This window comes from Heterodontus francisci, chromosome 25 (assembly GCF_036365525.1).
Source record: "Heterodontus francisci isolate sHetFra1 chromosome 25, sHetFra1.hap1, whole genome shotgun sequence".
Taxonomy (NCBI): domain Eukaryota; kingdom Metazoa; phylum Chordata; class Chondrichthyes; order Heterodontiformes; family Heterodontidae; genus Heterodontus; species Heterodontus francisci.
Window position 1 is genome coordinate 69247218 of NC_090395.1, and position 144179 is coordinate 69391396.

A 144179-nucleotide genomic window follows, 5' to 3' on the forward strand; every position below is an offset into this window, starting at 1 on the left:
TTAATTCAATGCGGTGTTAGCCTACGCATGGTGATAACCATTTCACAGAACAGCTTTAGTTCAAGTCCTCTGTGGCTCACACCATGAAAAGGAAAAGAGCAGGGGAGTGGGGAAAAAAATCAGATAGCTCTTTCAAAGGGCTGGCTCAGACGCAATGGGCCAAATGGCCTCCTGTTGAGCTGTGGCTCAGTGGCTAGCACCTCTTGTCCGTAAGTCAGGGGTTGTGGCTTCATACCCCACTCCAGAGACTTTCGCACAAAATCTAGGCTGATATGCCAGTGCAGTACTGAGGGAATGCTGCACTGTTGGAGGATCCATCGTTTGGATGTAACATTAAACTGAGGGCCCTCTCAGGTGGATGTGCAAAAATATCCCATGGCACTATTTGAAGAATATCAGGGGAGTTCTCCTCCCCCGGTGTCCCGGCCAATGTTTATCCCTCAACCAATAGATTTAGTTGAGTTACAACGTTCCTTGGCCATCCTTGACATTGCTCTCTGGGTTTTACAGTCAGCCCACATTGGGAAGCAGGGAGCCACAGTGAAGGCCTGGGAGGCTCCAAACATCCAGTGACAGAGAGTTGGGATCAGGGAGTCTATCAATGGCAGTGTCGAAGTAAAACAAATGACCTGGTTGTGTTTGTGGAAGCTTGCTGTGCACAAATTGGCTGCTGTATTTACTACATTACAACAGTGACTACACTTTAGCAGTACTTCATTGGCTGTAAAGTGCTTTGGGATATCCTGCGGTCATGAAAGGCGTTACATAAATACAAGTCTTTTTTTCTTGACACACCTGAGGCCATCCTGGACTGTGTGGATCAAAGGTCTCATTTACACACTTAAGGACTGAAGGAGCTCCAAAGCTTTGTAGTATCTCAATTTCCTCTCCCCCTAGCCACATAAGGACATACAGGACAGTAACCGAGCTAACGAGTGACCTGAGTCCGTCACCAGAGGGAGGTGAAGGCAGTTATTGACACACATAGAAATACATAGATTGAAGTTACAACACAAAAGCAGGCATTGGGCCCAACCAGTTCATGTTGGCATTTAGCCTCTACAAGAGTAAATAGTTCTAATCACATTTACACACCCTGCTCTCATATCCCTTCACCACTCCAATTATTACTCGAATGTTGGCATAATTTCTGCCTCAACCACTAACCCTGGAAGTGAATCCCACAGCCTCGCGACTCTATTTCAAGAAGTTCCTCCTAACTTCTAGCCTAATTCACTGACATTTAATCCTGTATCGATGGCCTTTCAACTACTGGAAACAGTCAACTTCTACTTCCCTTTCGTGATTTCAGATACATCACCCCCAACTTTCTTATATTCATTTACAGTATGTGGGCATCGCTGGCAAGGCCACCATTCGATGCCCATCCCCAATTGCCCTTGCAACCAAGTTACTTGCTTGGTCATTTCAGAGGGCAGTTAAGAATCAACCACATTGCTGTGGGTCTGGACTCACACGTAGGCCAGACCAGGTAAAGACAGCAGATTTCCTTCCCTACACGACATTCATGAACCAGATGGGTTTTTATGGCAACCAACTAAAGTAATGATGCTATGAAAATGAGACTAGCTTTCAATTCCAGACTTTGTATTAATTAAATTTAAATCACACCAGCTGCCATGGGATTTGAACCCATGTCTCCAGAGCATTAGTCTGGGTTTCTGGATTATTAGTTGAGTCACATTACCACTACGCCACTATCTCCCCGTTCTTGCCCATCTCTAGTTGCCTTTGAGAAGGTGGTGGTGAGACACTTTCTTGAATACAACTCATTCGCTATTAGGCCTTTTCAGAGTCAACCACATGACTGAGTCTGGAGTCATGTGGAATTAATTGAATTTAAACTTCTCAGCTGCTGTGGTGGGATTTAACTTATGTCTCCCAATCCTTAGTCTGGTAACATAACCACTATGCTACTGTACCATCTGTACTGTACCCTAGTTGTACTGTTCTAATGAAAAAAGAGTCAATCTTTAAAGTCTTTCTTTATATTTATAATTTTTGTACCAGGCAGTTTCCAAGTGAATCTGTTCTGTTCCCTCATTAAACTGTCAATATGCTTCCCATAATCCTTCCAGTACTGCACATAATGCTCTAACTGGGGTCTTAGTCATCACCACACAGGAGACGGCCATTTGGCCCATACAGTCCATGCCAGCTCTCTATAGAGCAATCCAGTCAGTCCCATTCCCCTAATCTATCCCCATACCCCTGTAAATTTCCCTCAAGTGCCCATCCAATTTCCTTTTGAAATCAATCATCATCTCCATTTCCACCCCCTTCGTAGGCAGCACGTTCCAGGTCATTACCACTCACTGCATAAAATAATTCTTCCTTACATCCCCACTGGTATCTCTTACCCAAAACCTGAAATCTGTGTCTCTTAGTCCTTGTACCATCAGCTAATGGGAACAGCTTTTCTTTGTCGACCTTATCGAAACCTTTCATAATCTTGTAGGCCTGAATCAGATCTCTGCTCAATCTCCTCCAAGGAGAACAATCCCAGCTTCTCCAATCTAACTTTGCAATTAAAATCCCTCATCCTTGGAACCATTCTGGTAAATCTCCTCTGGACCCTGTCAAGGACCCTCACATCCTTCCTAAAGTGTGGTGACCAGAACTGGATGCACTACTCTAGTTGTAGCTTAGCCAGAGCTTTATAAAGGTTCAGCATAACTTCCCTGCTTTTATACACATTACTTCTATTTATGAAGCCCAAGATCCCATATGCTTTGCTAACTACCCTCAATATGTCCTGTCAACTTCAAAGATCTATACACATGAACCACCAGGTCCCTCTGTCCCTACACACTCTTTCGAACGGTGCTATTTAGTCGATATTCCAAAATGCATCACCTCACACTTCTCCGCATTAAATTTCATCTGCCACTTGTCTGCCCAGTCTATTAGCCTATCTAGGTCCTGGTGGGTGTCGATTGGTTTAATTCTCACTGTCTGCTACCCCTCCATGTTTGGTATCAACAAATTTTGAAATTTAACTTTGTATTCCAAAATCCAAGTCATTTATATGTCTTAAAAAAAAACTGTGGTCCTAGCCCTGAACCTTGGGGAACACCACTGTCTACCATCCTCCAGTCTGAAAAAACACCACTGACCATGACTCTGTTTTCAGTCCTTAAGCCAATTTTTTCTCCAAGATAATTTTTGATCTACATGGAAGTCAAGGGTTATGGGGGGCAGGCAGGAAAGTGGCTTTGAGTCCACAAGCAGATCAGTCATGATCTTATTGAATGGCAGAGCAGGCTCGAGGGGCAGAATGGCCTACGCCTGCTCCTATTGCGTATATTCTTATAATACTGACCGTCCTAATGCATAAGCCTAAATTTTGTTAACCAGCCATTTATGTGGTTTCAGCCGCTTATCCAGGATCTAAAATAAACTCTATTCCCTGGGAATCTAGTTGTACCTTGTTTAAACTACTAATTTTAATTAATGCCTCTAGCCATCCTCTGTGCTAATACTCTTATTAATTCACTCACTGCTATACTTAACCTGATTAATTTAAATTTCAAGCTATAAATTTAATACAGCACTTTATAGTTTCCCAGTCCTAGTTTAAACCACTGCCCTGGTTTTTTAAAAAGAAACCTAATGCTCAACCAAACTGCAATCCTCTGACATCACTGCTTTTTTGGAATTACACCCATCAGGTTGTGCAGTTCCCCCAGGTGCTCGCTTTCACTTTTATCCTCTGCCACTGCTGCTTTTACATTCTGTTCTTAGAATGCGATTAGTTTTTTTTTACAAGGATAAATCAGCTAGAGAGGAGTCTCCAGCTACACAGGCAGGGAGCAACCTAAAGGCATGGAATTGGGAACTTATTTTATAACAATGGACTCAGCAGCTCCTCACATCGGGGAGGAGTGGGTGAATATATGCCATTATTCCAAGATTTCTTCAGTTTTTCCTCCAAACCTAAGTTAGACTAGTGGGAGAATTGCTGCAGAAATTCAACACTGAGGTTCTGGGCAGCGTTCCCTTTCCACCTTTCTTGCTTAAAACTCAGAAAACCTGGCTGATTTGATTTCCTTGCTATGCAATTGGAAAGAAGTGAACAAGGATTCACAGAGGGGGAGCTAGCAACACGGTGTTTTAAAAATGAAACCCTGTTACAGTTAAAGCAGGCGAAGACCGAGAGGGAACCCCTAGACCCCATCCTCACCTGCTCGTAATAGAAGTGAAACAAAAATGAGCTGGAGCCTTGAACACACCCACACCAGCACCACAGCTGACAGTCAAAGACCCATTTGCTTTCAAAGGCATCCAGCAGAACCTTTTGAAGGACAGAGAACAGCCGACTCAGAGCTTCCTCATTTTGATCTGCTTTGTCACGTCAACATATTTAAGAATAGGAATAAAGTATTGATCTTCTGGTTCCTCGGGATTCCTTCCAGCTGATTCAAGCTCTGGGAGCTCTCCAACTTGAATTGTTGCTTCTTTTCTCTGCATGAGAACAATCACTTGAACCCTTTTCTCTCTAACAAGCACAGCACACAAGGCATGAGCACAACACATGATGTTGACACACGCTCATTCAACATAAATGGTTTATTTATTTTATTTATTTATAGATACAGCACTGAAACAGGCCCTTCGGCCCACCAAGTCTGTGCTGACCAACAATCACCCATTTATACTAACCCTTCAGTAATCCCATATTCCCTACCACCTACCTACATTAGGGGCAATTTACAACAGCCAATCTACCCATCACCTGCAAGTCTTTGGCTGTGGGAGGAAACCGAAGCACCCGGCGAAAACCCACGCGGTCACAGGGAGAACTTGCAAACTCTGCACAGGCAGCACCCAGAATCGAACCTGGGTCCCTGGAGCTGTGAGGCTGCGGTGCTAACCACTGCGCCGCCCTGGTTACACAGTATTATATAGTATTTATAGCACAGAAACAGGCCATTTAGCCCAACTGGTCCATGCCAGTGTTTACGCTCCGGACAAGCCTCTTCCCACTCTTTGACTGTCCCCAACATATCCTTCTCTTCCATTCTCCCTCATGTGTTTATCTAGTTTCCCTTTAAACGCATCTGTCTATTCGCCTCAGCTACTCCTTGCAGTATCGGGTTCCACATTCTCACCATTCTCTAGATAAATATGTAACAGTGCACCATGAGGAAATTCATGACAAGTTGTACCCACCTGGTGTCAAATATCAGCTAGACGAGATGAGGATGGCAGCTTCCTTCTGTAAAGGATATTAGTGAACTAGTTGGGTTCTGAATGAACACTTTTTTAAAAAAAAAATTGATACCAATTTTTAAATCTCCAATTTCTTTTTAACTGAATTCAGATTCTCTAATTGCCCTGGTGGTTTTGGGCAATGCCTCGACCTTAAAATTCTCATTCTCACGTCCTTCCATGGTCTCACTACTCCCTACCTTTAAAACTCCTCCTCTTGCAAATTCTCGATTTTCTTTACTCTGCTATTGGTGGCCATGCCTTGAGCTACCAAGGCCCCTAAGCTCCCTCCCTAAACCTCTCCCTCTGCTCCTTTAAGACGCTCCTTAAAACCTATTTGACCAAGCTTGTGGTCAACTGCTCTCATCTTATGTGGCTCAGTATTAAATTAGGTTTGATAATCACTCCAATGAAGCAAATTGGGACTTTTTAACTACATTAAAGGCGCATTATATAAATACATGTTAAACTCTCGCTCGCTGGATCACATATAAAGAGTTCTAAAATTTGCCTTTATGGAGCACCTCCTTTTGTCAAAGTGATTTGACAATAAATTTGATAATTACTTTTAATGCACTGCAAGGCAAATGCAGTAGTCATTCTGCATTAGTATGAGGTTAATAACCTTTTTTTTATATATAAATGATGTGGGTTGAAGGATGAATATTGGCCAGGACAATGGGTGAGCTCACTCCTCTTCGAATAGTCTCACAGGGTTTTTAATATCCATTGGAACCAGATCTCCATTTAACACATCAGAAAGACAGAACTTCAGATAATGCAGAATGCCCTTAGCACCACGCTGTGGCATCAGCCGAGATTAAGTACTCAAGTCCTGAAGTGAGGCTTAAACCGAATACCTCTGACAGAGGCAAAAATGCTGATCCCTGTTCCCACCAAAGGGATATGGCGTTTCTACAGATGCTGAACAAACACGGTTTGATCTGCTCAGAATGAGCTAAATATCACCATGACTACATTTATATTACAGAATTGCTACTGTTGACCTGCCTGAATTCAGCAGCAATGTTATGTGGATGAGGCAGTACTTCTCGTCTAGGGTACCTTTTAGATCCCATTCAGGTGTCAGCCATGGTTTAGTTGGTACGAACAACAACTTGCATTTATCCATAGTAAAAGATCCCAAGGCACTTTACAGCAGCATCAGACAATATTTAACATAGAGCCTTATCTTATCAGATAAGGGGTTATTCGGGCAGGTGAACAAAAGCTTGGGCGAGCAAGCAGATTTTAATGGGCATCTTAAAGAAGGAATGATAGAAAGGCAATTCCAGAGCTGGTGGAGCGAATAAAATCAAGGAGGAATTGGAGGAGTGCAGAGATCTGAGGTTTCGTTTTTTTAGTTTAGAGATACAGCACTGAAACAGGCCCTTCGGCCCACCGAGGTCTGTGCCGACCATCAACCACCCACTTATACTAATCCTACACTAATCCCATATTCCTACCACATCCCCACCTGTCCCTACATTTCCCTACCACCTACCTATACTAGGGACAATTTATAATGGCCAATTTACCTATCAACCTGCAAGTCTTTTGGCTTGTGGGAGGAAACCGGAGCACCCAGAGGCAACCCACGCAGACACAGGGCGAACTTGCAAACTCCACACAGGCAGTACCCAGAATTGAACCCGGGTCGCTGGAGCTGTGAGGCTGCGGTGCTAACCACTGCACCACTGTGCCGCCCAGTTATAGATCTGGAGAAAGTTAGCGCGGAGGAGTTTTTCTTGGATATCCTAGCCAATACTTACCTCTCAACTAACACCATTAAAAACATTATCTGGTCATTATTTCTTTGTGTGCAAATTGGCTGCGTGTTTCCTACATTACATGACTACACTTCAAAACCACCTGGTCACAGACCTGAAATGCGAACTCTGCTCCCTTCACAGATGCTGCCTGACCTGCTGAGTATTTACAGCACTTTGTTATTTCAGATTTCCAACATGTGTATTTTGCTTTTATTCATGCTGGTCTCAACTGGGGTGATGGTTAAGTTGCTACAATGAGCTGCAAATGAGAACAATTACTGCTTCTGAGAACTGTAAAATGGGCATTTGTGGATATCATGTTGGGATGGGTCGGGACTGGACAGCTGAGATACCCTAAGCCCAAGGCCGACAGACACTGTGGGCTGCAAACAGGAACCGAGTGAGAAACTGATTAAAAAGTTAAGATTTTCACAGGGGTGAGGCCTTAATTGATATGGAGACAGGTTTCCTGTCCAATTAGAGCCAGTGGGGATGGGAACAGAGACAAATCAGATGAAGTGTGGACCTGGTGTAGACACCCCATGGCAGCCACTGAGCTTGCCGGTTGTCTCGAGAAATCTGTGGACTGTGCCAAAGCCTTCCACTGCACCAAACCAAAGTGAGATGTCACAGAGGCGGAGGCCTGGCACCCAGGGCAGGGCTGCCCCTCAATTTTTTTGATTCATTCATGGGATGTGGGCATCCCTGGCTTGACCAGCATTTACTGCCCATCCCTATTTGCCCTCGAGAAACTGAGTGGCTTGCTAGGCCATTTCAGGGAACATTTTTTTTTTAATGTAGAGTCAACCACATTGCTGTGGGTCCGGAGTCACATAGGCCAGGCTGGGTAAAGACAGCAGATTTCCTTCCCTAAAGGACATTAGTGAACCAGATGGTTTGTTAAAAAACTATTGACAGTGGTTTTATGTCACCACTAGACTAGTTTTTAATTCCAGATTTATTAACTGAATTCAAATTTCACCAGCTGTCGTGGTGGGATTGGAACCTATGTCCCCAGAGCATTAGCCTGGGCCTCTTACCAGTTCACTGACATTACCAGTAAACCACCGCCTCCTCATGATGCATTTGGTGCTGACCGGGAGAGGATGGAGGTCCTTTTCCCAGAGGGTGGCATGAGGCCACCAAATTGCATGGAGCACTAAGCGGGTCACAGAGATATCTTACTGTCTGTCCAGTTTTTCTCTTTGGACTGTATAAGTGATTACACTGAGCCATACATCTCGGGTTCCTTTTATTGCTGCTGTGACAAGAAAAGCGAAATACAGTGGGTAAAGAGATAACTGGATCCTTCACAGTGAGGGCAAAATAAAGCCTGGCTACCCGACTAGACCTGACTACGGGTCGGGTTCAGGTCAAGTTGAAATTCTGAGTCCAGCATTCGGGTTCGGGTCAGATTGGGCTGGACACTGCTTCCGGGAAGTCAAGGAATCAGACTTGCCATGACTCCCCACAACTCCAGCTGCAGGAATAGCCTGCTGCTGGAACAGGTGAAGGAGATTCTTATCAGGTCGAATGCGGAAAAAAAAATGAAAGGGCTCGGGCCGGGTCGGGTTTGAATTTTATACCCGAGAAGGGCTTTAGGGAAAAGCCTCTGGGCAGACGTGCTTCCTTCAATCGGTTGTAAGTGATGAAGGCCATGTCATCCATGCATGTTAGCACAGGTATCACAGACTCCCTTCAATGCTATGCCCCTCAACCTGGGTCAAAGGGGCTTAGGTGAAATGTTCCTGGATCAGGAGATCGCCGACATTCATGGTATCCTCAGGAGCCCTTGATGCCCGACCCCCTTGTTGTGCAGCAGCGACACCTCTGTTTAGTATCTTTCTCCACCTTCATTTCCCCCTCCTCTCTCACCACCTGCTTGTCTCCTCCCCAAGGCCTCACCATCCTCACATAGCAGACTACCACAGTAACAAAGACCCCTGCAGGTAGGCGTTGGAGGGCACCACCCAGCCAGTCCAATGACCTGTTCAATGTTTGGCCTAGTGAGCAGGTACCGCCCTTGCGCCTGTTTGGGGCTCCCATAGAGGGATGAATAGTCATGTCTACAAGGGAGATCCCTTGTCCCCTAGGATCTATCCACGCACTTTAGGGATGGAGTGAAGACTGGCAGAGGATGAAGGAGTCATGGCAACAGCTAGGAAAGTGAGTGCACAGATGTTCTGGTTGCAGACCAGTTGGATGTTGGAGTGGAAGCCCTTCTTGTTGAAAGATCTCACTGGCAGGATACTCTGTGCTTTTATGCCCACATGGGCATGATGACCTGCACCTAAGATTCCAGGTACTGCCTGTGTGGAGTTTGCAAGTTCTCCCTGTGTCTGCATGGGTTTTCTCCGGGTGCTCCGGTTTCCTCCCACAAGCCAAAAAGACTTGCAGGTTGATAGGTAAATTGGCCATTATAAATTGTCACTAGTATAGGTAGGTGGTAGGGAAATATAGGGACAGGTGGGGATGTTTGGTAGGAATATGGGATTAGTGTAGGATTAGTATAAATGGGTGGTTGATGTTCGGCACAGACTCGGTGGCCCGAAGGGCCTGTTTCAGTGCTATATCTCTAATCTAAAAAACCTGGGAATCCAGCAATCGTGGCGAAACCCAACACCCTCTTTCACTAGTCTCACGCCGTTAAAAATTTTTATTTTGCCTGTCAGAATCACAAGTTACATTACTTGAAGAGGCGATCCAAAATGCAGCAGGTCCATTTATATACACATCAAGCTCATGAGCTAAAGGTTCTGGTAGTAACAATGACCAGCCTCCTTCTTGGCTGTTGGTGCCACTATTGGAGCTCCACTCCTTTCAAAAGGTGTGCTTCAAAAAGTCGTCAATCGGAAGAATGGACACAGTTGAATAATCGTAGAGGATCTTGAGCTCCCCCACCAGCTCAGTAAGATTGACTATGAATTCCTCAGCCATATTTGCCCTGCTTCCACCCCAATCAATACTAATCAATTGATGAAAGATTGGTAGTACTGCTACAACTGGCGGAGGGCCCTGGAAAATGGCAGCTATGGTCCCTACTCAACCAATCTCATTCTGTGGCTTCTAATAGAAACATAAGTGACAAGAACTTAACTGAGACATCACAGCCAAGCCCATAGAGAGCCACCTCCCAACAATCCCCATGTGACTAATGACACAGTCAATTTAGCAAGTATTGGTACCTATGGAACTGTACCCCAGCAAGGGTTGTCCAACTTTGAGCATCAACCCTTCTATTAGCAGAAAACCTTTTAAAACATAACAGGCCACCAGTTCCAGTCAGAGAGCTATACTGCAGCAGCAGCCCATTTATGAGGGTTCTTGGGAAATGGCCAGAATTTTCACATGGCCAGTCTGAGTGCAATGGGACACAAACATGCAGCAGGATGAAAAGAAATGAGAGATGTGCAATGCTATTGCATACAAGTACTTTCATATTTGCCAAATATCGTACAATCTCAGAGACAAAGAGCAAAACTAAACCATATCATTAGGCAAAGGGGCTCAGATTCAAACGAGAAGGCAAATATAGAAGTGGTCACAAATTTCTTCAAAGAGTGAATAAAATGTGGAATAATGTATTGAAAGTTAGAAAAAGTTTTATTCCTTCCTGCTTTTTAATGTTTTTCTTTAAACTTAAAAATAAATGGACTTGAATTCTAGTTAATATCACACGGGAGTTTCTGTCTGATATCACCATATTGTTTATACAATAAAACCAAGATGGACAAACAGAATAGTTGGGAACAGGTTGACAACATGCAAAAGGACCAGGGGTGCAAATGAGAATACAAATATAAATTATATAAATAAAATAAAAAATGAGTTGATGATCTGGAATGCACTACCTGAAAGGGCCATAGAAGCAGATTCAATAGTAACTTTCAAAAAGGAATTGATAAATACTTAAAAGGGAAAAGTGCAGTGCTATGGGGAAAAAAGAGCAGGAGAGTCAGTAATTCAACAGCTCTTGCAGAGCCAGTACGATGTACTGAATAGACTCCTTCTGCCTGTAAGATTTTATAAGTAGGAATCCAATGACCTGATGACATCTTCAGCCCTATCCCTCTTATGAGTACAGCCTTCCCCCTCACCTTCCCGTTTAATGTGGAATAGCAGGAGGAACTAGTACAGAACAGTAGCACACGCAAGATATTAAAAGTACAAGGAATAGGTTAATGTTATCTTTATTATATAGCACCTTGTATTTTGTGCAGTTTTTATATAAAACAGGATTTGAGAGCAGAGGCATTTTAACAATGGAGTAACATTTTGTTTTAAAACAAGTACTGGATCTTGAAACTTTACTCAATGGATTAACTGGCGATTACAAGGAATACATAACAGTAAAATATTAATAATACACCCAACAATTGTTTTTCATTGCACTAGAGTCCAAGCATATTTAGTATTTTAAAAATCTCCCATTATGATGCCAAGTCTAGTCACCATTTACATTAAAACAAAACAGAACTGTGTCAGAATGTACCAGAGAAACAAAACACAATTGTTCTATACAGGATTGTGCTGATGAATTGTGTAGATAGCCAACAAGTCGTCTCCCTCATAACTGGATATGCAGTGATGTTCAAACCCCCTCTCCCCTCCCTGCCAGCCAATTAGAGGGACAGATTGAGGGAAGTCACATATGGGTGCACACAAAATGCCCATCTTGGTTGTAGAATCCTTTCCCCAGGGTTTAACCAAGGCAGGAAGATTCAGCAAATGCTATAATAGGTGGTTGGAGAACAACTAGCAGAATAGTACTGGGCAAGGGAGGGCAGGATGACCAATTTGGAAGGGATGACAGGATGTGAAGGGGGAATGAGGAGTGTCTTTAAAAAAAGGCCTGACTTACTGAAAATTGTGTCACCCTTTCCCCTCTCAAGAGCTACATCAATACACAAGTGCTAGAAGAAAATTCTCCCATTCCTCCAATTTAACTCCTTAGAGGCCCATAAGCCCTTCCTCGTTATTGTCATCAAACCCTGTTGTAGTGCAAGTAGACAATGATTAGGGGGTGGTCCTTAGATGATTGCTTTGGCAACAATGACACTGAATGCTCAAGCCTCCCTCTCAATTCTGTGGTGGTGTATGTTGTTTACAACGGAGCTAAAGCTCAGGGAATATTGGACAGCTAGCCCACTGACCAAAACTCCAGTGAAAGACAGGATCATTCCCCCAAACTGAAGGTAAACACAAAAGCAGAACTGGTCTAAAATGTAGGCCATAAATTTCCAAAGCAATTGAAAGTTACAAGCAATAAACCAGAAGCTTTATTGTGGGGCCTTCTAGATTACCTATAATTTTGTAACACTTAAAATCCAGTAATTTAGCCAATTGTCCAATGGTCACTTTTGGTCTCAACAAAGCAATGATAGGATTTTTTTTTTTTTTTACGTACCATATTCACACATACACACATCACATAAGGATAGAGTTATATCCTGCTCAGTATATTATACAAACATATGGTTTAACATGTCAAGAGTCGAAAATATTAACCAATTATACTCAACATACAACTTGGGTCTGGATGCACATGAATTATGAGAGGTGGCATTCAAGTGCATTCTTAGGCCTCAACACACGTGGGCAAGGAATACGAGAGAGAGAATATGCTGGATGCTCATGTTTCAGCAGCATGCTCATTGGTTAGCTTCTGTGGCATGGGGTATCTTAGCACTTTGCTGGATGGAGCTTTGAGGAAGGAATGATAAAGATTCGGCACGACTGAAGAGGACAGAGTGTGAAAAAGCATGCACTGACATGCATAAACATGTTGAGCCATGAGTTAGCATCTCAGTTTTTAATCCTGGGCTTGTGTTTTCATATATGAAAATGAAAGGCAATGCCTTAAGAAAATAAAACGACACTGCACTGTTACCTGAACCAGTCTGGCAAACAGGTAGAGATGGCTCACCAAGAGAAGCTTTAGATACAAGTGGAATTTCCCCATCCTGTGATTGGAGCAGAAAAAGTGACTTCTTTTGCCAGGTGGGAATTTACAAAACTGCATGGTGCAATGGGTTGTCTACTTCTGTAAAATGAGTCAAACTTGTACATGGTGTCTTTTTTTTTAAAAAAAAAGAGCAGCAGCCAAGGCTAGATGGCTTTCCCCACAGAGTGTCCAATTTAAAACTGGATGGAGCCGAGCTCACCACCTCAGTGCTGCACAACAGGCTTCAGCTCAACACAGCAACCCTAGTAACCTCAGAGAACTGGGTACACAAAGTGCAGATAATAGCCCAAGTGCTTCCTTTAAAAAAAATATAGGCCCCTTTCAAGGGCTGAAATATTGTAAGGGACACCAGCCTGTCACCGTGCTCAACACAACTCAATGTTCTCAGCTTTGTTCAAGAAATACTGACCACTCCCAATAGCACATCTTAAAAAGGGATGAATAGGCATCAAAAGACCTCATCACCTAGTACAAGCCAGCATGTGGGACTGAGATATTTACTACGTTTCAAGTTAAAACTGGTGCACTCACACCATTGCTTTAGAATGCCAAGATTCAAAGTAATCTTAGTGTTGTTACAACAATTTATTTCATCTTCAACACTTGACTTTTCTGGCTCTTGATCCCTGTGCACTCCACTGCAGATTAAAAAAAAGGGGAAAGGGATCGCTATCTGATTTTTCTTGATTGCATGAATCCGCTTCATTCCTTCCATCACTTTCTATACAGGTTAGGCAGCTGTTGGGATGATCAGATGACCTGCTCCTGTAACTCACATGGCTGCCTGTACAGCCCAATTCATTGCAATAACTTGGCCAATAACAACCCTCCCTCTAATTTTCTCCAACTTCCATACAAACTCAATTAAAGCAAAGAGAGGGCTACAAACTCAAACACCTGGACACTTCCACGAAGCACTTTAATGGTCCAATACTCTTGCATTACCATACCTTCAACTACAAAGCTAAGTGTTTAAAGCAATGAGGCACCGTGTTGAGAAATCCAACTTAAATCCAGCAATGTATGACCAAGGATAACAATTTCTTTTTTTTTAAAAAGGGACAAATTATACATACTTGACTGCAACCAAGCTTCTACCTGGAACTTGAGCAAAATTGGCACGGTGGATAAATTTCTTTGCCCAAAAATGTATGCACTAACTAAATTTCTTAACGGCAGGTGGATCTGAAAACTTGGCAAGTGATTCTTTGAGCGACATTCCCCTTTAAAAGGCCATGTACAAGCTAACTGGCTAAATGTTCACTGCTTCCTGGCCAAAGCTATTTACGATCATGACACTGGCTGCAAACTACTCCCCTTTGGAAATAAATCCTGAGACTAAAGAGGGCGGCTCTGGATATTTAAACTCAAGAACATTTCAACAGATTCAGACCTCTATTTTCTTTGATAGCAGCCCTACCTCAGTGTTTCACACATCCCCTCATCTTAATAATCCTTTGCTGTGCATCATGTTTTAGAAGCGATTTCTCTCATTTCTTTGGTTTTTGTAAAACGATTTATTTTCTAGGGTTTAATGGGACCGTGAATATTTTCCAAGTGCTACCGTTTTCTGCCCAATTTTGGTGAATTTTTGTTTGCTCATTGAGGAACGTCAATGGCGTAAATGGAACAACTTCTTGGTCACACAATATACAAAGTCAGAGGCAGCAGGGGCCGGATGGAAAATAAAGCTTTCCCTTGTCTGCTGTAACAATGTGTTTTAATCAACATTAATTTTCTGTAGCTAATTACTAGAAGGGAGAATTAAGGGTTTTTGTCATGAGCAGGTGCTGGACAGCAGTTCTTTTACTCTACTCTAGTTCATTCATTTTAACTTTCCTATTCTTCCACTGCCTCTGAAGAAATTTGGGGACAGTTTTGTGCTGTGGACTTGCATGCACTAGGAATGGATTTGAGCCTAGTCTAATCTCAGGTAATGTAGGATCTTTTAGGCAGGCTGAGAGAAATGACTTCCAATTCACTGGTCTGAGCTGAACTTACACCCAGGTCCCAGATGTGAATGGACATTGCACTAATACTCCTCTGCTAACAAAGTATTATGCAACAGAAAGTCTCAATCCAGTTATTGGTGGGCTTAAGATAGCAAACAAAACTAACATTAAGCTGTGTTGACAGACTGACCCCTCCAGTTGGGACCTAATTGTCTAGTCATTTTAACAAGTTAAGTATTTTCTGCAAGGGAAGGTTAAGGGTTTTGTCACTCACAGCTGCTCACCTGTACAGCAGCCTTTTTCCTTCAAATTTTTTAATTACAAAATCATTCCCAGAGCTCTTCACTCTTCAACCCAGTTTGTTTCACTGTCAAGTACAATGGATTCATCAGGATAAAATATGGGAAAGGGGCACCACCTGCCCTTCTTTGCAGTGTAGTGTTTCTGGGCATGGCAGTTTTTACAGAGAGAAGTTACAGACTAAAGCTTCTTCCCTCTCCTCCTGTATCTGAAGTTCAGCACACACATGGAAGTTGGGTGGAAACAAGAGCTGGTCTGCAACTGACCTTTGAACAAATCAATAAATGCCATCACGACACAAAAAATCCATCATTCCACCCACTTTATGACCGTGAAGCAAATAGAGCATTAAGGTTCCAAACTTACAAAATCTAGGGTCAGTACCCGTCAATGATGCTATTTGCACTCTGATCTCTCCTCCCAATTTAATAATTTATTTTTCTATCACATAATTTGGAAGACTTTTTTTGATCAGTAACATAGTTCTTCTTTCCAAAAGCAATACTGGTTAAAACAAAGTGCAAGAGACTCATCAGTAATACCTTTCACATGTATCCAAGGTGATGCAGTCTTTGTAACACACTCAGGCCCTCAAACAGAAGTCCAGCCACTCAATACCTCTTATCTTGGGGAAATATGATAGCCACATGAGCAGCAGAATTAGTAATAGAATCATCCATCCCATAATTACTTGATGCTGCAGACTTAGGAAGAACGGGGTTCTCTCTCCATTTCAGTCTCTAGGTTTATGGCCAGTTCGCTATATTAAAGCAATTTGTCAAACTGGTTCTACACCAATCCTGTTGCTCCTATTGCCTTCCCTTCCAAGAACTCTATCCTTTTCAACTGTATTAACGACTGCCCCAAATCCAGTGAACTGAACAGCAGATACCAAAACAATTCAACAATTCAAAAAACTTACATTTTACACCAACAAATTATCAAACTGAACTGGTCAGAATACTAAGTCAGTTGTTTCAAGAGCCCATTCTGAAGCAACTAACCTAGGCGTTTTTGGAATAAAATTAGTGTTTGTATCACCTACAAGCGGACTGTAGAAGGATGGAGTGTTAACTTCAATCAGTCCTTAGTTTAGAATGCTACAGTGAAAAAAACCTGAACTCAGCCATTTGGCTAGTTGTGCTGGTGCCAAAGTGCTAAATTAAGGGGCTTCTTGTTCCAAGAATGAATTTGATCCCATTGGCTACAGTTGGTCATCCTGACAGACCTTATTCACTGGTTCTTCTGGTTGCAAAAGCTCCCTTTTTTAAAAAGATTACCAACGTAAGTATCCATACAAAGCACCTTCCATGTGTTATGATAACATACTCAGTTGAAAGTGTTCCAATTTCCTAGTTTAATATGGAAAGAAAGCAGTGAAGGACCAAACTTTGGAAAGATTATGGACTTTCATGGGGCAAAACATGACCATTTAGAACATTTACCTTGAGATGGGACAACACTGAAAAAGAGCAGTAAACAATGAAGCTACACAGAACAGTTTAAAAACATTTATAAAACAGTAAATTAGAACAGAAGCTAATTTCCCAACAGGGCGAAAATAGGTTTGGCCAGTAATGCAAGATAGACAATTTTCACCGTGAATTTGCAGTTTTTCTTTTGCTAAAATAGGATGGAGTGTAAAACAAAGCTGCTGATTCACTATCTGCTGTTCAAGACCCCTCACCAAGCTTCCAGCCACAACATACTTATTGAATGGAGTTGACCCCCAGTTTTGTTATAGCCAATGGGCCTATATAACCTGGCACAGTCTGCCATTCCTGAACAGCTAAAAATTGATAAGTGGGCAGGCCATGAAAGTAAAAGAGATCTTCAACTTGGCTCTTTTAAACAACTAAACTGGAGCCATGTGCAATGGGAAGAAATGTAGTGTTTAACGCTGGGCAGCTCCAAGGGTCCTTAAATCAGAGGTATTGCACCCTTCAATTTCTTGGGTAGAGAGCAAGGTCAGGACTGTAGCTACCTTGCTTTCCTTCCCCATCAGGAGCTACATCTGCTTTAGGTTCAGCAGTAGCTGAAGATTCCATCAGAAGACAAACACGTGGCTAGTGGTCAAATTCGGTCATTGGCACACTGTTAAAAGCACAAGAGCTAAATGTATAAATTGGAATTTCTTTCACATTTCACTTTTAAGACCGTTCAACCAGCAAGACTTTTCTCACAGCCTGTGTACTCCTAGTTTTTATTCAATTGAACTATGATTATGTGCATTAGTGATATTCAATATGTTCATGGGGATCTTAATACATCAGAAAAGACCCCAAGCAAGCTGTTCTGGGGAATGAAAAAAAGAGGGGGTGGCAATTCCTGTGTAAAACACCTCCAGGCACAAGCAGCAACAAGGAACTATTGACTGACACCTTTAAAAGGAGGGGGGGGGGGGGGGGGCCGGGGGGAGTAAAGGAGCAATAATCTCCATTTCCCATCTTCAATCCAGTATAGAGCAGCACAGACAAGGCAAACAGTGCAACTCTGCATAATTTCCCTAACAGTTGAGTTCCAAGCAAAAAATATCAAATATAAAATTAGTGCAAAGTGACACTATTTGTGGAGAGACACACACAAGCGCCAATAGTGCACAAATACTCTGGTGTTAAATGCTGTTGACAGAAAATGAAATGAACGGTGCCAATTCTCTAATCTTCAGCCAAAGTGTTCTTTTCCTCTCCACCCTCACCCTGGAGCAAGTGAACACACCCACTGACTGCAATCCACACTCAATGCAGCAGTTTACATGGATCAGAATGGGTGTAGAGGGAGGGAAGAGAGATGTAAAATAGGTGGATGGGAGGGAAGGATCGAGCAGTAAGCAGCTACATTCCTAACCGTGCCTTCTTTTAATGACATCCTGTGATAACGTAGAACCCCAAGCAAGATTTGCTCAAAAATACTGTCGGGAAAAATAATCCAATGAGTTCCTTGTACCAGTCCCAAAAAGCTGTCCTATTGCATTCCCCACAAGTCAAAGAAAATGAATAAAAAATATCAAGTTTTGCTTTCTTGCTGCATAGCAGAGGTAAACAGTGATGCTGAACTAGTGTTAATACTGATACCGAGTCAATGGAAACAACCCTGCCTCAATGAACTGGGTTATTTCTTGGCTTTATCCCCCCACTTTGTGGGGAGTTCCTGCAAAACCGTGTAGCCTTCTGGTTGCTCATCACGTCGAGCAATCTTTGCACTGCACCCCAGAGTTACTTTTGCAGAGTCTGTCCATGATGCTTTGCAAGATGGGCTGAACTATTCCAAGCAAGGGCCTCTGGGAGGGGTCACCATTCCAACATGCCTCCATCAGCTGCCAACATTCCTCATCAAACTTAGGTAGTCGTTCCGGCCGAGCACCTAGAAACACAATCACAGAATCAGTGCACAGAAAAAGAGACCATTTGTCCCATTGTGCCTGTGCCAGCTCTTTGATAGAGCTATCCAATGTCCACTGTCCCATAATCTTTCCCCACAACTCTTCAAAAATTTCTCTTGAAGTCTGTACCAATTCCCTTCTGAAAATTATTGGACCCGCTTCCACCATCCCTTCAGGCAGAGCATTCCAGATTATAATTTGCCACGTAAAGAAACTAGTCACTTGGCCCTCTAGTTTCTTTTTGCCAATTCATTTAAATCTGTGCCCTGTTACTGATCCTCCTGCCAGTACTAACAATTTTAGCTGAGTAAAGAAAGATAAAACCAGAGCAGAGGGTGAAAAACAAAAATTAACAAGGGAATAAAGATAGATGGAGCTGGGTTCACACTACCCATGTACCTCAATGTCTTGGCTGTTTGTGGGATCAGCACATGAGTTAAAACAGCTTCAAGTTCTGAAGGATGGTCTGTGAAGCAGGCCTAGATGAAGCAAGGTCTTAAGAATTAAGACATGTCACTTGGCTCACTGTTTATAGTAATAAAGTGACTTAAGAGCTTAAGTGGACAATATAACAATTATTGGGAGAGTTTGAGGGGCCAGTGAATCATCTTGGCTCCATGTTGTATATCTGATATTTGCATTGCTTCTTTTAACATATTGTGGTTTAGTGTTGCTATGCATGAAATGTAGATAGAATTGGTATAAGAGTTTTGAGGAGTTATGCTGGAATTGTGGAGTGTGATGTACCAGAGCTCTTATGGTGAATCATGAACGCAATAATAATCGGATAATCATATTGGAATACGGTAATGTGATATACCCAACTACTCATGTTGGATTGTGTAATATGAATGCACTGAAGACGTTCCTGCTGGGGGACTTTAACGCCAGGGTTGGGGCTGACCATGACTCATGGCCCTCCTGCCTTGGGCACTATGGCATTGGAAGGATGAATGAGAATGGACAGAGACTGCTTGTGTTGTGTACCTATCACAACCTCTGCATCATCAACTCGTTCTTTCATACTAAACCCTGTCACCAGGTTTCTTTGAGGCACCCAAGATCACGTCGTTCGCACCAGCTGGACCTCATCATCACAAGGCGAGCCTCTATAAACAGTGTCCAAATCACACGCAGGCTCCACAATGCGGACTGCGACACCGACTACTCCCTGCTGTGCAGCAAGGTTAGACTCAAACCAAAAGAAGTTGCATCACTCCAAGCAGAAGGGCTGCCCGCGCATCAACACTGGCAGAATTTCTTATCCACAGCTGTTACATAAGTTTCTAAATTCACTTGAAAAAGCCCTTCAAAACACCCCTGCAGGGGATGCAGAGACCAAGTGGGCCCACATCAGAGACGCCATCTATGACTCAGCAATGACCACCTTTGGCAAACGTGAGAAGCAGAATGCAGACTGGTTTCAATCTCACATTGAAGAGCTGGAACCTGACATAGCCGCTAAGCGCATTGCACTGCTGAACGACAAGAAAGCCCCAGTGAGTTAACATCCGTAGCACTTTAAGCAGCCAGAAGCGCTGCACAAAGAACAGCCAGGCGCTGCGCCAACGACTACTGGCAACACCTATGCAGTCATATTCAGCTGGCCTCCGACACCGGAAACATCAGAGGAATGTATGATGTCATTGAGAGCTTTTGGGCCAATCAAGATGATCGCCCCCCTCAAATCTAAATCAGGGGACACGATCACTGACCAACGCAAGCAAATGGACCGGTGGGTGGAACACTACCTAGAAATGTACTCCAGGGAAAAAGTTGTCACCGAGACCGCCCTCAATGCAGCCCAGTCTCTGCCAGTCATGGATGAGCTGTAAGTACAGCCAACAAAATCGGAACTCAGTGATGCCAATGATTCTCTAGCCAGTGGAAAAGCCCCTGAGAAGGACTGCATTACCCCTGAAATAATCAAGAGTGCCAAGCCTGCTATACTCTCAGCACTCCATGAACTGCTTTGCCTGTGCTGGGACAAGGGAGCAGTACCACAGGACATGTGTGATGCCAATATCATCATCCTCTATAAGAACAAGGGTGACCGCGATGGCTTCAACTACTACCGTGGAATCTCCCTGCTCAGCATAGTGGGGAAAGTCTTTGCTCGAGTCACTTTAAACAAGCTCCAGAAGCTGGCTGAGCGTGTCTACCCTGAGACAGTGTGGCTTTCGAGCAGAAAGATCCACTATTGACATGCTGTTGTCCCTTCGCCAGCTACAGGAGAAATGCCGCGGACAACAGATGCCCCTCTACGTTGCTTTCATTGATCTCACCAAAGCCTTTGACCTAGTCAGCAGACGTGGTCTCTTCAGACTACTAGAAAAGATTGGATGCCCAAAGTATCACCTCATTCCATGACAATATGAAAGGCACAATTCAGCATAGCGGCACCTCATCAGACCCCTTTCCTATCCTGAGTGGCGTGAAACAGGGCTGTGTTCTCGCCCCTACACTGTTTGGGATCTTCTTCTCCCTGTTGCTCTCACATGCGTTCAAGTCTTCAGAAGAAGGAATTTTCCTCCACACAAGATCAGGTGGCAGGTTGTTCAACCTTGCCCGTCTAAGAGCGAAGACCAAGGTACGGAAGGTCCTCATCAGAAAACACCTCTTTGCTGACGATGCTGCATTAACATTTCACACTGAAGAGTGTCTGCAGAGACTCATCGACAGGATTGCGCCTGCCTGCAACGAACTTGGTCTAACCATCAGCCTCAAGAAATCGATCATGGGACAGGACGTCTGAAATGCTCCATCCATCAATATCGACAACCACACTCTGGCAAGTGGTTCAAGTGTTCACCTACCTAGACTCAACTATCACCAGTAACCTGTCTCTCAATGCAGAAATCAACAAGCGCATGGGAAAGGCTTCCATTGCTTTGTCCAGACTGGTCAAGCGAGTGTGGGAAAATTGCGCACTGACACGGAACACAAAAGTCTGAGTCTATCAAGCCTGTGTCCTCAGTACCTTGCTCTATGGCAGCGAGGCCTGGACAATGTATGTCAGCCATGAAGGACGTCTCAATTCATTCCATCTTCACCGCCTCCGGAGAATCCTTGGCATCAGGTGGCAGGACCGTATCTCCAACACAGAAGCCCTCGAGGCGGCCAACATCCCCAGCTTATACACCCTACTGAGCCAGCAGTGCTTGAGATGGCTTGGCCATGTGAGCCGCATGGAAGATGGCAGGATTCCCAAGGACACATTGTACAGCAAGCTAGTCACTGGTATCAGACCCACCGGCCATCCATATCTCCGCTTTAAAGACGTCTGCAAACGCGACATGAAGTCCTGTGACATTGATCACAAGTCGTGGGAGTCAGTTGCCAGCGATCGCCAGAGCTGGTGGGCAGCCATAAAGGCGGGGCTAAAGTCTGGTGAGTCGAAGAGACTTAGCAGTTGGCAGGAAAAAAGACAGAAGCGCAAGGGGAGAGCCAACTGTGTAACAGCCCCAACAACCAATTTTATCTGCAGCATCTGTGGAAGAGTCTGTTACTCTAGAATTGGCCTTTATAGCCACTCCAGGCACTGCTTCACAAACCACTGACCACCTCCAGGTGCTTACCCATTGTCTCTCGAAACAAGGAGGCCAAAGAAGAACTACTCATGTTGGATTGTGTAATATGAATGCACTGAAGACCTGATACTGATGTCTGCGTACTCCGGTGTTTAATGAAACAAAATAGAACAGGGAAGCATTCCCACCAACTGGCTTCTCACGGTGCCACTTGAGTCATGAGGGCAGTTTAGGTCATTCATTGCAGAAGCAGGGACAGCAAGGAGATTTAGCTCATTAGCAGATTTCGTGCCCCAACACTAGACACTGTCCCCATGCACTGACAGACAAAACCATTGACTTTACCAGAGATAGAAGCAGGGATAGGAGTTTAGTGTCAGTGACATCACTGCTGGTTATCATGCCACAGTTACTGGTAGAATGAATGCTTTCAACTTGCATCAGGAGATGCTCAGGAGGACAGAAATATAAAAGGAAACAAACCCACTTTTACTTCAAACTCTGTGGCGGAAGTAGAGATAAAATGTATTTTTGGACTGGCATATCCATGTAAGGACCTGTAATAAAATCTGTATCAAGCACTTAGGATAGGTTGCAGGGTAAAGTTGCCATGAAGTCAGGCAAGGTCAACTTTCCCAGGTCACTTCAAAAATCTTGTTCCCTTGGATAATTTTTTTTTTTACTGTGGACTTGCACCCACCAGGATCGAGATGGAGTAATCCTCTCGTGCATTCAACATCTTCCTTCATCCCACTGCACTGTCTAGGCCCCAAGCTCTGGAATTCCCTCCCTAAAACTTGTGTCTCTCTCCTCTAAGACAGTCCTTCAAATCTACCTTTCACCAAGCTTTTGGTTAACTATCCGAACGTGGCTTTTTTGGCTGGTTTACACGCCTGTGAAGTGCATTAGGGTGTTAGCTGCATTTAAAAAAGGTGCAGTTCACATTCAAGAAATTGTGACAGCCTCCAACTTATCTTCGCTTGGGGCAGGCATTAGAAGGAAAATTGCCAAGTACCTTTCTTCACATTGTTCCACAACTGATCCTTGCTTGAACATTTTTCAAACGCTTCCGGGAGTTTAATGGTTCCTGTGCATAGATACCAGAAAAGGATTCCGAATGCATACACATCCACGGAGTTATCATACTTTCCTAAAGGATTTTGGGATGGGGGGGGGGGAGGAAAAAAAGAGAGAGAGAGAGAAGTGGAGTGATGATGATAAAAAAGTAATATAGTTTTAATGTTTGAGAAAATGCTGTGGTAGTGTGTTGTGTGTGCTGGATAGGATAAAATGCAGGGTCATACATTCAATTCCACATGTAGTACCATTCCACTAGTGGTCCTACTCCTCACCTCCCTCCCCCACACCCAGTCTCAGTGAAGCTACTCAGGCACCACAGAATGCAAGACATCTGGTGTCTCTTGATTTCTGTCTGGCAGGCAGCATTTGCAGAGAGCTGTCAGCAGGGTTGCTGCGGGCTATAGCGTACCATCTGCTCATATCAATACATTGTTATGCAAGAGCATCAAGGGATATGGAGAAAAAGTGGGTAATTGGATTTGAGATTCAGATCAACCATGATCTGAATGGAAGATGAAAAGGGCTGGATGGGCTGAATAATCTCCTGCTCTTTTGACGAAACCAACTTCAACGAAAACAGGATGGGCTGAATGGTCTCCTTCGTGTTGTAACCACTCTATGATTCTATGAAAGTGACTCAGTAAGGGCTGGGTTCTCTTGGTACCAAACTCACTCGGGTTGCATTGAAATAGTCCTGTGCAGGTTACAACTTCACTTTTGCTGCAAACCCTCTCCAATAGGATATTTTTTTTGGGGGGGCGGGGGGGTGGGGGGCGGCTCGCTCACAGCAATTCACCTTGCTGCACTTGTCACTCTGCCTCTGGAGACTGAGAATGACACTGTTTTCTTGATCAGCAATTTAATACTTCCAATGGCACTGTCTGCACAGTTTACAAAACCAACAGCAGTGCATGGTTAACTATATAAAATGGGACAGCCTAAGCCTGTCGCCCAACATTTAATCGCTCGTCAATGCGCATCAGTGGAAACCCTGCTTGACTTCAACCCTCCTCAACTTAGAGACAGAGACTGTAAACAACCATATTTGCCAAGTCAGCCGAGTTCAGCTAATTCAAGAGCATTGAAGCTGAGCTTTTCGGCTGTGAGACTTAGTACTACTTTTACCCACTGAGCTGTCAGAGTCCACATTGCTTTGCTAATGGTACTTTAGCTGATTAATTCTATCAAGAAGTTCCCCAAACAATTCTGCACTGATGAAACATACCTGAAAACAGCTCAGGTGCCATGTGTATTGGGGTCCCCACGATGCTTCCAGACATCATAGCTTCAGGCTTGCAGAACCCCAGATCAGTGATTTTGGCTCGATTCTGCTTATCCAACTAAGGAATTACAAAGAAATTGTAAGGAAACATCCTGCACCGCTCGACAAAACTAAGACAAAATATGCCTTACATAAATAAAATCTGCTTCTAAAACAATGTGATGCTGCCGCTTTGCCCAGTAACTGTATTCAAACAAGGGGGAGCTCTCCTGACGTCCAAGTGAACAATCTTCCCTGAACAACACTGGTAAAGGCAGGTCATCTGACTATCTAATCATGGGACCTTCCTGGCCGAGTACACACCAGGTAGTGCGTTCACTCACAGATCAATCAGGAAGCTTGTGATTAACTTTACCTGTGGCCTCCACAGCTGTGCTCTAGCATTTTATGACATCATGAAAAAAATATTAAGAGTTAGTGAATAAGAAAAAGTTGGATTAGACGAGCTGGCTCATGAAGAAAAAAATGGTATAGACCTGATGGGATGAATGACCTTTATCTACTATAATGATCCATGATATTTAGGGGTAAGGGGTGTGGGTAGCTCCCACAGTTCACCTTGCAAATGCCAGCAACTGTGATTTGTTTAAAATGAGTTATCCTGAAAGTTCTACATGCCAAATAAACAGACAGGTTTTCTTGTAAATATTTATTGAATATTAATTCCCTAAAATGTTCGCAACACCACTCATGCACATATGCACTCTCAAGATAGGTAGAAGGGGCAAGAGTTCAAGGTAGAGGTTCGTGATTTACGGTAAATCTGTTGAAACTAGCTAAAGATGCAGGCCTTGAACTTGTCAAGGTATTGTAGATTTCTGGTGGTTAAGATTTCAGGCTGGAGGTGGAAGTCACTTTCAGTTCTCTTCTGCACCAAGTTGAAGTGTAGAATTAGCAGCAGGGCTTCTTGTTTAGGCTGGGTCTTTCCACACCCCTTGGTTCGACTGCCTGTGATGCTGTAAACTCTCTCCCCCCAGAGGGGGGCCTTTTAAAATCAAAATCCATCAAATTAGAGTCTGTTAGTTGACACATGGCCCTCTCCCCTGCTGTGGCCACACAAAGGACTAGGATGTAGAATCCATGGCCATCCATTGATGTCTGGATGAGTATAATCCTGTTATGATGAGGCTACTTTGCACCTTTGTTTTAGAAGAAGCCATTTGTCACACAGAACCCCCACCTGCCAAAAATGAGGCATATTAATTTTGTCATATTAACATTGATTTTAAGCTGTTGCTAGAGTGAAGAAATGACTTGTTTGAAGATCATCAGACACTGGGCTGGAAGGACATTTGCATACTAAGACGCTGCTTGTGGAGACAAAGGTCTATTCCCTGCTTCAGTTAACCCAAATGGATTTGGATCACCAGACACTGAAGATTAAAGGAAGCGCATTCCAGGCCCTGCTAAGATGATCAGTCCTTGCTTTGTGGATTGTGTTAAACCAGCTGGTCACATGACTAATTGGCTGGTCCAGGTTTTTTTGAACTAGCCACAGGACAGTTTGAATTCAGAAGGCAGCGTGCAACTGAAGCTGAAACAAGTCTCTCACCTGACTCCCCCTCTCTCACTTTCTCCCAAGCCACCAGACCCACGGAAGACACGTAAACCTCAAGAGAGAGTAAAGACTCCTGTATCGGAACAAGTTGAAGCGTGAACTGGGCCCCAACGAATTGCAAGGCTTACCAGCAACCAAAGACTCCACGTTGAACTTAAAAAGGACTGTAACTACCAGATATTGCCTTAAACTTTTCCTCTTTATTCCTTCTACTTGTTCTGTCTCTATCTGCATGTGTTTACTGCATAGGCATGCTAGTGTGGTCGCATCGCATATTCGCAGTCATTAACTGGATTAGAGCTTACCATGAATAAACTTCCACCTTTCTTGTTTAAATCGAAGGAAAATAGTTTGATTTCTTTCCCTTACAATTGCAGCAGTGAACAAGGATTCACTGAGGGGGAGCTAAAAAGGGGGTGTTTAAAAGTTAAACTCTGTTACGACTAAACCAGGGAAAGGCTGAGAGGGAACCCCCTGGACCCCTTCTCACCTGGTCGTAACACATTCAATTCAGTAATGACTCTGGATAGCTTCAGGATAGGTGTAATTGGCACCTCTTAATCTGAGATGTATCCTTTTGTCCTTCAGACAGTGAGACAGTTTGAATATACAGGACAAGTCAACTGACCTTCGGCAGCCATCTTGCAGCACAATGGACAATTTCACAGATTATGTGTCTTTCTTGGGCATGACACTGCAGACAGAGTTTCCACCACAGAAATGAGGGCAGATCTGGAGAACACTGAGGAAATACACCCCCATTATGTTCTTGGAGAATTAATACCATACTTTTTGGTTACAAATCTTTCCCCATATAACAGTAGCTGTGCTTCAAAAGCAATTCATTGGTTGCAAAGTGCTTTGAAGCATCCTGATAACAGAGATAAAGCTTGCATTTATATAGCACCTTTCACATCCTCAAGACACCTCAAAGCACTTTACTGACAATTAAGTACTTTTGAAGTGTCGTGTAGTCACTGTTTGGCCCATTGAAACAGCTAGCACAGACTCAAAGAGCAAACTGTTAGTCCTATCCCGGACTCTTTCCCCACAAATTTTTCCTCTTTCAAATATTTATCCAATTCCCTTTTTAAAATTATTGGATCTGTATCCACAACACAGTCAAGCAGTGCATTGCAAATCCTAATGATTTGTTGCATTGAAAAAAAAAGGTTTTCCTCATATTGCCTCTGATTCTTTTGCCAATCATCTTAAATCTGTGCCTTCTGGTCATCAACCCTTCAGCTGCTGGAAACAACTTTGTTTACCCTTCATTAATTTAAACACCTCCAACAAGTCTCTTTAGCCTTCTCTGCTCCATGGAGAACCTCACGTCTTCCAGTCTATCCATGCAAGTGGAGCCATTCTAGTAAAACTCTTCTGTAATTTCCCCAAAGTCTCCACAAAGTTTGGTGCCCAAAAATGGACAATACTCCAGCTGGGGCCAAGTTATTGCTGTACATAGGTTTCGCATAACTTGCTGGCTTTTGTAATCCATTCCTCCATTTATAAAGCCCTGGACTTCATATGCTAAAATCACTGATGATAAATTGGTCATCAGAAAGATTACACCAATGTGGATGACTCATTCTTCCATTAGAGAATCAGGTATACATTGAGTGCAATGCTTTCAGAAGGAGACAAAATGCAAGAAGTTGTTTTCTAAAGCAGTCTTGATATGTACAAAAGTACTAGTGAAATATTTTCATCAGCTGGTTGTGTGTCATTCCTCTTCCAACTTGGTTTAAATATTGAAGGAACCAATTTAATTTACAATACAAACCAAGAAAGCTTAGTGATGAGCAGGCTAGGAAATCAATTAGACTTGAAAAGTCAAATCATGACAGAAGGATCTGTGTGAGATAATAAATGCCAAGTTGGATTGCCAACAGTGGCAATTATTTCTTACATAAAAAGGAGGAAATTGAGAAAACCAGTTAACATTAGTGTTCAAAACAGATAATGTAGATAACTTGAATTCATAGCCAAAGCAATTTCCAGATTTACAAAAAATAACTTGGCTCACGAACCTAGCGTCAGCATCAAGAATCTTATAGAAACATAGAAAATAGGAGCAGGAGTAGGCCATTCGGCCCTTCGAGCCTGCTCCGCCATTCATGATGATCATGGCTGATCATCCAACTCAGTGACCTGTTCCCGCTTTCGCCCCATACCCTTTGATCCCTTTAGACCCAAGAACTACATCTAACTCCCATAGAATGGTTACATCACAGAAGGAGGTCCTTCAGCCCATCGTGTCCATGCCAGCTCTCTGCAAGAGCAATTCGCCCAGTCCCACTCCCCCGCCCTTTCCCCACAGTCCTGCAAATTCTTTCCCTTCAGATATTTATCCAATTCTCTTTTGAAGACCTTGATTGAATCTGCCTCCACTTGCTATCTTGCAACTTCCCTGAACGCAAAGTTCCCTCTCCCGCCACAGAAGCTGTCAGTTTTGCTATTTCCCATACTAGCTGCTCCTGCAGAAAGTGAGCATACTAAGTGCGATGGATCTACATGATCATATGCACAGATAAAAATTACTCCAAATAGGACGCTTGGAGATAGAGCAGAATCATCTACTTGCAATGGACTCAAAACCAAGCCATAAAAGGTGAAAGTGGTGCAGCCATATTCACTGCACAACATAGTCCCATAAATCAAGTCTCAGGAGGGCGAGAAGAAAGTACGCCCCTAGACTCAGCTGAAATATTCAAAACACAAATCATAGCCAGAAGCCCATTTCAAGAGTTCATCGAGATGCCGAAGTCGGAAGATGAAGTTGATTCAAGTTGGTTTACAGGTTTGGATAAATGGCAAGAGCTTTTTGTTCCCATCGGTATCTTTGTATTCAAATTGAATAAGACTGAAAATTAAGGCTCAATATCAACACTATCCTCATGTTAACAGATAGATTACAGATTCCATAAAGAGATCTTAGGAACCAAATCCTACCTGTCATATCAGCTAACTCAGCTGGGTTTAACAATCAACCTTGAAACGGAGTAAAATCACTAGCAGAGAATAAAAAAGAATGCTATGAAATGTTCCCATCAGCTCAGAAGTTGGAAAAATAAGCCACTAGACCACTGGGCACAGACTAAACCAACTTGGTCATATATATTTTTACAGAGGAACCAAAAGAGCATTTCAAATTATGCAACAGCACGAGAGGAGACTAGAGAAGCTGGGATTGTTCTACTTAGAGTAGAAAAGGTTAAGGGGAAATTTGAGGGGCTGGAATGAAGTAAATAAGGAGAACTGTTTCTACTGCCAGCAGGGTCGATAACCAGAGAACACAGATTTAAGATGATTGGGGGGGGGGGGGGGGTGGCGGGAGCGTGGCGTGGCGCAGGGAAGGAATAAGAATTATTTTACACAGCATGTTACCTGGAATGCACTACCTGAAAGGATGATCAAAACAGATTCAATAGTAACCTTAAAAAGGGAGCTCGATACATACTTGAAAAGAAATTTGCAGGGATCTGGGGAAAGAACAGGATTGGGATTAACTGGATAGCTCTTTCAAAGACCTGGCACAGACACTATGGGCTGAACGGCCTCCCTACGAGCAGTGTGATACTCTGAATATTGGAACTAGAGCAGAACTGGAATCAACCTGCAAGAGGTTAATAGTCCTTTTTCCAGAAAGTTACTTCCAGTGAGGAGCAAATGCCCTGGTCAACTAGATGTGCCCTCTAATCCTGCTTCAGCTGAAGATTCAACATTGCCAAGAGGGATGAGTGAGTTGAAGTAATTAATTTAAGTTACTGAGACTCCAATCAAATGAATAATCGACCATTCAATTTACAGCTGCTAGGAAAAAGGCAACACAAACCTATTATCTAAAGTTAAAACTTTTAGACCTTACCAAGACATTTTTCAATTTGATGTCTCGATGTACGAGTCCTTGGCGGTGGAGAAACCGGATACCTTCCACTACATCGAGAGCAATCTGCAAACGCACTTCAAGCTTCAGACCAACCTGGAAAAAAAAGAGAGCAATTTCTAAATTTAGAGTAAGATTTTGGAGTCTACTCTCAGTTCAGTGCCAGAGATCAGTAACTATTGTAACGTCGTGACTTCAAAGATTTACCCATTGAACTTCCTGAATACAAAAAAATGCTCACCAAACCAACAGATGCATTTCTTTTAGGAAGATTTAATTAAGTTTTAGTGTGAGGTCCTATAAAGTAAGACAAATGTGTAAAAAAAAAAATGCAACATCCAAATCTCCACTCTACTGTCAACTCAGACAACTGAAATCTTGGAAATCTGAACTGTTGAACATCTGGAACTCGATCTAGATCCCAACGTTGGTTGGGAGTGCATGTGTGAGCGGGCTTGTGTTACTCCACCTTGAAATAACTGGGAGCGCGCACTGGGTGGGTTTTTCTATAATGACTGCCCTATAACACGCTGGCTGTATTCTTAGAGATAAAGAAACAACCAGCTGACTGAGGATTAGAGTTCATTGTGACACCCAAAAATCTGAAGAAAAAAAAACTTGTATCTATTATGCACCTGATCAAATTTCAGAAATGTCTCAATACACCTCACATACAAGGACTTATGAATTATGTAGACAAATAATGCAGCCATTTTGTAAACACAGAAAGATCAGTTAAATCTATTTTAATGGCATTAATGTACAGAAGGAATGTTGACCAAGTCATCCAAAAAATTTATGCTACAATTTTCTGGGACTAGTGTGCAATGTGACAGGTCCTACGAAATAGATGCATTACAATGGTACAAGTGCCAAGGAAATTCCAGGACAAGGTTTGATTTGGATGAAAACCATATCTCCCTCCCTTGCCTACAGCACGCCGTCATGACGGAACTCCTTCAAATCAAGAGACACAAAAAGAACCTTTAAAGTAATCCTCTGAACACTTGCCTTGCTGTTGCTTTATGAATCCTGTAATCATTAATTATTCCCTCTCCATTCACTCACCTTGACAAATCAGAACAAAACATCCAAATGAAGCAACAGGAGTTGCCCCTGTTCACAACATTTTATTTTGGAGTTATACTAAACTTGTATGAAACCTTGGTTAGATCTTACTTGGAGTACTGTAAACAGTCTGGACCCCAGATTATAAGGATATAGGGACACTGGTGAAGGTGCAAAAGATGATTTAAAAGGATGATAACAAAACTGAAACGATTGAACAGACTGGGGCTCCTTTCTCTAGAAGAGACACGGACGAGTGACCAGACAGAGCTCTTTATTATGAAACGGTTCGATAGGGTAGAGGCAGAAGCAGAGATGATGTTTCTGCTAGGGTAATAAAGAGAACAGTCATTAATATATCCAACATGGAATTCAGGAGAAATTTCTTTAACCAGAAAGTGGTTGAAGTGTGAAACTGACTACCACAAGGGAGTAATTAATGTAACTAGTGTAGCTGCATTTAAAGGGGAAGCTAAATAAACAAGAGCAAGAAAGACAGTGGAGAATATGTTGATGAGGTTAGACGAAGAGGGATGGGTGGCAGCTCACGTGGAGCATAAGCACCGACATGGGCATGTTGGGCCCAATTGTTTGCTTCTGTGCTTTGATATTTTCACACTCCAAATAAGTGTTAGGAAGCTTACAGGTAGTTAAACTGCTCCCAGGCTCCATGGCAGATAGAAGCGTCAAGTGTGCTTGATGCTTTGATTGTTCTTTCTTGCCAAGAGGTGTCCATCTCCATTCAGCAGAGATAAGCAATCACAGCATGTGCATTAAGCAGTGCAGACAAGTTAAAAGTTACAGCTCCATATTGCCCAGCAGAGCAAGAGGACTTAATTTAACTGCCAGCCCTGGGAATAACATTCATAAACTCTTTCTAAAGGTGGTAGATCTGGTCAAGGGACTTAAAAAGTTAAAAGAATTTGATGGGGTCAATACGGAGAAACTATTTCCTCTGGTGAAGGAAATCAAGAACAAGGAGCACAATCTTGAAATAAGACCTAATCCTGTATGAGTAGATATCAGGAAGCCTTTTCACCTTACACAAAAAAGGTAGTAATCGGGAACACTCTCACTCCCAAAAGGCAGTGAATGTTGGGGGTCAACTGGAAGATTTGCAAGACTGAGTTCAATAGATTTTAGTTGGATAAGGCTATAAAGGGATATGGAGCAAAGTCTGGTAAATGATCAGTCAAAATTTAATTGAATGGTGGATTAGACTGGAGCGGCTGAATGGCCAACTTTTAGACAGCCAGAGCCTGGATGTAGGAGCAGCAATCAGCCTCCGCTGTGCTTACCTTCAGCCCAGCGTAGAGATCTCGGTGTAGTCTCTCCATGATTAACAGGACAGCAATGCTGGAGCCACCACCATAACCATAATCTATTACTGACCCGTGAAGATCAGCCAGTCGCTCATGTCTGGGTAAAGATCTGTTGGAGAGAAGAAAAAAAACTGGTTTTCAAAAATAAAAAAACAGAAATATCAGATAAAACCTCGCACCAGGCTTCCCCCATATTCAACAACATTCTGAACTTCAAAGTTGAACAATAATGACCAATATAGTTTTCTTCTATTCTATCCATCTGTACTTCAATTTCAAAATATTAGCATACATATCCTATTTGATAGGGTCGATACAGAGAAACTATTTCCTCTGGTGAAGGAAATAAAGAACAAGGAGCACAATCTTGAAATTAGACCTAATCCTGAATGAGTAGATATCAGAAAGCCTTTTCACCTTACACAATAAAAGTAGCAATCAGGAACACTCTCACCCCAAAAAGGCTGTGCATGTTGGGGGTCAACCAGAAGACCTACGACAAATCAGAGGTGGCTTCCAGTGAGAAGGTCAAAGTTGAGGATGTCTGTTCTGGGCAGGTTATTACCCAAGATTTAAAAGCAAACCAAATGCTTTCTGCAAAATGTCAAGCTTGGATTTTCTTCTCACCATCAACCCCAGCACCCCCCAACCCCTCAAATACCAACCCCCTGCCCCTCCATTATTTAATCCTGCTCCAGAACCTCTTGCATATTTATTCAATTTCATGCATTATGTCCAAGAGTCAGCTCGAATAGATTTTTATTAAGCACTATTTTTGCAAACTTTCTGCAGTTATCAAGGCAAGACATGACATGCCTATAATAAAAACAGAACATGCTGGGAATACTCAGCAGGTCTGGCATTACATGCAGAGACAGAAACAGAGTTAATGTTTCAGGTCAATGACCCTTCATCAGACCGAAGGCATGCCTATGTTGGGTAAAAGAAGATTTTCCACTTTGGGTAATCCAGTGTCAGCATCAAGCACTCCCAAATCAAATAAAACCAGAGGTAGAGTAAAAGCCCCAACAATATGGCCAAGTTCCAACATTAGAAGCTTCCGGAGAGCTTTATCAATTTTGAGCAGTTTTCCAAGTGGAAATTCGGCACTGGAGGCCCATCCCCATCAAGACGGAGTAGAAATGCTGCAAACTCATCCTGGGCCAATATGAGATCGCAATCAGCTGGATTCAAAGCTAGAGTTTGCGCAATAAAACAGCAAGACCAACTCTATCAGGACAAGTGCTGCCCTGATGGAGAACAGTTAATCCCAGCTGAGGAACTGAACCTGGGACCTTCTGGACGGCAATTAGGATGATGGAGAATGTAACTTTTGTACAGAGAAGGCCTTCCAAGCAAGACTGCAGGTCCTTGGCACAACAGAGTCAAGCTCTGCACAATTCCTACCTTGTGTAGTGGAATTCCAGCGCGAGATCATTCCAATGCTTGTCATCTGGAGGCACGACAGACTTCAGTGCACAGGGCGAGTGACCAGCCCAACTATCACATAAGTACACGACTCCATACTGACCACGACCCAGCTCACGCCCTAATTTAGGTTTACCTGTGTTAGAGAGACAAACACTTAGAATACGGAGTTTAGTTCCGGGCAACGTACCTCAGGAAAGGCATACTGGCATTCCAGCACAGATTCACTAGGACAATACTGGGGCTAAAAGGATTACATTTTGACTGCTTGCATAGACTATGCTTGTATTCTGTCGAGGTGATCAAGGGTGACCTAATTTAGGTATTTAAGATGAATAAAGGAGTCGAAAGAAAGAAACTATTTCCCCTGGTGGGAGAATCCAGCACAAGAGGGCCTAACCATAAAAATTAGAGCTAGGCCATTCAAGGGTGAAGTCAAGTAGTACTTCTTCACAGAGGGGAATGGAAAACTGGAACTCCCTCACCCAAAGAAAGCTGTCAAGGCTGGGGGGGTCAATTAAAAATTTCAAAAGTGAGATTGGTAGCTTTTTTTTGTTTAGGAAAACTAAAGCAAGTAGACGGAGTTAAGCTAATGATAAGCCATGATCAAAATGAATGGGCAAAATGGCCCATTCCTGTTCCTATTACAGATAGATATATAACAGTCTGGCAGCATAGTAGGCATGTTATGTTGTGAGCCATAAGTGTGTTAAATCAAGAAGCTATCGACCCCAAAAGTCACAAAAAAAAGCAAGTGCAAAGAAATAGCAACCTTACCATGCAGCAGCAAGTCCCGGAGCGAACGACTTTCCAGCGAAAGGCGAGCTAGTCGGGGGGCATGATCTTTCCGTACCTTCAGCCACAGATCTTCAGTTTTTTCAAGCCTTCCTGAAAGTCCCGTTTCAAGCTGTGGAGAAACAACAGAGAAATAAAACCATTTGAAAGGGGAAGCCAATGCAATTAAAGTGAAGTTAGTGGGAAAAACAGGATATGCTGATGGAATTAGATGGAGAGGGGTGGTAAGGGAAGGTTCATATGGAGCATAAATACTGGTATAGACCAACTGGGCTGAATAGCCTGGTGCAATTCTATTTAACACACTTTTGTGGCCCCTTCAATTCTGTCTATTATCACTTTCTGCCAGGGGACATGTGGGGCAGAATCGCCATTCTTAACCTGACAGGAGAGTTTAAACAAAAAAGGGAGAGACTATTTGTATGTCATGCCTCAGAAAAGCCCCAAAGCATTTCACACAGTTAGTACTCTGGAGTGCAATGACTTGAGAGCCATTGTGCACACAGCAAGATTCCACAAGCAGCAATGAGATGAACAACCAATTAATCTGTGGCGCTGGTTGAGACAAGAACATTGACCAGGGTATCAGCAGAGTTATCAGTGAACAGCACCATGAGATCTAGAACGTCCAACTGAAACCAATAGAAGGATCCTCAGTTTGAGATCTCAGCTGATGAGTTCACCAATACTGGCAGAACTGCATGGAACCGTCAGTCTGGATTGCGTGAAGTCCTGAAATGTGACCTGAATACAAACCATTTCAGAAAGAAAAAAATGTACCAAGTGAGCCACCTCAAAAACTCACTCCTCAGATGTGTTGCAATTCCCAGACTGCTTACCTGACATTTAGTACTGGACGACCGGCTATTTCCTCCAAATATTGGGAAGACTGAAGTCATTGTTTTTGTTTCCTGCTCCAAACTCAGTTCCCTAGCTACCTTCTCCATCCCTGGCAACAGTCGGAGACTGAACCAGTCTGTTTGCAATCTTGGCGTCACATTTGACCCCAGGATGAACTTCCAAACACATTTGTGCCATTAAGACTGCCTATTTCCACCTCATTAATATTGCCCGACTTTGTCCCTGTCTCAGCTCATCTGCTGCTGAAACCCTCATTCATATCATTGTTACTTCAAGACTTGACTATTACAACGTATTCCTGGTTGGTCTCCCGCATCGCACCCCCTGCAAACTTGAGGTCATCCAAAACTCTGCTGCCCGTCTCAATTCCTACCAGGTCCTGTTCACCTATCACCCTTATGTTCACTGACCTACATTAGCTCCTGGTCAAGGAACGTCTTGATTTTAAAATTCTCACCCTTGTTTTCAAATCCCTCCATGGCCTCGCCCCTCCCTACCTCTAATCTCCTCCAGCCCCACTACACTCAGATAGATGCTAATCGAATTCTGGGCTCTCCAGCATCCTCAAATTTTAGTCAGACTTAGTTAGATTTGGTGTCTCTGGCTACTTGGGCTCTAAGCTCAAGAATTCCCTCCCTACACCTCTGTCATTACCTCACTTTCCTTCTTTAAAACACTCCTTAAAATCTACTTCTTCGACCAAGGTTTGGTCATCTTACCTAATAACTCATGTGGCTCTATCATATTTTGTTTCATAATGCTCCTGTGAAATGCCTTGGGACTTTTTATTATGTTAAAAACACTGTACAAATTTAAGTAGGCGTACAGAAAGGCTGCTTTGCATTTCTATAGCACTTTTTATGACCTCAGGATGTCGGCAAATGCTTTTCAGCCAAATTAAATACTTTTGAAGCGTAGTTACTGTTGTAATGTAGGAAACAACGCAGCCAATTTGCACAAAGCAAGACCCACAAACAGCAAAGTGATGACCAAATAATTAGGTTTTCTTTTCAAAGTGATGTCGATTGCAGGGCAATCCTGCAAACAGGGGAGAACTCCCCTGCTCTTCTTTAAAATGGTGCTTTGGGATGTTTTACGTCCAGAAAAGGCAGACAGGCTCTGTGTTTTAACATCTCATCCCAAAAGACAGAATGCAGCACTCCCTCAGTACTAAACAGGAGCGTCAGCCTAGATTGCGCCCATATCTCTGGAGTGGGACTATAACCCACAATTTTCTGACTGAGAGGCAAGAGTCAGCCATGGCTGACATGAGTCGAGACAAGATACACCCTTGAACCCCAAGTGTAGAGTGACATTGGTTCTGGGTTAAGACACTGGCTCGTGAAGCAAACAGAATCTATAACAATGCTTCGAGTATGCGAGCGCCCTGGTAGAAGTGCTGTGTAGGTGCTTCACTGCATTTAGCTAACATGAACAAACCTGTCGGAGAGAGGCAGCAAATGCTTCGTGTGAACTGTTGAGCCGGGTGCGGAATTGACTACATATGCTCTTGGCGAGTTTTGATGCACAGAGGCTCTCAATGGCGTCCTGTGCAATTTTCCTTTTCCACTCAATCGTCACAGCTGGGGGATGTACCCAAGGCATCCTATGAATAATCTACATTACAGGAAGAGACACATACAAAAGGAATGAACTTCAAGACTTTCCAACAAGGAACTTCACCAGTCTCTAGACAAGAACCTTCTCATTAAGATTTTATTTTGCTTTACTTTCTCTACTTTTTTCCTTGCAAGGTTCTGACTCTTGCTGGGGTGCAGTTTCATGGGTTCCAGCAGCCCCCCTCTTTACATCACCCAAGCGGGTGGTCTTCATGGATGTGACTAGAGAACATACTGGCAGGCTACTTGATTGTGGAGGACATCACTGATCTGGTCATTCAAATGCACAATGGCCAGTAGGAGACACAATCAGGAGTGGGAACCCTGGTTGTCTTCCTTCAGTTGCCCATTACTAAATGTAGAAACAGAGGACAAATGCACTGACCCAACTTGCTCAACCCCAGCTGAGACCAAACAACACAATATGCACCAGCAAGGAATGGAACTCTTCTGGTCTGCTCGAGTTGGGATAAACAGGTCGGTTATCAGTGCAAGTCATTGCTGATAAGTTGACCAAATGGAGGTGGACCACAACCTATTTGAAATTGCACTGAACTGCAACAATCAGAAAACTGACTGTTCATTGGCAATTATACTCTTCTCTTAGCGCTACTGAAATATCATTTCCATTCTCCCTCCAATCCCATTTGACTGATTGGTCAGAATACAGCTACAGGAATTGAACGGGTGAGTGGGACTGACTGGATAGCCCCCTGGAGAGCCAGCATGGGCTCAGTGGGCCGAATGGCTGCCTTCTTTGCCGTAAATGACTCTGACTATGTCCTCTCAATCAGCTGCCAACACTGTTCTGTACTAATGTACAGAACTAATGTACAAGAGTAACCTTGAGCAACTCCAGCTTATTCTGTACATGAATACCAAGGCCTTCACTTGATCTCTTGCCAACATACATTGGAAACTCCTTGGTGAATTCAAGTATCAAGTAGCAGTACAATCCAATCTCCAACACACTCCACAAATACAGAAACAATAGTTCACTTTTGCAAACCTGAGGGACTACTTGGGTAAAGTGGTCTCTTGAAGGCCAACATTGTAAATAGTACAAAGCAGCATTGCTCCAACCTCAACTGCTGCTCACCACAGAAGGAACATAAACAGCAAGATACTTACATACATACACTGGACAGGGTCACAAAAATCTTTAAAAACCAGACCATTCCCAAGTGCTTTCCAGTCAGTTCTGCTGGGAAAATATGCCTTTGGAGTTGAGAACAGACATGTTTGGTCGTACAGATCTTTGACCTACACGTGGCAGGAAGGAGTTTTGTGGGTTAGACTTGAGGTTATTGGTGTTCTCCTGGAAGTATGGGTTATTTTGCAAGTTTTTAGGTTGGTGCTTGGGGCAGCATGTTGTGTAATCTTGGTCGCAATTCCCCAGTTCACTTCATATTACATGGATATGAAATGGACAAAGGGACATAAAGCAGACAGTATTGGCGAACAATTGTTTTCCAAGCTGAAGGGAAGTATACCATTGTTTTCCAGAGGAATCAGTATTAGGATCACTGTTCTTTTATGTATATTCATGACCTGGACTTGCATATACAGTGCATAAAAGTTTGCAGGTGACACAAAAGTGGCAGTGAGGAGGCTACTAACAGGCTTCAGGAGGACATAAACTGGTGAAATGGTCAGACACATTGCAGATGACATTTAATGGAGAAAAAAGTGTGAAATTATACATTTTGGTAGGAATAATGAGAAGCATTATGAACTAAAAGTTTTAAGGGGTACAGAAACAGAGATCTGGGGGCATACATCCACAAATCTTTGAAGGTAGCAGATCAAGCTGAGAAGACTTAAAGCAGCATATGGAATCCTTAGCTTTTATAGAGGAATAGAATACAAAAGTAAATTATGCTAAACCTTTATAAACACACAGCTAGTCCTCAGCCACAGTATTCTTCAATTCTGGGCACCATGCTTTAGGAATATTGTCAATGTCTTGGAGAGGGTGCCGAGCAGATTTAAGAGAACTGTACCAGAGATGAGGGATTTCAGTTATATAGCTAGATGGGAGAAACGAAGATGGCTCTCTTTAGAGCAGAGGAGATTAAAGGGACAATTAATAGGTGTTCAAAATCTTGAAAGTTTTTTTTTTTATAGAATAGAGAGAGAATTTGATTCTAGTTGCAGAAGCATTAGTGACCAGAGTACTCAAATTTAAGGTAACTGGCAGAAGTGCCAGAGGTGACCTGCGGAATAGATTTTTTTTAATGCAGCAGTTATGGTGATCTGAAATGCACTGCTTGAAAAAGGTGGATGATTCAATAGTAGCTTTCAAAAGGAAATTGGATAAATACTTGGGAATGAAATTTGCAGGACCATGACAGCAGTGGGACTAATTGGACAGCTAAAAATAACTGCCACAGGCATGATGAGCCAAGTAGCCTCTTTGTGTGAAATCATTGTACGATTTTAATCCTTTTAGCTCCTGAATGCAGTGATTCATGTTGGGCAAACAGTTGCCAAGCACCTTCTAGTACCTCTGAATGGCCATTCTTCATGAGGTCTAGGCAGAATGTCATCAGTATATCTGACTGCAGGGAGCATCACAGCCAGGACTGCCATCCACACATGCACACTTTTCAGTAGGGGTGACTGGATAGCAATGAACACAGGTACAAAAACAAGAAATGCTGGATTCACTCAGCAGGTCTGGCAGCATCTGTGGAAAGGGAAGCAGAGTTAACGTTTCGGGTCAGTGACCCTTCTTCTGAACTCCGAAGAAGGGTCACTGACCCGAAACGTTAACTCTGCTTCTCTTTCCACAGATGCTGCCAGACCTGCTGAGTGAATCCAGCATTTCTTGTTTTTGTTTCAGATTTCCAGCATCCGCAGTATTTTGCTTTTATTTTAATGAACACAGGTAACCTGGCTGATTATTCCACCTCCCCGTGCAAAGAATGCCAGAGATCAGATGTGCCCTCATGACTGATCCCTTAGCCAAGATCAGTTAACCAGAATTAAACCGCTCACTTTGTAATCAAAACGCCTATCGCAGCACCACGCAGAACAATTAACAACCAATGGACTATTTTCTACATTAGGGGAAATAAGAGGATGAATGATAAAGACAAACTTCCAATAATTTGGAGATATTTTACTGGAATGAGGGAACTTTGACTGCCTTTAAACGCCAACAGCTATTCAGTTGTACTTCTTAAATTACCAAAAGAAAGTTTCTTTACCTGTTTGATCTGTTCCCAAAGCAGCCGGGACACTGTTGATCCTGAATGGAATGTCACCTCAACGTGATAAGCAGCATTTAAAATCTAGAAAAAACAGACAATATTTTCCCCAAAGACTGAAAAGTTACAGTATTTAGCTTCAATTCACAGCACAAACATCATTTTGAGACAGGACACGTGGCAAATGTAGCACACGGGGGACGAACAGGGTAACTTTGGACCCATGGTTCCCAAACCTCTCCACCACTGGGGTTTTCCTCGCATCATGTCTGGATCTGTGGTGGACTAATTGACAGATTGATTGGCTTGATTAGTCAACAACTCCATTAACATATCATGTAACTAACGAGGGTAGTAGAAAGCAACTAATGGACCTTGGTCTAGTTTCACCCAACAATTTCTATGATCCGAGAAATTTTGGTTCCCAGAAGTTGAAGATAGTGGCTCTCCACTCCAAGGAAAAGCGGTTTCAATCTCTTGGAACACAGTTCACTTGACAGGAAGGTACGATTTGTCTAGGGTTTTTTTTTTTAAAAAGGCATCCAATGTGCATACAACAGTAAAAACCTAGTGACAAGGAACATGTTGGCAATGTGCCAACATACTACATAGAATTTGCAGTTTAGACACAAGCCTTTTGGCCCAACAGATCTCTGCAAGTGCTTATGCGCCGCATGAGCCTTCTCTGCCCTTACTTCAGCGCACCTTATTAACACTGTCGTCAACATACAACATGGTTTATGACTTTTGCACAATTATTCATGGGAAATGTGAGCACATTTGATCATAGACTGGGTGGAACAGAGAACATGTCAAAGTGCCAAGATCTTATGGAAGTCCAAGTCCAGTGTCAGTCATGCCCTGCAGTAAGGAAGTGCAACTTAATGTTCCAGGGGAATTGTGTGGTGCCCTACCCCAGACCCTTCCAGAGTGTCAATAATTCATCACTCGGAGCACAGGCAAAACACTGCTATTTGCTATTGTGTTTTCCATTCTCTGGGTTTTTCTGGTTTGCATTTTGTGGATCTGCTAGTTTGGATATGGGAAGATAATTCCTAAATCACAACAGCAAGATCGCCAGCTATCTCCAACTACTAGACTGATGGCTGGAATGAAAGGGCTGTCCGAAGAGGAAATATTAAGTATAAAGGCCCCATATTAGTCAGAGTTGTACAGTACAGAAACAGGCCCTGCCGTCCATCGCGTCTGTGCCGGCCATCAAGCACCTAACTATTCTAATCCCATTTTCCAGCACTTGGCCCATAGCCTTGTATTCTATGGCATTTCAAGTACTCATCTAAATTCTTAAATGTTGTGAGGGTTCCTGCCTCTACCACCTCTTCAGGCAGTGTGTTCCAGATTCCAACCACCCTCTGGGTGAAGGTGATTTTCCTCAAATCCCCTCTAAACCTCCTGCCCCTTACCTTAAATCTATGCCCCCTGGTTATTGACACCTCTGCTAAGGGAAAAAGTTTCTTCCTATCTAACCTACCAATGCCCCTCATAATTTTGTATACCTCAATCATGTCCCCCCCTCAGCCTTCTCTGCTCTAAGGAAAACAACCCCAGCCTTTTCAGTCTCTCTTCATAACTGAAATGCTCCAGCACAGGCAACATCCTGGTGAATCTCCTTTGCACCATCTCCAGTGCAATCACATCCATGCTATAGTGTGGTGCACAGAACTGTACACAGCACTCCAGCTGTGGCCTAACTAGTGTTTTATACAGCTCCATCATAACCTCCCTGCTCTTATATTCTATGCCTCAGCTGATAAAAGCAAGTATCCCATATGCCTTCCTAACCACCTTATCTATCTGTGCTGCTGCCTTCAGTGATCTATGGACAACTACACCAAGATCCCTCTGACCTTCTGTACTTCCGAGGGTCCTACCATCCATTGCATATTCCCTTGCCTTGTTAGTCCTCCCAAAAAGCATCTTCTCGGGTGTTCAGAAAATGACTGGTGATCCCGTTGAACCATTTAAACTCTTTGAGGGCTTGACAGGGTAGATGCTGAAAGGATGCTACCCCTGGCTAGAAAGTCCAGAGCGCGGTGTTATAGTCACAGATAAGAGGTCAGCCATTTTGGATTGAGATGAGAAGAAATTTCTTTATTCAGAGATTTTGAATCTTTGGAATTCTCCACCAGAGGGCTGTGGATGCTCAGTTATCAGTACATTCAAGACTGTGACCGATAGATTTTTAAGCACTAAGGGAATCAAATGATATGGTGATAGGGCAGAAAAGTTGAGTAGAGGTAGAAGCTCAGCTGTGAACTTATTGAATACGGGAAAAGGCTCGAGGGGCCGTTTAGCATACTCCTGCTCGTATTTCTTGTTATATGAGTGAATGGAAACATGAATTTAAACTTTTGCTCATTGACCAACTGTGGCATTACACATGAAGCAGGGTTAGAATGTGTGGGGCAAGGGGATGATTAGACAAGGGTGTAATTCAGTCCCCAATTATACTTGTATACGTCACTTTGATTTTATGGATAAATAGCAGAACTTTTGGCCAAGTGAAAAACCAATGAAGCAGAGGAAGGTTCTCTGCAGTACAGGCAGAGAAGAAAAACTGAGGCGCTACAAGTGGTAGGACGGTTACAGCACAAGCCCACATAGGTTTCCAATATAAATGGGAACTTAGGAGTTTAGAGTGACACAAAAGTAATCACAAATACTTAAGAGGTAGAATGATATAGAACAAGAGATGGCCATTTGGCCCATCATGCCTGTGCAGGTTCTTTCAAAGAGCTATCCAATTAGTTCCACTCCCCTACCTCTCTCCCTATAACCCTGCAAATTTTTCTTTCAAGTATTTACCCAATTGCCTTGTGAAAGATTTTATTGAAATCTTTATTTATTATCTGCTTCAACCACACTCAGCACAATCCAGATCATAACTCACTGCTTAAAAAAAATTCTCATCTCCCCTCGCATTCTTTTGCTAGAATTGTGCAAAGGAATCTTATATCTGGTCAAGAGTTCATTGTGCGCAACCACAAACTAACTACACCTGTACAGTGCTGAGAATTCTCTTTGCCTTCAGCTTGTCATCTTTAACCCACTCTTGACGCACCTGTTTCAGGTGATTGCTGGTGACATTGTTCATGGCGGAATCCTGGTTGGATTTCTCCAGACTCTTGAGGCAGCGTTCGAGAGTCCCCACAAAACTCTCTCGAAGGTAGTCGACAGAGCTGATCAGTTTATTTGCGACTGCCTGATTTAACCGAGAAATAATCAACTCTTGAATCTGTTTGATGCAGCACTTAATGTCCTTATTGCCAACAGTCTCACCATTCTCAGAGATGATTATGTCTAGTGAGGTGGAGAAAACACAATAGAAAAGGCACAATTAAGGTAATTGGCATTAGGCTAGCTCTGAAATACAAATCAAATGACAAAAATATTGAACACAAAGATATCATTTCATCTAAAATGATGCCATTACCTCCAAAGTACATCCATAACTGAAGCAAATAGAAAAGTTTTATTAAAATCAATGCAAGCTCATCACAATATACATTCCATTTCAAAAATGTTGGGGAAGTGGAGAGAACATTCAGTAAATGGCCCATGATTTAATACAAATTCATCAGTAGAACATGAAGTTTGAAATATGGTTGAGTATATCTATGTTAACATATTGCAATGTGTGACAATAGGATTTCAGCTCACAATGTTGCACCTCTGAAATTCGAACTTGATCCGTGAAAAAGCATTCAGCTGTACAGTTAAATTCCCAAACTTGGACCCTCATTTACTGGTAACAGCGCAAAGTACTGATGGTTATAGATCTGTTACTTGAAGTGGTATAGGAACACAGGAAAAGGAGGAGGCCATTCAGCCTCGAGCCTGTTCCACCAATCAAATACGATCATGGTTGATCTGCATCGCAACTCCATCCACCTACCTTGGCTCCATACCAATGAAAGCAGTTGAGAGGATGAATTAAGAGCCTAACACATTAAAGAAAATTGGCTTAAGTGTGACTCATGTTATTTCATAGGCTTACAGTTCTGACAAAAATTCGTTATTCAAATTGTTAATTCACTGTCACTTATGGTGTTGCACAATGGTATTAATATACTGAATGATAGTCTTCCCCCTGGCTGGAAAGTCTAGAACGAGGGGACATCTCAGAATAAGGGGTTGCCCATTTAGGACTGAGATGGAGAAAAAACTCTCTATCTCTATCCTGTAGATGCTCAGCAGTTGAGTATACACAAGGCTGAGATTGATTTTTGGACAATGCAAATCAAGGGAGATTGGGAAGGAAATTACATTTGAGAGATCAGTCATGAACTTATTGAATGGTACTTCAGGCTCAAGAAGCTGTATGGCCTACTCCTGCCCCTATTTCTTATGCCCTAATAATGGCAGCATTGGCAATTCTGGGGTTTTTGGGCAAGAATTATCACTCATGGAACAGAATTGATTCCCTCTTTTCTCATCTCCTTCCCACCATCCCTCCTTGACACCAGTTCCAGGTGAGCAAAAAGGCAACATGCAAAATAAATTGCATTATCTCTGCCTTATAGATATGTTATTAAAAGTCTTGACTGTAGCATGCACTGTGTAACTGTGCCACCATCTGTGTCATGCTTTGCTGGCATACCTGGCTGAGATATTCAGTTGCATTATAATTACATTCCAGGCCTCCCAGCACCAAGTGGTGTTACTGCTCATCCAAGCTCTGCTCTGCAGGGCGGGGGCACTGCATGAATTTTTTTTTTTATTATAAATGTACATGAATCTTTCTCTTCTGACACAGCAACACACCCTTCAGCTCAAGTTAAATTTTTAATCTTAATTTCAAACTGGTTTCTTCCTGCTATGCCATTTGCAGCTGTTTTTCTGTAACAGCCTATCCTCCTTCCACTCTCTGCCCAACCCCAGGCCTCTCCTTCCCTGTCCGTTTGCTGCTGCTCATCCCACCATCACTGGACCTTTCTGCTGCTCTTGACTGGTTTCCCAGCACTGAAGGACTTTACTTCATAACGCCCCAAAGCACTTTACAGCCAATGAAGTACTTTTGAAATGTTGTCACTGCTGTAGAAAATGCAGCAGCCATTTTGCACACAGCAAAATCCTATGAATAGCAACGGGATAACAACCAGATAATATTTCAGAGAGAAATAAATATTGGGTAGTTATTCACCGGGAAGTGGAAATTTTATGTCTCAGTTTAGTGTCTCATCTGAAAGACTGCACCTCCCACAGTGTAGCATTTCCTCAGTACTCCACTGGACTCTCAGCCTAGATTATTGGCTCAAGTTTCTGCAGTGAGACTGGATGCACAATGTACTGACTCAAATGAGGGTGCAACCCTCTGAGGCTAACACTGGGCTGCAGTCCCTCCGCTCTATTTCCCAACCTGTTGGCATCTGTCAGTTACCAAGCACTGATCAAGTGGAGGGGCAGCAGAACTGATGAGGAGTGAGCTGACCCAGGATGAGAGCCAGCTGAAGGGAGAGGATGTTAGGGGGCAATGATGGAGAGATGGAGATAGCAATTAGTAGTGGGTTCTTTTTACCTGGCAAAATCCTTATCTATATCAGCATGTAGTTGTAAACAATTGGCAATCATACATGGACAGAGCTCAGGACTTCTGAATCTCGTGTTATTTTTCAGTGTTGGACAACATTGGTTACTATTGGAAAGTTACCAAAGGTCGGAGTTAAGACAATTAGCCAAAGAACCCAAGCGGAGATGGAGATTTTTTTTTAAAGTTAAGACTCTCTGAAATGCACTGCCTGAAAAGGTGGAAGCAGATTTGACTAACTTTTAAAAGGGGACTGGGTAAATACTCAAAGGGCAAAATTTGCAGAGCTATGGAAGAGAGAGCAGGGGGAATGCAACTAATTGGATCATGTTTTTAAAAAAGTACAGGTACAATGGGCTGAATGGCCTCCTGTGCTAAGATTCTATGACATCATAACTGACTACAAAGGGAAAAAAGTCAAGAACAAAATTACATTCAACACCTTTCACATCCTCAAAGCACTTCACAGCCAATGAAGTAATTCTGAAATGCAGTCACCATTTTGTAGGCAAATGTGGCAACCAATTTGCCCAGAACAAGGTCCTGTAAACAGCATCAAGATAAATGATGGGTTAATGTGTTTTGGAAGTGCTGGTTGAGCAAGGTGCTTTAGTAATCACTTGCCTAAAGTACCAGCCTGTGGAAAAAAAAAGAGTAAAGGCAATAAAAACTCACTTTTCTTTCACCTCAAGGTTGGAGAAAATTTAGGTGAAAGAATGTACTCCACACCTTTCCTTGACAAAGAATTCAGGACCACCCCCAAAAGTGTAAATTACTTTTTGTAGATTTTGGTACATACAGCCAGAGACAGAATTTGATTACATTGGCTGCTGAAATTATAACCAGCAGCTACTGAATGACAAGTCACAGATTTTCCAAGTTAAATGCATACTCCAGCAACTCTATCTCACCAAATAGTTTAAATCAAAGCATCAAGGTTGCAGAGTGGAGGAAGCTACAACAGTTCATGCTCCTGGGAAAAGACAGAATTCTGATGCTAAATGCCACCAACACTCAAGATGGTATTCGCTATGTGAGCCTTGCAAGTGCATAGCTATTTGTGACTGACTGCAAAAAGAGTTTATAGTCTTAATATTCATACACCAAGCTATAAATTCTCTTGCAATTCTTTTGCACTATTGCAACATAACCCCTTTAGAAGTCTGCTTGTGAAGCAAGGAAGTGTCTTTTGCAATGATCCCAACAACCCCCGATTCTGCAATCAATGTCATGCGGGCTCTTTTTTTTTTAAAACTCTCATTAATATGCACAATATGCAAGATGATCACACTAATTTTGAATAACCATAAACCAAATGAGCTTTTGTGCCATGGCCAGCTTCATCCGAGCCCTTGTAATAACTTATACCTTGCGGAAAATCAAAGATCTGTAATCTACAAACATTCACTCCCTCCACCACCGACACACGGTGGCAGCAGTGTGTACCATCTACAAGATGCACTGCAGCAATGCACCAAGGCTCCTTAGACTGCACCTTCCAAACCCCCGACCTCTACCAACTAGAAGGACAAGGGCAGCAAATGCATGGTACACCACCACCTGCAAGGTTCCATCCAAGTCACACACCACCCAGACTTGGAACTATATCGCCGTTCCTTCATTGTCGCTGGGTCAAAATCCTGGAACTCCCTTCCTAACAGCACTGTGGGTATACCTCAAATGGACTGCAGCGGTTCAAGAAGGCAGCTCACCACCACCTTCTCATGAGCAATTAGGGATGGGCAATAAATGCTGGCCTGGCCAGCGACGCCCACATCCCATGAATGAATTTTTTAAAAACTACTTTTTAAGTTTCATAGTTACAGGGTTTTAGTGGCTGGCTTGATTACTACTCAGTGGAAGCAGTCTGTGTGCACCATTCTCATGCTGGAGCTACATCAGATCCCAGACTTGGAACTATATCGCCGTTCCTTCATTGTCGCTGGGTCAAAATCCTGGAACTCCCTTCCTAACAGCACTGTGGGTATACCTCAAATGGACTGCAGCGGTTCAAGAAGGCAGCTCACCACCACCTTCTCATGAGCAATTAGGGATGGGCAATAAATGCTGGCCTGGCCAGCGACGCCCACATCCCATGAATGAATTTTTTAAAAACTACTTTTTAAGTTTCATAGTTACAGGGTTTTAGTGGCTGGCTTGATTACTACTCAGTGGAAGCAGTCTGTGTGCACCATTCTCATGCTGGAGCTACATCAGATGTGGCAGAGTCACCTCTGCCCGTGTGGACCTCTTAATTGTTTGTTCTGCCTTCATGACATTTAACATTGCTGACCCGATAAAGTGAGGACATAATTGGATCTGGTTACATGGAAGCTTCAGTTCTCTTTTTTGATGGACTACTTACATGGACGGGGCTAACAAAGGATTTGGGGCTTTGAAAACTTTGCACAATAGAAGGGGTCCAAGTAATACTCGGAACAATGGCCAGAAAATGGCTGTGTTATTCTAAAACAAAGACTGCGAAGTCAAGTGAAGTTCTAAAATCTGTTGTTTGATCTTGCGTTTTATATGGGGGCGGTCGGGGGGTGGAATTGTCTCGAGGCAGACAGTACTGAGCTCACAGTACAATCAGCATTTAGAGTTAGTTCATTCAGGGAACATCACCCATGGATTGGGGCACCAGACAACATGGTAACAATCATACTTCCCCACAATGAGCTAAGCCTTGTGTTCTTAGCCTGCTCAAGGAAAGGAAGCATGGGAGAAGGCACATACTTGATCAGCTAGGAGTAGTGCAAGCCTCTCAGGGAACAACTGCTGCAAGCAGGACAAGGAAAGAACTTTCATTTTTACAGCACCTTTCACAACCTCAGGACGTTTCAAACGCTTCACAGCCAATTAAGTACTTTTGCAGTGTAGTCAACATTCTAATGTAGGGAACACAGCAACTAATTTGTGCACACAAACTTCCACAAACTGACAGTGACTACACTTTGAAAGTACTTCACTGATTGTAAAGCACTTTTGGGAGGTCTCGAGGTTGAAACAGGTGCTATAGAAATACAAGGCTTTCTTTTGCTTTTTTTAAAAAAATGTTGATTGAGAGATAAATGTTGGCTAGGGCAGCAGGGAAATCTCCCCTGGCAGCAGTCAAAAACCAGGTGCCGACAACCAGGCAATACCCTCGGCTGTTGTGCAGCCACTGTTACTAAGCAGGGCTATATAAATACAATTTGTTAATTCTTGTTACGAGTAATTTTAGACCTCTTGCAGTGATGCATACAGCCAGAAGATGTCACTCTGACCATCCAAGTATCTGTTCATTTCAGACAAGCATTAAAAAGACTTGCACTGCCAGCCTCAAGTGCAAATAGCAGCAGAGCACAAAATACCAAAGGCTGGTGCAAAGTCATTCTTTTGTCTACCAATAATACATTAATTAAGTTGGAAGTCTAATCAATGCCATATTGGGAAAAGCAACAGCAAGGAGATAAAGATGTTCAAGGATGCTGGCCAGGACAATAGACTCGATCTCCTTAGCCTTCTCTACTCCAATGGGTAACAGCCACAGTATCTCGAGACTCTTTTTACAACCACATGCTCTCAGTTATGTAGATTCACTAATCTGTTGCAATAACTTCATATAACCTTTAATTTCCTAAGCACTGGTGTCATTTCTATTTCCCACTTGTGGTCCCTTTCATTAATTAGTGCAAACTGTGGGAGGTGGTGCACTTAAGGTAAAACCATATTGCTTTAAACCCATTTCACTAACGATTCACAGCTGCAGAATGAAAGAGAACATGTGGGAAAATCTGTGCTACATTAACGCATCTTTGAGCACAGGTTGTGTCTGTTCCAGACTTGCAAGTGAATGCCAGTAGCTTGCCCAGTATGCATTCGCTTGCAGGTTCAAGTCCCACTCCAGAGACAAGCAGTACTGAGAGACTGCTGCATTCAGAGGTGCCATCTTTCAGATGAGACATTAAACCGAGATCCCATCTGTCCTTTCAAGTGGATGTAAAAGATCCCAAGGCACCATCCGAAAAATCAGGGACGTTTACCCTGGTGTCGTGGCTAATTCTTAAGCCTCAGCCAACACCACAGATTATGGAGTCATTTTTTCATTGCTGTTTGTGGGAGCTTGCTGTGTGCAAATTGGCTGCTGCATTTCCTACAATGCAACAGTGCCGACACTTGAACAGTATTTCATTGGATGTAAAGCATTCTGTGATGTCCTGAGATTGATGACAGGAAAATTATTTTATTTCTCAAGCAGGTGGAGACTGACAAATTTTTTAAAAATTCATTACCTTTATTTATTTATTTAGAGGTACAGCACTGAAACAGGCCCTTCGGCCCACCGAGTCTGTGCCGACCAACAACCACCCATTTATACTAATCCTGCATTAATCCCATACTCTCGACCACATCCCCACCATTCTCCTACCACTTACCTACACGAGGGGCAATTTACAATGGCCAATTTACCTATCAACCTGCAAGTCTTTGGCTGTGGGAGGAAACCGGAGCACCCGGCGGAAACCCACGCAGACACAGGGAGAACTTGCAAACTCCACACAGGCAGCACCCAGAACTGAACCTGGGTCGCTGGAGCTGTGCGGCTGCGGTGCTAACCACTGCGCCACCTTATAAATATGTTTAGCTTAAAAAGGAATCTGCAGCCACAAAAACATCAGCAGAGGGGAAGATAATCATTAAGAGCTTAGCACCTCTACAATATGTGCGAGAAATAATCTCCATTTGACCAGTTACCGCCTACTCCTCCATGTCTTCTCCTTGAACAGATTACTCCCAACCCTGGAGATGCTCATCATACTGCCATGATTCTTTCAAACACCTTTTCCTAAACTCCTCCTGCAGCTTGCTTCAGGACTCCCACCCCACCCAATCAATTTGCCCTTCATAAGGCTGCATCAGCATTGCTTTGCACATTTATGCTGAATTTGACCCTGCCACCAGGGGATGCTCTTGCTGCTGCCTTTTGCCAGTCAACTGTGCAGAGAGTGCAAACAGATCTAAACTGTCGTCACTGCTTATTATTGCTTGATGGGGGAGGGATCAGGAGACTGGGGATTTTTAAAATAAAAATTCAATTATTGTGCATGATCTTACAGAACATAAAGCATGGACTGATACATCCTCTCCTTGCTGATAAAAGTTCAGCGCAGGGCGACTCGGGCACAGCTCTGCACCATGAATTCTAGACAGACGTCTGCATAGTGTCACCCGGAACACAAAACATGCATTGGGCGGCACAGTGGTTAGCACCGCAGCCTCACAGCTCCAGTGACCTGGGTTCAATTCTGGGTACTGCCCGTGTGGAGTTTGCAAGTTCTCCGTGTCTGCGTGGGTTTCCTCCGGGTGCTCCGGTTTCCTCCCACATGCCAAAGACTTGCAGGTTGATAGGTAAATTGGCCATTAGCATTTGCCCCTAGTGTAGGTAGGTGGCAGGGAAATATAGGGACAGGTGGGGATGTGGTAGGAATATGAGATGAGTGTAGGATTAGTATAAATGGGTGGTTGATGGTTGGCACAGACTCGGGGGGCCGAAGGGCCTGTTTCAGTGAGGTATCTCTAAACTAAACAGTTGGCAATGCCCAGCAGGCCTGTTAGTATTTAGAGGAGAAGCTCGATGGTCACTGTCTATAAAGCAGTGGGACGGATCTTACGTGCAGAGTTATTTGTTGGATAGTTTTGCTTTTAGTTGCAGCAAGACTGAAGCTTGAATGGGATAAATGTTACCAGATGTTAATTGTTTGATGCTTATGCCTAATGTTCAAATTGCAAATTAATTTGTTTTATTTAGCCTATATAGAATAATACAGCACAGGTGATGACCATTTGTCCCATCATGCCTGTGCCAGCTCTTCGAAGGAGCTATCCATAATCAGTCCCATTCCCCTCGCTCTTTCCCCATAACATTGAACCTTTCTCCTGTACAAGTATATACTGAATTCTCTTTTGAAAGTTACAATTGAAAGCAATCTATTCCAACATTGGACAAACTCAAGATATAGTGGGAAACCTACATAAAGTTCACTGTGTAGTGTAAATTCTTAGAGTGCAATCTCTCTTTAAGACAGAAGTAGAAGAACCATTCGCGATCATGAAGCAGACATTAGCCAAGTATGGAAACAGTCAAGGAGTTCGAAGAAACTGTAACACAAACTTCAACGTGCAATGTCTTCCTTCCCTTCAGTTCAAACTTAATTTCATTGATTGCTTGAAAATGAATTTCCCCCTCCCACCCATATAGAAACAATTCCTTTAACAAGCCACGATCTCCTTGGTACTGAATGCACACTTCGATGGAAGTTTACACCGGGGAGAAAAATCAACTTTTGGGGGAGGGAAAAAAAGGACGATTTTGATGAAAATATTGCATGCAACATAATTATTCCCCTCCAACGTATATATGGGAAAATGACATTGGAAAACACAGTTTCAGCTACATGATAAAAATGAAGCACATCGTTGGCTTCTCCAAATATGTGAGCGCCAAAGTCTTTTATGAAGACAGTGATCCTTCAGCTGATTTCTCCAATATTGTTACAATGGTGTCTACTTTTGGCTCCTCGCATTATAAACTAGTCTCCTAGTATTACAAGCTCCCATGTCATACCTACCAGTGTCCATCTAAACCCATGCTCACCCACGCATGCACAACCATCCCCAACCCCAACCACCTCCTGGAATAATCAGTAGCAGCAGGAACAGAATTCCCAAATCAGAACTCAACATCTCATCAGTAAATTGAATCTGCCCTTCAACCAGAACGGAGTGCAGTGCAACGAAGAATATTAACTGTTAGCTGTCCACTGCCTTTAACCAGTAATGGAGAGAAACACTTCAACCTCACCTTTGAACTGCAAGTTTGCCGCCTCTTCCAAGAGCTCCTCCTTCATGCTGCTCAGAGTCTCAACGATCATGTCTCTCATTTCCTCCTGCTTCCTGTTAGCTATATTCATCAGCGACTGGAACAACTCATTTTCCTTGTCCCTGGTGTACTCCAGCCTCTTGGGAGTGATTTGCAAGTCTCTCTGCATATCGAAGGCCTGGTTGATGAAGATATCCAAACAGCGACAGTGGACACCATTCAGCACAGTTGCCGCATCCACAAGGTGCATCTGCACCACCTGCTTCGCAAAGATGCCAAGCTGACGGAACCTCTCAAAGTGTTCTACCAACGTGCTTTGGGCTTTGCTGGTGTTGGACAGCCCACCTGCTGTGGGACTGAGGTAGTCCAACTTGGCGAGCTGACGGTAAAGGCAGCTCTTTTCCTTTTCAGACTTTGAATTTTTCACTGGGAGGTCCTTGTCTGGTCCAGAGTGAGAGCCTGTGTGGAGACTGCTCAGGTGTTTTGGTACCTTAATGAAGAAAATGGGCAGGGAATGTTCCTTCATCTCCTGCAGCTCGCTTTCTTCAGAGTCTGTTAAACGATCCTCACTGATGGCATAGACTACAATTGGCAGGGAATGCCTCCAACAGTCATCATGCTTGCCCGCTTCTGCCTGACTTTCATGGCATGGAAGAACTACAACATCCATTTCCTGGAACAAAGACAAAATAGTTAGAAATGAAATCAAGCCCATGGTGACTGTGGCTCAGTGGCAATCTCACCTCGGGGTCAGAGGTCATGGGTTCAAGCCCCATTCCAGACACTCGCAGTGCAGCACTGACAGAATGCTGCAATGTTGGAAATGCCATCTTTGGATGTTAAACAAGCAGGCCCATCTGCTCACTCAAATAGATGTAAAAATCCCATTGCACTATTCAAAGACAACCACTGATGCTCTTCTTGCGCCCTGGTCAAATTAATCTCAAAATAAACAGATGATCTGGTCATTAGCATACTGCAGTTTTTGGGAGCTTGCTGTGTGTAAAGTGGCTGCCACATTTCCTACATTTGTACAGTAACTACTCTTAAAAACTACGTTGGGACATTGAGGTCGTGATAGGGGTTTTTAAATGCCTGTTTCTTTCCTTCTTTCAGGCAGCTTTGGCATTCCTCACCTACAAGACGAACATTCAGCCATGTATATGCATTGATTGAAGTCAAGGACCAGACATTGGGCTGCCAAGTGTCAGATGCAAACACAATGGTGGAACACAACTTTGGCTTGGGGCACTGAAGGTACATTCTAGGGACCCAACATTGGAAGGACAGAGACAAGGGCAGAGGCAGGCAATGTTGTGCTTCTGGTAACTGCGCAGATATTGGTGACAAAGCAGGGAACCAAGGTTCTGCATCTCCTGACAGACAGTTGGCACCTGGAAGTTGATGGAATGAAGGCTATAGGTATAGGATGACAACTTAAAAGGAGAGCAGCCTCAGTTTTGTCAACATTCAGCTAGACAAAGATTTGGCTCATCTGGGTCTTGATATCAGCCAGGCAGTTGGAGAATTTGACACCAAAAACAGATTAGCTGATCGCTCAGCCAATTATTGTTGGTGGAAATGGTCTGTGTGCAACTTAACTACTGCCTTTAAATACACAATAACTGTACTCCCAGCTAGTTCACTACATTGAGTGGTTTGGGACTCAAGATGCTACATAAATACAAGTCTTCAACAGCCTTACCCACCAATCCATTCCTACTTTTCTCCTATGTCAATTTCCTTTATTAAAGCTAACAATCTGCATTTATATATAGCACCTTCAATGTAGGAATACTTGCCAAGATGCTTCACAGCAGCGTAAGCAAACAAAATTTGACAGATTAAAACACCCGATAGAAGTATCTGATACAATTGTTACTCTGCTACCTCACTCAGACAAGGAAGACCCCATGAAGGCAGAGGACAGAAGCATACTTTGAGAAACATTCATTAAATCATAGGAAGCAAGCTCATTGAGAGATTAATCTGCATTCAGGACGAACATTTGGGCCTCATGTTCCTTCCTGCTATCCCAATGATTCCGGAACAGACCTCTATCCTTCGGACGGTTCACCAACTTTACAAAACAAATCTATTCTGCCTCAAGCATATCCTGTACCTGGGGCTAGGCCACCAGCCCCTCAAGATCTATGCCAGTGTCACTCTTGATGGCTTTAAGACACCAGGCACAGATCTCCAGCTGATGCCCTCCTTCTCCGACACCACCATTGTGCCCCCACCCAACCACCTGCCCACTCCTTGTAATGAAGCCCTCAACCATAGGAAATGGGTAAAATATGATGAGGGGAAGAGAGTATGGAAGAACGGCCCTATATCCTTGGTAGGTTGGAACAAAGGCATTTGATGCATGTGTTCCAGTGCAACTACTTAGCGTTTTGTATGCAATTAAATGAGGAAACAGCGGCTCCACGTTAGTTATTTTGAGCATCACATTTGCAATCCGCTGTGCCTCAACGAAAGTGAAAAACCCACAAAGGGGAACAAGGAACTAGGATCTCAGATGCTTACTGGTTCCTAGGTTTCTCTTAGGAAATTCTATTAGCCCAATTTTCTCGTCCCCTCATGAGCTTCGTTTTTTGCTTAGCACGAGATACCTTCCAACCTCAGTCCCAAGTAGCTATCCTTCACACGAGACTGGATAGAGAGCACTTGCTTCGCAGCCCAAATGACTATGGTTTGCTGACTGAAGGCTTTTTTTAAAACTTCATTCATTCACAGGTTGTGAACATGGCTGGCAAAGCCAGCATTTGTTACCTATCCTTACTTGCCCTCAAGGCGGCGGCAGTGAGCAGCCTTCTTGAACTGCTGCACTCTGCGTGGTGAAGGTGCACCCACAGGGCTACTTAGTAACAAGCTCCTGGATTTCGACCCGGTGACGATGAAGGAACAGCAATATATTTCCAAGTCAGGATAGTGTGCAACTTGGCGGGGAACTCGCAGGTGGTGGTGTTCCCATGCACCTGCTGCTCTTATCCTATGTGGTACTGGTTGTGGGTTTGGGAAGTACAGTCAAAGCAGCCTTGGCAAGTTGCCACAGTGTATCTTGTAGGCTGTACACACTACAACCACTGTGCACCAATGGAAGGAGTGAATGTTTAAGTTGGTGGATGGGGTGCCAAACAAGCAGGCTGCTTCTTGAGCGCAGCTGGAGCTGCACTCATCCAGACAAGGGGAGAGCATTTCATTACACTTCTGACTTGTGCTTTGGCGGCAGTGGAGACACATTTGGAGAGTCAGGAGGCGAGTAACGCGTATATTCCGTGCACTGTCCGCTCTCCCAGCCCAAAAAAAAACTCCTCGCCCTCGAAGTACATTGGCTTGCAGTTCCCCAACACTAAAAATCCTCACGCTCTTACTTAAATCTAGTGACTACACCCTTACTTCTGCAACCTCCTCCACGCCTACAACCCTTCCCACAAAACCTGCCATTGTTCGGACCATGTGCCTTCAGCCACGCAGGTGCCACACACAAATTCCCTCCTCTATAGCCCTGAATAAAACCCACCTTTTGCACCAAGTTATAAGTCACCCCTTCAAATTCAGCATCTTTTTTTCCCTCATTATTCTACTTTGAAACACGTTGGGTAATTAAAGGTGTTACATAAATGCAGAGTCTTGTCATTCGTGAAGCTAGACTTAATAGTAATTAGTTACGCCAGTATTCTTTTTATGCACGAGATTCATTCTTTCTCCATACATTGCTGCCAACTCTAACACTATCACGTGACAGAACTCAGTACCTCACCCCAATCTTAAGTAACTCAAAATGCATTCCCAAACATCACCCAAGCTTAGAATGGCAAATCCCACAAGTGTATCACAAGGTGTTCCCATGGTTTCCTGGCCAACCTTCCAATCTCCATAAACTTGAGCTCAACCAAAACTCTGTTGCCCGTATCTTGACTAATATTAAGTCCATTTCTCCTGTCACCCAGACTCATTGACCTACATTGGCTCACCCCCGTCTCTAACTTCTTACAGCCCAAGTTCTCTGCCCTCTTCCAATTCTGGAATGTTTTAGCCCCTCCACTATTGGCAGGCGTGCTTTCAACTGCCTAGGCTTTCAAGCTCAGGAAGTCTTCCCTCCCTTAAACCAGTCTGCCTCTCTTGCCAAGATGCTCCTCAAAAAAGTAATACTTTGACCAAACTTTTGGTCACCTGTCCCAATATCTCATGTGGCTCATTTCAACATTTTGTTTGATAATGCTGTTGTGAAGCACCTTGCGATGTTTTACATTAAACTGCTCTATACATTATTTTACACTGCACCGTTCAAATGGGCAACACATAAATTTTACCCATCCACAATTTATGCTCAAGCACTGGTGACAGAAGGTAGTCCCGCTCCAAGAAATAAAAAAAAAAAACTGTGGTACTTGAGGCCATAACAACTAAAACAGACTTGGTTGATAAAATCCTGGAATGGGACCCATCAAATTTTCATAATGCAAAGAAAAATCACATCCCATTTAACTAACATTCCTCGCATGAAAGTACATCTTTTCGCAGAGCAAGTGTCGAGGGGCAGAAACCTAATCAACTGACGTAAATACTGAATTGAACGTGAAAGTAAACTCCGAAGATAGTCTGGACGTTAGTCAAGCCAGTAGGACCCAATAAAATTAGCATAAGATGCATTTCTAACACCTATGAGAGAATCCTTGAATTTATAGAGTAATTAATACATGGTCTATACTCTGGTAAGCAAAATAGGTTTAACATGCAGTCAAGTTCTACTCTGGGAGGGTTTGTGTACTGGAAGAACTATTTTCGATGGGAAGAAAAGCCTTTCCTTGCCTTACACTGCTCCAGTATGTTACTTTAATTTCTTCCATCTGTATCTCAATAGGTTTGTTTGAACAGTTAAAACTTGCAACGGCTTTGATGAAACATCACTGAATTAACTCTGGAAAGCACATAGCCTATGACGCAGGGCTGGTCAAGTGTCTATTGCATGGACCTCTCTATACTGCCAGGATAATTGACCTTGCCAATATATTAATAAAATTCTAAGTAGCTCAAATGGACAGAAACAAAACATGCACCCAACCTTTTGGTCACTGAATGCAAGTGTCTCTTCTGCTGAACAGTGTCCTGCAAGTTCTTCATTCTTCCAGAAAATTGCTCAGACTACAATGCCCAAACCAAAAACATCTGTAATATGAGACAGCAACTTCTTCCTGTCTTTTGGATCAGACATTAATCCAAGGACTCACCTGCCCTCTCAGGTGGATGTAACACAGCCCATGGTGTTATTTTAAAGAAAGGTTGGGGGGCGGGGGGCAGAAAGAGATGTGTGGAGGTGGTGATTCTCAGTGTCCAGATCAATATTTATCAAATTAACTTCACAAAAAGATTATCTGGTCATTACCACACTGCTATTTGCAGGAGCTTGCTGTGAGAAAATTGGTTTCTTATAAGTGACAAGTTGGCAGTAAAGTGATAGACATCCTGAGGCTGAAATGTACTACATAAATGCAAGTCTTTAAGGGAAGCCAACAGAAAGGGGCAGCAATAGCTGCAACTGAGCACCAGGCTACCTGAATGCTAACTACTAAACTCTGTTTGGCAAAAGGTAAGACAGATACTTTCTGACAACAAAACTCTAATCCATCTACTAATGTTCTCCTTTTCCACTCCTGCCTCCCCACCATTTCCATCAGATTAGGGTGACCAACTCTGGATAGACGTATTCCTGGAGATTTCATCACATCACCTCCAGCCTCCAAATTCCCCACCCAGTCAAAACAGCCTTTTGCTTGATGTCCATTGTTAGCTATACCACTATGATTCAGTGTGAACAAGTAGGTTTATCAACTTGTAAAGTTGTCAATAACCACAAACAGTTCATCAGCGATTTAACTTTTAAAACCTAGGTCTTATTCCCCAATGTTATTTATTTATTTAGAGATACAGCACTGAAACAGGCCCTTCGGCCCACCGCATCTGTGCCGACCATCAACCACCCATTTATACTAATCCCATTACCCTCTCACATCCCCACTTTCCCTCAATTCCCCTACCATCTACCTATACTAGGGGCAATTTATAATGGCTAATTTACCCATCAACCTGCAAGTCTTTGGCTGTGGGAGGGAACCGAGCACCCGGAAAAAACCCACGCTGTCACAGGGAGAACTTGCAAACTCCACACAGGCAGTACCCAGAACCGAACCCGGGTCGCTGGAGCGGTAAGACTGCGGTGCTAACCACTGCGCCGCCCAAAAATTACCGGCCCAGTGCTGTACAGGCCTAAAAGCCCATTTTTCCCTCTTCTGCATCTACTGAGCTAGTTAGTGGGAACAAGGTCACTATAAGGAGAGACAGTTAGGGATCTTCAGGCCTCAGTCACTCCATCATAAAATATGCTTCATCCACATTACTGCTCTTCCCGATCCCTCACTTAATACATTTGAAGACCCAATACGCCAGATTGCTTCAGCCTCCATGAACGTGACACTTCAGGAACTGTAAACTGATGGCACCAAAACGAGAGTACAAAATAAACTTGCCTTTATATAGTTCCTTTCATAACCGCAGAACTTGTGTCCCAGCTAATGCAATACTTTTGAAGTGTACTCATTGTTGTATGGAAGAGCAGTTGCCAATTTGCACACGGCAAACTATCACAAACAGCAATGAGACAATGATCAGAGATTGTGTTTTCCGAGCTATTAGAGGGATAATTATTAGCTGCAACACAAGCAAGAACTTCCCTCCTGCTTTTCAAATAATGTCACTGTTTTACGTCCACCTAATGGGGCAGACAGATCCTCAGGTTAACATCTCTTCTGAAAGACAGCACCTTTGACAGTGCTGCACTCCCTCAATATTACACTGGAGTGTTAGCCCAGATATGTGGAGTTGCACTTCAACCTATAACCTTCTGACTGAGTTAAGAGGGCTAACCCCCCACCAGCCCCCACTGAGCCAGGCTGGCATCTTTGCTTTCCTCTGTCATTTCAGCAGCTGACATAAGTTTCACTTCGTACCCTGCCTCAGAGAGCCATGGGGCAAGTACAATTGAAGTTAAGATTTTATCTAAGATTCATTCCCCAACACCCACACAATTTGACATAATTTTTACAACTACTTGCATCCTTTGTGTCAGCTTAGATAATATGCTAAAGTCTCCAGAGTGGGACTTGAAAGCACAACCTTTTTTGAACTCATGATAATGCTGCCACTGAGCAAGGCCAAAACAGGCCAGTTATGGAACCAAAGACCTTATGGTTCTTATTTGTCAGTGCCATACCATGAGTGAGATTTACATATTGAGCCGTGTTCTGATCTGCCATAGTGTGCATTGTAGCCAACATCAGAAGCACACCTTACTGCAGCACTCATACTCCCTTTCCCCACATCAGCCATTCTTAAAAACACGAGAAAATGCCATTCATCAGGCAGACCACCCGGTCATGAATCTGATCTCAGATCTACATGCCTTATCCTATGGCTCAGCAACTTAAAGATCTCACTTGCAATCCCTCCCCATAACCCTTAACACGGTGAAAAAAAAATCCTTCTGGAATGTGGTGATAATCACATGGTAATGAGACATTAAATTCTTCACAGTTTGCGCTAGACAACATAGTTCGGAATTCTCCAAGGTGAGTATTCATGGCATCGTCATACCCAGAGGAGACACACACTGCTAGTCTATATTGGATTGAATCTCAGGTCCCAGGAGTGCAAGTATAGCATGCAACTACATACTGCAAAAGACAATCTCAGTACAACAGCTCAAACTTCAATTTCATACTATTTTTCGATGTTTGAAGCAAGAATTTCTCCCATCCAGAAGGAAAAACACAGCTTGCACAAGAATTTGCAGGAATAAAATTCAAGTGTCTCAAGGCCTCAGCAACATTCATCTCAAATTACTATCTGAAGTCTTCAACAAAATGTATGTATTTCAGTCCTCTAGTTAGCGATAAAAAGTCTCACGTATTTAAAATCTCTAGGACCTTATTTCTGTGGAATGTTCAAAGTGCTCATTGCTTCCTCCTGAGCTGAAAATTAAAATCATGCTGCAAAAAGGATGGAGACGATATCAGATTTAATCAAATGAAAATTCCTTTTATAGGAAACTTTTAAAAGCCTGGCTAAATTGGTTGTGGCTTTGGCTGCTGGAGGCCAAGACGAATGAATAGCTCCTGTCTAATCCGCTCCCACAAAGGAGGCAGTCACTGGTATCTCCAAGATACCACACAGCAATCCCGAAATGGAACTCAAGCAGCCACAAATAAACGGAATTCTTCAAAGCTGAAGGAGTAGCCAAGGCAGATGATGAACTGGAATGTGGCACTTGGTTTAGTTAGTTAAGGCAGGAAATGGTTGATCCATTCAGACCAGCACAGTCCATGGTCCAAGTTAGCAGATCTTGGCTGGGGTATCATTAATTGGAGCATTGAAACGGTCTTTGATGCTGCTCATTTTGAGAAGGAGGCACAACTATTTAGTCAGGATTCTTGCTCGCTTCCCAGTTACTACACCTGGAAAGTTTGTGTATAGATCCATAATCTGATTGCACTGCATTGCAGCCATCCTCCACTTTCCCCTCATAGAAAAGCAGCATCCAGATATGCTCAGGCTAGGCTCACACATGAAACACTGCCCTTTGGATGAGACATGGCAGGACGACCAGTATCTGACTGAGCACAGTGAGTCTACTCCTTCTCGAGACCACAAAGCAATTACAGATAGGGAGACCATGAGCTCCACATTGATTCATTGATCCTGAAGTGCTGTGTAAAATATTATTTCTTAAATCCACCCAAGGCTAGTCATGCCCACTACTCTAGCATGAAGCCCATTCCAAGTATTGACCATTCTTTGGGGACAGAAACCAATAATTTCTTCACACAAAGTTACCTTCATTACTTGAAACATGCATCCCTTTTCCTACTCCCACGATTTACTTGAAATATACCAATTTTTCTATTTCCATACGATATGTGATACCTCTCTCTAAGATCACCTCTCATATCTCCCTCCTAGGCTGAAAAACTCAAGCCTTTTCTAGTCTTGCCTCATAGCTCAGACCCTCACACTGCAGATCATCCTTATGGCTCTTCTCTGCATTGTCTCCAGTACTTGAATGTCTCCCTTGTTTCTTTGGAACTAAAACTGGACTTGGTACTCAGGAGTGCTCTGACCAGTGCCTTGGATATACATTCTATGCTCCTTTGGTTGGACAAGCGAGTGTCCAATTGAAGACTCTTAGATCCTTTTATGCTTTTATCAGCGATTCATGGAGTACTAACTCATTTTGCATCTAATGTGCTTTATACTCAGAATTGAATTTAATCTGTCATTGATTTACCCCAATACTTCTTTCATCCAGCACAAATAATTGCGCTAGTTCCTTCGATGCCACTGCCCCTTCCAGTTCGGCACTAGCAAATTTAACCACTTTGCCTTGAGTTAGAGTCCAGGTCACGTATGGAAATGCACAGTCGTCCCACCAAGTCTGAGGGTACCTAACTCAGTGCTGCTTACCTCAGCCTGACCTAAGAGTAGTTGTTGCTGTCTTCCACTTAATCAGTTCCTTACCCATTCCCAGCATTTACACTGGAACAAAATCTTTTCGGAAGTCCAAGAACACCATGTTGAAGCTTTCCACAGTCCACTTGGGATCAACGTGGTCAGTCAGGCACTATAACGAGGTTATTCTTTGACAGGTACTTCATGTAGACAAAATGGAAGCAAGACTGATGGATCTGTCATTGTCCTGCGCTCTCATCTTTTTTTAATGTGGGCACGACCTTGAACTACTTTCAATTTACTTAGCGCTTTCCAGTGTCCACTGACTCCTCAGTCATCGATGCTTCACTAATCTCCTTCCTAGTCTTTTTCAGCATTCTAGGATAAATATCATTTATCTCTAGAAGTGTTTGTTTTGAATCCTTTCAACCTGTTTTGGACAAGCATCTCCTTTTATTCTGGTTTTCTTGATTTGGGAAGGTTGTTGCTTGTTACTTCCTTAAAATAGTCACAAGGAAGATATCATTCAGAATAACTAACTTGTGCGCACCCTCAGATGTGCTTCTGTTTGCATGTTATTTTTACCTCTTATTTATTTTTATTTTATTTAGAGATACAACACTGAAACAGGCCCTTCGGCCCACCAAGTCTGTGTCGATTGAAACCACCCATTTATACTAATCCTATATTAATCCCATATTCCTACCACATCCCCACCTGTCCCTATATTCCCCGACCACCTACCTATACTAGGGTCAATTTATAGTGGCCAATTTACCTATCAACCTGCAGGTCTTTGGTGGTGGGAGGAAACCGGAGCACCCGGCTAAAACCCACGCAGACACAGGGAGAGCTTGCAAACTCCACACAGGCAGTACCCAGAATTGAACCCGGGTCGCTGGAGCCGTGAGGCTACAGTGCTAACCACTGCGCCGTCCTCTTCTGACTGCCTTCACTTTTGTAGGACTCAAAGAAATGTGGACGAATTTACTATTCTGCTTAGCCTCTGCAGCTTTGTGTTTTTCTGTCTCCCTCAGCATCTGCAATTACCCTTTTAATTTGTTTCTGCATTTTTGTGTAATGCTTTCATTGAACCCTTGGCAATGAGCTACTGAGTCAGCAAGCTGCTGAACACACACCTGTGACACATGGATGCTCCAGCAATCCCAATATTTAAACAGTGTACAAAAGGAACTGAATGGTCATGATCTTGCAGTGCATCAGGAGCACTTGATTTGAATAGTAACATACACAGGACAATTAAAAAAATGGTTAAACTAATCCACCTAAATTTGTCATTTCCCCACATACCCAACAGTGAACACAGCCAAAAGTAAATCCTTAGAAGGATATGCTGAATTTAAAATATCTTGTCAAACAGCGCGATTTTTAAATTCGGAGATCCAAGATTCGAATGGTAAAATGCACCTACAGTTAATGACAAGACTCAGGTCCTCCTCCCTCATTTTGTACCAAAGTATTAAGAGGTCAGGTGGTAAAACAAATATCAGCAGGACAAGCAAAATCTGTTCAACATTAAGTAAAAGACTGAAGAGCAGTTTTAAGAACCAATATTTAATGAAAAAGGCAGTCAAAATGGTGTGCATCTTATGGGATGGAGGGAGAAAACAAAGTTAGCTTGATGACTTTCAGCAGAACAAATGTTAGGAGATGCAGAGGTTTTTGTGGGGTGGAATTCCAGTGCTTAGGGCCTAGACAACTAAAGGGTGAATGCTGTCAGTATCTTGACTTGCACCAAGTACAAGGGTTATCCATGAGCTCAAGCTTATGGAAGGCAGGAGACTGGAAGCCTGGTTAGCAGAGCATTGGAATAGTTGAATCATGAGAAAACAAATGCAAGAAGAGTGTGTTTTGGCAGATGGATAATATTTCAGAAATGGAAGTAGGCAGGGTTGATGACAAGAAAATGGGGTCAGAAGCTCAGCATAGCATCAAATAGGTTGCTACAGTTGTTAGCAGTCCGATTCAGCCTGAGGCAGTGGCCAGTAATCAATTATAGAATCAGTGACTCAGGAACAGAGTTTGGGGCAGGGCTGAAGAAAAAGAGTTGGTCTCCCCAGCTTTTAACTGGAGGCAATTTTAGCTTCTTCAGGACTGGAAATTGGACCAGCAGCCTGGCAACCCTGAGGCATTGGAGGGGTTAAGAGGCGGTGGTGAGATAGAATTGGGTATCACACCACTTTTACTGGGTGGAGATGCCAAAACAGAATGCAAACTTAAGACACATAACTCGTAGAGATTCCAGCAGCCAACTCAACTGACTTGTTAGTCATTTCTGTCGTTACTTAATGGATGAATTAGCCAAATGGGTAAGAAAGTTCTACTTCAGGCTCTCAGGGCGAGCTGAAATTAACCCCAAATCACCCCTTTCCTGATTAATAAAATTTGCTCCAATCTACTATCAATATTTATCGGTCAACTAATCCTTAAAACAGATGATCGGATCATGTAAACTCACAGGTGTTTGTGGGATCTTGCTGTGAGCAAATTGGCTATCACAATTCCAACATTACAATGATTATATTTCAGAACTACTTAATTAACTAAAGCACTTTTGGATGCCGAGGTTGTTTAAGGTGCTATATAAACGCAATTCCTTGCTTTTAATAAAAGACGACATAGCGCATCACACTTGAGGGGTGTGTGGATCTCTACTAATAATTTTCTCTTACCTTCCCTCATCACTTAATTGCTATGTGGTCTTCTGCAGGTGATGAAATCTTGGCAAATGTAAAATTAAGCAGAACCCCATAATCAAATAATTCCTCACATCAGTAACACTCAAACAATTAGGCATTTATGGAGCCTTGAGGGAGATATGGAATCCCAAAGCAGAAGGGCATTAAAACAGCTCGAGTTAATTGCAAACTAGAAGTGGAATTGAACAGCAACATTGGTATGTGTGCCTTCAAGCAGTGTTTCATACTAATGAGAAGCTGGCAGAGGAATTTTGCAGGTCCAAAAATAGCTGCTGGTCAACCCACGGTCCTTTGTCATAGAGATGGCAAATAGAACCTCACCGCTGGCAGCCTATGCTCTCAATGTACTATCACCCAATCTAATGATATTGGAACAAGGCTTTTAGTAAACATCTTTCTTGATCATAGTCTAATACGTGTGCACACGCAGCATTAAACTGAGGCACCAAAAGAATTTCAGTCTCCCACAAATTACATGCTCAAATCTCAACAGAAACTAGTCCCATTCAAGAATCTTCACAACCATTTGCAGAGATAATTTAAACATCAACTCCTAAAGGTAGTGCTGCCCCAGTCAGCATGCAACTTCTGCACACAGGCGAGAAACTAATCCAAAAATAGATTCTTCTTGGGAGGGGTGGGGGCGATTTGAAGTTCAATCTTGGCTAACTGTTATCCAACTCGCTTCCCCAGTCTTTTCCCCTCTTTGCCTTAAGGTGCAACTAAAGCTGGGGTGCAGTTCCATAGACAGCACTGGATAGCCCATACAAAAGCAGCCAGCCCCCACAAGTTGAACAAAATTATGATTGTTGCCTATTCGACCATGGGGGCTGCACAGCCAAGCCCGGCCTTGTCCTCAGTGGCATACATTCAATGGTTGGCACGGGTCACTGAATTACCATCTGAAACTTGCTGATTTCTCTCTGATCAAAAGCTCATCTGACCAATGCTACAGAGAAGCACAACTAAGAGCTGAAGGAGGCTACAACTGTCTCCATTCATTCAATTGTCTCTTCATATTCAGACAATGAATGGAAGGTATGCTCCTGGTACATTCAGTATTATAATAAACTAGCAGAGTCCTGCAAAACACTTCATCAAATTATCTTTATTGCAACAGTACTTCTTTAAAATTGAGGATTTCTAATTATTCTTCCAAAGACTTTAATAGAATCAGAACTTCTCACTAAAGTTGCATAAAGCTGTCCATGTGAATAAAACAGGCCCAGAAGTATTAAGACAAATGTTGTCAAGAGTCTGGCCTTGTGACTTGTTTATAGTCATAGAATATTAAAGTCTAATTGGGAACTGTTCTCTTTATATGATGGACTCTACTATTTGAGGAATAAACACTATTTCCTTAAAATCTTCCCTTTATTGCTTCAAAGAACCCAGCTTCCCTACTGCCAATCGTGTTCCATGACAAAGTCCTTGTTTAGGTTTCAAGTTTCGTAGCAACATTATAACTGCTCCCTCCCTGAATTGAAGTTTGAGCGATGGCATGCCAATTGGAGTTAGACTGTGTAGGAATCTGGAGAGTATAGACTGTTATCTTAGTCCATAAAATCAACATTGATGTATGGTTTCAATTCACCAGAGAGCTTTTCTAAAACTTTTACCTTTAAATCTAATGTACCTTCATTTTTGGCACGATGATGAACTTTTGAATATGTTCCATCAAAATTGTCCCTGCCATTTTACCACACTTCGCCAATCCCATCATCTCATCCACCCCTCCCTCATATTCCAACACCATCCCAACCTTAATGGAAACAATCTGTCCAGCCAGGGTAACTTGGTTGTTAGAGAATGCATTGCATAAGGAGGATTTTTTTTTTTAAATAAAGTTTTTACTTTAAAAACTCAAGTAAAATATAAATCAGCTTCTGCCTGTCCGCTGGCTTTTGCTCTCCAACACCACCGTACTGGATGAGGGAAAAGCTTCAGGCACCAACAACTGAGATTTATGTACCACCTTTCACATAGCAGAACATCCCTTTAAGACTTCACAGTGGGATAATAGCAGAGGAAGGTGACGAATTACGGTCGAAGAGGTAAGGTTTAAAATGGTACTGGAAAGTGGGGAGCAAAACAAACTACGCTTAAGGAAATTCTACCCTGCAAAGCTAACGTGCCTGAAAACACTCTCCCTATCGAGGGCCGAAGGGCCTGTACTGCGCTGTAATGTTCTAATGGAAGGGAGATGAAAAGCAACACAGCTGGAAAAAAACTTGGGTGCAGGAAGACTTTGAAGGTTCACAAGACACCAATGAGAACAACCTAGCAGTATTTGGCGAGAACTGCATCATGAGAGAGTAGAATTGTGCGCGCAATAGGGTGAATTCTGAATGAGTTGGGGGTTTGCACAGGGTCCAGAGACCAGCAAGGAAAGCATGTAAGAAATTTATTTTTAGGGCAAAAGACATAGAAAAAAATCATTGCAAGTTTAAGGCATAACAAGAGGCCACTTGGCCCATTGTATCTGTGCTGGCCGAAAAATGATCCACTGACTCTAATCCCACCTTCCAGCATTTGGCCCGTAGCCCTACAGATTATGGCACTTGAGGTGCATATCCAGACTCCTTTCGAACAAGTTGAGGGTTTCTGCCTCTACTACCCTTTCAGGCAGCGACCTCGGGGTGAAATTTTTTTTCCCTCATTTCCCAATCACTTGAAATCTATGCCCCCTAGTCACTGACCTCTCTGCTAAGGTGAATAGACCCTTCACCTCCACTCTATCCAGGCCCCTCAAAATTTTGAGCATTTCAATCAGATCTCCCCTCAACCTTCTCTGTTCCAAGGAGAACCACCCCAGTCTATCCAATCTTTCCTCATAGCTGCATTTTTCCAGTCCTGGCAACATCCTCGTAAACCTCCTCTGTACCCTCTCTTGTGCAATTACATCCTTTCTGTAATGAGGTGACCAGAACTGCACACAGTAGTCAAGTTGTGGCCTAACCAATGATTTATACAGTTCCAGCATAGCCTCCCTGCTCTTATATGCTATACCACAGCTAATAAAGGAAAGGATTCTATATGCCTTCTTAACCTTATCGACCCGTCCTGCTACCTTCAAGGATCTGTGGACATTCACTCCAAGGTCCCTCACTTCCTCTACACTTCAGTATTATCCCATTAATTTTCTATTCCTTTGGCTTGTCTGACCTCTCCAAATGGGCAGCACAGTGGCTAGCACCGCAGCCTCAGCTCCAGCGACCTGGGTTCAATTCTGGGTACTGCCTATGTGGAGTTTGCAAGTTCTCCCTGTGTCTGCGTGGGTTTCCTCCGGGTGCTTTGGTTTCCTCCCACATGCCAAAGACTTGCAGGTTGATAGGTAAATTGGCCATTATAAATTGCCCCTAGTATAGGCAGGTGGTAGGGGAATATAAGGACAGGTGAGGATGTGGTAGGAATATGGGATTAGTGTAGGATTAGTATAAATGGGTGGTTAATGGTTGGCACAGACTCGGTGGGCCGAAGGGCCTGTTTCAGTGCTGTATCTCTAAATCTAAAAAAAAATTTTTAAATCTATCACGACACTTCCCCAGGTTGAATTTCATTTGCCACTTTTCTGCCCATGGATGAATGTTTTGGCAGAGATGTAGACCAGTCAGACAAGGTAGATGAAGAGAAACACACAATAACCAATGAAACAAATTACTTTTTGGCTTGTTTACATTGGGTAGACAGTGGAGGGAAAATTTATAACCAGGTCAAAAAGGTGACGTTTAAAGGGTTTATGAAAGTGGGGAGCAATGCTAATTATGTTTAGGAAGAAAATTTTCCCACTAGTGAGGGGAGCTCAGAACAAGGGGGCATAACCTAAAATCGAGTCAGTAGGTAACTTAGGAAACACACTTCCCCACAAAAAGATGTAGCTGAATGAATAACTTTAAACCCGAGATGGGTAGATTTCTTAGCTATGGGTATTGAGATATGAAGCCAGATTGTGTCAGCAAGATCTCACTGAATGACAGGACAGGCTCGAGGGGCTGAATGACCTACTCTTCTATCCATGACGAAGTTGAAGCAAACAGCTTTTGCCACAGGCTAAATTTGGAGTTTGAAATCTAGGTCAGGATCAAATGGAAGACTAAGTTAGCTTCGGAATCAATGCCTTCAGCAAGCCATTGCTGGTTGGAACTCAAGTTATTCTAAATTTGGTCATTCAGGACTTGATGTCAGACATGTATAGTGGGAGGTTGCGTAGTCAAGAGTAGCAGGAAATTTGGGGGGGGGGGGGGGGGGGGGGGGAGGAAATTCATTTGTGTACATATGGAACCTGACTATGTTTACAGATAATGTCACCAAGGGACAGCAAATGACAGTTTATAGCACAGAAACAGACCACTCAGCCCAAATGGTTTGTCAGTGTTGATGTTCCAGACGAGCCTCCTCCAACCCTGTATTTATGTTTGCATGGATAAGAATATCTAAACACCTAAAACAGAAGAAAATGAGGGAAAACTCTGAAAAGCATCAATTAATTTTGAATTTTGGTCTAAAGCACCGAAACTGGAAGAGGAGCTGCTAGTTTAGTGCATCACCAAAGAATTAGGCCAATTGCGTACAGCTATGACATAGAAGGTTCAAGATTCAATACCACCCCATACAGCTCCCTCACTACACATCATATCTTAAGAACTGTCCTCCCTTTGGGCATGTGGCAGGGGAAGGGATGGGGAGGGAGATGCAAGTGAGATCAGGGTTCTGATGAAAAGTCACAGACTTGAAACGTTAACTCTGCTTCATCTCCACAGATGCTGCCTGACCTGCTGAGTATTTCCAGCACTTTGTTTTTATTTCTAAACACAGCAGTCTGGCTTTACTTTTGCACAGATGTTTGAAACTTCAAACACAACTGCTCCAATATCAATGCTGCTGCTGCTCAGAGCAGCCCCAGATGTGTTGCAATGCATGCAAGTGTCAGGAACGGAAACAAATGGAGCAGACAACACTTGAATTTTTAAATGACTCAGGCTTTAAGGGAATTTCCTACATTAGAACAGCAGCAGCACCATATACACAATTAAGGACTGGGAACATTCAAGCTAGTGTTGCAACTGCCAGAGACCTCTGTGTAGTGCATTGCCAAACTCGCCCTCCTTCAGTACATGTCCACAAGTATTCAAGGCTAGTCTCGTTAGTATAACTGCAATTCCTTTTTTAAGTGTAGTCAAACATCACTAGCTCCTCCCACCCACCAGATTAGCACAGATCACAAATTTCACATCACAAAAGTATCAAGGTTTATTTTTTTTTTTTAAATATTGGATTTAAACCATTTCTACCACCGCTAAAAGATCATCCCTGTGCTTACTATATGCTTTCTGTAATAGATTTAGAGTTAATGGCTCTCTAATGGCTAGAGTACATGACCTAGGAAGTTCTAGGCTACAATCTCCTGTCTGTGCTAAGTTAGCTGACCTCAATCAAGGGACAAGCATCATGTGCCAGCAACTCTCCCATTTCTGTTGCTATCCAGTAAACCTGCTGGAAAGTGAGTGCTCATGGTTATGGTTAGGCAAGGACAGTACTTTGTGTCTGCAGAGTCTCCTCTTACCAAACAAACAGTATGTTGGCACTCACTTTCCATGCTCAGTGCTGGGCTGAGTTGCCACAGGTTTGCCAATACCGATGGAACTGTACTTCAGCCTGCTTACAGCAAGAGAGAGAGAGAGAGAGAGAGAGAATATTGAGTGTGTTGGGTTGGTTGGGGCGGGGGGGGGGGGGGGAGGCGTTAAACAAAAAAATTTGAAAAATCTGGCACATACACAAAAATGTTATTTTATACTCATTTTAAAAGTGCACTACTTGTGAAGAAGATGTTAGCAAACAGCACTCATGCACGGACACAACTATGTCAAGAATGACACATGGTTGTTCAGAGACCAAAATGCGATTTTAAGTCTGGTCTTAGGCAGTCACTCGGAAACGAAGATGACTTTCTTCCATACCAGGGTAATGGGTCCTTAGGTGACTGAATAATCCAATTCTGGATCCGCATTTTCTGCCACAGGTGGGGCAGGTGGTGTTTGGCGAGGCGAGTGGATGGGATGGAATTGGAAAAAATTCTTGAAGGGTAAAATGCAGCGTCAGGTGTGGGAGGGAAATAATAAAACTACAAACTTGCATTTCATGTGAGTTAACTGCACAAGGTCGACATAGCAACCAAATCACTCAAGTCGATCCTAAAATGTTGAAGGATCGATAGACAATTATTTTCTCGCATGCAATGTTTGAAGTCAGTTTAGAAGATTCCCTTCACTATTTTTGAAATGAACACTTAATATATGAACTGACTTTCAAATGAGCTATGTATATTAGGATATTTGAGCACAAATCAGAGAATGCAAAAGTGTAAAATTTTATAGCTATAAAATGGTACCTAAAATTAAGTGCTCAATTTAGTTGCTCTATCAAAAAGAAAGGAAGTCATCTTTCCAAAATTTTTTCATGGGATGCGAATGTCGCTGACAAGCCAAGTATTTGCTGCCCATACCTAATTGCCCTCAAAGGCAGTAGTGAGCCATCTTCCTGAAACGCTGCAATTCATCTGGTGTAGTATACCCAGAGTGCTGTTAAGAAGGAAATTCCAAATGTTTTGAGCAGCAGTGACGAAACAGTAATATAGGTCCAAGTCACTGACTTGGACCGGAACTTGCAAATGGCAGTACACTCGTGCATCTGCAGCCCTTATCCTTCTAGATGGGTGAGATCACAAGTTTGGAAGGTGCTGTTGAAGGCTTGGCAAGTTGCTGCAGTGCACTCCGTGTCTACCCCGTCAAATTCCTTCAGAATCAGACTTTTTGCAGCTATTTTTACACAAGTGAGTTTCCTTCTAAAGAATCAATCCACAGCATTTTTTTTAGTTTGGGCAGATCAAACTTGATTGCAGCGCAGATAAGTTGCGAGATAGAGACAGTACTAAAAGTATGAGGAGCATACTCATCCAGATTGCAATCTGGCCTGCTGTACGTTTCTTACTCAACTCCACAAGTGTGTCAGCCATGGCTCAATGGGTAACACTCACCTGAGGTTGTGGGTTCAAGTCCCATTCCAAAAACAGCACAGAAATCTAGCTTGATGCTTGACTGCAATATTGAGGAAGGTGCTGCACTCTTTTCGGTGCCATCTTTTAGTTGAGACATCAAACCAAGGCCCCACGTACCCTCTCAGCTGGGCATAAAAGAGCTCATGGCACTATTTGAAAAGCAGGGGAGTTATCCCCAGTACCCGGCCAATAGTCATCCCTCAATCTACATTACAATGTCCAGATAATCTGTTTTTATGTACTGGGTCATTTACTATGCTAAACAGAAGTACAAGTAAGCCATACAGCTCCTCACACCGATTCCACCATTCAGGAAGAGCATGGCTGATATTCTAAATCAACACGACTTTTTCACCCTATCCCCATATTCCTGGATTCCCCTCAAGTGCAAAAATCTATGTCAGCCTTAAATATACTCAACATTAGAGCATCCACAGCCCTCAGAATTCCAAAAAGTCACAATCCTCTGAAGAAATTATTCCTCATCTCAGCCTTAAACGATTGGTCTCTTAGCCGGAAATTATGCCCTCAAGTGCTAACACTCCAGACAGGAAAAACAACCTCTCAGCTTTGAGCCTGGAAAGTCCCCTCAATCGTCCATGTTTCAATGAGATCATCTGATTCTTGTAAACTCCAGGAGCATCGGCCCACTCAAGTCAATTGCTCTTCATAGGGCAGCCTTCTCATCCCAGAAATCAATGTAGTGAACCTTTATTGCACCACCTCCGAGGCAAGTGTATCCTTCCTTAGGATACAGAGCTACCATACCTTTCACAGCAAGTTGCAAATTATACTCTGAACAGATACAGCAGCATCCCAGCACACAAGGAGCCACATGTGAAATTATTCACAAACCCAGAACAGTATAAATGGCATACTTCAGATGCTGGAAACCTGAAATACACAGCAGCTCAGGCATCATCTGTGGACAGAATAACAGTTCACATTTCAGACTGATGACCTTTCATTAAAACTGGAGGTGAGATTAAGAAAAACAAACAGAAATCCCTCTCTCCAGATTAACAGTAACCCCATTACCTGCAACAATGGATGATGCAGCGTTACTTCCAGATGAGCTGCACGATGTGCAGGATCTTGACTGCCATCCTGGATTTCCAGGTCCTCCTCAGGAATGGTGCTCCATTTGCCCTGGTGCGCCACAAGGTGATGCACCAGCACATATTGTCCAGGCAAGGCCAGGCTAACACTGGTCCTCTTTCCATGGGTGAACTTCAGTCGCCTCCTTTTACACTTCTTCTCGTTGGCACTCTTGACAACTGGTAAAAGTCTTTCACCCAAGAGACTGTTCAGTACATGACACTTGGCTATGCAGTTCTGACCCAGGATCATAATGCATGGAAAGCAGCCCACTGTTGCCTGCAGGTACTCCTCTTCATGCCGTGGGAATGATATGCAGCTCAAAGAACCTAGCAGGAGAAACAAAACAGAAATTAGAGATAGTACTAGCAAACTTCCAGGTTGCTGTTCACAACATTTTTAAAGAAATTCTCAGGGTGGCGCTGAGAAGACTGGTATTTATTGCTCATTCATCGTTGCACTGAGATGTGGTGGTGGGCATACTCCTCGATATAATTTGGTGGTTTGTTAAGCCACTTCAAAGAGCCGTAAGGAGTCAAACACGTTTGTGGAACTGGCGTAAAATATTGGCCCAGACTGGGCAAGAACGCAAGTTTCCTTCCCTAAATGACTATCAGAGCCAGTGGATTTTTAATGACTTCAGGCAATGTGGTCTTGCGAAATGATAAAACTGTCATACCACGTAAGACACAAAGCATTATTTTGCTAAACTGTAGCTGTTCTGTCCCTTTAAGATTAATTGAGATTAACATTGAGTAAATTTATAGATCAGTTAAGAGCCTGCAGATATCATGGCATTGCGATTATATTGCTCGAGTTTGTACATTGCAAATATCACTTGTCTTTTCAACTTTTTTTCAAGCACAATATAGAAATTTGCATCAGATAGCAAGTAGCAACTAAAATCTCATGAACGGAAACAGTGCGCATGTGAATTTTTATAATATGGCCATCTATGGCTTCAGTTACTAAGAAAACAAAGTTGACATTTTTCATTTGTTTGCTCTCTGACCTGCGTGTCCACTGGACAACTGGCATCCTCATCAGAGGATGGGTTAGTATGGCGTTAGCTTGCGGTCCACTCACCACCTGAACCCTATTTAAAAGTGAACTCAGACAAATGGGATTTATTGTAAACTTGCTCTCAGTATCCTACATGAAATTAACATACAACCTGGATGCTGGTGGGCAAAAGTCCAAAACACAGCAGTACATACAATTCAACAGAAAATTTGCAATAAAACCAGAAAGTGCTGGAAATACTCAGGTCAGTCAGCATCTATGGAGAGATAAGCAGAGTTAACGTTTCAGGTCTGTGACCTTTCAACAGAACTTGCAAAGGTTAGAAATGTCATAGGTTTTAAACAAGTCAAGCAGGAAAGAGAAAAAAAAAGGGAAGGTGTGCGATAGGCAGAGGGCAGGAGAGATTAACTGACAAGGAGGTCATGGAGCCAAGGCAAAGGGAGTGGTGAAAGATAAAGCATTAGTGCCAAGAGTGTGATACTGAGAGTAATGAACAGCCCTGTCCAAAAGCACAAACATGAAAAACCAAGTTTAAGGCAGGCACATGGTTTAAAAAAAAATGATAAAACAAAATCAGTCATGCAGGCCCCCCACCTGTCCAGCATGAGGCACATTAATTTTGCCACAAACTGATTTTTAAACTATTACTGGAGTAGAGAAAGAACTTGCTTTAAAAAAAAACACCAGACCCTTGACCGGAAACATATTTGCATATTTACAAACAGTGCTTAAAATGGACAAAAGACCATGCCCTGACACATTCGATCCACAATGGACTTTTGATTACCAGACGTTGAAGGTGTAGGAGCTCGCATTCCAAGTTGACTGCTAAGATGGCTGAACAGACAGACGTGGTTAGACTAGTTTAGTCACTGACTGATGGAGTTTTTTTTTTAAAAAAAAGACTTGCCACAGAGAATTTTAACTCTAAGCTGTTTACTCCTGGACTGAAAAGACCTCTTGTGGCTGGCTTGCCGCAGCCTCTCCTGTCTGCTTCCACCTTTTTCTCATGGAACTGAAAACTGCTGAAGACCTATGAACCCCAAGAGAGAGGTCTCCCACAGTTAACAAGGTTTCAGAAGAATACTGGACCCCAACGAAAAGATATAGCTAGAAGCAAGGACTGCAGCGAGCTCAAAGTAATGTAACAAAAACCCCTCTTCAGAGATTACCTCAAACCTCTCCACTTTATTTTTTCTTCCCTTTTCTGTCTCTATTTGCATGTGTCTATCACATATGCATGCTAGCGTGGGTGCAGCATGTATCCATAGGCATTAACCTAATTAAAGTTTAAGTTTTAATAAATTTCACTTTTCTTCTTTGAACCTAAGGAGGCCTGTTTGTGCTCATTTCTTTGCCTTATAATTGGAAAGCAGTGAACAAGGATTCACCAAGGGGGAGCTCAAAACACTGCGTTTAAAAACATAAATCTTGTTACAGTCAGACCAGGTGAAGGCTGAAAGGGAACCCCTAGACCTCTTTCTCACCTTGTTGTAACAAATAATAAAGGGCCAGTCATGCTCAAACTACTGAACTCAATGTTCAGTCCAGAAGGCTGTAGGGTGCTGTAGAGAAAATTTGCAATCGTATTCAGATGACAATAGGAATCTCAAAAATCGCACAGCACAGAAGGAGGCCATCCAGTCCAAATAGTTTGCACCAGCTCTTTCAAAGAGCAATCCAGTTAATACCACTCTTTCGCCTCATTCCTGTAATTTTTTTCTTCCAAGTATCGATCCAATTCCCTTTTGAAGGCTACAATTGAACCTGTATCCACCACCCTATCAAGCAGTGCAATGACATGTAGGAGGCATAACAATACACATGTTCAGAAAATATTTCTCATTTTATTGCATCGTAATGGAAGATTGACTTGTACCAGGGCCCGTCATTGTTAACCTTGGGATATTTAATATAGGCACTCAGTAACAAAAGGTGCCTACCCCTAGCATCAGCAAACTCATCAAAAAAGTGATTTAATGGGAGAAAATAAAAATCTTCAGTTTGGTTCTGCTGTACAACACTATTATTTAAGCAACTCAATGCTTAGCGTAAATGATATTGATTAAAACAAACTATATTAGCATCGCGCAGCAGAACTGATCTCAAAGGGCCTCATTTACTTTGTCATCTTCATTTAAATATTAGCTCAGATCAAATGGTAGCATTTTTAGTTGTTTCTCAAGGTTGTGGTTTCAAGCTCCATTCGTTGACTTGACACCAGCATAGTGATGAGTACTGCTCTGTTGGAGGTGCCATCCTTCAAATCATTCAACCAAGGCCCCGTCCACCTGTCCATTGGAGACGGAAAACCCACTTGATTCTATTCAAAGAAAGAGTTTTCCCAGTTCACTCAAACACCACCAGCAAAAAACATAGCTCAACTTAGCTGTTTATAAAGGACATGTGGTGAGCAAACTAAATTCCTCTGGTAATTACTGTACCTCAGTGCTTAACTATGTTATGCACCTTGGGATGTTCAGGAGTTGCAATAAAAGTGTTAAATAGATGCAAGTCTTCCATTAACCACCCTTACTGATTAATAACAGATCTGTAGAAAACAAACATCTGAATCAGGCTTTGCATGCTATTCTGCATGGAAAGGAAGTACTGTTTTTTTTAAACTAAATGCAGAAGTGACTTCAAAACATTCCAGTGACTCAGCTCAGCAAAAGTTCTCCACCTCAAAAATATTGCTTTGATCCAATGAAGGAACACACAATCTAAGCATTTGGTTCATAAGATCTAAAGGAGCTTTGGAGCATATCATGGGATTGAATCAGACTACCATACCGTGTGCCAAAGCCTCCTGCACCAGCTATGTCTGTTGAACATTGAGCAAAGGTTTGCAGGATGATTTCAGATGAGCCACATACAACAAACCTGGATGCAACCCTAGCTTGAAAAACAATCAGATTAGACTCCAACACCACCAAGGCTTGACTTTGTGGGGTGCTGGTGGGCACAAGAAAGGGAAATTCTCAGATAACTGAAAATATACTACAAGGAAAGTTGCTGTCAGTATTCAGACATCTTCATGGAGTCTCATTCCACTGATGAGAAGGGGGCACACAGTTACAAATGAAACGGCTAGAACACACTTCAACATGGTTTTTATAATCTACAAAACAATCTTAGCTGCCTTTGCTTAAATGCAGATCAGAATTGTCTGTGATAAAGTTAATATTAACTACGAGACAGAATGATTTCCAACACTGCAGCAAGAGATTATATCCACAAGGTTACATGGATCTTAATTGAAATGCGTACAAAAAAGCCTTACCTTGGATTTCAGAATGTATCAGAAATAAATTCTATCCAGTATTTTACTTAGCAGGTAAGTCACCATTTTAAAGCCAAGCACCCACAATGTTCAGTGAAACAACAGAAAAAAAAACGGCACGCTAAGTTGGAGTTATTTCAAACATGTAGGGTGCAACCTATTTTCTCCCTGTTCGCAAAACAAGGTGGGAATGAAGAAAAGTGAAAGACCTTTCACCTCAATCCAAAGCAATACAATTTTCCACACTCCTGTCTCAAATGGCCATAACTCGTTTAGGTCCCACAAATCTCTGCAGTCTTCTGGTAACTTAAGTGGCCATTTCATTTCTTCTGAGCATGCTCAATAAGCATTCGCATTCACAGAATTGGTGCTAAGTGATGACCAATCTCAACACTTGCCTTTACCAGAGTGGTTGGTGTGGGAAGCATGGCTGATTTGCTCCACCCCTGATCCAGCAATTGTACAATTCAATATGTTCAACTAATAAATGCAGCACCAGACTGAAGGTAGAAAAGGATGCTGGTTCATTCGCAACCAAATCCAGTTCAGGTTTCTTTGAAGGTTTTTGCATGAATAGCAGGTGATGAATTCACCAAGGCGGTGTCTTGGAAAAGTTACAGATGCACCATTATATAAGCAAGCTGAATTCACATACCTGTCCACACAGCTGAAACAATATGGGACGTAATGTCCCAGGTTAAGGAGGGTGTTGCTGTTAATAGCCACTTCACAGAACAGATCCTCGGCCCCATTATACTCGTAGGACGACTTACTCCATGTCCACTTGTCTTTTCTTCCTCATCCCATCAAGTGCTTTCCCTCCCCTTCACCTGAAAGCAAAGATTCTCTTTGGGAATGACTATACAGGCACCAGCCATCTCCCAGCACCCTGTTCAAGCAGAAATTTTCATGTTGGCACTCAGCATCCGGGTTTGTACAATTGATTAAGGGGTGCTTCAAGCAGAATCCTGTCCTCATCCAATAGTGACATGCACGTACTGACAGGGCAGCAATCAGGAGCAAGAACCCTGGCCAAATTTTCCCTCCATAGGCCAGAGGCACAGAAGGGCAATTAGATTAGATTAGATTAGAGATACAGCACTGAAACAGGCCCTTCGGCCCACCGAGTCTGTGCCGAACATCAACCACCCATTAATACTAATCCTACACTAATCCCATATTCCTACCAAACATCCCCACTTGTCCCTATATTTCCCTACCACCTACCTATACTAGTGACAATTTATAATGGCCAATTTACCTATCAACCTTCAAATCTTTTGGCTTGTGGGAGGAAACCGGAGCACCCGGAGAAAACCCACGCAGACACAGGGAGAACTTGCAAACTCCACACAGACAGTACCCGGAATCGAACCCGGGTCCCTGGAGCTATGAGGCTGCGGTGCTAACCACTGCACCACTGTGCCGCCCCTTGTAAACCTTTCCCAAGTATTGCTCCAGAGAAGATTGGCAAAGAACAAAGTGGACCAAAGATCAAATCTGGGATATGTCTGTACTAAGTAGTTTAGTTACTCACTATGAGCTGACCAATGGTTTTGAGGGGGGGGGGGGGGGGGGGTAAAAAAAAAAAAAATCAAGCTCAACTACTGAAGAGAGAAACATTTTTCTTTTCCAACTTTCTTTTACAGTCTGGTCAATGACAACAGTCATTCCAAAAACCTTTCCAAATTTACAATTGGAACTGATGCAAATTAACCTGCAAGACTGCAGCCGACCCCAGGAATGATCAGACATGGCAATAAAAACAGAAATGGAAGTAGTTGCACAGAACTTGCCAAAATATCCACACTGTGAAAAAGGAGAGAAAAATAAAAATCAGGCTATGCTCCCACATCTGATCACTAACCAGTGATCCAGTTTGTATGTAGATGGGTGAATGAATCTCAGGCAAGGGAAGCATCAGGTTGAACTGTGATGCTTCCACAAATTGATAAGCCTGCCCCCTCTGCATCAACCATGACTCAGCTGGTACCACTCTTGCCTGAGTCACACCATTCTAGGTTCAAGTCCCACTCCAGGGCTCGAGAACAAAAGTCAAGGTAGACCCTTCAGTGCACCACTCAGGGAATGCTGCACTGTCGGAGGTGCCGCCTTTCGAATGAGACATTAAACCAAGGCCTCCTCTGCCTGTTTGGGTGGACACAAAAGATCACATAGCACCATTTTGAAGAGCAGGGGAGTTATCCCTCATATTAGGGCCAATATTTATCCCTCAATCAACATCACAGAAAGAGATTATCTAGTCATCATCACATTGTTGTTTGCAGGAGTTTGCTGTGCATAAAATGGCTCCACGTTTCCTACATTATAACAGTGATGACAATCTAGTCGAAAAGGAATGAAACCGGATGGACCACCTGGCACTGACTGAGGCATTGGAAACAACAGCACACCCAGCCCAGTCAACCCTGCCTTACTAACATCTGGGGTCTTGTGCCAAAATTGGGAGAACTGTCCCACAGAGTAGTCAAACACCATCATCCTCCCTTAGTATTTCCTATCCCATCAGCAGGCCAGGCCCAAAGATGGTGGCACAGTGGTATACAGTCACAGGGAGTTGCCCTGGAATTCGCCAAAATTGACTCCAGACCCCATAAAGTCTCATGGCATCAGGTCAAACATGGCTAGGGAAACCTCTTGCAGATTACCACCTACCAACTCCCCTCATTGCCACCCCCTTAGCCGACGAATCAATTCTCTATGTTGAAGACCACTTGGAGAAGCACCGAGGGTGGCAAGGGCACAAAATGTACTCTGGGCGCGGGACTTCAAAGTCCATAACCAAGAGTGGCTCAGTTGCACAAGCACTGGTCAAGTCCTAAAGGACATAGCTACTAGACTGGGTCTCTGGCAGGTGGTGAGAACCAACAAGAGGGGAAAACCTACTTGAACTCATTCTCAATTAACCTGTCGCAGATGCATTTGTCCATGACGGTATTGGTAGAGGTGACTACCACACAGTCCTTGTGGAGATAAAGTCCCATCTTCACATTGAGGATACCCTTCATCGTGTTGTGTGGCACTACCACCGTGCTAAATAGGATAATTTCAAACAGATCTAGCAACTCAAAACTGGGCATCCATGAGGCACTGTGGGACATCAGCATCAGAACTGTATTCAACCACAATCTGTAACCTCATTGCCCAGCATGTCCCCCACTCTACCATTACCAATCAAGCTGGGGGATCAATCCTGGTTCCATGAAGAGTGCAGGAGGGCATGTCAGGAGCAGCACCAAGCATACCTAAAAATAAGGTGTCAACCTGGTGAAGCTACAACACAGGACTACATGCATGCTAAACAGCAGAGACAGCATGTGTACAGAGCTAAGCAATCCCACAACCAATGGATCAGATCTAAGCTCTGCAATCCTGCCACCTCCAGTCACGAATGGTAGTGACCATTAAATAACTAACAGGAGAAGCAGGCTCCACAAACATGCCTATCCTCAATGATGGGGAGCCCAGCACATCAGTGCAAAAGACAAGGCTGAAACATTTGCAACCACCTTTGGCCAAAAGTGCCGAGCAGTTGATCCATCTCGGCCTCCTGACGTTCCCAGCATCACAGATGCCAGTCTTCAGCCAATCCGATTCACTCCAAGCGATAAAGAAACAGCTGAAGGCATTAGGTACCAAAAAGGCTACGGGCCCTGACAACATTCCAGCAATAGTACTGGCCGCACCCCTCGCCAAGCTGTTCCAGTACAGCTACAACACGGGCATCTACCCGACAATGTGGAAAATTGCCCAGATATGTCCTGTGCACAAAAAGCAGGACAAACTGAACCTGGTCAATTACTGCCCCCTCCGTCTACTCTCCATCAGGGAAGATGTTGTCGAAGGTGCTATCATGTGGCACTTACTCAGCAATAACTTATTCACTAATGCTCAGTTTGGGTGCGCCAGGGCTACTCAGCTCCTGCCCTCACCACAGCCTTGGTCCAAACATGGACAAAAGAGCTGAACACGACTGCCCTTGACACCAAGGCAGCATCTGACCAGGTATGGCATCAAGGAGCCCTAGCAAAACTGGAGTCAATAGAAATTGGGAAAACTCTCCAACAGCTGGAGGCATAACTAGGACGAAGGAAGATATTGTGGTTGTTGGAGGGCAATCATCTCAGTCCCAGGACATCACTGCATTAGTTCCTCAGGGAAGTGTTCCAGGCCCAACCATCTTCAGCTGCTTCATCAATGACCTTCCCTACTTCTGATGTTATGATGGATAGATGTTTGCTGGCTGATGATTGCACAACATTCAGCACCATTCGTGACTCCTCAGATACTGAAGCAGTCAGTGCCCATATGCAGCGAGACCTGGACAACATCCAGGCTTGGGCTGGTAAGTGACAGGTAACATTTGTGCCACACAAGTGCCAAGCAATGACCATCTCCAACGAGAGAGAATCTAACCATCTTCCCTTGACATTCAATGGCATTAGCATCACTGAATCCCCCACTATCAACATCCCGGGGTTATCATTAACCAGAAACTGAAATGAACCAGCCATACAAGTACTGTGGCTACATGAAGTCAGGGGCTGGGAATTCTGTGGCAAGTAACTCAATTCAGATTCCCCAAAACCTGTCCACAATCTACAAGGCACACATCAGGAGTGTGATGGAATACTTCCTACTTGCCTGGATGAGTGCAGCTCCAGTAACACTCAAGAAGCTCAACACCATTCAAGACAAAACAACCCACTTGATTGGCACCCCATCCACCACCTTCACTCCCTCCACCACCGATGCATATTGGCATCAGTGTGTACCATCTACAGGATGCACTGCAGCAACTCACCAAGGCTCGTTCCAAACCCACAGCCTCTACCACCTAGAAGGATAAGGGCAGCAGATGCATGGGAACACCATCACTGCAAGTTCTCCTCCAAGCCACACCACATCGTGACTTGAAACAATAATCGCTGTTCCTTCACTGTCGCTGGTTCAAAATCCTGGCGCTCCCTTCCAAACAACACTGAGGTGTACCAATACCACATGGACTGCAGCAGTTGAAGGAGGTGGCTCACCACCACCTTCAAGGGCAATTAGGGATGGGCAATAAATGTTGACTGAGCCAACAATGCCCACATCCCATGAAAGAATAAATTTAAAAAAAATTCAAAAGTACTTCATTAGCTGTAAAGTACTTTGAGACATCCGGTGGTCATGAAAAGCAAGTCTTTCTTTCCTCATCACTCTCAGTTCAACCAAACGATAGAAACAAGAGGCAAGGTACTGTTAGATTGGCTCTTTACACAAGCTTAAGTTGTATAGCAGACTAGTAGAGCTGGCAAATTATATTTTTAAAAATGGAGCACTCGTAACAGTCAGATCGTGGACAGTATACAAATTTTTATTTATTTCGAGATACAGCACTGAAACAGGCCCTTCAGCCCACCGAGTCTGTGCCGACCAACAACCACCCATTTATACTAACCCTACTGTAATCCCATATTTATTACCACCTACCTACAATAGGGGCAATTTACAATGGCCAAATTACCTATCACCTGCAAGTCTTTGGCTGTGGGAGGAAACCGGAGCACCCGGAGGAAACCCACGCAGACACAGGGAGAACTTGCAAACTCCACACAGGCAGTACCCAGAATTGAACACGGGTCCCTGGAGCTGTGAGGCTGCAGTGCTAACCACTGCGCCACTGTGCCGCCCACTGACCTTTCCAAGATCAGCAGCAACGCCATATCCTGATGAAGTATATATTAAGTCCAAAATACCACCAACTACACTCTAATTACAATTAATTCAATCTTACAGTCGCTGCAAAGAAAATAAACAAGATTTAAGTCATACGACCATCACGAGTCTATTTACTGGAACTTGTGCAAAGATTTGAAAAAGCAATGAAGAGCCACACTATTACCGAGAGACATTTCAGGGTGAAGGAATCAGTGTGATTAATGGGGCCAAAGTTGATCCAGGTTCAAAAATTCACACAAACCCCCATTATGACTCAATATTACTTCTCACACCTAATACAAGAAAAACTGCTTCCTACGAAACAAGCCTTTGCATGCAAAATAAAAAGGGCAGAACATGCCTTGGACAAATAATACACCCATTTATTGAGCTTTCTATTACGCACAGGATTCCCACAACGTGCCCACGGCCCTTGAACAGGCAGTCAACAGACAAAACAACCTAACATTTACTCATTTAGAGAAGCAAGCAGTCCCGAGTTGCAGGCAGTTGAAATAATACCAATTTATAACCAGATAACACTTCACTAAAAGCTTATAGTCCCTGTTGAAAAAAAGTTGTGTCTCAAAATTTGCATACTTGCAGCAAAGTTCTCAGTCACCCCAAAACAGAAATCCACCAAAAAATGCGGAGGGACAAAGGGGCAGGAACGCGAGGCAAAGTAGACTGATTAAAGTCGGGCTGACTGAGGAAGATGATGTAGCAGTTTGATTTTTCTTGAGATCTCACTGCTCAGTCAAGTGATTTTCTAATCACTTGATCTGTTCATTTGCAACTAAAAGCAATTAGTTTAACTTTGAATTTGACTTGAAAAGTGAACTTAAATGCAGAAACTGCAATAAAGTACAAGGACACCTTGCTTCTGATTTATATATCAGGCGAGATTTTTCGGTAACAGCAAGGTGAGCAGCGCTCATTGTTAAGGAACAATTCAGATACCAACCTCACGTACAATTAAACCGTAGAAATCAGCAAGTTGCTGTCAGAGTTGCGATACTCCTCCAGAAGCTTTGCTCGAACTGTATAGATAATGGCTTGACTTTGCAGCACTGACCCACCAGAAAAAGCAAAAAAGTGTTAAGGATGTGGAGTCTCATTCGCTAAGATTTCAACTTTGAGAATTAAAATTAAAATAATTTACTGCTTAATCTTTAATCTCAATCCCACCTTTCTTATCCTTTCTATGTCACTTTCTGTACATTTTGTATGATAAACACTCGAACTTACATTCCCTGCTTCAGACGCTACACGTCTCGGTGAGGATGCTTCAATCTGATTGGTTAAGGAGACACACTGTTGCTTGCCCTGTTTGCACAAGTCCTTAATCCTCTGTTGAGAGTACTGCACTGTTTTGACTCTCTAATAACCACAACAGTGCAAAAACCCCCCACAGAAAATCTATGAGCGAGTATAATGTACAGCAAGTGCCTCCATTCATTTGCTGCTGACTGTAAAATCCCAACCAATTTGGCCTAATTTTCCCCATGTCTCTGAAATGTAATTTGGGACCAGCTTTTTTTTTTGAAAGATAAGTATCTCCTCTTTTTATCCTGTGGGAAAATATCTGACTTCTGAGGTCTACTCACTACCCTTTGGGTGGCTTACCATCCTTGCGCAACCTAGCTGTTTTGTATTCTTTCATGAGATATGGGAGTCGCTGGGAAGACCAGCATTTATTGCCCATTCCTAATTGGGCTCGAGAAAGAATTGCTGTAAGCATAGCAGTTTGGTACAAGAGAGTGGCTTGCTAGGCCACTGCACAGGGCAGTTAAAAGTCAATGAATAGACATGGGTCTGCAATCACATACAGCCCAAACTGGGTCAGGATGGGAAATTTCTTTCCAGAAAAATGTAAATGAGTGAACCAGATGGATTTTTTTTTTTACAGCAATCCAGTAGTTCATGGTCACTGACTAATTTTTTTATTCCAAATTTATTTAAATAACTGAATTTAAATTCCCAGGTGCCATGATTTGAACTGATGTCTTCAGATCAAATGTCCAAACCTCTAGATTAGTCCAGTATCACCGCTATGCTACCATGCCCATTCAGGTTATGCCCCCTTGTTACAAGCTTTCCCCAGAGGAAATAGCATCTCTCTACCTATCCTATCAAATCTTTTAACCATCTTAAAACACGTCAATTAGGTCACCCCTTAACCTTCTATATTCAAGAAATTACAAGCCAAGTCTATGCAACTCTGATCTATCTTTCTTAGGCCCAAAGTGGATGAATGTCAGCAAAGAATTGACTGCACAATCAGCATTGTAACTTATTTTCAATGAGGAAAATGGCTGGCTAATATTTTGTCAAGACTAATGCTGTAATGATACTAACCATGCACAGTTTTCTGCACTAGACTGCAGTCATAGAGTCTGATAATTGCACAGGCTGATGCACAGCCAGAAGCACCCAATTAAATGGCATCTGTGAACTGTACCCGAACACAAAGAAGGTCGTAGGTTATTGTCCCATTACAGAATTTGACATGCAAGCCACACTTCAGTGCAAAGGCAGTGCTGTATTGCCCATGCGGCTACCTTCCTGACGAGCTGTCAAACTGAGGCCCCCAATCTATCTACGTGCACATAAAAGGAGCCACAGCACTATTCAGAAGGACGACATACGAGGCTCTTGACCAATATTCCTCCTCCAGCCACCGCCAACAGATCAACTAGTCTTTACCTCATTTGTTTCTAGAACCTTGCGGTGCACAAATTGGCAGCTGCCTTTGCTGCCATGTCAATTGCGACTGTACTTCAAAAGTAATGCATTGAAGTGCTTTGGGACTTGCCGAAGTGAAAAGTAGTATGCAAATGTAAATTCTCTTTCATAGCAGGGTAATTGCATTCTAGAATGAAGACTAAACTTGATTTCAACTATACAGCCTCAAGACAAAATTCATTATTGAAGTCACTTGTTTTTTGGGGATCCGCGCCTCTAAGACATTGGCCACTAGTTCATAACCTTTTGACGCAGATGTTGAAATAGGTGAATAAATTCTCAACTGACATTCAAAGCACAGTTTTTGGTGTCTCAAAAGCTCCCGAGTTGTGCAAGAAATGAAACGGTGCCATTTTGAAACAGAAGTTCTGAAAAAAAATTCCTCAAACTAAAACTGCGAAATGGAAAGCCAAAAAAAATTCAACATATGTCTCCCTCTCAAATAAAGTGATTGAAGTGCAAGAACCAAACAGAACCTAAAATTAGGACAATGTCTTTTCAACACTAATGCCATCACCTTCCTCCATCACAAAATTCTGGTCCCTTCCCACCAACACTCGGGCTGAACTGGCCATTCATAATCTCAAGTGCCCTGTTCAACCTCAAACTCCATGCTTCACCACAGGTTACTTGTACCTCCTCCCCACCCCACCTCCCACCCGCCCCTTAAGCTTTCATAGATACACATCTTTGACACCTCCAATACTTCTAGCTGCCTATGCATCCTCTAAATTTCAACCTGTCCAAAACTCTGCTGCACTCATCTCACACAAAATCCTGTCTCACCGTTTACTCACTTCCCATGCCCTAAATTGGTTTTGAAACTGTCGTCCTGATCCATCAATCCCCACTCATCGCCTAACCTCCACCCCATTTCTGCAATCTGCTCCAGATTTAAATACATGCACAAATGCTCCATTCATTTTATTCTGGTTTTCTGCCCCCAAACACAGATGGCCCCTATTGAAATATTCACCTGTTCCTCTATTCAAAGGCTGTACATACTCCTCCCTATACTTTATCACACCCCTGAAGGCTTGATTTTACGTTTTTTTTTTAAAAAGCCAAATTGAATAAAGTCAGATCTCATCATCCCTTCTACCACAGTAAAATATTTCTTGATTTTTTTTGTCCTCTCCTGAACGCTGACCCTTGCTTGAATACAGCAGCAAAAGTGCTGTTTAGGCGCCTATTATTTCACCCAAGTGACCATACTATACTCAAGCCCAGGCAGTAATGCATTAGCAGCTTACGTTACTGTGGAGGGCAACAAAGCAGAATCTAGTCCTGTCCTCGCCCAGGCACCACTGAATGAAGAGAAGCAGGAAGCTTGGCTGTTCTCCCAGACCCCCTGGCCTAGAGACACTGATGCACAATGTGTCATCCTTAAATTGATAGCATGGCCGAGACTTGCTAACTGAACACCAGGCCAGGAATCGAGCAAAGGTCCTTTAGGCTACAAAGACTTTGTGCAGTCCGGCAGGCGCAACAGACAATGAGCTCATCGTGTTTGTCCCTCTACTACATGCTGTTCGGCAAATGGCATCAGCTTACAGTTAATTAGGAAATACACAGTCACTGTATCTGAAACCTGCAGAAGTGGGAACCTTGCAGCATTCAACTTCAATTTGACAGCTGTCAGTTGTGGAATCACAACCAAAAGGATAGGGTGGGAAAGTGGAGCTCCAGTAGATCAGCCACGATCTTATTGAATGGCGCAGCAGGCTCAAGGGGCCGTCTGGCCTACTCTTACTCCTTTTTATGCTCTTCAACAGCAATTTTAACCGTTAAAATCACAAATTTTATTTTAAAATGAATTTATATAAAATCACATCCGAAACCACCAACAATTTACTTTGGAAGTGCAGTCATCGTTGCTGAAGTTTCAGAGTTTGAGAAAGGAATTTTGTGGCAGAATACAAAACCTTATAAACACTTCTGTGCAATTTCCAGATCCGGAAAAACAAGCAGGTTTGAGCCCAAACGGCAAACAGCTCTTTCTCCTACAGGATTCCATTTACTCACCTCTAGCCTGCAGTAAAGAACTCCACTCCAGATTCCATCCATCTTGCTACTCTTCTGCACCCTCTTTATTCATTCACTTGTTGGCATCATCACCTTCCCACAAGTTTGACTGCCGCGAATCACCACCTCGGTCCTGCCCTTAAACATTCCACATAGGTCAACTGCATCCAGTCCATTATATCAGTCATCCGTTTTCTCCTCTGCTTCCCTCTCCTCAATTTTCAGTCATTCCTTCCAATAATTGTCTCTGTCTACGATTTGCTTTAATACTTGACCAAAATATTGTATCTTTCTCTTTGATGTTATGCTCCTTCATCAGTCTTCCCAAAACCCATCTTTTGGGCCATGTTTACGGTCACCTTTCCTACCATTGCTGAGCACCTGTTTCATCTCTATCAAGCACTCTGGAACATTTACTACGCCATGCAAACAAAAGCTGAAGAAATAAAAGACCGGCAACTGCCAGTATCTCGTACAAGTTTCTTAAGTACATAAAGTTGTCAAATGCTGGAAACAAATCAACTCCTGCATAGAGTTCAAATATGCAAACCAATGCTCGTTCTTTGCAATATTGATGTGCAGATTAAAATTGATTTCTGTCCAGATACGCAAAGATGCAGATCACAGTACCCTTTTCAGTTTACACCAGGAAAAAATTAAACCAACACTATAGAGCAGAAAAATTCACATCTACAATGAGACTCCCCAAACTTGTGGGATCCTAAAGTCATCCAGATGACAGCTTTAGATAGAGTGGGATAGAGACAGAAAAAAAGTAACTCGCTGCCAGTCTGGTTCATTGTTAACATTTTTCACCTTTCGAGTCAGAAAGGTGTGAGTTCAAGCCTCACTCTCGGAGTTAATCAGACAATCTAAACAATTCAGAGCTATACTGACCGCAGTGCTGCACTGTTGGATGTGTCGCCTTTCAGATGAGACGACAGAGGTCCTGTCAAGTATACACAAGATCTCATGGCACAAATTAAAACAAGAGCAAAGCAACATTTATCCCTGAAACACTGAGAAAACAACATTTGTCGTTTTATTTTTGTCTAGTCTTAAGTACAAGGGATCAAAATGCAGGCTCTCTGCATTAGATTTAAAAAGAGGGACAGACACGGTCTGCTGGACAGCATGTGCAAAAAGCTAGCCAATTGAGAAGACAAATGAAATGTAATTTGGTGTCGAAGCACTGACTCATGGATTCAAAGATGACCACCATGTTGTATCCGGGCTACACTAACCCAAACTGGCAAAGAATAAAGGCACAGTTGTTATATCAGTTTCCAAGGAGACTTGGTCTTATGGCCACCATGATTCAACACTTTACTCAAGTGAAGGTGTTGGGTCAAAGTCCAAGTCTTAACACCTCAATTAACAATGCTCCAGGGGTGTAACAGCAAACATTTAAGTGTTTGAAAGTCAATCACCGATATCACTATTTCAGTCATGTCAAAGATATAATAGAACACAACTGGAATTAGCAGTTTACACAAAATAAGCCATTTGTGTCATTGCCATCATAATGCATTCATGCTTGAAGAACGCATGGCTTAGTCTGCCAACTAGACTAAAGCATCCTTTACATAGTTGCCACGCTAAGAGACCCTGTTTGCAAAAGTGAGTTTCTTCTACTTAAAACAAACAAATTTGATCTGAGTGAGTACAAGATACTCGATTTAAGCTCTCAACAATCTCAATTACAGAAACCACAGATGGGGGACAAGAGCAAACCCCCACAGAGCTCACTTAAGGATCCTGAGAGAGAAACACACATTCAATACAAAACATACTGAGGCACCAGTAATTTACTTTTCCACAAAAGTATCAACTGTATATCAGACACCATCTCGTCAACCGTGAATTTTAATGATAGGAAACCAACCACAGAATCGTTACATTGCAGAATGAGGCCATTTGGCCCGTCGTGTCCACACTGGCTCTCTGAAAGAGCAATTACCTCAGTCCTATTCCCCTGCCTTCTGCCCGTAACCCTGTATATTCTTCCTTTTCATATAATTGTCTAATTCCCTTCTGAATGCTTCAATTGATCCTGCCTCCACCACGTTCTCAGGCAGTGCATTCCAGACCTTAACGACTCGCTGCGTGAAAATGTTTTTCCTCATGTCACTTTTGCTTCTCTTACCAAATACTTTAAATCTGTGCCCTCTTCTTTTCAATCCTCGCAAGTGGGAACAGTTTCTCTCTATCCAGACCCATGATTTTGAATACCTCTATCAAATCACCTCTCAGCCTTCTCTTCTCCAAGGAAAACAGTCCCAATTTTGCACAATTCTGCACAATGTTAATGTATAACATTGGCTTGCTACACTATATTGATAAAGTACAGGACTCTGTTGCCTTCCTATACTATATAGCACCTTTAGCAGAATAAAATGTTCCAAGGTGCTTCACAAGAGTTTTAATAAACAAAATTTGACACCTGAAAGGAGTGTTTGGGGCCTGGGATAGTGAGGAGAGAGGAGGTAAATGAGCAGGTATTACACCTCCTGCGATTGCAGGGGAAGGTGCCATGGGACGGGGACGAGGTGGTGGGGGTAATAGAGGAGTGAACCAGGGTGTCGCGGAGGGAACGATCCCTTCGGAATACTGACAGGGGAAGGGAGGGGAAGATGTGACTGGTAGTGGCATCACGCTGGAGGTGGCGGAAAATGATCCTTTGGATATGGAGGCTGATGGGGTGGAAAGTGAGGACAAGGGGAACCCTGTCATGGCTCTGGGAGGGAGGGGAAGGGGTGAGGGTAGAGGTGCGGGGAATGGGCCGGACACAGTTGAGGGCCCTGTCAACCACAGTGGGGGGAAATCCTCGGTGGAGGAAAAAGGTCATATCAGAAGCACCGTCATGGAAGGTAGCATCATCAGAGCAGATGCGTCGGAGACGGAGAAACTGGGAGAATGGAATGGAGTCCTTACAGGAGGTAGGGTGTGAAGAAGTGTAGTCGAGGTAGCTGTGGGAGTCGGTGGGCTTATAATTAGAATAGTTGAGTCGAGTTAACAAACGTATGGATGAGGGTTTCAGCAGCAGATGAGCCGAGGCGGGACACAGTCTGACGATCTTACACAGATGGAAGCAGGTAGTCTTGGCGATGGAGCGGATGTCATTGGAACCTCATCTAGGGGGTCAAATAAAACACAGTTTGAGGCTGAGCCAGACTGCTCTCAGTTGCCAGGTTTGTGGGGACGCTGTAGGGACCCAGTTGGTGGCAAGGGAACAGATTTTGTGGCAGGGACCAAAGACAATGGCTTGAGTCTTCCCAATCTCTAGTTGGAGGATACTTCTGCTCAGCAGTAGATGACAGACAACAAACAGACAAATCAGATAGTGGTGGGGGCTCAGAGGGGTGGTGGTGAGGTAGAGCTGGGCATCAGTGTACACATGGCGTATTTTCTGAGGATGTCTGATTTGCAATAGTATAGCGAAGGGATGAACAACCAACACCACCTTGAGCCACATGCCTCTCATGTCACATCATGGCTCTTTGGATGCTTCATTAAGCTGCTCTGCCCATGTGTTAGAGTAACTGGCAAAATAAAGCATGCCAACAGCACAATCAGCAACTTTCCTTCAACTCTAATCCAGTTAGGTAGCATACTTTGAATTAATCTCAATATTTAACTATTTATGTACTGGGTGTGCAGCAAAACCTAACAGGTTTCCCATCTCTCCCACTTTCATGTTTCTCAACTAAGATGCGAAAAGCAAGTGAAAGCTATTAGTTAAATGTTAATGATTCTGCTGTTGTCATTTACAGCTCCTCTAAACCATCCTTTTGCTTCTTCACTATCCCACTGCTACTCTCCCGTTGCCTTGCACTGTCATCCTGTCATTTAATCACTTCTGCCTTTCAACTTCAGACCTTCCCTGTTGTTTTTTCCCCTCGCTCAAAACATGTTACATCTCTAACCTTTGCCAGTTTTGATGAAAGGTCATGGATCTGAACCTATAATTGTTTCTCTCCATGGATTCTGCCTGATGCGAGTATTACCAACATTTTGTTTTTATTTCAGATTTTTTGTATCTGCAGTCTTAAGCCTATCTTTTCTTAAAAAAGTCATTTTATGGCTTTTCACAAACTGCAGTTATGAAGAAACTGTCAAAAAAATGGTTAAATGAATTCTCCAAGTGGGAAATTAAAATAATTGTACAATTATCGGTCTTTAATCTTCTGCAAAATGTTACACATCAGGATCCACTTTCAAGGTAGTGATCAGTTAGGATTGCCCATTCTGTTGACATGAAAATCAACGGAGGTCTGTTTCTTCCAAACATTTCCAGTGCATTTGTTACTCTCCCAAAATAGCCTAAAGGTATAATTCTGTATGCGACACAAGAAGGTAAGTTATGTCCACCCAAAATCTGAGACCAATCTAGAACAGCGCTAGATGCAAGCCGGAGAAGTTCATAACAGAATTTGTAGCCTCGAAATATACTGAGCAGCTAATTTAATTATGACAATGGATTGAGGAAGAACGAGAAGGAAACGATAATTGAGGGCTAAAAAGATCATTAGTTTCGGGATAATGAAATGAATGCTGAAGAGAATGACAGGTAATGGAGAAGAGGAATGAGGGGAAGAGGGCAAAGAATTATAAGAGAATGGGGAATACAAATATAATGCGTAACTTGAAATTAAAAAGCACATCATGGTACACACAGTCACAGAGAGAATATTACATTACGTTTCATGTAATTCACATTACAAGGAGCATGCAATCGCACTAAAAGAAATTTACAAGGGTGTTGCCAGAATAGAGAACTTTAGCTATGAGGGAAGATTGGATAGGCTGGGGTTGTTTTCTTTGGAACAATGGAGGCCAAGGGAGATTTAATTGATGTCTAAGGTTTTGAGGGGCCTAGATATAGTGGATAGGAAGACCTATTTCTGTCAGCAGAGAGGTTAATAACCAAGGGGCAGAGATTTAAAGCAATTAGCTGAAGTATTAGAGGGAAGTTGAAAATAAATTCTCACCCAGAAGTGGGCAGTGGGGATCTGGAACTCACTGACTGAAAGGGTGGTAGAGGCAGAAACCCTTATGACATTTAAAAAGTACTTGGATATACATGGTGGCATAGTGGTATTGTCACTGGACTAGTAATTCAGAACCCAGGCTAATGGTCTGGGGGCATGTGTTCAAATCCCACCATGGCAAATGGTGAAATTTGAATTCAATTAATAAAAAAAAAATCTGGAATTAAATGCTAGTCTAATGGTGACCATGAAACCATCGTCGATTGTTGTAAAAACCCCAACTGGTTTACTAATGTCCTTTATGGAAGGAAATCTGCCGTCCTTACCTGGTCAGGCCTACATTTAACTCCAGATCCAGAGCAATGTGGTTGACTCTTATATGCCCTCTGAAGCGGCGTAGCAAACCACTCAGTTGAACAGCAATTAGGGATGGGCAATAAATGCTGGCCTAGTCAGTGATGGCCACATCCCACAAACAAAAAAAAACTCCAAGCACTAAAACCTACAGGGCTAAGGACCATGAGCTGGAAAGTGGAATTAAATCCTTTAGCTCTCAGTCAGCACAGATATGATGGGCCAAATGGCCTCTCCTGTCATCAATTCATAGGATTCCATAATGTTTGTGAGCATGCTAGCATATACTAGGCATAAGAGCCGCAGCTCTCAGTACACAATTTCCGTCCAGCTGTTTCAAAGATCGGCTTTTCCTAGGACATGGTTACAATGTAGAATACTGTTACAGCATTCCAATTTCACAATTTGTTACGAATATAGATGAAAGATTTGTAAAGAAGTGTCAACACCACAAAAGTGGATAATCAGTAATTCAACTGCGCTGTAACTGAACTGTCAAACTGTCAGCCACAGCTCCGAGGGTAGCAGTGTCGCCTGAGTCAGGAGGTTGTGGGTTCGAGATACCTCCGCCAGTGCAATACTGAGGGAGTGCTGCACTGTCGGAGGTGCGATCTTTTGGATGAGACATTAATCCGAGGCCCTGTCTGTCCTTTCAGGTGGATGCAAAAGATCCCACAGCCACTATTTTGAAGAGAAGGGGCGTTGTCCTCATTGTGCTGACCAATATTTAACCCTCAACCAAACATCACATCAAGCTTATCTGGCCATGATCCCATTGCTGTTTGTGGAGCCTTGCGGTGTGCTAATCTGCTGCCCCATCCTACATTACAACTGTGACTACAACTCAGAAGTACTCTATTGGCTGCAAAGCACTTCGGGACATTGTGGTTGTGAAAAGCTCTATATAAATGCAAGTCTTTCTTGCTTTCCCCAGCAACAATTTAAGCTTAAATAATGGATTTGTTAGTTTATTGGAAGACTAAAATTATCCAAAACATTCCACAGTACTCCAGTAAGTCTTTGTGAATATTCACAATGACAGCTCACATTTCCCGAAGAAATGGAATAGACCATATGGCCCCTTGAGCCTGTCATTCAATACTATCACAGTTGATCCTTGACCTTGACTGCACTCTCCTGTCCGCTTCCATATCCCTTGATTACAAGAGATCAAAAATCTGTGTCTCATATAGGGACGCTGTCCCTTTTATGTAGATGGCCAAAATACAGAGCTTTGCTCTTTCAAATTCATTTGAGCATTTGCAAGGCAAGGTGGCTTGTTTTACCAAAGCATGGCCCAAAGCTCGTCACAGCCAATGAAGTACTTTTATTCCCCCAAAGTGTCACTACTGTTTTAAGGATGGAAACATGGGAATCAATTTCTGCACAGCAAGATCCCACAAACAGTAATCTGTTTCCAGGCACTGGATGAGGGTTAAAAATTGGTTAGAACTCCCCAGCTTCTCATTAAATAGTTGCTCTGGGATCTTTCGCGTCCACCCGAGGGGGCTTCAGCTTAGAGTCTCATCCAAAAAATGGCACCGACGATGCAGTGCGCCCTCAATGTCAGCCTGGATTTCATGTTCAAGTCTCCAGAATGGAACATGAACGCACAGCCTCTGAATCAAGAGGCGAGAACACTATCCACTGAACCACAGCTAACTATCAGGACAGGAATGTACTGACCAGTTACTTCGCCTTCCATCCCATCAGCTAACAACCCAGTATAAAATGGCCAGGCCCAATTGAGAGTCCATTTCCTTCCTAACAGGCAAAAAAACCCCAAAACCTTGTTAGAAGTTGCAAAAATCATATTATTACACCCAGGCACATGGTGGAGATTAGGTTAGGATGGACACTAGATTGTAGCAACGTTGCAAGATTGAATGGAGAACTGAAGCATGCCTTCACAAACAAACATGACATTTCACAGCTCTTTGCTATTGAGTACAGTATTTGCAGGCCATCACATAACTGAAAAAAATAGCAAGGGTTTTATTAAAAGCTACTGATTGCCTCAAAAAATTATAAGTCACAGCAGCACACGTTTACAAAAAAAACACAAATTTTTCACACTTGAATGTCATTAGCTCGTCTGGTGCAAATATTAAGACATGCATCGTGGTACATCAGAATCCCTAGCTTAGTGACAGAGACTACACAGCTTTTTCTGCACAATTTACTTGTGTGGCCCCTCACTCAGTTCCACTGACTGCTCCAATGCAAAGAAAAAGGCAGGAAAACCTCCATGGTATGAGATCAGAGTGCACCAGCCAAAAATCATACCTTGTTCAGACAGATGGTCCAGAATTTCTGTTGCTCATGTCCCATTTATCTTAGTTTTCCTTTTTTTTTTTTGCATGCAAGGGGATAGAAATGCATCCAAGAATACACCAAATAAGAAAGGCGGCTTTTTCCATCAATTAATTTGAACAGAAACAGATGACACAGTTGGCTTTGACCATGTAATGGAGGATCTCAATTGTTCCAATTGATTCACATCTGCTCCAGTTGTCTTCTCAGCTTCAGTTGTATCAGGCACTCCCAAGCTGTCAGTGCTTCCCTGTTGTGGCGGTTTACTCGCTCCACCCTATAACTGACTTATATAATAGTGGAATCTGATATGTAACTCAGATTTCAATATCTTTCTGCATGGGTTCTCCTTTGCTCTCAAAAGCTGAAACAAGGCTTGGTTCAAGTTGTTGAGCTACTTCATTCCACAGTTAAAACAAAAATACAGCAAAGTTTGTGCTCATATTCTCTTAGTTCAATGGAAATAATTTGGATGTGGAAAGGATGTTTCCTCTTGTGGGGCGATCTAGAACTAGGGGTCACTGTTTAAAAACAAGGGACTGCCCATTTAAGACAATAAGGAGAATTTCTTTTTCCCTCAGATGGTCACGAGTCTTTGGAATTCTCTCTCAAAAGGCAGTGGAAGCAGAGTCTTTGAATATTTTTAAGGCAGAAGTAAATAGATTCTTGATAAGCAAGGGGATGAAAGGTTATTGGGGGGAGGTGGGAATGTGGAGTTGAGGTTACAATCAGATCAGCAATGATCTTGTTGAATGGCGGAGCAGGCGCAAGGGGCCGAGTGGCCTGCTCTTAATTCGTATGTTCGTATCTTCTCATATTAAGAAAATAGCATGCACGTTACACTACCCCACTTCAGTGTCTCATCTTGATTTAAGCAGACTTATTCTACCGCATTCTTCCTTTCTCAACCTCCCTATTCAGGGGCCTTTCTGCCTTAATTCAGCTTCTGTTGCAACAGCTAGACTGTATTTTGTTTAGGTGTCTGACCTTGCGCTTTATCCCTAACTGTTAAACCAGAAAGAGATCAAGCATCTTCCAACACAATGGTGAGATATTTAATCAATTATGAAGACAAGCTGCAGAATTGCTTGTTATTTACAGTATGGCTAAACATCAGTTAACATTTAACTACAGACCATTTGAGATCCTTTTTGTTCATGCAGTTAACATACAAAAACATTTAAATGCAACTATTTTCAAATCCTTTTGGTGTCAAAAATCCTAAAATATGACTGATGTCTTAATGTTTCCTTGTTCAGAAAACTGGCAACCCAAAACCAGCATCCAAAAGGCATGACATCAAGTACTGAAAACTGAATGTTTAGGTAAAGGTACACAGGGTTAGCAGTTAAGACAGTTAACTAACTCACCAGGCCAAGGTCAGTCAACATAAATCACTGACTACTGACCTCCAAACACCAATCTGTATTTACTGCTCCATAGAAACAACAAGCTAATTCCTTTGAATATGTATATATGAGATGCAGTAAACATTTGTTTCTGATACAATGAAACACTCTTACAGCTTATAGGACACTGAGTGGACAGACACTGCTGCTTTAAATTACAGCACAGTTGTAGAACCATGATCTATTTCAGGGGAAGCTAAAAGGGCACGAGAGGGGAAAGAATAGAAGGACGTGTTTATGGGGGCTAGATGAAGTAAAGTGGGAGGAGGCTCACGTGGAGCACAAACACCAGCATGAAGGAAATAAAATTGCAGGGGAGTGGAACTGACTGGATGGCTCCATGGTGAGCCAGCATGGACTTGGGCTGAATGGCCTCTTTCTGTGCCATAAATGACCACGACTCAAGCACAGAAACAGGCCCTAGGTAAAAATTAGATCGAGGCACAATACCTAAATTGGAGCATTACTCACTTGTAGCTACTTGCAGACCGTTTCCTTCATAGGAAAGTTTGTGTCCAGTGTGATTAAAGTTTTCACTGTTCCTGTCAGCTGCCAGCATCAAGCAAGATGGTGATGAACTATTAATCTGCTCTAACAATTTATCTGAACCTCCTCTTGTACCAAGCCCAGATTTCACTGTCTCTCAGCAACACTGTTGGTTTACTGCCAGTCCTGAACTCTACACTCATGTCAACCATTTCATTTGGGACTTCACCACAAAGACAGAAATGCAAAAGCCTCTCTCTCTCTCTCTCATCTGTCTCGCCTGGGTTAGTCCTCGAAATGAAAGAATCTTCTAAATGAAACAAATTTAGGTCAACAAAACCATAACATATTGCTTTAAAAAAAATGGACAAGATTTTGAGCTGAACCATCACCAAACAAGATCCCAGGTCATTGCTAAAGATTTTGCCACATGTAGTTCAACACACTACTTCATTGTTAAACCTTTCAAAACCACATCTTGTGTTTTTAAAAACAAATCTTAGGAACATTTTTTGGAGACTCGTTGCCCCATTTTGGACTTGATCTCCCCCGGCCCAGAACAGCATCATTCCCGGCCTGGAGAGCCCAGCCTTGTTTCTCCCTCCCTCCCTCTCCCAGGCCCGGCTCACCTTGCAGTAGCCCGGGCCAGGTGTCAGCCTCTCCGGACCCGGTTTCTCGCTCCCCCAGGCCCGGCTCACCTTGCAAGAGCCCGGGCCAGGTGTCAGCCTCTCCGGGCCCGGTTTCTCGCTCCCCCAGGCCCTGCTCACCTTCCAGGGGCCCGGGGCTGCCGCCGTGCGGGTGCCGCAGCTCCCTGAAGTATTTCTTGGTCTCCCGCAGGTTCTGCCGCAGGTACGAGGCGTGTTTGTTGCAGCTGCCCAGGGTCCGCAGCAGCTCCCTGGCTGCGGGAGTCAGGGAGCGGCCCCCTCCGCCTGCAGCCTCCATGCCCCGGCGCTAGGAAGGCCGGCGACTGGGCTCCGGCTTCGGGCACGGCGGCCGCCGCTGCAGCTCAAGCTCGCCCTGAGAGGACAACACCCGCCCGGGGAATACTGGGAAATGTAGTCCCGGGGCCTCCTGGGTAATGTAGTCCCACGACCTCCTGGGTAATGTTGTTCTTAATTTAATTCATTCATGGGATGTGGGCAAGGTTGCTTAGTCCCACAGCTTCCTGGGAAATGTAGTCCCACAGCTTCCTGGGAAATGTAGTCCCACAGCTTCCTGGGAAATGTAGTCCCACAGCTTCCTGGATAATGTAGTCCCACAGCTTCCTGGGAAATGTAGCCACACAGCCTCCTGGGTAATGTTGTTCTTAATTTAATTCATTCATGGGATATGAGCAATAGTACTTAGTGCCACAGTTTCCTGGGTAATGCAGTCCCAAGGCCTCTTGGTTAATGTATTCCCACAGCTTCCTGGGTAATGTAGTCCCACAGCTTCCTGGGTAATGTAGTCCCAAGACCTCTTGGTTAATGTAGTCCCACAGCTTCCTGGGTAATGTAGTCCCACAGCCTCCCTGGTAATGTAGTTCTTAATTTAATTCATTCATGGCATGTGGGCAATATTACTTAGTCCCACAGCCTCCTGGGTAATGTAGTCCCAAGACCTCTTGGTTAATGTAGTCCCACAGCTGCCTGGGTAATGTAGTCCCACAGCCTCCCTGGTAATGTCGTTCTTAATTTAATTCATTCATGGCATGTGGGCAATAGTACTGGACTACTAACCCAGAGGTCCAAGCAAATGCCTTGGGGTCATGGGTTCACATTCCACCATGGCAGCTAGTGAAATTTAAATTTAATTAATAAATTCAGTGAAATAATAAAATCTTTGATGCGATGAAACTATCATTGATTGCTGTTCTTGTGCCATAAAAACCCATTTGATTCACTAATGCCCTTTAGGGAAGGAAATCTGCCATCCGTACCTGGTCTGGCATAACTGTGACTCCAGCTCTACAGCACTGTGGTTGACTCTTAACTGCCATCTGAAATGGCCTAGCAAGCCAATCAGTACAAGGGCAATTTGGGATGGGCAACAAATACTGGCCTGCCAGCGATGCCCACATCCTATGAAAGAATTTTTAAAATTGCCCTTGAGAAGGTGGTGGTGAGCTACCGCAGACCATGTGGTGTAGGTGCACCCATAGTGCTGTTCGGGGAGATCCTGGTTTTTGACCCAGCAACAGTAATGGAATGGTAATAGATTTCCAAGTCAGAATGATGTCTGACTTGAAGGGGAACTTGCAGGTGGTGGTGTTCCCATGCATCTGCTGCCCTTGTCCTTCCAAGTTGTAGAGGTCGTGGCTTTGGAAGGTGCTGTCGAAGGAAGCTTGGCAAGTTGCTGCAGTGCATCTTGTAAATGGTACACACTACTGCCACATTGCACCGGTGGTGGAAGGAGTGAATGTTTAACTAGGTGAATCGGGTGCTAATTAAGCAAGCTGCTTTGTCCTGGATGGTGTCGAGCTTCTTGAGTGTTGTTGAAGTTGCACCCATCGAGGCAAGTGGAGAGTATTCCATTACAATCCAGACTAGAGCCTTGTAGATGGCGAACAGGCTTTGAGGAGTCAGAAGGTGAGTTACTCACCACAGAAATCCCAGCCTCTGAGCTCGTCAAATAGCCACAGTATTTATGTGGCTGGTTCAGTTAAGTTTCTGGTCAGTGGTAACCCCAGGATGTTGATAGTGGGGGATTCAGCAATGGTAATGCCGTTGAATATCAAGGGGAGATGGTTATATTCTCTCATGTTGGAGATGGTCATTGCCTGGCACTTGTGTGGCACAAATGCGACATGCCACTTATCAGCCCAAATCTGAATGTGGTCCAAGTCTTGCTATACACAGGAACAGACTTCTTCATTATCTGACGAGTTGCAACTGGAACTGAATACTGTACAATCATCAACAAACATCTCCACTTCTGACCTTATGATGGAGGGAAGGCCATTGACGAAGCAGGTGAAAATGTTTGGGCCTAGGACACTACCCTGAGAAACTCCTGCAGTGATGTCCTAGGCTGAGATGATTGGCCTCCAAAAACACAACCATCTTCCTTTGTCCAAAAGTAAAATTCTGCAAATGCTTGGAAATCTGAAACAAAAACAGAAATTGCCGGAAATTCTCAGCAGGTCCTGCAGCATCTGTGGAGAGAAAAACAGAGTTAACGTTTCAGGTCTGTGTGACCGATCATCAGAACATCTTCTTTTGTGCTAGGAGTGACTTCAGCCAGTGGAGAGTTTTCCCTCTCATTCCCGTTGACTTCAATTTTGCTGGAACTCCTTGATGCCGCACTCAAATCAAATGCTGCATTGATGTCAAGGGTGATCACTCTCAGCTCACTTCTTGAATTCAGCTCTTTTGTCTATGTTTGGACCAAGGCTGTAGTGAGTTCTGGAACAGAGTGGCCCTGACAAAACCCAGACTGAGCATTGGTGAACAAGTTATTCGTACATGCCTTTTGATAGCACTGTCAACAACACATTCCATCACTTTGTTGATGATCAAAAGTATACTGATTGGGGGGCTAATTGGCCAAATTGGATTTGTCCTGCTTTTTCCAGACAGAACATACCTGGGCAATTTTCCACGTTGTTGGGTAGATGCCAGTGTTGTAGCTGTACTGGAACAGCTTGGCAAGGGGCGCGGCTAGTTCTGGAGCACAATTCTTCAGCACTATAGCCCAAATGTTTAGTTTGCGGGGGTGGAGGGGGGACTGGGGGAGTGCGAGGTGGGGAGGGGAGTGGGGGAGGGGCGGGGTGAGGTGGTGGGGGGGGGTGGAAAGTGCATGCACTGCTTTCTGGGCAATGTAGTCCACACACTGACTCCTGGGTAATGTAGTCTGCAGCCTCTCCCAACTATTTATTGGGGCTCTTCCTTCTCCTTACCTGATACACCTGCCAGACCATTTGTATAATTTAATAGTCTATCATTTCTTTATATGTCATTAAATTTGTTATCATTTAATTCATTTATCATAATTAAATACACTATCATTTGCTTTTATTATCATTAAATTAAGGTAGAACATTACGGTTTAATTAATCCACATTCCAGAATCTCTTAATGCTCCAAAGCCCAGAATGTATTTCCCCTCAGTGCTTCCTGCTTGCTTCCAGATCCAAGCCTTCTCCGATCTTTTCCAGTACATTCCCTGACTCAGTGTACCGGTACTATCAAACCACAGGTCCCCTTACTGCAATGCTTTGAGACACAAGATCCCGAATACCCTCAGTCCCACTCACCAATATTTCACAAATTGCCTTGTGTTTTTAAAATTAAAATAATTGATTAAGTTGTAATCTTATTAAAAGATTTTCTTAATATTTAAATTAATCAAATTTCAAACATTAACAATAATCTATTTTATACCCCTACTTCTTGAGTGGTCAATTTTTCTTTATTTTACCAGTCCTCTTATTTTACTTTCTTATCAGTGATCCAATTAAAATGTTAATTTTAAACATTATATTTGAGACTGGGAAGCTAAGGACTGTACAGATTTACAATACCATTCAGCCAGCTCTATACTAGAGCACTCCAAATCTAATCCCACTGCCCTTCTCTCCCCATGTCTAGTACCTTTCACTGCCTCAAATGTATGCCCACTTTTTCCATTAAAGATTGATGGTCTGTGCTGCAGCAACTCTCTGTGGAAAAGCATTCCATGCTCCAATAAACCTCTGCGGAAAGGAATTTCTCCTACCCTCTCTCCTCACTCCCTTGCTGGCAATTTTAACTTGAACCCTCATCACTGACTCCCTAAATAGCGGAAATAATAGTCTTTCCCTCTTCAAAACCCTTCAGAATTCAAAAATACTCTATTAAATCTCCTCTTAGCCTTCCCTGCTCCAGTGGCAACATCCCAAGCACCTCAGTTCTTTCCTAACTATAGTTCATCGACCTGATAGGTTAACTGTTTCTCTGTCCGCAGATGCAATCTGACATGCTGAGTGTTTTCAGCATTTCCTCTTTTCATCTTTTAACTATCCCTGTCATTGTAGTGGTGAATCTACATTGTAGGTTCTCAATGGCTTTTAGGTCCTTTCTATAATGAGGCATAACATACACACAGTTTTTTTTATCTAAAGAGTGAACTGTGTTTTTATTTAGTGAGAATGTTTTGAGCAGTAGAGGTTTAGACTATGCAGATGAGAAGAGAAAAACTCATGATATATTCAACAATATCTAATTCACATTCCTGAGCTCGATTATTAATCATATCACAGATTTATTGGTGATTCTGGTGTCTGTGATGTGTTTGGGGAATAAGCAAGCCATAGGGTATCCTTAAAAGAGCACTGTCATAAAATCAGGAAGCCTATTTATTTTGGAAACAAAGGAGGGATTAGAGCTTCTATCCGTTTTGATATGTTAATACAATAATATAACAAACTATGACGTGATTTTTAAAAAGTATTGCAAAGCACTTTCCATGCAGGAACAGGCCATTTGACCCAAATGGGTCGTGCTGATGTTTCTGCTCCATATGAGCCTTCTCCCTCCCACTCTCTCCATCTGAACGCATCAATGTAACCTGCTATTCCTTTCTATCTCTAGTGCTTATCTAACTTCCCTTTAAAGGCATCGTTACCATTCTCCTCAAATACTTTACATTATTTTCATATCCGTTTATCAATCTTTGCCAAATACTTTTGCCATGAAGGCAATGCTCCTTTAAAGCAGTAGTTCCTTATTTTTCGACATACGTAATTACATATAGTAAAAAATTACTTTAAAAAGATGCAACGTTCTCACACGTCTCTGGAAGCCACACATTCATTCTTGAGGTTAGATTCCCTTGTAGACAACGTTATCTTTCTTTCTACCCTCATGAATGGCTCCTCATGAACTTATGCATCTGCTACAGCCAGATAACAATGAGCCATTGCTGTGGTAATTTAGAGGAATTGCTAAAGCGGAGCATATAAGAGATGGGGTTGACTTTTCCCCTTCCTCATCCCCCACACAACACGGTCCTGCCTGAGCTCTGTATCTCCCAACAGTTTAATGCCAGAATTCAAGTCCCTACATTCTACCACTCTGCACTCCCCGTAGCTCTCAACCTTTAAAATCATTACTTTTCATAATTGCTCCAATACTCATCATCTCCAGAGGATAATTAGCTTCTCTTACATATTACTCGACCACTTATGGTTTGTAAGACTATGGGTGGGCAGGACTGTCCAACCGCATTCAACACCGTCCTTTTCTTCTTTCTTTCTTTGGCCTCCTAGTCTCGAGAGACAATGGGTGAGCGCCTGGAGGTGGTCAGTGGTTTGTGCAGCAGTGCCTGGAGTGGCTATAAAGGCCAATTCTAGAGTGACAGACTCTTCCACAGGCACTGCAGATAAAATTGGTTTTCAGGGCTGTTACACAGTTGGCTCTCCCCTTGCACTTCTGTCTTTTTTCCTGCCAACTGCTAAGTCTCTTTGACTCGCCCTTCAACACCGTCCTACTTATGCTGAAAAGGCCATCCTGGTCAAGGTCTCTGCTTGAAATTAATCTACTGTCAGTAACACAGCAATAATAATCAGCCCTATCACCAACTCACCAAGCTTGCTTCAAACCTGTTTTGCATTTCCCACGTTATCTGTTCTCATTTCAGATTTCTGACATGTGTCTGTTTTCTTTCCTTTTATCTAAAAAGAGACCTACTCTCAGCCTTCTTGTTTTGTTCTTTCAGGTTTCATCATCCTATTCACCGCCATTCCTAAAACAAATGCTTGTCTCGCTGTAACCTCCTCCAGTCCTACAAGCCTCCAGGATCCCCGTAGCCTCCTCCAACCTCACAACTCTCTGCGATCTCTGTAACCTCCCCCAGAAAAGCTGATATCAGTTTTAACATTAGTTACCACAAGCTGCTCTGCTGCACTTTGTGCTGACGAAATCAATAGCAGCTTTAGCAAAAACTGGGGAGCAGTTTGCTTACAACTACTTCCATTTATAAAGCGCATTTAACATGGTAAACACCTCCCGAGGCATTTCACAGGAACACTATCAAATAAAATTTAACGCTGAGCCACATAAGGAGATATTGGGGCAGATGATCAAAGGCTTGGTTAAAAAGGTAGGTTTTAAGGAACACCTTAAAGGAGCAGAGAGAGATGGAGAGGCAGAGAAGTTTAGGGAGCGAATTCTAGAGTTTGGGGCTCAGGCAGCTGAAGGGACAGCTACCAGTGATGGAGCAACTGAAATAGGGGATGCGCAAGGCCATAATTGGAGGAGCCCAGAGACCGTGAGGTCTAGAAGACATTACAGAGATAGAGAGAGGGGGTGAGGACATTGAGGGATTTGAAGACAAGGATCAGAACTTTAAAATCAGGAAATTGCCAAACCAGGAACCAATGTAATTCAGACAGTATGAGGTGATGGCTGAATAGGACTTGGTGTGAGTTCACAAACGGGCACCAGAGATTTCTTATTCTTGTAGATACATTCTTATTTTCAAACCTCCTCCCACATACTTTATCCAGGACTCAAGCATTTCTTTCATGTGAGATTGCAGTTGTCATGTACTTGTAATCTAGTACAGTGTACTCATTGTTCACAGTCTGGCCCTGTCTACATTAGAGAAACCAAACACATATTCGGTGAGAGTTTTGCCAAACAGCTCCACTCTATCTGCAAGTGCAAACCCCTAGCTGCCCATGGTTCATCACTTTATCTCCCCCTCCAATTCCCATTCTGACACCTCAACCATTGGTGTTGCACATGATTCCAATGAAGCTCAGCAAAAGCTTCAAGATACAGATCTCATCTCTCTCCCTGGTTACCCTGCAACCCTCTGATTTAAGCAATGGCTTTAGTAAGTTTAGTCTTTCGCTAGATGCTTAATATCAAAACCTGTTTTAATTTTTCATCTGTCTGAGGGTTGCCAACCCGGGTTGGACATGTTCCTGGAGATTTCATCACCAACGCCCCAGTCAAATCGCTTTTCTTCACCCATTCAAACCGTTTTTATAATCAATAAACAAAAATGCTCAAAGAAAATTTTAAAACAGACCAATTTTAACTTTTTTCTTCTGTGTTTTATCGCAACAGTTTCCAGGAGATTAATCTTTAATTTGTGGAGACTATCTTGGAGGGTTGGCAACTTGAATCTGACCTCAAGCTTTCCATATTTTCCACCTCTTTCTATTTTCTAGCATTTCCCAAACCTCCCACTCCCTTGGTTATCTGTTTCCTTGATGACTTAATGCTTCTATTTATTAATGTACTGAGATAACTGTTTTTGTCCTTCCTTTCTGGGTCTGTCTGATATATGTCCCACATCCCTTTTTCCTGATTGTCTGCCTGCTTCTTATTTCTCCATTCTGAAGAAGGGTTTTGAATGAGAAAGTTGCCTGTTCTCTCCAAATATGCTGACAAATTTAGTGTGTGCTTCCAACATTTTCTGTTTGTTTTATATTTCCAGCATTTGTAGTAATGTTTTTTGCTTTTTACTGTTTTTTCAGGAGATAAAGGCTCGTATTTTGTAGTGGTAAGGAGAGCAAAACTGTCAGCGTTCGCCATCATTACACCACTCCACTGAAACTGAAAAAGTTTTGGGAGTCCGCACATGCATTCATACTCTGAAGGCCAAAAGCTGCTCCAGAGTGTGTGCTGTTGAGGTTCTCCAGAATGCAATCTCTAAGCAATCAGTGAATTGACGAGAACTTACACTCTTAATGCTGTCAATCTTGCTGTAAAAACCGTTGAAAAAGTTACACCTTGTTGATGAGGTATAATTGAATTTTAACAGCGTACTAAGTTCATAATTACTGCTAAACAGCCTCACTGGCCCTGAAAGAGTAATTTTATATTTGTTGAATGCCAAATTTCTCCATTATGATAAGAATTTGTTTTTAAAATGTGTTCATGATGATATTTTAGCTTCTATCTTAATCCAATCCAAATCATTTATTTCGCAATCTGAACATTTAAATTAAAAGTGAAAGGATTCAGTGCTTTTAACTTCCTGGTTTGCTAGAATACCTGAACGTGATTGGTGGCTTACCCTCCCTGATCATATCACTGCTGCTGCACACCTGGAGAACTCCTTGATTTGGGGAAATGCATGCCACAGAGATCGCTAGATCTTTGTTGCCTGCTTTCTTCAGGGTCAGTGGCGAGTGCTGTTTCTTTATCACTAACAGCAAAATCCAGGCCAAACTTTCTTTTCTTGGAGGCAAGGCAGATATCTTCGTAGGTCATGTATAAAGACTGGGTACAGAAACAATAGTGAAGAGGCTCGCCTGATATCAATGCAGCCAAATCCCAACATGACTCAATGAGCTAACAGGAATTCCAGTATCTTGTATCAGTCATTTGTGGAATAGGCTTTTTGATAAGATAACCGACTGACCCCAGTTTGGATTAGTGTCTTGAGGAGACGTGAGGAGAAATGTATAAAATAGTATACACATATAATGCTTTTGGAAAATGCAATTACCATTGTAATAAATGTAAAACCACACCTGTTCACTATTAAGACAAAAACCCAAAGAAAAACAATAAGACAGGATCACGGACTAACCCCTAGAATATGCTACACAACTACTGAACAACATTACCTCACCCTTACTTAAAGCATTCCATTTTGAAAGTTAATTTAATCCTCTCTGTGGCTATACTAATGAATACCCACAAGTATTTATTTAATTCATTCTCAAATAAATCCATTTTAAGTTCTCTCACTCTACATGACACCATTTATGCACCGACAAACCCATCGACACACATTACACCCAGCTTCAGATTTTGCATTCTACCCTTTCTGTTTATTTATTATGTTTTACTAAACATTTTACAGCACATTTATCTGTCTATTCCACAGCACAAATGTGTTTTTTCAATATTTTTTCCACCATTTAAGTTTTTCTTATTCCACTTGCTTTCTTCAAATGATATTTGTGATTGTAGTAATTGCTAAAATACATAAATTTAAGGAAAGTATTTCGATGCCTTAATAAAATTGGCCTTTAAAATAGACCTCAGAGAGGGCGTGGAAGAAGTTTACTAGGATGGTACCAGGGAAGAAAGACTTCAGTTACTTTGCGAGACTGGAGAAGCCGATGTCTTTTTCTTTTGATTTTGGGAATTTGATTTAAAATAATGAAAATTATAAGGAGTTTTGATACAGTAAATAAGGAGAAACTGTTTCCACGGGCAGGAGCATCGTTAACCAGAGGAAGCACAGCATAGTTAGCATAAACCGAAAGAACCAGAGGGTGATGGGGAGAATTTCTTTACTACATAGCAAGCTGTTATGATCTGGAATGCACATCTGAAAGGGCAGTGGAAGCAGATTCAGTCGTAACTTTCAAAAGGGAATTGGATAAATGCTGGAAAAGGAAAAATATGTAGGGCTGTGGAAAAAAAGGAGGGGAGTTGGATTAATTGGATAGCTTTTTCAACAAGCTGGGACAGACATGATGGGCCAAATGGCCTCCTTTCATGCTGCAAGATTGGATGATTTTTATGACCCAAAGTCATTGATTTACAGTTGGAAGAATTGGTGGAACTACAAAGACTAAAATACTGGTAAACTCCCTGAACCCCGTGTAATGAAAATGTAATTGAACTTATTCAGTCATCGTGAGACAGAGGCCTTGAAGATGATACTTCAGCTCCTTTGCAGTAAGAGGAGAAGGAAACAAAATAATCTTTGGAACGAGCAAAGCAATATCTCTGTGGATTTGATTACAATGTGTAATTACCAAGGAAAGGAAACTGGAATAAATTATTCAACACCCTCCTCAGCTTTTTGCTGAGTTTTTAAAAACTCAACAAATCCAATGAATCATGGATCCACAAGTCTACAAACGCCGGAGAAGCTAAAGATTCCGTGTTGTACATTCTTTGACAATGCGAGCTATCTTTGGAAACTGTGCCATTAAAATGTCTCATTGAAGTACAAACAATTATACTTTTATATATCAACAATTTGCATTTATATAGCGTCTCAAATATAGTAAAGCGTCTAAGCACTTAACTGGAGCGTTGTCAAACAAAATTGACACCAAGCCACATAAAGAGATACTAGGTCACCAAAATCTTGGTCAGAAGTAGTTATTATTTAATGTCTTAAAAGAGGAAAGAGAGGTAGAGAGGGTTAGGGCACGAATTACATTGCTTGGGGCTTAAAACTTGAATCTGCTTTCATAAACATGGACATTAACAGGCAAATATTTGATGAGCCGAATGGCCTTCTTCTGATCTATTACTTTCCATGATTCTATAAATTATAAGTGTAAACCATAACCTAATAAGAGCGCCCTCTACTGGAAAAGTGATTTTTTAAAAATTCATTTCTTGCATCATCTCTCTCTGATTTCTATTTTCTTGTGAAGTGCAAAATTAGCTTCAAAAACAGCTTCAGGTAGGAGAAGATATTCAGTCCAGCTCGGTCACTTATCCACGGTATTCTCTGGGTGCATTTTTAATCACCCTGAATCCTACTTGTTGACAAGAGCCTGTCTAATTCCTTCTTGAAACCCATTCTGGTTTCTTGCAACTTCTGTAAATTGAGCTCATCCAAGACTCTCCTGCCCATATCCTACTTGCACAAAGTCATGTTCATCCATCACCCCTGTGGTCACTGACCTACATTAACTCCTGGTCTGGCAACACCCAGATTTTAAAATTCTCGTCTTTGTTTTCACATTCCTTCGTGGTCTTGTTGCCCCTCCCTATCTCTGTAACCTGTTCCAGCTCGATAATCCTCTGGGATATCTGCATTCCTCTATTTCTGGCCTCTTGCATGCCCCTGATTTTCTTTGCTCCGGCGCTGATGGCCTTGCCTTCTACTGCCCAGGCCCTAAGGTCTAGGATTTCTTCCTTAAACCTCTCTGCCTTGCAACCTTTCACTTCTCCTTTAAGATGCTCCTTATAACTTACCCCTTTGACCAAGCTTTGGGTTATCTGTCCTACTATCTCGTCATATGTCTCAGTATCAAAGTTGTCTGATAATTGTACTTGTGAAGCACCTTGGGACATTTTACAATGTTCAAGGCCTCATATAAATGGAAACATGTTGTTGTTGTACAACCACCCATGTTGGTAATCTGTTCAACGTACTTATCAGGCTTTCAGTGAAACAGTTTTGCTGTGTTTCCTGTTTTCTTTTGCTGTCTTTGTAAGTTATTTTACATTGTGGACTCATAACATTGTAAAGTGACTCAACTGATCACAGGGAAGTCTAAAAGACAGGAGGCCTTTTATTCATTCAGTCTAAGCTGAATTTGAACCCTGTTCCCAAAGATGCCAAAAACTGCTCCAGTGAGGTGATTTTTACCATGAATAATAGAAGCCCATCTACACACAGGCACGATGGGCCAATCAGCCTCAACCTGCACTGTAAGATTCCAAGATAAACAGTATTTTGTGAAAGGCAAAATACTGTGGATGCTGGACATTTGGAATATAAACAGAAAATAAAAATACTCACCAGGGATCTGGCAGCATCTGTGGAGAGAGGAACAAAGTTAACATTTTAGAAATATACCCCTTATATCTTTTAAAGGTGAAGAAAAGGTGACGTAAGGTAACATTTGATGGCAAATGTTCATCCTGGAGTTTAGTTACTAGTGGTGTACCGCAAGGATCTGTTTTGGGGCCACTGCTGTTTGTCATTTTTATAAATGACCTGGAAGAGGGTGTAGAAGGGTGGGTTAGTAAATTTGCGGATGACACGAAGGCCGGTGGAGTTGTGGATAGTGCCAAAGGATGTTGTAGAGTACAGAGGGACATAGATAGGCTGCAGAGCTGGGCTGAGAGATGGCAAATGGAGTTTAATGCGGAAAAGTGTGAGGTGATTCACTTTGGAAGGAGTAACAGGAATGCAGAGTACTGGGCTAATGGGAAGATTCTTGGTAGTGTACATGAACAGAGAGATCTTGGTGTCCAGGTGCATAAATCCCTGAAGGTTGCTACCCAGGTTAATAGGGCTGTTAAGAAGGCATATGGTGTGTTAGCTTTTATTAGTAGGGGATCGAGTTTCGGAGCCACGAGGTCATGCTGCAGCTGTACAAAACTCTGGTGAGACTGCACCTGGAGTATTGCGTGCAGTTTTGGTCACCGCATTATAGGAAGGATGTGGAAGCTTTGGAAAGGGTGCAGAGGAGATTTACTAGGATGTTGCCTGGTATGGAGGGAAGGTCTTACGAGGAAAGGCTGAGGGACTTGAGGTTGTTTTCGTTGGAGAGAAGGAGGAGGAGAGGTGACTTAATAGAGACATATAAGATAATCAGAGGGTTAGATAGGGTGGATAGTGAGAGTCTTTTTCCTCGGAATGTGATGGCAAACACGAGGGGACATAGCTTTAAGTTGAGGGGTGATAGATATAGGACAGATGTCAGAGGTAGTTTCTTTACTCAGAGAGTCGTAGGGGCGTGGAACGCCCTGCCTGCAGCAGTAGTAGACTCGCCAACTTTAAGGGCATTTAAGTGGTCATTGGATAGACATATGGATGAAAATGGAATAGTGTAGGTCAGATGGTTTCACAGGTCGGCGCAACATCGAGGGCCGAAGGGCCTGTACTGCGCTGTAATGTTCTAATTCTAATTCTAATTCTAAAAATCCCACCATGCCAGCTGCAAATTTAAATTCAACTAATTAAATAAAATCTGGAATAAAAAGCTAGTATCCATAATGAAACTACCAGATTGTTGTAAAAACCCATCTGGTTAACTAATGTCCTTTAGAGAAGGAAATCTGCCATCTGGCAATTGTTGACTCTGAACTACCTGTTGAAATGGCCTAGCAAGCCATTCAGTTGTATTCAAGATGGTGGCTCATTACCACTACCTCAAGAGCAATTGGGGATGGGCAATAAAAATGCTGGCCTTGCTAGCGACATCCACATCCTAGGAATGAATAAAGAAAAAACAAAAATGGTTGACAGTCAATGTCCACACTCACACTTGAATAATGACCACTTGTGCAAGATAGTGGAGAACTGTTGTAACTGTCGAACCATAACAAAGCAACGGTAAGTCCTTCTGTACAAAAGGTAGAAACAGTCTATGCTTGAAAATGAATAAAATCACCCAAACTCCACATGTAGTTATTTCAACTGTAACACAAGCAAGTCTATTGCTATATAGGCTCACACAGGAATAACATGAAGGCAAGATCATAGACTCATAGAGTGATAGATACAGGTGTCATGCTAGACCCTCGCCTGTCAAGAATGAGGCATATTAATTTTGCCACATAGACATTAAATTTCAAATTGTGGCTGGGAAGAAGGGAAGGCCTGTTACAAGGGCTGCCAGACACTTGGCTGGAAGACATTTACATACCAATAGGGACAAGAAAGGTACTCCCCTTATCCATTTATCCCACAACGGATTTTGAGCACTCGACATTGAAGGCAGGGAAGTGCATTCCAGGCCCTGCTAAGATGATACAATCCACAGAGCCAAGATTTGGGTCAGACCAGTTAGTCACATGACTAACCTGCTTGGCAACCTGGGTTTTTCTGAATTGTACAAACTGTTTGCTCCTGGACTGAAAAGACCTCTCCTGGCTGGCTTGTCACAGCCTCTCCTGTCTGCTCCCATCTCTTTTTCATGGAACTCCAAATCCACTGAAGACACATGAACCCCAAGAGAGAAAAGTCTCCTACAGCGAACAAAGTTTAAGAAGAATACTGGGTCCCAACGAAAAGCAAGATCTACCTACAATCAAGGACTCTACAATGAGCTTGAAAAACCGTAACAAAAACCCTCTTCAGAGCTTGTCTCAAATTTTCCACTTTATTTCTTCTGCTCCATCCTGTCTCTATCTGCATGTGTGTGTCGTGTATGCATGCTAGCGTGGGCGCATCCTGTGTCCGTAGGCATTAACCGAATTAGAGTTTGAGTTTAATAAATTTCAACCTTTCTTCTTTAAACCTAAGAAAACCGGTTTGTGCTGGTTTCTTTGCCTTATAATTGGAAAGCAGTGAACAAGGATTCACCAAGGGGGAGCTAAAAACACAGTTTGTTAAAAATTAAACCCTGTTACGGTAAAACCAGGTGAAGGCTGAGAGGGAGCCCTAGACCCCTTTCTCACCTGGTCGTAACACAAGCCATTTGGCCCATCATGCCTCTGGCAGCTCTTTGCAAGAGCTATCCAATTAGTCCCATTGCCCTGTTCTTCCCTGTAGCCCTGTAAATTTTTCCTTTTCAAGTATATATCCAATTCCCTTTTGAAAGTTACTACTAAAATTTCAGAACCTTTTCAAGCTGTGCATTCAAGATCACAACAGCTTGCAGTGTAATTTTTCCCCCTCATGTTGCCTCTGGTACTTATGCCAATTACCTTAAATCTGTGTCCATTGCTTACCAATTCTGGTGCCACAGGAGTTGCAGGAAGGGGAGGCTGTAAAAACATACCCTAGCACATGCATCACCATTCCTTCATTGATGCAGGGTTAATATCCTCTAATTCCTTACCTAACAATATTGTGGGAGCATCATCACAATAAAAACTGCAGTGATTCAAAAAGGCATATTAGCACCATCTCAGGGCAAACAGGGATGGGCAATCCTTGCCAGCATTACTCATATCCCAACAATAAATTTTAAAAAGTTACCATCTTCAGAAAAAGTAACAAAAACAACTTGCATTTGAATAGTCTTTAATGTAATGTTAGCTTAGTTACATTGAGCCATTAAGTCAAAGGTTTTAACTTCATAATATAGGCTTGCTGTATTTGTCAGAGCACTGTCTTTCAGGTGAGTCCCATCTGTCTGTTCAGGACACAAAAGATCACATGACACTGTATGAAGAGCAGAGGAGATTTCCCAATGTCTTGCTCAACATTTACACCAAAGCAGATTAACCGGTCACTGAGGGATTTTGCTGTGTGCAAATTAGCAGCCACATTTTCCTGCAGAACAACATTGACAAATATTGAAACAAGTAATTTTCTTGGCTGTGAGGTGCTTGAGAAGTCCCTGACAATATAAAAAGGTGCTAACTAAGCGCAAATTCTTTCATAATAAAATATTCCATAATACTTCAAATAGAAGAGAACAGGATGCATGGTGGAACAAGAATTAGGAAAGTTGATGGAAGGCATAGTCAGAAAGATGGGATTTGAGGAGTCCAAATATCAGCTGAGACTCAGTCGAAGCAGACTTGCTATTGACCCAAAAAGTCATGGTTTCAAATCTCACCCCATAGACTTGAACACGTAATCAGGCGATACTTCGGATGAGGAGGAATAATTTACCATTGTTGCATTCAGATTACATCTTGTGTGACTGGACCTTGGTAACTAACTCTCCCCATCCTTCTCAGCCAGTTTTCAGCCTTTGACATGGTTGACCACACCATCCTTCTCCAATGCCTCTCCACTGTTGCCCAGCTGGTTGCACTGGCCTAGATCGATTCTTGTCTATCCAGTCATAGCCAGTGAATCACCTACAATGGCTTCTCTTCCCATTCCTGCACCATTACCTCTGGAGTCCCTCAAGGATCTATCCTTGGTCCCCACCTATTTCGCATCTACATTTGCTGCCCCTTGGCAGCATCATCTGAAAACATGTCAAATTCCACATAGAGTCATAGAGTTATACAGCACAGAAACAGGCCCTTCGGCCCAATCATGTCTGTGCCGGCCATCAAGCACCTAACTATTCTAATCCCATTTCCCAGCACTTGGCCCGTAACCTTGTATGCTATGGCATTTCAAGTGCTCATCTAAATACTTCTTAAATGTTGTGAGGGTTCCTGCCTCTACCACCCCTTCAGGCAGTGTGTTCCAGATTCCAACCACCGTCTGGATGAAATTTTTTTTCCTCAAATCCCCTCTAAACCTCCTGCCCCTTACCTTAAATCTATGCCCCCTGGTTATTGACCCCTCCGCTAAGGGAAAAGGTATCTTCCTATCTATCCTATCAATGCCCCTCATAATTTTGTATACCTCAATCATATCTCCCCTCAGCCTTCTCTGCTCTAAGGAAAACAACCCTGGCCTTTTCAGTCTCTCTTCATAGCTGAAATGCTCCAGCCCAGGCAACATCCTAGTGAGTCTCCTCTGCACCCTCTCCAGTGCAATCACATCCTTTCTATAGTGTGGTGACCAGAACTGTACTCAGTACGCCAGCAGTGGTCTAACTAGCATTTTATACAGCTCCATCATAACCTCCCTGCTCTTATATTTTATGCCTCGGCTAATAAAGGCAAGTACCCTATATGCCTTCCTAACCACCTTATCTACCTGTGCTGCTGCCTTCAGTGATCTATGGAAAGTACACCAAGGTCCCTCGGACCCTCTGAACTTCCTAGGGTCCTACCATCCATTGTATATTCCCTTGCCTTGTTAGTCCTCCCAAAATGCATCACCTCACATTTCTCAGGATTAAATTCCATTTGCCACTGCTCCGCCCATTTTACCAGCCCATCAAAATCGACATGTACGTTGACGACACACAGCTCGACCTCACGATTACTTCTCTTGACTACTCCACTGTGTCCAATTTATTACACTGTTTGACCAACATCCAGCACTGGATTAGCAAATATTTTCTCCATACATTTATTAGAAGACCGAACCCATTGTCTTTGGTCCCTTCTGCAAACTCTGTTCCCTAGCCACTGATTACATCCTCTCCTTGGCAATTGTCTATGACTAAACCAGTTCAGTTGCAACCTTGGTGTTGTATTTGTCCCCGAGATGAGCTTCTGACTGCATATTCATTCCATCATCAAGACTGCCTGCCTCCACCTCCATGACATCACCTGACTCTGCCCTTGCCTCTGCTCATCTGCTGTTGAGACCATGCCTTTGTTTCCTCTATGTATTAATATTCCAATGCTCTCCTGGCTAGCCTCCCATCTTCCAACTTACATAAACTTGAGCTCATCCAGAACTCTGCTGCATGTATCCTAAGTAAGCAGGCATGGAAGTAGCAGCTTGTGACGGAGTGCAACACGAGACAGAGTGTGAGCTTGGGAATTTGGTAAGTTAGGGAATTCTGTGCAGTGAGGGAGGTGCTGTTCTGACCTTTTACAAAAAAGGAGTGGTCTGAGAAAGAGAGTGAGGTGAGAGAGCTGAAGCCCAGAAGCATTAATTATGTGAGCCGGCAGGGGAGCGCTTGGTGAGTTTGAAGTTTTCTTTCTCTCTAAATGGTGGTAGTAGTTTAAACTGAATTAAAATAAATTTATAGCTTAACTAGTTAAACATATTGATCAAACTACAGATAATTATTGAGTGATATTTTTAAACCTCATTTGTTATATAAAGCACAGTGAAGATGGCTGGGCAGGTCATGTGTTGCAGCTGTAGCATGTGGGAGCTGGTGGACAAGTGTGTGGTCCACAGCAACCACATCTGCAGTAAGTGTTTGCAGCTTGAGGAGTTTCGGCTCAGAGTTGGTGAACTGGATTCCGAGCTTCGGACACTGTGATGCATCAGGAAGGGGGAAAGTTACCTGGACACTTTGTTCCAGGAGGCAGTCACACCCCTTGGGCTAGGTACTTCTCATTTGGTCTATGCTCAGGGACAGGAGGGTATGACTGCAAGAGAAGCAGGTATGGGGATCCAGAAGGTAGCACTGGAGGAGCCTCAGCCTTTGCAATTGTCCAACAGGTTCTATGTTCTTGCAGCTTGTGTGAATGAGAGCAGGGACTGCAGGGAGGATGAGCAAACTGACCACAGCACTGTGGTGCAGGGGGCAACACAAGCAGGGAGAATTAAAAGAATGTAGTTGCAGTAGGGTACAGTATAGTTAGGGGGATAGGTACAGTTCTCTGAAGCCGAGAACATGAGTCCCGAAGGCTGTGTTGCCTGGCCTGTGCCCGGGTTAAGGACATCTTCTTGGGGTTGGAGAGGAACTTGGAGGGGGAGGGGAAGGATCCAGTTGTTGTGATGCATGTTGGTACCAATGACATAGGTAGGACTAAGAAAGAGATTCTGCTGAGGGAGGATGAGCAGCTACGATCTAAATTAAAAAGTCAAACCACAAAGGTAATAATCTCTGGATTACTACCTGAGCCATGATCAAATTGGCATAGGACAAACAAGATTAGATAGTTCAATGCTTGGCTCAAAGATTGGTGTGGGAGAAATGGGTTTCGATTCATGCGGCACTAGTACCATTAGTGGGGAAAGAGGGAGTTGTACCATTGCGATGGCCTTCACCTGAACTGCGCTGGTGCCAGTGACCTGGGGAATCGTGTAACTAAGGTGGCAGAGAGGGCTTTAAACTAAATAGTTGGGGGACAGGGTTCATATGAGTGTAAATTTGGAAAGTTAAAAGCAAAGACAAGGAAATAGTGCAGGGTAGTGATACAGGTAAGGAGAACCGGAGTGTGACAGGAAGGGACTGAACATAAAGGCCTGCAACCTGACTCGAACCCAACTGGTCCTGAATACATGTGTCGGGTTCGGGTCGGGTCGGGTCGCTCTTCCGGGTCTGGCTTTCGGGCTCGGGTCGGGTCGGTCCAGGTCGGACACACACATTACTACCTTTTGCTCTGCTGGGAGGAAAAGGGAGGTTGAGTAAGTAAGCGTCAAAATTAGAAAAACCTGCCTGAGCTGGGAGTCCGGGACGTCAAGGAGGGAAACGTGCATCCGGACTCCACAGACTCTGAGTCTGCGGAGCGAGCGAGTGAGCATCTCTATGACATCTATGACAGCTCCAGCGACCCGGGTTCAATTTTGGGTACTGCCTGTGTGGAGTTTGCAAGTTCTCCCTGTGTCTGCGTGGGTTTCCTCCGGGTGCTCCAGTTTCCTCCCACAGCCGAAAGACTTGCAGGTTGATAGGTGAATTGGCCATTATAAATTGTCACTAGTATAGGTAGGTGGTAGGGGAATATAGGGACAGGTGGGGATGTGGTAGGAATATGGGATTAGTGTAGGATTAGTATAAATGGGTGGTTAATGGTCGGCACAGACTCGGTGGGCCGAAGGGCCTGTTTCAGTGCTGTATCTCTAAATCTAAAAATCTAAATCTAAAAAAATCATCGCGCTTATGCTGCAGCTTCCTTCCATTCCATCCATCCAAAAGTGGTAAGTACAGTGTGTGCATTATGGTCAGGTCAGGTCGGGCTGGGGTTGGGCGCGGGAAAAATCTGAAGGTCTCGGGCCGGGCCAGGCTTGGGTCCAATGTGGTTCTGTTGGGTTTGGGTAGGGTTTATTTTCCAGACCCGAGCAGGCCTTTAACAGAACATACAAACATAAGAATGGACCAGCAAATCAGATCAGAGTAGGGAAAAATGGTAAGAAAACAGAATTAAAAGCTCTTTATCTGAATACTCACAGCATTCATAACGAGATGGATGAATTGATAGGACAAATAGAAATAAATTAGTATGATATGATAGCCATAGCGGAGACAAGGTTGCAAGTTAACCAAGACTGGGAGCTGAATATTCAAGGGTATTTGACATTTCAGAAGGACAGGAAGAAAGTAAAAGGAAGTGGGGTGGCTCTGTTCATAAAGGATGAGATCAGTACAACAGTGAGAAACTATCCTGGTTCAGAAGACCAAGATGTAGAATCAGTTTAGGTTAAGATAAGAAACAGCAAAGAACATAAGTCACTGGTGGTAATAGTTGATAGGCCCCTAACAGTAGTTACAAAGTAGGATAGAGTATACATCCTGAAATATTGGGGGCTTGCAAGAAAGGTATGGCAATAATCGTGGGTGATTTTAATCTTCACATCGATCGGACAAATCAAATTGGCAAAGGTAGCCTGGAAGATGAGTTCATAGAATGTAATTGGGACATTTTCTTTGAACAATACATTCTGGAACCTACCAGGGACAAGGCTATTTTGGACCTGGTAATCTGTAATCAGACAGGATTAATTAAAGACCTCATAGTAAAGGATCCCCTTGGCAAGAGTGATCATAACATGATAGAATTTTTAACTTTCAGTTTGAGGGTGAGAAATGTGGGTCCATAACTTATGGTTTAAACTTAAATAAAGACAATGACAAGGTTATGAAGACAGAATTGGCTAAAGTGGACTGGGAAAATAGATTAAAATGTAAAACAGTAGAGAGGCAGTGGCAGACATTTAAGGGAATATTTCATAACAGTCAACAAAGATATATTCCATTGAGGAAGAAAGACTCTACCAGAAGTATGCACCATCCTTGGCTAACTAAGGAAGTTAAGGGTGGTATCAAATTGAAAGAAAAGGCATACAATGCTGCAAAGATTAGCAGTAGGCCAGAAGAATGGGAATATTTTAGAAAACAGCAAAGGATGACTAAAAAAAATGAGGGAGTAATTAGAGTATGTGAGAAAACTAGCAAGAAATATAGAACAGACAGTAAAAGATTCTACAAACACATAAAAAGGAAAAGAGTAGCTAAAGTGAGCAATGGTCCCTTAGTGGGTGAGACTGGGGAATTAATACTGGGAAACGAGGAAATGGCAGAGGCTTTGAGCAAGTATTTTGTATCTGCCTTCACAGTAGAAGACACAAAAAGCATCACAAGAATAGAAGGAAATCAAAAAGAGTAAAGGAGGGAGGAATTTAAAACAATCACCATCACTGGAGAAAAAGTAATAGGAAACTGGGACTAAAGGTTGACAATTCCCCTGGACCTGATGGCCTACATCCATGGGTCTTATAGGATGTGGCTGCAGAGATAGTGGATGTGTTGTTTGTAGCTTTCCAAAATTTTCTAGATTCTGGTAAGGTCCCAGCGGATTGGAAAACTGCAAATGTAATACCTCTGTTCGAGAAAGGAGGGAGACAGAAAGCAGGAAACTATAGACCAGTTAACCTAATGTCTTGTTGGGAAAATGTAAAAATCAAATTATGAAAGGCAGTTGCAGGACAACTCAAAAGTCCCAATACAATTAGGCAGAGTCGACATGGTCTTGTGAAAGGGAAATCATGTTTGACAAATTTATTAGAGTTCTTTGAGGATAAAGGGGAACCAGTAGATGTAGTGTATTTGGATTTCCAAAAGGCATTTGATGATGTGCCACATAGAAGGCTACTGCACAAGGTAAGACCTCATGGTGTTGGGGGTGATGTTCTTTTTTCTTTCTTTTGGGCCTCCTTATCTCGAGAGACAATGGATACGCGCCTGGAGGTGGTCAGTGGTTTGTGAAGCAGCGCCTGGAGTGGCTATAAAGGCCAATTCTGGAGTGACAGGCTCTTCCACAGGTGCTGCAGAGAAATTTGTTTGTTGGGGCTGTTGCACAGTTGGCTCTCCCCTTGCGCCTCTGTCTTTTTTCCTGCCAACTACTAAGTCTCTTCGACTCGCCACAATTTAGCCCTGTCTTTATGGCTGCCCGCCAGCTCTGGCGAATGCTGGCAACTGACTCCCACGACTTGTGATCAATGTCACACGATTTCATGTCGCGTTTGCAGACGTCTTTATAACGGAGACATGGACGGCCGGTGGGTCTGATACCAGTGGCGAGCTCGCTGTACAATGTGTCTTTGGGGATCCTGCCATCTTCCATGCGGCTCACATGGCCAAGCCATCTCAAGTGCCGCTGACTCAGTAGTGTGTATAAGCTGGGGATGTTGGCCGCTTCAAGGACTTCTGTGTTGGAGATATAGTCCTGCCACCTGATGCCAAGTATTCTCCGAAGGCAGCGAAGATGGAATGAATTGAGACGTCGCTCTTGGCTGGCATACGTTGTCCAGGCCTCGCTGCCGTAGAGCAAGGTACTGAGGACACAGGCCTGATACACTCGGACTTTTGTGTTCCGTGTCAGTGCGCCATTTTCCCACACTCTCTTGGCCAGTCTGAACATAGCAGTGGAAGCCTTACCCATGCGCTTGTTGATTTCTGCATCTAGAGACAGGTTACTGGTGATAGTTGAGCCTAGGTAGGTGAACTCTTGAACCACTTCCAGAGCGTGGTCGCCAATATTGATGGATGGAGCATTTCTGACATCCTGCCCCATGATGTTCGTTTTCTTGAGGCTGATGGTTAGGCCAAATTCATTGCAGGCAGACGCAAACCTGTCGATGAGACTCTGCAGGCATTCTTCAGTGTGAGATGTTAAAGCAGCATCGTCAGCAAAGAGGAGTTCTCTGATGAGGACTTTCCGTACTTTGGACTTCGCTCTTAGACGGGCAAGGTTGAACAACCTGCCCCCTGATCTTGTGTGGAGGAAAATTCCTTCTTCAGAGGATTTGAACGCATGTGAAAGCAGCAGGGAGAAGAAAATCCCAAAAAGTGTGGGTGCGAGAACACAGCCCTGTTTCACACCACTCAGGATAGGAAAGGGCTCTGATGAGGAGCCACCATGTTGAATTGTGCCTTTCATATTGTCATGGAATGAGGTGATGATACTTAGTAGCTTTGGTGGACATCCGATCTTTTCTAGTAGTCTGAAGAGACCACGTCTTCTGACGAGGTCAAAGGCTTTGGTGAGATCAATGAAAGCAATGTAGAGGGGCATCTGTTGTTCACGGCATTTCTCCTGTATCTGACGAAGGGAGAACAGCATGTCAATAGTCGATCTCTCTGCACGAAAGCCACACTGTGCCTCAGGGTAGACGCGCTCGGCCAGCTTCTGGAGCCTGTTCAGAGCGACTCGAGCAAAGACTTTCCCCACTATGCTGAGCAGGGAGATTCCACGGTAGTTGTTGCAGTCACCGCGGTCACCTTTGTTTTTATAGAGGGTGATGATGTTGGCATCGCGCATGTCCTGGGGTACTGCTCCCTCGTCCCAGCACAGGCATAGCAGTTCATGTAGTGCTGAGAGTATAGCAGGCTTGGCACTCTTGATTATTTCAGGGGTAATGCTGTCCTTCCCAGGGGCTTTTCCGCTGGCTAGGGAATCAATGGCATCACTGAGTTCCGATTTGGTTGGCTGTATGTCCAGCTCATCCATGACTGGTAGAGGCTGGGCTGCATTGAGGGCAGTCTCAGTGACAGCATTCTCCCTGGAGTACAGTTCTAGGTAGTGCTCAACCCAGCGGTCCATCTGTTTGCGTTGGTCAGTGATTTAGTCCCCCGATTTAGATTTGAGGGGGGTGATCTTCTTGATGGTTGGCCCAAGAGCTCTCTTCATGCCATCATACATTCCTCTGATGTTTCCGGTGTCTGAGGCCAGCTGAATATGACTGCATAGGTGTTGCCAGTAGTCGTTTGCGCAACGCCTAGCTGTTCTTTGTGCAGTACTTCTGGCTGCTTTAAGTGCTGCGGATGTTAAATCGCTGGGGGCTTTCTTGTAGTTCAAAAGTGCAATGCGCTTAGCGGCTATGACAGGTTCCAGCTCTTCATTATGAGATTGAAACCAGTCTGCATTTCTCTTCACACTTTTGCCGTAGGTGGTCAAAGCTGACTCATAGATGGCGTCTCTGATGTGGGCCCACTTGGTCTCAGCATCCCCTGTGGGAGTGTTTTGAAGGGCTGTTACAAGTGAATTTAGAAATTTTTGTAACAGCTGTGGGTGAGAAATTCTGCTCGTGTTGATGCGCGGGTGGCCCTTCTGCTTGGAATGATGCAACTTCTTTGGTCTGAGTCTAACCTTGCTGCACACCAGGGAGTGGTCGGTGTCGTAGTCCGCACTGTGGAAGCTGCGTGTGATTTGAACACTGTTTAAGGCGGCTCGCCTTGTGACAATGAGGTCTAGCTGGTGCCAACGACATGATCTTGGGTGCCTCCATGAAACCTGGTGACAGGGTTTAGTGTGAAAGAACGAGTTGGTGATGCAGAGGTTATGATAGGTACACAACTCAAGCAGTCTCTGCCCGTTCTCATTCATCCTTCCAACGCCATAGCGCCCAAGGCAGGAGGGCCATGAGTCATGGTCGGCCCCAACCCTGGCATTAAAGTCCCCCAGCAGGAATAGGTGTTCGGTGTTGGGGATGCTGCTAATGATGTTATGGAGTTGTTCATAGAACTGGTCTTTAGCTTCTGGTGCGGAACAGAGTGTTGGAGCATAGATGCTGAGTAGGTGTACTGGACCAGAGGTGGTGAGCAGTCGGATGGACAGTATGCGTTCCGAGCCATTTGAGGGAGGCTCTATCATGCTGAGCAAGGAGTTTCTGATGGCGAAGCCCACTCCATGCTGTCTTGGTTCTTCAGGATCCCTGCCCTGCCAGAAGAAGGTGTAGTCTTGCTCTGCTAGAGAGCCACTCGCGGGGAGGCGAGTCTCCTGAAGTGCTGCAATGTCCACATTGAGTCTACTGAGCTCGTTGTTAATGATGGCGGTCTTCCGAGAATCGTTGATTTGTGTAAGGTCTTCCGACAGGCCAGGACACATAGTTCTGACGTTCCAGCTTGCAAAGCGAAGGGCTGGTACCTTCTTTCCTTTTTTCATGTTGTTTGGTGCGGTGTATCAGTCCACCTTTCGGGCAATGACCCTGAGCTCCAAGCACCCATTGAAGCAGGCAGACTGTGGCGGGACAGAACCTTATTGACCGGGGGCTGCCCGGTTTGAGGCGGGCGGTAGCTGTCCAGTGAGGTGCAATGACCTCTCCCACCGACAAAGGCAACCCGTGGCGCCCAGTTTCTACGCCAATTTATCTGGACTTATAACCCGTAACTGCTGCCTTCCGTGTTGTTTCAGTCGCTGTGAGGCAACTATGGAGTGACCTCTCCATGGCGCATGCCTGGGCAAATTTATGGAGGTTGAGAGTTGCCCAGTCGTCAAAACCCCCCTCTCGGCCTTTCTGGTGGGGTCCAAAGGAGTGCAGGACACGACGTTTGGCACCAGTATGGCTGCAGGAACTGCCGGAAACATGCCAAAGGTGACACATGACCGCCTACGGGGTTCCGCTCCGGATTTTCTGTTAGGGTTTACTCCCTTAGCCTTGGTCTCTCCCGAGACGCCCACAAGGCAGTGGGGTTGTTGGGGCCCCTACACAGGTGTAGGATGGTGCCGGTGGGAGGAGGGGATGCAAGGGGGAGGGGTAGAGGGAGGGGGTGGGGGGGGTGCAGGGGAAGGGGGTGCGGGGTGAAGATGGTGCGAGGGGGGGGCGGGCTGGGACGGGGTTGTGAGGGGGTGAGCTGAGAGGGTGGAGCAGGGAAGGGGACGGGGGTGGGGGGGGGTGGAAGGGGGGTAAAGGGGGGGGAGGGGGGGTGGAATCTGGTGCAGGTAATAAGCCATTTCCTCAGTTCCTCAGGGCACTGAGGAAATGGGGGTGATGTATTAGCATGGATAGAGGACTGGCTAACTAACAGGAAACAGAGAGTCAGGATAAATGGGTTATTTTCAGGTTGTCAGCAAACGGTAACTAGTGGAGCGCCATAGGGATCAGTGCTGGGGTCTCAACTATTTATGATCTATATTGATGACTTGGATGAAGCGACCAAGTGTATTGTAGCCAAATTTGCTGAGGACATGAAGATAGGTAGGAAAGCAAATTGTGAGGAGGATACAAAGAGTCTGCAAAGGGATATAGATAGGTTAAATGAGTGGACAAAAATTTGGCAAATGGAATGTAATGTGGGAGAATGTGAAGTTGTCCACTTTGGCAGGAAGAATAGAAAAGCAGAATATTATTTAAATGAAGAGAGACTGCAGAATGCTGCAGTGCAGAGGGACCTGGGTGTCCTTGTACATGAATAACAAAACGTCAGCATGTAGGTCCAGCAAATAATTAGGAAGGCAAATGGAATGTTGGCTTTTATTGTAAGGGGGATAGAGTATAAAAGTAGGGAAGTCTTGCTACAACTGTACAGGGCATTGGTGAGACTGCACTTTGAGTACTCGTACAGTTTTGGTTACCTTACTCATGGAGGGATATTTTTGCATTGGAAGCTGTTCAGAAGGTTCACTCGGCTGATTTCTGAGATGAAGGGTTTGTCTTATGAGGAAAGGTTGAGCAGGTTGGGCCTATTCTCATTGGAGTTTAGTTGATTGAGAGGTGATCTTATTGAAACTTATAAGATACTGAGGGGGCTCAACAGGATAGATGTTGAGAGGATGTTTCCCCTTGGGGGGAATCTAGAATTAGGGGGCACAGTTTCAGAATAAGGGGATCTCCATTTAAGACAGAGATGAGAAGGAAATTCTTCTCTCAGAGGGTTGTTAGTGTTTGGAATTCTCTTCCCCAGTGAGCAGTGGAGGCTGGCTCATTGAATATATTCAAGGCTGAGTTAGACAGATTTTTGATTGACAGGGGAGTCAAGGGTGTTGGGGGGAAGACAGGAAAGCGGAGTTAATGACACAATCAGATTAGCCATGATCATATGGAATGGTGGAGCAGGCTCGAGGGGCCGAATGGGCTACTCCTGCTTCTACTTCTTATATTGTTATATTCTTAACTTGCACCAAATCCCGTTTACCCATCACCCTCGTGCTTGCTGTCCTACATTAACTTCTCGTCTGGCAATGCCTCAGTTTTTAAATTCTCATTTTTTTAATTCATTCGTGGGATGTGGGCGACGTTGGCCAGGCCAGCATTTATTGCCCATCCCTAATTGCCCTTGAGAAGGTGGTGGTGAGCTGCTGTCTTGAACCGCTGCAGTCCATGTGGGGTAGGTACATCCACAGTGTTGTTAGGAAGCGAGTTCTCGGATTTTGACCCAGTGACAGTGAAGGAACGGCAATATAGTTCCACGTCAGGATGGTGTGTGGCTTGGAGGGGAACTTGCAGGTGGTGGTGTTCCCATGCATTTGCTGCCCTTGTCCTTCGAGTTGGTAGAGGTCGCGGGTTTGGAAGGTGCTGTCTAAAGAGCCTTGCTGTGTTGCTGCAGTGCATCTTGTAGATGGCACACACTGCCGCCATGGTGCGTCCTGGATGGTGTCGAGCTTCTTGAGTGTTGTTGGAGCTGCACCCATCCAGGCAAATGGAGAGTATTCCATCACACTCCTGACTTGTGCCTTGCAGATGGTGGACAGGCTTTGAGGAGTCAGGAGATGAGTTACACGCCGCAGAATTCTTATCCTCTGACCTGCTTTTGTAGCCATGGTATTTATATGGCTACTCCAGTTCAGTTTCTGGTCAATGGTAGCCCCTAGGATGTTGATAGTGGGGGATTCAGCGATCTTAATGCCATTGAACATCAAGGGCAGATGGTTAGATTCTCTCTGCTGGTGATGGTCATTGCCTGGCACTTGTGTGGTACGAATGTTACTTGCCACTTATCAGCCCAAGCCTGGATATTGTCCAAGTCTTGCTGCATTTCAGTACCTGAGAAGTCACGAATGGTGCTGAACATTGTGCAATCATCAGCGAACATTCCCCCTTCTGAACTTATGATTGAAGGAAGGTCATCGATGAAGCAGCTGAAGATGGTTTGTCCTAGGACACTACCCTGCAGTGATGTCCTGGAGCTGAGATGCTTGACCTCCAACAACCACAACCATCTTCCTTTGCGCTAAGTATGACTCCAACCAGTGGAGAGTTTTCCCCCGATTCCCATTGACCTCAGTTTTGCTCGGGCTCCTTGATACCATACACGGTCAAATGCTGCCTTGATGTCAAGGTCAGTCACTCTCACCTCACCTCTTGAGTTCAGCTCTTTTGTCCATGTTTGAACCAAGGCTGTGATGAGGTCAGGAGCTGAGTGGCACTGGCGGAACCCAAACTGAGCGTCACTGAGCAGGTTATTGCTAAGCAAGTGCTGCTTGATGGCACTGTTGATGACACCTTCCATCACTTTACTGATGATTGAGAGTAGACTGATGGGATGGTAATTGGTCGGGTTGGACTTGTCCTGCTTTTTGTGTACAGGACATACCTGGGCAATTTTCCACATTGCCGGGTAAATGCCAGTATTGTAGCTGTCCTGGAACAGCTTGGCTAGGGGCACGGCAAGTTCTGGAGCACAGGCCTTTAGTACTATTGCTGGAATATTGTCAGGGCCCATAGCCTTTGCAGTATCCAATGCCTTCAGTCTTTTCTTGATGTCACACGGGGTGAATCAAATTGGCTGAAGTCTGGCATCTGTGATGCTGGGGACTTCAGGAGGAGGCCGAGATGGATCATCAACTCTGCACCTCTGGCTGAAGTTTGTTGCCTTATCTTTCGCACTGAGGATGGGGATATTTGTGGAGCCACCTCCTCCAGTTAGTTGTTTAATTGTCCATAACCATTCACGGCTGGATGTGGCAGGACTGCACAGCCTCGATCTGACCCGTTCGTTATGGGATCACTTAGCTCTGTCTATTGCATGCTGCTTACGCAGTTTGGCACGTAAGTAGTCCTCTGTTGTAGCTTCAGCGGGATGATACCTCATTTTGAGGTATGCCTGCTCCTGGCATGCCCTCCTGTACTCTTCATTGAACCAAGGTTGGTCTCCTGGCTTGATTGTAATGGTAGAGTCGGGGATACGCTGGTTCATGAGGTTATAGATTGTGGTTGAGTACAATTCTGCTGCTACTGATGGTCCACAGCGCCTCATGGATGCCCAGTTTGGTATTGCTAGATCTGTTCGAAATCTCTCCCATTTAGCACTGTGGTAATCCACACAACACGATGGACGCTCTCCTCAATGTGAAGGCGGGACTTGTCTCCACAAGGACTGTGTGGAGGTCACTCCTACCAATACTGTCATGGACAGATGCAACTGCGGCAGGCAAATTGGTGAGGACGAGGTCAAGTATGTTTTTCCCTCACCACCTGCCTCAGACCCAGTCTAGCAGCTATGTCCTTTATGACTCAGCCAGTAGTGGTGCTACCGAGCCACTCTTGGTGATGGACATTGAAGTCCCCTACCCAGAGTACATTCCGTGCCCTTGCCACACTCAGTGCTTCTTCAAAGTGCTGTTCAACATGGAGGAGTACTGACTCATCAGCTGAGGGAGGGCAGTAGGTGGTAATCAACAGGAGGTCTCCTTGTCCATGTTTGACCTGATGCCATGAGACTTCATGGGGTCTGGAGTCGATGTTGAGGACTCCCAGGACAACACCCTCCCTACTGTATACCCTGTATGGCAGTGCCTGGGACATTGTCTGTAAGGTATGATTCCATGAGTATGACTTTGTCAGGCTGTTGCTTGACTGGTCTGTGGGACAGCTCTCCCAACTTTGGCACAAGCTCCCAGATGTTAGCAGAGAGGACTTTGCAGGCTCGATAGGGCTGTGTTTGCCATTGTCGTTTCCAGTGCCGAGGTCGATGTCGGGTGGTCCATCTGGTTTCATTCCTTTTTATTGACTTCGTAGCAGTTAGATCCAACTGAGTGGCTTGTTAGGCCATTTCAGAGACAACATTGCTGTGGGTCTGGAGTCACATGTAGGCCAGCAGATTTCCTTCCCTAAAGGACAATAATGAACCCGATGGGTTTTTACAACAATCGACAATGGTTTTCATGGCTATCATTAGATTAGCTTTTAATTCCAGATTTATTAATTGAACTCAAATTCCACTTTCTGCTGTGATGGGATTTGAACCCATGTCCCCAGAGCAATACCCTGGGTCTCTAGTCCAGTGACAATACCACTACGCCACCGCCTCCCCCTTTAAATCCTGCCATGGCCTCACCCCTCCTTATCTTTGTCACCTCCTCCAGCCTTACAAATCTTCGCGATCACTGTACTCCTCTAATTCTGGCCTCTTGAGCACCGCTAATTTATTTGCTCTCACACTGGTGGTTGTGTCTTCAGCTGCCTTGGCCTGAGGCCTTGTAATCTTCCCCCCACAAACGGCTTCAGCTCTCTTTCCTTAAGATACGCCCAAAAACCTACCTTTTTAATGAAGCTTTGCATCATGTGTCCTACCTTTTGGGGATCAATGCCAATTTTGTTTGATAACATTTGGTGAAGCATCTTGGAATATTTTACTATATTAAAGGTACTATATAAATGCAAGTTGTTGTCGTTGCATTATCGGAGTGATATACTGTTAGTGGAGTTATTTTTCAGGATTAAACTGAGGCCCTCTCAAGTGGAATGTAAAAGATCCCGTGGCACTATTTGAAGAGAAGTGGTCAACGATTATCCCTCAATTAACTCTGCTATAAAAACAGCTTATCTATTATCTATCTTATTGCTGTTGCTGTGAGCTGACTGCATGCAAATTGGTTACTGCATTCCCCAACATCATAAGTGACTACACTTCAAAAGTAATTAATTAGCTGTCAAGCACTTTGGGACGTCCTGAGGATGTGAAAGATGCTAAATAAATCCAGGTTCATTCTCTAAAAGGGGAAAATGATAATGACAAGACAGAGATTTGTGAAGGGAATAAGAACAAGAAATGCTGGAAATACTCAGCAGGTCTGGCAGCATCTGCGGAGAGAGAAGCAGAGTTCGCATTTCAGGTCAGTGACCCTTCTTCAGAACTGGCAAATATTAGAAATGTGAAAGGTTATAAGCAAGTAAAGCAGGGGGTGGGGCAAGAGATAACAAAGGAGAAGGTGTAGGTAGGACAAGGTCATGAATAGCTGACCAGAAGGTCATGGAGCAAAGGCAAACAATATTTTATTTATTTTGAGACACAGCACTGAAAGAGGCCCTTCGGCCCACCGAGTCTGTGCCGACCAACAACCACCCGTTTATACAGTAATCCCACATTCCCTACAATGGCCAATTTACCTATCACCTGCAAGTCTTTGGCGGTGGGAGGAAACCAGAGCACCCGGCAAAAACCCACACGGTCACAGGGAGAACTTGCAAATCCGCACAGGCAGTACCCAGAATTGAACCCGGGTCCCTGGAGTTGTGAGGCTGCGGTGCTAACTGCTGCACCACTGTGCCGCCCCATATATTAATGGCGTGTTGAAAGACAAAGCATTAGTACAGATAGGGTGTTAACGGACTGAAAATTGAACAGCTGCAAGTACAAACATGAAAAAAAAAATTCCTTTTATTTTTGTGAAGGGAATTCCTTGTTCTTATTTATAAATCCATGCTAACCTATCCGATTACTGTAATAAAAGCAAAAATACTGCAGATGCTGGAAATCTGAAATAAAAATAAGAAATGCTGGAAATACTCAGCAGGTCTGGCAGTATCTGTGGAGAGAGAAGCAGAGTTAACGTTTCAGGTCAATGACCTTTCATCAGAACTGGCAAAGGTTAGAAATGTAATAGTTCTGATGAAAGGTCATCGACCTGAAACGTTAACTCTGCTTCTCTCTCCACAGATACTGCCAGACCTGCTGAGTATTTCCAGCATTTCTTGTTTTTATATCCAATTACTGTAACCTCCTTTTTACATTGTGCTAGGTATTTCTCACTTGACGGCAGAGTTCTCAACCACCAACACAGCCTAGTTGGACCGAATAGCCTGTTTCTGTTAGGCATATTCTTACTGATTCATATCCTGTCCTTAAAAACTCCTCCAAACTTAAGTAAATGCTGATATTTACCGACATGTAGAGGCGAAACATACCCCTAGATTCTCTCATACTTGATTTATTTATATACTCCAGCCTCTTGTGCATCACCGATTTTAATCACTCTAGCCTTGGAAGCTGTGACTTCAGTCGCCTAGGTTCTGAAATTCCCTTCATAAACCTCTCACTCCTCTTTTAAGGATGCTCCTTAAAACCTTTCTCATTGACCGTGGTTTTGGTCACCAGACCTAATATTGCTTTATGAAGCTCAGTATCAAATTTTTGTTTATTGCTCCTGTGGTGGCTTGGCATGTTTTATGTTAAAAATGCCATATAAATGCAAGTTATTGTTTTATATATCAGACAGCAATAGCAGTAAAACTGCCTGTGCTGTGCAGAGGAGCTCTCATAAAGAAGTAAGTTTTCTACCTCCACACAAATGGGAGCCACCAGCTACAACCTACCTTGAATGTGGCCCCACAAGCCCCGCCCACACCTTCTCACCAATCTCCAACTTGCGATTGGTCACTGAGAGTGTCAATCATTCGCGACTGTCATTTCCGGCCGGTGGGCAGGTTTGGTTGGAAGCGCAAAGGGGGCGGGGCTTGTCTTGGTCCCGCCCCCTCCCCCTCCACCCCCAGCCCGCGGACATGGCTGTTCATCTCAGTCAGGCAGCAGAGCGTCGAAGGGGTTTCGGTGATGGCGGTTAAAAAAAAATAATGTAAATATCCATCGGCGGTTACTTAAATCGACAGGATTTGTAGATTCATGAAGTGAAGTGTTGTGCATTTTAGCCGCTGAGGTAATTTTCCTACTGAAAATCAAAAGGCGTTGTCGCCATGAAAATTTACCTCAAAGTCTGAATTTCGTTTTGTAATGAGGATGAAGGATTTATTTGGATGGAAGAGTAAATTTTTTGAGTCTTTGGTAATGTTTAATTGAGCGTTTTCTGTCTTTAATTTGTATCTCTGTGGGGAGGTGGGAGCTTTAAGGAATATACACAGGAAGATCCCACTCCCCCTCCCTTTTTTGTTGCAGATGAAGCGGTGCAAGTCTGATGAGCTGCCCCTGGATGAGGAGCAGGGGGTGAAGCTGGGAGCTGGTGCTGATGCTGTGCTCAGGCAGCAAGGTGATGCTGTTCCGACAGATGCTGCCTGCCCATCACTCTCACTGCCTCCATCATCCCGCAACAACAAAACTCAAGACCTGAAGGTACCAGTGAACAAATAGGTTCCTCTTTTCTTCTAATAATGCCATTCATGTTTTAAAATAATAACCCGACCTCATCGAGCGAGCTATCAGTCACCTGCCCTGGTGTGGTTCCAAATTTCGTCTGACAACGTTCCTCTGTGAAGCACCATGGGGCGTCTGCTACGTCAAAGGCGTTATATACATGCAGGTTGTTTTTTAAACTTTTAATTGTGCAAGTGATTTAAATTCTTGCCTGACATTATTGCTCACTTCTTTCGCTTTGCTTCATCTCGCCTTATAGGAAAGCGGTTTGGGGGAGCAGGGGGTTAACGATCAGATCTGAGACGCAGAGATGAGGGTGTGTTTCTTATTTCAAATGTAACTTGTCTTTGAATGAGATTATTGTTAACTGACACCTCGTCTTGCACCCAAGGGTGGGTCGGGGCCACTGAATGCATCTTTATTTGCGATCTGCAGTTGGTTAGATAGTGTGTGGTTCAAATGATTAGTGAGTATTTGGCTGCACTTTTTCAATGTGGACTTTTGGAATCAAAATGTACGGTCGAGTAATTGTGCACGGAGGAATCGTTACCCCTGCTGATGTGAACAATTGGGATCACAGTTTAAAAAGTCCAGTGATAGGTGCAGTCGGTGCATAATTTAGTGTTGAAAATCAATTTCAATTGCATATGCGTATGCTTCGATTGAACCAAAGAGATTCTGCTGATCTGAGTTGTTACTTCATTTCAACCGGGCAATGATCTGTCTGGGTGGGGCGATTGGCCAGCGCCAATGTCCCAGCAGAGTGGAAAATCAGCCTCGTCCTAATCACTATTCAGTAAATCCTGCTGGAAAGTGGGTGTGGGTATGTTGGTTGAAGACCGTGTTGGGTTGAATTGTGATCTGCACAGTCAAATAGCCTGCATAGACTTGCTGCTTCAACTGACATGAGGAATAGCCACTGAGGCTAGGTATAGAATTGGAATGATTGCTCAGGACAAGAGATTTTAGCAGAGGAAGGTAGAAAATCAAATAAAGTCATCAGTCATTCCTGTTCATTATAAATATTGCAGATTCACTCACTTTGTAAGTGTAATAAGTGGTTGACAGAGAGTTTAAAACCCTAATCCACTCTTGGAGTTGTGAAAGTAAATTGGTCATGTTTCAGTTTTGTGATTCATGACATCGTCTGAACCTCTCAATTTTATTACTGTTTTGTAATTCACCAATGGCCATTCACTGCACTCTAGTTATTGCCCCCTTGTGCTCCCATTGCTCATTAATAGAAGCACATACTGCAGTGTATTTTTATAAATAGAGGCTAGTACAGCACATGACATTGAACAGAATGCTCTTATTTCCATGAGGAAGGAAGATTAATAACTCAGGCTATTCGTTTCCACTAAATCACTATCATTTTAAACCATGTTTTTAATTTACTATGAATAATATATACCAGCATTGTATTGCTGTGTCCCAAACTCGAGCTTCTGCTAGAAGGGAAGCAAACATAACTCTCAAAGGTGCCACACCTTCAATTTAAATAAATTCTTTTCGTGTGCAAATGGCGGCACAGTGGCGCAGTGATAGGGCGGCGCAGTGATTAGCACCGCAGCCTCACAGCTCCAGCGACCCGGGTTCAATTCCGGGTACTGCCTGTGTGGAGTTTGCAAGTTCTCCCTGTGTCTGCGTGGGTTTCCTCCGGGTGCTCCGGTTTCCTTCCACATGCCAAAGACTTGCAGGTTGATAGGTAAATTGGCCATTAGAAATTGTCCCCAGTATAGGTAGGTGGTAGGGAAAATATAGGGACAGGTGGGGATGTGGTAGGAATATGGAATTAGTGTAGGATTAGTATAAATGGGTGGTTGATGGTCGGCACAGACTCGGTGGGCCGAAGGGCCTGTTTCAGTGCTGTATCTCTAAACTAAACTAATATTCTTGGTGTCTGGCAGCTGATATGGACGATTGTGAATACTGTACCTTTAACCCAGAATAACCCAACCACTGTAAAGCCTATTGAGTAATTTATTTCACTATTTCTCCTGCATGTCACCTACTGTGACTGCATGTGCTGTATACTTTGCCTGGTTATGAAGATGGGCCATTGATCTGTTTCAAGCCCTTCGTTATCTGTGTAGAAGTGTCTGTCCTTGGTTTGTCACCCACTTCCCCCACTACCCTCCCCCCCCCCCCCCCCACCTCAATCCCCCAACTGTTTGTGTTAAAATTGAAAGGTTGCTGGGTGTGAGTGAATGGTCACCTCCATCACCATAGCTACAAATTATCTACAGTTTCTGTGGCATGGTATAACAGTGGGGATTGGCTCATTTGATAATGAGGACAAATCCTAAATTTATAGGACATGCAATGTGTTTGTGTAGAAAAGCTTTGTTTAGCATTCTGCTTTATCTGGAGATCGAAAATGGACACTGTCTGCAGGGACACGATGTACAAATCTCTAGATAAAGGAGGAAAAGATGCACCCAACGTTGCCCTCATCCTGATGGCCGCCTCTATGTGCGGCTGCATGACGTTGTGCATCGACCCTCGGTATGCCAGCATGAAGTTCGCTACTTGCTGAGTTCTGTCTATCCCTGGTGTTGAGAAGGCTGGGTCTGGCTACGTTGTTGCGGAACACACCATTCAATTGGACCATGGTGTGCAACCTGACCCTTGTGGAAAAGTTTGTGCAGAAAAACTCCTTTGACCACAAGTCCTTCAGGCAGTGATCTGCACGTAATGTCCTCAAGGCACAAAGAAGCTGGTGGATCCTGTTGGATGATTCCCTAAGAAGACTGACAGACTCAATTGGCAGAATGCCTCATTGCCAGAACTTTAAAACAAGCACCAACACATAGCTTGGCTGGTGGTGAAAAGGCCCTCCCCATCAGATCCTTCCTGCGCTCCCAGAGTTGCAGTGCTACTTTGAGGTGGCTGTGATGGGGAAAAGACTGTTGCCCACCTCCTTCTGAAATGTGCCTTTGCAAAGCAGGTCTGGAAAGAGGTGCAGTGGTTTTTGGCAAGGTTCATCCCGAGCAGCTCCGTAACACAGGACTCAATGTGCTACAGGCTGTTTCCAGGGGCGCAACCCGAGATAAACATCAACTGCTGCTGGAGGGCCATCAACTGAGTGAAAGATGCTCTTTGGCGTGTCTGAAACTTTCTGGTCTTCCAGTGCAAAGAGCTGCCGATGACTCAGTGTTGCAGACTGGCACGTTCCAAGACGGGACTACATGCTGAGAGATACACTAAAGTTTGGGGGCAGCTGCCACAAAGGCACAATGGGGAAAGGCCACTATCTAAGGCCCTCCCTGCCATAGTATACCAAGGGGCTGGAAACTAAAAACCCCTCAAGCTGTATGCACAGGAGAATGTTTGACACAAAATGTAAATTGTAAATTTAACCTGTAATGGCAAGTGCAATAAGGCATCGCGTTGTAAATATGACCTATAATGCTAAGTGTAGTGAGGCACCTTGAACTGTATTGCACTTTATGTGATGTCAAATTTGAATTTATGTAATGCACTTTCACGAATTTTATGAATAAAGCAGATTTTTGGAGGAAAAATATCACATTACTTTTTTTTCAAAAATAATCTATGTGATACGTGGTAACTCAGTGCCTCCCCCAAAGCAGATTGTTCTGTGGGTGCATCAAGTTAACTGTGACCCATTTACTTTTCTGCCCAAATTCGGGGGTTCTTCCTCTCACCAACCCCCTCCATCTGTTATTCCCAGTTAAGAGAGGTAGGCAGGATGTTTCCAGTTTTGTAATCATCTGGGAAATGCGTAAAAATAATTTGGAATGACTCGCCATATAATATTTGTGCCTACCCCTGTGCTTTCCCTTTGAGAAATTACCTTTTTTCTGTTTTTTTTTTCCTTCAAACGTTTTGGCTGAGATCTGTAAGTTGGGATTGTAGGCATTAATTGAATTCAATTGATAAATCTGGAATTAAAAAGCTAGTCTTATGGTGACCATGAAACCATTGTCGGTTGTTATAAAAACCCATCTGGTTCACTAATGTCCTTTAGGGAAGGAATTCTGCTGTCCTTACCTGGTCTGGCCTACATGTGACTCGAGATGCACAGCAGTGCAAGGGCATTTAGGGATGGACAATAAATGCTGGCCTAGCCAGTGTCTCCCACATCCCACAAACGAATAAAAAAAGTTATCTGGTTTGTGTGTCTTCTGATTTTGTTAATATTCGATCCCTAATGGCCCTTGAGAAGGTGGTGGTGAGCTGCCTTCTGGAACTGCTGCAGTCCTGGGACTGTAGGTATAACAACAGTGCTGTTAGGAAGGGAGTTCCAGGATTTTGACCCAGTGACAGTGAAGGAACAGCAGTATAGTTCCAAGTCAGGATGGTGTGTGGCTTGGATGGGAACTTGCAGCTGGTGGTCATAGAGAGATACAGCACTGAAACAGGCCCTTCGGCCCACCGAGTCTGTGCCGACCATCAACCACCCATTTATACTAATCCTACATTAATCCCATGTCCCCTACCACATTCCCACCTTCCCTCAATTCTTTTACCACCTACCTACACTAGGGGCAATTTATGCATGGTGTTCCCATGCATCTGCTGCCCTTGTTCTTCTGGGTGGTAGAGATTGTGGGTTTGGAAGGTGCTGTCGAAGGACCTTGGTGAATTGTTGCAGTGCATCTTGTATATGATACACACTGCTGCCACTGTGTTGGTGGTGGTGGAGGGAGTGAATGTTGAAGGTTGTGAATGGGATGCCAATCAAGTGGGCTGCTTTGTCCTGGATGGTTCGAGCTTCTTGAGTGTTGTTGGAGCTGCACCCATCCAGGCGTGGAGAGTATTCCATTACACTCCTGACTTGTGCCTTGTAGATGGTGGACAGGCATAGGGGAGACATGAAGTGAGTTACTCGCTGCAGAATTCCCAGCCTCTGACCTGCTCTTGTAGCCACAGCATTTATTGGCTGGTCCAGTTCACTTTCTAGTCAATGCTGACCCAGGATGTTGATAGTGGGGGATTCAGCAATGGTAATGCCATTGAACGTCATTAATCAGGCACTGAATTTATACAGTAGTTGGCGTTGCTGTACAGTGAGGAGGTTTCTTCTTACACACTTTTCTCCTTCCTTTCCTGAACTGATTCATTCTGATCCAATCTTACTTCAACCTGGTCTAATCTCAGTAATTTTGAGAGGACTTTTCATTTCCCCCTGGCCTCTGTAATTGTTTTTTGACCTTGATGCTTAGTTACTTCAAGCTTAAACGGAAAAAAATTCCCGAAGCTCCCTCTTCTCCCGTGAGAAATTAAAAATTACTATTAGATCTCTCTCAATGGCCTAGTGGATGAAGGCACACTGCCTGGTGCAACTGAGGCATAGCTGCACACAGAAAGTTGTGCTGGGCTTTGGATTAGGTGATATTGGGGATAAAACAAGAAAAAATGAGAGGCATGCTTCCCCTACCACTGCCCGCCCCGCTCCCCCATTTTATCCTCCCTCAGTGGTTCCCCTATGTGATGTAGTACTAACATATATAGCTCAGGGGGTCCCAGGTTTAATTCCCAGTATGCTGATTTATCTCATCCAAGTCAGGGTAGCAGTTGACCTGTGTATTTGATTTCAGTGTCCCAGATAGGGAGGGGAGAAAATCAGCCAGGAATCCTGCTCCTCCTCACTATCTAGCTGGAATTTGAATACACTGCTGAACTCATTGGTTGTACTAATTTGTGAAGAATGGTTTCTTGGATAAGGTACTGTTGGGAATGGAACTGCATTTAACTGAGATCTTTCCTTCAAGAGAAGGAGCGAGATGAAAGGCAGTGCAATGGAGGAAAAATGACAGCTGAAGAAAATAAATTGAATGGTGCTGAACAACTTTGGCATGTCTCTGAAATAATATGTGGCAACTGTCTCAATTCACTATGTCCAGTTTTGTGGGCACAATCAAGACTCTGATTATACTTCCAGGGCTGCAGAGCGTGAGCTAAAGGCTTGCAAATGAGACCTAACCCTTGCCTGAGTCCTTCCATTTTTTCCCCTGCCCGACCTGAGCCGACCATCAGTTAGCTTACCTTCCGTTTTCACTTTGTTCCTTACCTGCACAAGCTTAAAATAACTAACAAAACCACCTTTAAAGTCCAATAAGTAAATTAACATTAAAGTCACTTACTTGAGGTGTTGATAGAGTGTGTCTGATCCGGCCCGACTCAAGCCCGAATGCCGGACCCGGAAGTGCGATCGAACCAGACACATGTTGTCGGGTCCCGTCGAGTTTGGGTCAGGTAGCAGGCCTTAAGCGTGAGCTGCACATGTTTGCTATGAGGAGCTCTCAACTATTGGTACAGACGTGGGTGGTGTAAGTGTGTTGATCCATTGAGATAATTGCAACCACACTCAGAAAACAGCACATCATCTAGTAAGTTATTGCGAAAAGTAGAGCTATCCCTTTTGATATGAATGAAATATCTAAAAAGGACAGAACCTGGGTTTGTATAGATGTAAAAAGGCAATTCTAAAATATGTGCTTAAAATGTAAGATGAAGCTGCGAATTGAGCAAAATCTTAACGCTTAGTCATTGTGACTTAGTCATTAGACTTGTGAAATAGATTCATCACTTAGTGCCATGGACTCTGCCTCAGCTGGAGCTTTCAAAAATTGAATTTGATCAATGTCTGATTTAGCAAAGGAAGATATGGATTTTGGGTAGATGTAAAATGATTGAATGAAGCTGGCCAGATAGCTTAACAATCTGTCTGTTCTTAGGTTCTTGTGCACTTGGAAATCAAAAGTTTAGGTTATTTTCTTTCAGAGCATAGGCAGAGAGATTACACAATTACCATGGTGAGCACTGAGTGAGTCAGACAGCTACAGATGATTGGTCTTCAATCTGGACAGGAATTGGGCCAAGACACAGTCCATTGGGCCCATAGTTCTGAACTACCCTGTTTCAGTTCAGTTGTCCAAATGTTTAACAGGGCCACTGTAAAAGCCTTAGCTGCATGCAAGACGACCAATTTGGCAAGGTGAGCTGACTTGCTTGTTTTACAGAAAACACACACTCATTTCAAGCAACAATCCGAATTCTACCCTGTTAACACATAGGTTGAGGGGTACAGTTAGCGTCCAGGTTACGGTGTCCACTCGTTCTGGAGCAGTATTGCAACTTGAGTTCTCAACCCTGCTTTATGCTGGTAGCACTGTACCCTACACAGTGCGTGCGCTTATTCTAACTTTGCTGTCAAAAATTTTCTTTCTTTTGGGCCTCCTTATCTCGAGAGACAATGGATACGCGCCTGGAGGTGGTCAGTGGTTTGTGAAGCAGCGCCTGGAGTGGCTATAAAGGCCAATTCTGGAGTGACAGGCTCTTCCACAGGTGCTGCAGAGAAATTTGTTTGTTGGGGCTGTTGCACAGTTGGCTCTCCCCTTGCGCCTCTGTCTTTTTTCCTGCCAACTACTAAGTCTCTTCGACTCGCCACAATTTAGCCCTGTCTTTATGGCTGCCCGCCAGCTCTGGCGAATGCTGGCAACTGACTCCCACGACTTGTGATCAATGTCACACGATTTCATGTCGCGTTTGCAGACGTCTTTATAACGGAGACATGGACGGCCGGTGGGTCTGATACCAGTGGCGAGCTCGCTGTACAATGTGTCTTTGGGGATCCTGCCATCTTCCATGCGGCTCACATGGCCAAGCCATCTCAAGCGCCGCTGACTCAGTAGTGTGTATAAGCTGGGGATGTTGGCCGCTTCAAGGACTTCTGTAAAAGCAAAATACTGCGGATGCTGGAAATCTGAAACAAAAACAAGAAATGCTGGACTCACCCAGCAGGTCCGGCAGCATCTGCGGAAAGAGAAGCAGAGCCAACACCTCGGGTCAGTGACCCCTCTTCCGAAGAAGGGTCACTGACCCGAAACGTCAACTCTGCCTCTCCCTCCACAGACGCCGCCAGACCCGCTGAGTGAATCCAGCATTTCCTGCCCTTGTGTCAAGGACTTCTGTGTTGGAGATATAGTCCTGCCACCTGATGCCAAGTATTCTCCGAAGGCAGCGAAGATGGAATGAATTGAGACGTCGCTCTTGGCTGGCATACGTTGTCCAGGCCTCGCTGCCGTAGAGCAAGGTACTGAGGACACAGGCCTGATACACTCGGACTTTTGTGTTCCGTGTCAGTGCGCCATTTTCCCACACTCTCTTGGCCAGTCTGAACATAGCAGTGGAAGCCTTACCCATGCGCTTGTTGATTTCTGCATCTAGAGACAGGTTACTGGTGATAGTTGAGCCTAGGTAGGTGAACTCTTGAACCACTTCCAGAGCGTGGTCGCCAATATTGATGGATGGAGCATTTCTGACATCCTGCCAAAATTTACTGTAGGAAAATTGAAGATTTTCTTTTTTTTCTTTCTGGCAACACAGCCTAAGGATTTAGAAATAATAAATTTGTTGCATATTTTGTCTTAGTTGCAGAACAAAAGCTCTTAGAAAACGCTTGGGCAATGAGACTGGTAGTACGAAAACCTGAAATTAGAAATTATTTGACTGGGGTTAATAGCACAACTCCCAGGCCTTATCGTAAGTGAGGAATTGGCAGGAACAATAGCTCTGGAAAATGTAACCAAGGATCAATATTCAGTATGTTATCTCGAAGTTTGATTATTAGCACTTGTAATGAGATTGGCTATGGGAGGCGTGGCGTTCCTGTTAGTTTTCAGCGACATTGCGTGGTGCTCTTCCCATCTAGGTTGATTACTGTACCTACCATGTCACTTGTTTTCATTTTAGCCTGAGAGTTGCAGTGTACTGACAGGAGGAAGGTAAATAATGGGGTTCCCCAGGGGTTGGTGTCAGAAACCCCTGCTTTTCTTGATATATATTCATGACTTAGACTTAGGTGTACAGGGCACAAGTTCAAAATTTGCAAATGGAGCAAAACTTGGAAGTACTGTGAACTGTGAGGAAGACAGTGATAGACCTCAAGAGGACATAGACAGGCTGGTGGAATGGGTGGACAAGTGGCAGATGAAATTTAATGCAGAAAAGTGTGAAGTGATTCATTTTTGATGGGAAGAACGAGAAGAGGTATTATAAATTAAAGGGTACAATTCTTGAGGGGATGAAAGAGCAGAGGATCTGGGGGTATATGTGCACAAATCATTGAAGGTTGCATGGCAGGTTGAGAAAGTGGTTAATAAAACATTTGGGATCCTAGGCTACATAAGTAAGGGCATAGAGTACAAGAACAAGGAAGTTATGATAAACCTGTATAAAACAGTGCTTCGGCCTTGACTGGAGTATTGTGTCCGGTTAAGGGCACCACACTCCAGGAAGGAGGTGAAGGCGTTAGGGTGCAGAGCACTGAGAGTGGTTCCAGGGATGAGGAACTTCAGTTACATGGATAGATTGGTGAAGCTGGGTCTATTCTCCTTGGAGAAAACGTTGAGAGGAGATTTGATAGAGGTATTCAGAATGATGAGGGGTCTGGCTAGAGTAGATAGGGAGAAACTGTTCCCATTGGCAGAAGGGTCAAGAACCAGAGGACACCAATTTAAGGTGATTGGCAAAAGAAGCAAAGGCAACAGGAAAAAATGGTTTACATTGTGAGTGGTTAGGATCTGGAATGCATTGCCTGAGAGTGTGGTGGAGGCAGATTCAATCATGGCTTTCAAAAGGGAATTGGATAATTATCCGAAGAGAGAAAATTTGCAGGCCTACAGGAAAAGGCAGGTGAGTGGGACCAGGTGAGTTGCTCTTTCAGAGAGCTGGCACAGACACATAGCGCCAAATGGCCTCCTGTGCTGTAATCATTCTATGATTCTGTGATACCACTATATATCCATAATCCATTTCATATTCTAATTAACTTAGTCATTGATTTGTGTCCTTATTTCTATTTTATCCTCCTGGGCGTATGAGATGTTGCTGAGCAATAGGATATTTCTTATACTTGGAAGTAAAGAGCAAAAGCACTCCCACTTTTTTCAGCTTCTGTAATGAGTTAAATTTTGCGTAGCAAGTGGGCCATGCTGGTTTACAGTTTAAAAAAAAAACCATGGAGAGGAATTGGCTGAAGGCGGAGTGTATTGTGGATCTGAATCATTGACTCTGGTTTGTAAGATAAACCAATCAGTTTATCATATCATAAACGATGGATTCAGTTGACTAACCTTGTTTATACGAAGCTACAAGTGGCTAAAACAGAATTCTGAGTGGTTTGGACAGGGTAGATTTATTCAACTTTTAATGGCTACTATAGTGCCAAAGTGAATTTGGGTGCGTTTCAGTATATTGTGTGTATTGAGGAAAATCCTCATCAGGGAACTCCTCTTTGCTGACGATGCTACATTAACATCTCACACTGAAGAGTGTCTGCAGAGACTCATCGACAGGATTGCGGCTGCCTGCAATGAATTTGGCCTAACCATCAGCCTCAAGAAAATGAACATCATGGGACAGGTCGTCAGAAATGCTCCATCCATCAATATCGGCGACCGCGCTCTGGAAGTGGTTCAAGAGTTCACCTACCTAGGCTCAACTATCACCAGTAACCTGTCTCTCGATGCAGAAATCAACAAGCGCATGGGAAAGGCTTCCACTGCTATGTCCAAACTGGCCAAGAGAGTGTGGGAAAATGGCGCACTGACACGGAACACAAAAGTCCGAGTGTATCAAGCCTGTGTCCTCAGTACCTTGCTCTACGGCAGCGAGGTCTGGACAATGTATGTCAGCCAAGAGCGACGTCTCAATTCATTCCATCTTCGCTGCCTCCGGAGAATCCTTGGCATCAGGTGGCAGGATCGTATCTCCAACACAGAAGTCCTTGAGGCGGCCAACATCCCCAGCTTATACACACTACTGAGTCAGCGGCGCCTGAGATGGCTTGGCTATGTGAGCCGCATGAAAGATGGCAGGATCCCCAAAGACACATTGTACAGCGAGCTCCTCACTGGTATCAGACCCACCGGCCGTCCATGTCTCCGCTTTAAAGACGCCTGCAAACGCAACATGAACTCCTGTGACATTGATCACAAGTCGTGGGAGTCAGTTGCCAGCAACCGACAGAGCTGGTGGGCAGCCATAAAGGCGGGGCTAAAGTGTGGCGAGTCGAAGAGATTTAGCAGTTGGCAGCAAAAAAGACAGAAGCGCAAGGGGAGAGCCAACTGTGTAAACAGCCCCGACAACCAATTTTATCTGCAGCCCCTGTGGAAGAGTCTGTCACTCTAGAATTGGCCTCCAGGCACTGCTTCACAATCCACTGACCACCTCCAGGCGCTTACCCATTGTCCTCGAAACAAGGAGGCCAAAGAAGAAGAAGAATGAGGTACAATTGTTTGAAAAATGAAGCTTGTTGTTCAAGGACATTTTTAGTGACGATGGAAGAAGTTTAGGCATGTAACAGATCGTGAAGTACCAAACTAGTGGTTTACTGCAAAAGATAAATTTTGTAAATATGTCTACTTCTGCCTTTCATGGCTGGGACTGTTGTGCAGAATAAAAGTCATGCTGCACTCGATTTATGTGACTACTTGGGTTTACACAACAATTAAACTCCAATTTAAAAATGTGCCTCAGAAATCTCAGGCAGTTGAATTCTCATTGTTATTAAAGCAGAAAATGGTGGAAATACTCAGCAGATCGGGCAGCATATAGACAAAGAAACAGTTCAAGTTTTAGGTTAATGACCTTTCATCAGAACTGAGAATCCTCATTGTTGCTCTGTGACTACATGCTGCAGTATCTTTTCTTGGTTTGCTTGTGATTTGATTTTTTTAGCGCACCCCTCCCCACCTCTAAAAGGTAGCAATGACTGTGGTTTGCTCTTATTCCATGGGTGCAAGCAGCACTCGAGTACATTGGATCTATGTTGCTATGATTCCCTCCCAAACCTAAAAATACAGAGGTTAAATGAAGTGACCCCACCTGTTATAATCATATTCAGCACAGACTAGGAAATGGACTCAAGACCTCATCAGCTGTACCATTGCAGGACTATATAATTTTATTTTGAAGAAAATAATCTTTAGTTTGTATAAACAGAAATTGCTAAGCTGGCATACAACCAGTTGCTCCGCCAGTGGCTATAAACTGATGTTACTCAAAGCACAGTCTCTTTTTATTTCTGACTAGACTGCTTTGATGAAAGTCTCTGAGTTCAAAACCTAGCTAAATTTTGAAATAAGCAACTAATAGGACATATTTCCACCTCATGAATATTCATAAATATATTTCTGCCTCTACCAAAATTACAAATGAGATGTTGACTGTAATCCAATCACATCTGTAGTATTTGTTAGCAAGTATGCTTTCATGCCAATCCTGCTGTAATGCAGTCGTGAATCTGGTACAGTTGGAGCACTAATTTTCTAGTATTCACAACAACTCGCAAGCATAAAAAAAATGTTAAATTTGCGTTTTAGTGCTCAATATTGTGAGAAAAATAAGTTCAGTGACAACTAGTATGGATCTCAGCCAAGATGGCAGATGAGATAATTGGTCTCAGCACCCTTAGGCTAGGGAGCGGGCAAAAAAAAAATCAGCCTGATTTCCTGCTTCTGATTATTATCCGGTGACAATTGCTGAAAAGTGTGTGAGGCCACGATTGGGCTTGGTTGATCTGCTGCCTGTGGTTGAATAGTGTGCAACAGCTGCATAGTAGGTGGCGCTCACTGTTCCTTGCCGAAGCTCACATGCAAAAAAGAACCACTTGAGCATGGTACTAGAAGGCTGCAGTAGAACTGTAATCTTGTATGAGGAATCTTCACGTGAAGAAGGTAAAAGATTGAGTTGGAATGTTGCTTTCTACAGAAAATGCATACTGTTGGATAAATATTTCTTGATATAGTGTGGTAGTTTTTGTTTGTAAGTTCTCTTTGTATTTTCTCCCTTTCCCTATACCATGAATTGTTCCCATGCTTCTACCACGACTCTCATTCAATCTGGTTTTCTTTCCCTTTCTGCGGGGAAATGCCTGTATATCTGTTCAGCAACTGCCCATTGACAACACGACCTCAATTGGAAGATTGTATTGTGGCAAATTGCATGCTTGCTGCCAGTGTCCCAGCATAAATAGGCACATTGAGGAGCAAATAGGGGAGGAAAAATAAATGTTGATGACAATCACAAAAAGGTTATGTTTACTAATATCATTGGAGTATATTGTTTGATTTTATCTTGTTTTTATGAACAAAATGTTAATATCAGTATTAGCAGAAGTCTGGGAACTGCTGTCTGGCCACTTTTGAAGAATGTTGTATGGGAACTCTGGGAGGAAACCAAAACTCCAAGGGTGGGAAGAGGATCTAATATTTTTATTCTCTTTTTTTCTTTTCAGAAAATCCAGCAGCTATCTGAAGGAGGAGGTTCAGGTGGTATGTTTGGACATGGTCTTAAGCAGCTTTTCCATCACCGAAAGCGGTCTCGCGAGCGTGATCAGAGTATGCAGGATTCTTCTCAACTTCACCATTCTCATGGACACTCTGATCACGACTCTGCA

General features: G+C 43.5%; 2 protein-coding genes across 8 annotated transcripts in view; one reads left to right on the forward strand and one right to left on the reverse strand.

Moving 5' to 3' along the window:
- Nucleotides 1-11192: 11192 nt before the first annotated feature.
- dstyk (dual serine/threonine and tyrosine protein kinase) lies at nucleotides 11193-98415 on the reverse strand. 4 transcript variants are annotated; one of them, XM_068057452.1, is made up of 13 exons: nucleotides 98157-98415; nucleotides 72977-73365; nucleotides 52637-53327; nucleotides 43327-43565; nucleotides 40245-40328; nucleotides 36854-37030; nucleotides 34535-34664; nucleotides 33737-33893; nucleotides 32306-32438; nucleotides 29922-30035; nucleotides 24439-24553; nucleotides 23149-23283; nucleotides 11193-18584 (listed from the first exon to the last, which is right to left on the reverse strand). In XM_068057452.1, the coding sequence occupies exons 1-13, from the start codon at nucleotides 98329-98331 to the stop codon at nucleotides 18403-18405; spliced, it is 2721 nt and encodes a 906-aa protein (XP_067913553.1). In that variant the 5' UTR covers nucleotides 98332-98415; the 3' UTR covers nucleotides 11193-18402. The 4 variants fall into 4 exon arrangements, with proteins under 4 accessions (XP_067913553.1, XP_067913551.1, XP_067913550.1 ...); XM_068057450.1 differs by having other exon boundaries at nucleotides 98088-98415; XM_068057449.1 differs by having other exon boundaries at nucleotides 98019-98415.
- A 31738-nt stretch (nucleotides 98416-130153) lies between these two features.
- tmcc2 (transmembrane and coiled-coil domain family 2) overlaps nucleotides 130154-144179 on the forward strand; it is a 156747-nt gene continuing 142721 nt past the window's right edge. Inside the window, exons 1-3 of one of the 4 annotated variants that reach the window (XM_068057454.1) lie at nucleotides 130154-130316; nucleotides 130493-130726; nucleotides 144018-144179. The exon at nucleotides 144018-144179 is cut by the window's right edge and continues 360 nt beyond it. In XM_068057454.1, the coding sequence (XP_067913555.1) occupies nucleotides 130553-130726; nucleotides 144018-144179 (336 nt within the window). In that variant the 5' untranslated portion in view covers nucleotides 130154-130316; nucleotides 130493-130552. The other 3 variants (XM_068057453.1, XM_068057455.1, XM_068057456.1) reach the window with 3 other exon arrangements.

Bases quoted from the DNA above. Each gene is read 5' to 3' on its own strand.
- dstyk (XM_068057449.1), bottom strand. From the start codon at position 98,331: ATGGAGGCTGCAGGCGGAGGGGGCCGCTCCCTGACTCCCGCAGCCAGG. The intron at 30,036-32,305 runs GTAAGCACAGCG...TTTTTTTTCCAG, and splicing joins ATCTCTACGCTGGGCTGAAG to GTTGGTCTGAAGCTTGAAGT. The intron at 24,554-29,921 runs GTAAGGTCTAAA...GTAATTCCTTAG, and splicing joins TCAAATTGAAAAATGTCTTG to TTGGATAAGCAGAATCGAGC.